The 144,179-nt window shown below is 48.8% G+C and overlaps 2 protein-coding genes across 3 annotated transcripts; one reads left to right on the top strand and one right to left on the bottom strand.

Moving 5' to 3' along the window:
- The first annotated feature begins 17,121 nt into the window (after positions 1-17,121).
- On the top strand, positions 17,122-81,447 carry LOC143961749 (placenta-specific gene 8 protein-like). Of its 2 annotated transcripts, none has more exons than XM_077471091.1 (4): positions 17,122-17,265; positions 57,069-57,189; positions 60,903-61,081; positions 70,630-81,447. In XM_077471091.1, the coding sequence occupies exons 2-4, from the start codon at positions 57,078-57,080 to the stop codon at positions 70,810-70,812; spliced, it is 474 nt and encodes a 157-aa protein (XP_077327217.1). In that variant the 5' UTR covers positions 17,122-17,265; positions 57,069-57,077; the 3' UTR covers positions 70,813-81,447. The 2 variants fall into 2 exon arrangements, with proteins under 2 accessions (XP_077327217.1, XP_077327216.1); XM_077471090.1 differs by lacking the exon at positions 17,122-17,265 and adding an exon at positions 27,610-27,744.
- Positions 81,448-124,409: 42,962 nt separating this feature from the next.
- LOC143964220 (E3 ubiquitin-protein ligase TRIM21-like) lies at positions 124,410-126,124 on the bottom strand. The gene has a single exon (XM_077473925.1). It carries the CDS (start codon positions 126,101-126,103, stop codon positions 124,532-124,534), a length of 1,572 nt encoding a protein of 523 aa, XP_077330051.1. The 5' UTR covers positions 126,104-126,124; the 3' UTR covers positions 124,410-124,531.
- Between the last annotated feature and the right edge of the window lie 18,055 nt (positions 126,125-144,179).

Raw genomic sequence — 144,179 nt, forward strand, 5'->3', positions numbered from 1 at the left:
CATCGGGGGTCTTGTCCCCCTTTCGGGGGTCTTGTCCCCCTCTTCAGTTCTTCTTGCCGGGTCACCGTGCCTTCTTCTAGCTCTTTTACAAGCGGTGGCTCTTCTTCTGGTACGGCTCAGGAGGAGGGGGGGGGGCGCTCGCTCGTCCCCACCCCCTTTCCTGACCAGCCGGGTAGCGTGCTCGGATAAGGGTCTGATATGGACCTGGGGGGGGGACCCCCACGCTGTTTTTTTGGCATAGGGATTCCCCTTTAACTCCATACCAGGTGACTGGCTCAGCGACGCCTCCTTCGCTGGTCCTGGCTACCTGGAGCCACGCTCAAAATGAGCGGCGGACTTTCCTCCATGTGTGTGGGCGAGTCCGTTCATTTGAAAAGTACGGCAGATAGTCCGGCGGTACGGCGGATAGTCCGGCAGTACGGCGGATAGTCCGCTAGACCTAGTCCGCCGCAAAAGTACCATGTGTGGGCAGGTAGCTCATTCGGAAAGTCCGGCGGACAGTCCGGCGGTTTGTCCGCCAGACTAAGTCCGCCTGAAAGCCGGCTACGTGTGTACACGGCATAAGTGTCAAAGTCAATAATAAAGAACTTGCTTACTTCGACTAAATCCAGAGAAGAGCCATTCACAGCTAGATGTTCACTCACGTTGGATAGTCCTTCTCTCACCAGGCCTAGCAACCAACAGGGTGCTTAAATCAGGAACAAAGTCTCTGCCACAGACGTTGTTGTGGAACACGTAGGAAACTGGAACTTGTAGAACACTCGTGTGGTACCAGTATCTTTCAGCCAGTTCGGCGATACCGCACAAGATAGGATTCACTCAGGTCCTTCAGCCTTACCAGGCTCTTCCTAAGATGCCAACCCTTGCGTGGCTTTCTTCTGAAGATTCCTCCCCTGGATAGCTACGAAGTTGTTGGGCCTCTCCACAACCGGAGACGGCACCGGACCACCTCCGAATCCCTTCCTTAGTTTCCTTACCTCGGGCTAGCCAGCCCCAAGACATAAAGTCGGGTGGATCCTCACCCCAGGCCATAGCCTTCCTGGGGGCCGGTCAGGAGGACCAGGACCATGGAGTCAGAACATACTTCTGGACCGGAACCCCAAACCACGTGACACCCGCATCTTAAGTACCCTCTCCCAGAAAGCACAGCAAGAGTGACTCTCCCACTGGGTGGGCTTCGAGAGAACGTAACCTTAAAGCACCCAACCAGACTGTGTTTCCATGCCTGCCAGAAGAGACAGCGCCCCCTATGGCCAGGCTGAACACCCTATAGTCCAGTCAGACTGATGCTGAGGTCATCATTTGGCATAATTGTACCCAAACCAAAGTGCAGTTCAGGTGTAACATTAAATTTCAAAAACAAAGTCCGTGCTCTTCAGGAGCCGTCGCTACATTAAAAATGAATTAGAAAGCGTTTTTGATTTGCGACGCTCAGACGTGCTGCGTACTTCCACTTTAACTGATAGTGTGTGCTGGCTTGTTATTCTATACTGCCACCTGATGGCTCAAGGTGAGAATCATTTCTGACTTTTCTATTACCAGATGTAGATTCCCTCCAACTGGTCCCTCTCTGTTTGTACGGCGATCCTTCGCCAGGAGAGTCATTGAGGAGGACAAGCACTTGTTCCACTTAAACAAGCATTTAGGTGAAGGAGGATGTTTAAGTGGAACAAGTGCTTGTCCTCCTCAATGACTTTTCTGGTGAACGATTGCCGTACAAACATAACTGCATAGTGAGATGAAATACTTTCTCATAGCTCAATGTTGCAATTATTCTCAGTGTAACCATTTGTTACATAGTAGGTGAGGCTGAAAAAAGACACAAGTCCATCAAGTCCAACCTATGTGTGTGATTATATGTCAGTATATCATTGTATATCCCTGTATGTTGCGGTCGTTTGGGTGCTTATCTCAGTGTTTCTTGAAACTATCAATGCCCCCCGCTGAGACCACCGCCTGTGGAAGGGAATTCCACATCCTTGCCGCTCTTACAGTAAAGAACCCTCTACGTAGTTTAAGGTTAAACCGTTTTTCTTATAATTTTAATGAGTGGTCACGAGTCTTGTTAAACTCCCTTCTCCGAAAAAGTTTTCTCCCTATTGTGGGGTCACCAGTACGGAATTTGTGTATTGAAATCATATCCCCCCCCTCAAGCATCTCTTCTCCAGAGAGAATAAGTTTCCTCATAACTAGAGTTGAGCGGACACCTGGATGTTCGGCCGAACTTCGGAAAAAAGTTCGGGTTCGGGACCGAACTTGACCCCGAACCCGAACCCCATTGAAGTCAATGGGGACTCGGACTTTAGAGGACTAAAATGGCTCTAAAAAAGTAATGGAAAAGGCTAGAGGGCTGCAAATGGCAACAAAATGTTAAGAGCATGGCAAGTGCTCTGCAAACAAATGTGGATAGGGAAATAACTTAAAATAACATAAAAAATAAATAAAAAATAAATATATATATATATATATATATATGCTGGAGGCCCCCTTCTCAGAAGAAGAGGTACAGGAAGTGATTAAGAACCTCAGAAACTCAACGGCGCGATGCCACACATATGGTGGGAATGCCCCAGAATACGCACTTTCTGGGAAAAAAATGATTCAATTTAATGGGTAAGCTAGTGGGAAAATAAAATACTTTGAAATAAAAAAAATTATAATCTTGACCTAGGAGGACGAGGTCCATGTGGAGTAGGAGGTTGAGGTGGCGGTGGATGTGGCGTTGTAGGTGGAAGCGGCGGTGGAGGAGGACGAGGTAGCCAACACTGGTTCAAAAATACAACAATGGCTGAGTAAGGCCGGTGAATAAATAATATCCTCCAGACCCTTTATTAGCTTTGTTGCCCTTCTTTGTAGTCGCTCCATTTCCAGTACATCCTTCCTGAGGACTGGTGCCCAGAACTGGACAGTATACTCCAGGTGCGGCCGGACCAGAGTCTTGTAGAGCGGGAGAATTATATTTTTATCTCTGGAGTTGATCCCCTTTTTAATGCCAATATTCTGTTTGCTTTGTTAGCAGCAGCTTGGCATTGCTGAGCCCATCATCTACTAGGACCCCCAGGACCTTTTCCATCCTAGATTCCCCCCCAGAGGTTCTTCCCCCAGTCTATAGATTGCATTCATATTTTTGCCACCCAAATGCATTATTGTACATTTTTCTACATTAAACCTCATTTGCCATGTAGTTGCCCACCCCATTTATTTGTTCAGATGTTTTTGCAAGGTTTCCACATCCTGCGGAGAAGTTATTGCCCTGCTTAGCTTAGTATTGTCTGAAAATACTGAGACCGCCAACAGTACATTTACTGGTGGCATGCAGCTTCGCCAGGCACTGTGACCTCCCTTCCTCTATATAGATCTTTATATCACTGGAGGGATCACCAGCAGGAGGAAGGAGGTCCCAAATCCTCTATATCAGTGGTACTCAACTCCTGTCCTCAGGGCCCACTAACAGGCCAGAATACTCTCCAGGGATTCCTTCTCTCCTCCTGGGACGGGAAAAGAGAATCCCTGGATGTAAGGGTTTCTCTCCCAAGGGAGGTAAGAGACTCCCTAGACTGGTGGCTCAGTCCGAGCAACCTGACGGGGGTCGGTCATGGGCCCAACAGGATCCGTTGAGCATGACAACTGACGTGAGTGCATGGGGGTGGGGAGCTCACTTAGGAGATCTCTGCACCCAGGGTCCTTGGGACCAAAGTCAGAACAGAGCCTCGTCCAATTTCAGGGAACTCCTGGCAGTCAGAAAAGCTTTAGAGGTTTTCAGGGACCAGATCCGGGGGAGAGAAGTACAGGTCTTCTTGGACAATGCGGTAGCAGTATCCTACTTAAACCACCAGGGAGGAACAAGGTCTTGGAGGTTAATGATTTCAACCCAGGAGATCCTGGGGGAGGCAGAGAGGAGAATGTCCTCTATTTCAGTGGTACATATAAGAGGAACCCTCAATATACAGGTAGACTTCCTCAGCAGGCAGCCCATTCATCAGGGAGAGTGGGAGCTGTTAAGCAAACATTTTGGCAGACCAAAGATCAATCTGTTTGCAGAAAGAACGGGAAGGTCTGGAAGTTGTTCTCTCTCGCCAGGGAACAGGGTGCCCAGAGGGTGGATGCCTTAGCCCAGAGCCTTAGCCCAGAGCTGAAGGTTCGACCTGGCATACGCGTTCCCTCCCTTGGTACTCATTCCCTATGTGTTACAGCAGTTGTCTAAGACAGACTGTCATCTCATTCTAATCGCACCTTGGTGGCCAGGGAGGGCATGGTTCCCCACCTTGTGAGGTGGCCGGTCGCTCCTCCACTGCATCTCCTGTTCAGATGTGATCTCCTCTGTCAGGGGCCAGTTCTGCACCCAGGATTTCTTTCCCTGACGGGCTGCTGCTTGAGAGGGAGATCCTCAGGAGTAGGCTTGTGCAATTCGTTTCGTAACAAATCGAAATTTGGCCGAATTTTGCATCTTTCGGACATTCGGATGCATCCGAATGTCCGAATAAAAAAATAACAAATTACAACGAATACGAAAGAAATATAACGAATGAATTTGAATGAATTCGACATGATTCGAAATTATTTCAACCGCATTCGAAATTATTTCAACTTGATTCGACATTATTTCAACCGCATTCGAAAATATTTTGTGACCCAACTTTAGGGCCATGTATCTCGGGGTCACTTGATGCTAGACACTTTAAATTTGGATATGTTGTAGTGCTAGTATTATTGTGTTTGCATACCAAATTTGGGGTTTCTAGCTATAAGTGACCCTGAGATATGTGGCCCCAAAATCGGGTCGCAAAATTTTATTAGTTATTAGAGCAGAGAATGACATTTTGCGACCCGATTTTGGGGCCACATATCTCGGGGTGACTTATAGCTAGAAACCCCAGATTTGGTATGCAAACACAATTGTACTAGCACTACAACATATCCAAATTTGAAGTTTCTAGCACTAAGTGACCCAGAGATACATGGCCCTAAAGTCGGGTCACAAAATATTTTCGAATGTGGTTGAAATAATGTCGAATCATGTTGAAATCATTTCGAATCCGGTAGAAATATTTTCGAATTTGGTTGAAATATTTTCGAATGTGGCCGATTTTTCGAATTCGGTAGAAAACTAAACGAAATCCGAAAACGAATTTAAGGATGTTAACGAATATAACTAAACGAAATTAATGAATTAACGAATTAAAACGAAACGAAACAAAACTAATTTTTTCCTTTTGCACATGTCTACTCAGGAGTAGGGGCTGTTCGGAGAAGGTGATTGATACCCTCCTACAAAGTAGTAAGCCTATCACCAGGCAGATTTATGCTAAAGTTTGGAAGGTCTTCTCTCATTGGACTCCAGCTAGAGAAGACACTTTCCAAACAATACCGGCAGTCCTGGACTTCCTTCAGGAGGGGGTTGACCAGGACTTGGCAGTCAATATGGTCAGGGTTCAGGTCGCGGCCCTATCCATGTTTCTGGATAGTAGACTCGCACTGAACCCTCTTATTAAGAGATTTTTGTTAGCCAGGGAAAGAGTAACCCCCGGTAAGGACAAATAAGTTTCCACCATGGGACTTGTCCCTGGTACTGGATGCCCTAACTAAAGGGCCTTTTGAGCCAGTGGCTCAGATTTCAGTTAAATTCCTTTCCCTTAAAATGGCCTTCCTTCTGGCAATTTACGACAACCAGGAGGGTTGGTGATTTACAGGCTTTGACAATTAAAGAGACATTTTTGTTGCCCCCCAGAGGATAGGGTAATCCTCAGACAGGACCCTCTGTACCTGCCTAAAGTGACCTCGGATTTTCACAGGAGATTGAACTTCGCTCATTTTGCCAGAACCCCAAGAATGAGAGAGAGAAAGAATTTCATTTGCTAGATGCCAGACAATGTCTACTTGCCTATCTGGAGAGAGTTAAAGCCTTCAGAAGATCCAACCATCTATTGGTTAGCTTCTGTGGCCAGAGAAAGGGTTTGAAGGCCTCCAAGCTGACTATAGCAAGGTGGATAAAACAGGCTATCTCGGGTGGCCTACGAGTACTCGGGTAAACCAGTCCCAGCTCACCTTAAAGCTCAATTGACTAAATCACTAGCGACCTCCTGGATAGAGAGGGCAGGCGCATCAATTGACAAGATCTGCAGGCCAGCCACATGGATGAGCCAAAACACCTTTCTGAGGCTTTACAGGGTGGAGCTGTTGTCACCCGAGGACCTGGCATTTGGCAGACAAGTCCTACAGGCAGTGGTTCCACCCTCATGTAGACCTGAGCTTTTTGTTCATAGTCTCAGGTGTGCCGTCCTGGAAGATGACTGGAGAAAATTACCAGTTACATTTACCGGTAACAGTGTTTCTAGGAAATCTTCCAGGACGGCAGGCCTACTTCCCTACCCTTATTTGTTGGTGATGTTTAATTCTCACAGAATGTACCCTCTGGCACTGGTGTGGGCTAATACTTTGTCGTAACCGAGAGACAGAGGTTAGGGCGGGGCCTTTTAAACTCTGTTGTTGTGTTTCCTGTCAGGGGAGACCAGTCATCTCAGGTGTGCCGTCCTGGAAGATTTCCTAGAAACACCATTACTAATAAGTAAGTGTAACTGGTCATTTTTCAGATCCTCAGAGAGTTCTTTGCCGTGAGGTGCCATGTTGAACTTCCAGTGACCAGTATGAGAGAGTGAGAGCGATAACATCAAATTTAACACACCTGCTCCCCATTCACACCTGAGACCTTGTAACACTAACGAGTCACATGACACCGGGGAGGGAAAATGGCTAATTGGTCCCAATTTGGACATTTTCACTTAGGGGTGTACTCACTTTTGTTGCCAGCGGTTTAGACATTAATGGCTGTGTGTTGAGTTATTTTGAGGGGACAGGAAATTTACACTGTTATACAAGCTGTACACTCACTACTTTACATTGTAGACAAGTGCCATTTCTTCAGTGTTGTCACATGAAAAGATAGAAGAAAAGCAGTGGCGGAATTATAGGGGTTGCCAAGATCGCCATGGCGACCCGACCCCTTGCTGCGGGGGGGCCCAAGGGCCCCCTGCACTCTTCGATAGGAGGGAAGGCTGAGAGGAGCTCCCCGATCATCAGCCGAACTGAAATCGGCACTGTGCGGGGAGCTCCTCACATTAGGCTTAGTAGTGAAAGCAGTGTGTGCTCTTTGTCTCCCCCTAGAGTGCAGTACCCGGCAGGAAAAGCCAGGAAGTTAAATGTCTGCCGTTTTTTTTAAATAAGACTATCTACTGTATTTGTGTTTGTATGTGTGTGTGTGAGCATGCTTGTATGAGTGAACATGCTTGTATGTACGTGTGTGTGAACATGCTTGTATGTATGTGTGTGTGAGCATGCTTGTATGTGTGTTTGAGCATGCTTGTATGTGCGTGTGTGTGTGAGCATGCTTGTATGTGTGTGTGTGTGAGAATGCATGTATGTGTGTGTGTGTGAGCATGTATGTGTGTGTGCGTGTGTGTGAGCATGCATGTATGTGTGTGCGTGTGTGAGCATGCTTGTATGTGTGTGTGAGCATGCTTGTATGTATGTGTGTGTGAGCATGCTTGTATGTGCGTGTGAGCATGCTTGTATGTGCGTGTGTGTGTGAGCATGCTTGTATGTGTGTGTGAGCATGCTTGTATGTGCGTGTGTGTGTGAGCATGCTTGTGTGTGCGTGAGCATGCTTGTATGTGCGTGTGTGTGTGAGCATGCTTGTATGTGTGTGTGTGTGTGAGAATGCATGTATGTGTGTGTGTGTGAGCATGTATGTGTGTGTGCGTGTGTGTGAGCATGCATGTATGTGTGTGTGTGTGTGTGTGTGAGCATGCTTGTATGTGTGTGTGAGCATGCTTGTATGTGTGTGTGAGCATGCTTGTATGTGTGTGTGAGCAAGCTTGTATGTATGTGTGTGTGAGCATGCTTGTATGTGCGTGTGAGCATGCTTGTATGTGCGTGTGTGTGTGAGCATGCTTGTATGTGCGTGTGTGTGTGTGAGAATGCATGTATGTGTGTGTGTGTGTGTGTGTGTGTGAGCATGTATGTGTGTGTGCGTGTGTGTGAGCATGCATGTATGTGTGTGTGGGAGCATGCATGTATGTGTGTGTGTGAGAATTAATGTGTGTGTGTGAGCATTAATGTATGTTTGTGTGTGTGAACATGCTTGTATGTGTGCGTGTGAGCATGCTTGTATGTGTGTGAGTGTGTGTGAGCATGCTTGTATGTGTGTGAGTGTGTGTGAGCATGCTTGTATGTGTGTGTGTGTGTGAGAGCATGCATGTATGTATGTGTGTGTGTGTTCATATATGTATGTGTATGTATGCATGTGTGTGTGCATGTGTTTATCAGTGGCGGTGCATCCAAAAGGATGCACAGGTTCCACCCCCTCTATGACCAATGGATAGATTCATGCATAGCATAGCATGAATCTATCCATGGCCACTGCTGTCACCCCCATATTTTTAGTGTCTGGTCCCTTTTGGGGTGCCGGGTGCCTGAATTACAGCGGCGGGGGGGGGGGGGGGGGGGTTTGCAGCACCTGATTAGAGCCATGGGCTATAATAGGCTTCAAAATAGGTGAACTGCGAGCGCCATGCTTGACACTCACAGTCTACCCAGGTGTGTTAGAAAAGTGAATTAATATTCACTTTCCTAATACTGAACCGCCTCTCCACCAATCAGGTGTGCGGGTCTTTTACCCATCACCCGATTGGCTGAAACGATAGACACAGCTATTGGACGTCCATCAGGAGTAGAGGACGGGAGATGAGGATGGCAGTAGCTGCATGGAGGACCCCGCTCATGGCCCTTACCCGCTGCCCCACCAAGACAGGGTAAGTGGCGGGCAGACAGTGAGCGGGTGGTGGGGATTAACAGTGGCAGCATTTGATGGGCACACCAACAGCATTTAATGTGCACAGTAGCAGCATTTGATGGGCACAGTGGCATCATTTGATGGGTACACTGGCAGCATTTGATGGGCACAGCGGTGGCATTTGATGGGCACAGCAGGAGAGTTTGATGGGCATAGTAGTGACATTTGATGGTACAGTGGTGGCATTAGATGGTACAGTGGTGGCCTTTGATGGGCACAGTGGCTGTAATTGATGTTTTTTAAATCGGTTCCTTTATATGCGGCCACTCACTTGGGACTGGGCCCTGGTGTTCCACCATCGGGCTCGGAGAAAAGAGCCCTGTCTGGAGGTCGGGGGGCCCGCCATGGTTTCCTGCATCGGGGCCCTGAAGGTTCTAGTTACGCCACTGAAGAAAAGATTCACAAAAATGTGAGGGGTGTACTTACTTTTGTGAGATACTGTAACGCCCGGACTTTCCAGCAGAATAGGTCAGACGGAATCATTCCGTCGGATATTCCTATCGTATGTGGGATAATCCAAACGTTTTTCTTTAAAAAATTCAGACGGACCTAGAAATAGAACATGTGTCAAATCTGTCCGAAGGACTCAATACCTATCGGGAAAACCGTTCGTCTGTGTGCTGGTCCAACAGACCAAATACGACGCAAGGGCAGCTATTGGCTACTGGCTATTGAACTTCCTTTCCTAGTCCCGTCATACGTCATCACGTTCAAAACAAACAGACTTTCGAACGGACTTTAGTCGATTCATGTGTGGGCAAGTCCATTCGTTCGGAAGTCCATCTTAACTCTGTCAAAAGTCAGCCAGGAAGACCGTCTGATCTTTTTTGCCAGAAAGTGCGGTCGTGTGTACACGGCATAAGTGTTAACCAGGCCTATGGGAATCACCAGCAGGAAGAAGGAGGTCCTGATTCCTCTGTATAGATTTTCATATCACTAGAGGGGTCCCCAGCAGGAGGAAGGAGGTCCTGATTCCTCTATATAGATCTTTATATCACTAGAGGAGGCACCAGCAGGAGGAAGGGGTCCCAATTACTCTGTATAGATCTTTATATTACTGGAGGGGTCACCATCAGGAGGAAGGAGGTCATGATTCCTCTATATAGATCTTTATATCACTAGAGGGATCACCAGCAGGAGGAAGGAGGTCCTGATTCCTCTATATAGATCTTCATATCACTAGAGGGGTCACCAGCAGGAGGAAGGAGGTCCTGATTCCTCTATATAGATTTTTATATCACTAGAGGGATCACCAGCAGGAGGTAGGAGGTCCTGATTCCTCTATAGAGATCTTCATATCACTAGAGGGGTCACCAGCGGGAGGAAGGAGGTCCTGATTCCTCTATATAGATCTTCATATCACTAGAGGGATCACCAGCGGGAGGTAGGAGGTCCTGATTCCTCTATAGAGATCTTCATATCACTAGAGGGATCACCATCAGGAGGAAGGAGGTCCTGATTCCTCTATATAGATCTTCATATCACTAGAGGGGTCACCAGCGGGAGGAAGGAGGTCCTGATTCCTCTATATAGATCTTCATATCACTAGAGGGATCACCAGCGGGAGGTAGGAGGTCCTGATTCCTCTATATAGATCTTCATATCACTAGAGGGATCACCAGCAGGAGGAAAGAGGTCCCAATTCCTCTATATAGATCTTTATATCACTGGAGGGATCACCAGCAGAAGGAAGGGGTCCAGATTCATCTATATAGATCTTTATATCACTAGAGGAGGCACCAGCAGGAGGAAGGGGTCCCAATTACTCTGTATAGATCTTCATATCACTAGAGGGGTCACCAGCAGGAAGAAAGGAGGTCCTGGTTCCTTTGTATAGATCTTTATATCACTGGGGGGGGGGGGTCACAAGCAGGAGGAAGGAGGTCCTGATTCCTCTGTATAGATCTTTATATCACCAGAGGGATCACCAGCAGGAGGAAGGGGTCCCAATTACTCTGTATAGATCTTTATATTACTGGAGGGGTCACCATCAGGAGGAAGGAGGTCCTGATTCCTCTATATAGATCTTTATATCACTAGAGGGATCACCAGCGGGAGATAGGAGGTCCTGATTCCTCTATAGAGATCTTCATATCACTAGAGGGGTCGCCATCAGGAGGAAGGAGGTCCTGATTCCTCTATATAGATCTTTATATCACTAGAGGGGTCACCAGCAGGAGGAAGGAGGTCCTGATTCCTCTATATAGATCTTCATATCACTAGAGGGATCACCAGCAGAAGGAAAGAGGTCCCAATTCCTCTATATAGATCTTTATATCACTGGAGGGATCACCAGCAGGAGGAAGGGGTCCAGATTCATCTATATAGATCTTTATATCACTAGAGGAGGCACCAGCAGGAGGAAGGGGTCCCAATTACTCTGTATAGATCTTCATATCACTAGAGGGGTCACCAGCAGGAAGAAAGGAGGTCCTGATTCCTCTGTATAGATCTTTATATCACTAGAGGGATCACCAGCAGGAGGAAAGAGGTCCTGATTCCTCTATAGAGATCTTTATATCACTAGAGGGGTCACCAGCAGAAAGAAAGGGGGTCCCAATTCCTCTATATAGATATTTATATCACTAGAGGGGTCCCCAGCAGGAGGAAGGGGGTCCTGATTCCTCTGTATAGATCTTTATATCACTAGAGGAGTCGCCAGCAGGAAGAAAGGGGGTCCCAATTCCTCTATATAGATCTTTATATCATTAGAGGGGTCCCCAGCAGGAGGAAGAAGATCCCAATTCCTCTATATAGATCTTTATATGACTAGAGGGGTCACCAGCAGGAGGAAGGAGGTCCCAATTCCTCTGTATAGATCTTTATATCACTAGCGCAGTCACCAGCAGGAATGAAGGAAGTCCTGATTCCTTTGTATAGATCTTTATATCACTGGTGGGGGGGGGGGGGGGGGTCACCAGCAGGAAGAAGGAGGTCCTGATTCCTCTATATACAGTAGATCTTTAGTTAGACTTCATTTAGAATACTGTGTCCAGTTCTGCAGACCTCACTTACAGAAAGATATTGATAAGATAGAACGAGTTCAGAGGGTAACAAACATGGTGAAACGTTTGGGGGATAGAACACATCACGAGTCTGGAGGAAAGAAGGGAAAGGGGGAGACATGATTGAAACCTGTAAATACATCAGGGGGGTGAATAAGGTTCAGGAGGGCAGAATTTTCAATCTGGAACCAGAAAATCAAGAACACTGGGACATGACCTCAAACTGGCAGGAGGAAATTTCAAAGGACAGACTCAATGGACCACTTTCTGCCATCACCAGTACTGGGACAGAGTAGTCCAGTGTCCAGGCTAAGGATTCAGAATTTCACCCCCTTTCCCCACTGTTAATACATGCTATGCTGTAGAATGGTGATGCCATTCTGCATCCACTCTTTGCCCCCTTGCTTCACTGCACCCTGGGCAGTTTCCCCTCCTGCCCACCCCATGCCCTGGCCACCACTTTTCTATGTCTCTATGGGATTGCAGGCTGTGATTACTTTAGTGTCGTTGTGTGCATGCTGTTTTTTGGTTGCTACCTTTGTTTGGAATTGGGAACCTTTGAGCTTTGACATTTTGCAAGAATGCGTGTTGCTTGCCAAGGGCACACAATGGATGTGAGCGGCCTCCCTTGCCTTGGACTCTCAGAGACCTTCTTCCATGGTGGTGTGTCTCTATATATGTGGATCTATGCTATGGGTCTGTGTGAGCGGCCTCCCTTGCCTTGGACTCTCAGAGACCTCCATCCATGGTGGTGTGTCTCTATATATGTGGATCTATGCTACGGGTCTGTGTGAGTGGCCTCCCTTGCCTTGGACTCTCAGAGACCTCCTTCCATGGTAGTGTGTCTCTATATATGTGGATCTATGCTACCGGTCTGTGTGAGTGGCCTCCCTTGCCTTGGACTCTCAGAGACCTCCGTCCATGGTGGTGTGTCTCTATATATGTGGATCTATGCTACGGGTCTGTGTGAGTGGCCTCCCTTGCCTTGGACTCTCAGAGACCTCCGTCCATGGTGGTGTGTCTCTATATATGTGGATCTATGCTACGGGTCTGTGTGAGTGGCCTCCCTTGCCTTGGACTCTCAGAGACCTCCTTCCATGGTGGTGTGTCTCTATATATGTGGATCTATGCTATGGGTCTGTGTGAGCGGCCTCCCTTGCCTTGGACTCTCAGAGACCTTCTTCCATGGTGGTGTGTCTCTATATATGTGGATTTATGCTATGGGTCTGTGTGAGCGGCCTCCCTTGCCTTGAACTCATAGGACCTCCTTCCATGGTGGTGTGTCTCTATATATGTGGATCTATGCTATGGGTCTGTGTGAGCGGCCTCCCTTGCCTTGGACTCTCAGAGACCTCCTTCCATGGTGGTGTGTCTCTATATATGTGGATCTATGCTATGGGTCTGTGTGAGAGGCCTCCCTTGCCTTGGACTCTCAGAGACCTTCTTCCATGGTTGTGTGTCTCTATATATGTGGATCTATGCTATGGGTCTGTGTGAGTGGCCTCCCTTGCCTTGGACTCTCAGAGACCTTCTTCCATGGTGGTGTGTCTCTATATATGTGGATTTATGCTATGGGTCTGTGTGAGCGGCCTCCCTTGCCTTGAACTCATAGGACCTCCTTCCATGGTGGTGTGTCTCTATATATGTGGATCTATGCTATGGGTCTGTGTGAGCGGCCTCCCTTGCCTTGGACTCTCAGAGACCTCCTTCCATGGTGGTGTGTCTCTATATATGTGGATCTATGCTATGGGTCTGTGTGAGCGGCCTTCCTTGCCTTGGACTCTCAGAGACCTCCTTCCATGGTGGTGTGCCTCTATATATGTGGATCTATGCTATGGGTCTGTATCAGCGGCCTCCCTTTCCTTAGACTCTCAGAGACCTTCTTCCATGGTGGTGTGCCTCTATATATGTGGATCTATGCTATGGGTCTGTGTGAGCGGCCTCCCTTGCCTTGGACTCTCAGAGACCTCCTTCCATGGTGGTGTGCCTCTATATATGTGGATCTATGCTATGGGTCTGTATCAGCGGCCTCCCTTTCCTTGGACTCTCAGAGACCTTCTTCCATGGTGGTGTGCCTCTATATATGTGGATCTATGCTATGGGTCTGTGTGAGCGGCCTCCCTTGCCTTGGACTCTCAGAGACCTCCTTCCATGGTGGTGTGCCTCTATATATGTGGATCTATGCTATGGGTCTGTGTGAGCGGCCTCCCTTGCCTTGGACTCTCAGAGACCTCCTTCCATGGTGGTGTGCCTCTAAATATGTGGATCTATGGGTCTGTGTGAGCAGCCTCCCTTGCCTTGGACTCTCAAAGACCTCCTTTCATGGTGGTGTGTAGGGATGAGCCGAACACCGCCCTGTTCGGTTCGCACCAGAACCTGCGAACAGACCTAAACTTCGTGTAAACTTTAGAACCCTATTAAAGTCTATGGGACTCAAATGTTCACAATCTAAAGTGCTCATTTTAAAGGCTAATATGCAAGTTACTGTCCTAAAAAGTGTTTGGGGACCCGGGTCCTGCCCCAGGGGACATGGATCAATGCAAAAAAAAGTTTTAAAAATGGCAGTTTTTTCAGGAGTAGTGATTTTAATAATGATTAAAGTGAAACAATAAAAGTGTAATATTCCTTTAAATGTCGTACCTGGGGGGGGTGTCTATAGTATGCCTGTGAAGGGGCGCATGTTTCCGGTGCTTAGAACTGTCCCTGCACAAAGTGTCATTTCTGCAGGAAAAAAAGTCTTTTAAAATCACTTGCGGCTATATTGTCGGCTCCCGTAATACAGAGAACACTCAATGAGTGTTCTCTGTATTAGCCGACAATTCATTCATTCATTGATTAAAAAAAAAAAAAAGCGTGGAGGTTCCCCTAAATTCAATTACCAGGCCCTTCAGGTCTGGTATTGATATTAAGGGGAACCCTGTGTCAAATTTAAAAAAAAATTGACGTGGGGGTCCCCCTAAAAATCCATACCAGACCCTTTATCCGAGCACGCAACCTGGCAGGCCGCAGGAAAAGAGGGGGGGACGAGAGAGCGCCCCCCTCCCTCCTGAACCGTACCAGGCCACATGCGCTCAACATTGGGAGGATGCTTTGGGGGTTTGTGACCCCTCAAAGCACCATGTCCCCATGTTGATGTGGAGAAGGGCCTCATCCCCACAACCCTGAGCGGTGGTTGTGGGGGTTTGCGGGCGGGGGGCTTATCTGGAAGCCCCCTTTAACAAGCGGACCCCCAGATCCTGCCCCCCACCCCTGTTTGAAATGGTACCCCTACCATTTCACAAAGAAAGTGTCAAAATTGTTAAATAAGACAAACACACTTTTGAAAAATTCCTTTATTAAAAAAAAAAAAAATAAAAAAAAAAGATTCCAGCGGTGGTAATCCACTCTTGCTATCCAGCGACGGATCTCCGGGGTCCAGCGATGGATGATCATATCCAGCGACGGGGGATCTCTCAGTCCAGCGCTGTCCATACATCCGTCTTCTGTCTCCACTGCGGAGACACTGCCGGGATCCCAGCGCTGACGTTTCTTATATTTGGAGGGCGGGGCCACCCTTCACCTGACCCCACCCCCTCTGACGCTGGTGAGGAAAGATATGGGGTTCGCCAGTGACGTATGGGTGACCCCCCCCCTTCTGATGTAACGCAGGTTTCCGTTACATCAGAGGGGCGGGGTCACCCATAAGTCATTAGGGAATCCCTGGCTCCCCTCACCAGCGTCAGAGGGGCGGGGTCAGGTGACGGGTGGCCCCCCCCTAATATAAGAAACGTCAGCGGTGGGATCCCCGCAGTGTCTCCGCAGTGGAGACAGAAGACGGATGTATGGACAGCGCTGGACTGAGAGATCCCCCGTCGCTGGATATGATCAATCATCGCTGGACCCCGGAGAGATGATCGTCCGTCGCTGGATAGCAAGAGTGGATTACCACCGCTGGAATCTTTCTTTTATTTTTTTTTATTTGTAATAAAGGAATTTTTCAAAAGTGTGTTTGTCTTATTTAACCATTTTTTACACTTTCTTTGTGAAATGGTAGTGGTACTTTCGTACACCCTTACCATTTCAAACAGGGGGGAGCGGGATCTGGGGGTCCCCTTGTTAAAGGGGGCTTCCAGATTCTGATAAGCCCCCTGCCCGCAGACTCCCACAACCAACGCTCAGGGTTGTGGGGATGAGGCCCTTCTCCACATCAACATGGGGACAAGGTGCTTTGAGGGGTCACAGACCCCCCAAAGCATCCTCCCAATGTTGAGGACATGTGGCCTGGTACGGTTCAGGAGGGGGGGCGCTCTCTCGTTCCCCCCCCTCTTTTCCTGTGCCCTGCCAGGTTGCATGCTCGGATAAAGGGTCTGGTATTGAATTTTTAGGGGGACCCCCACGTCAATTTTTTTTAAAATTTGACGTGGGGGTCCCCCTAAATATCCATACCAGACCCTTCAGGTCTGGTATGGATATTTAGGGGGACCCCCACATAAAAATTTTTTTGTAAATTTGACACGGGGTTCCCCTTAATATCCATACCAGACCTCAAGGGCCTGGTAATTGAATTTAGGGGAACCCCCATGCTTTTTTTTTTAATTTTTATTTTTTTTATCAATGAATGAATTGTCGGCTAATACAGAGAACACTCATTGAGTGTTTTCTGTATTACGGGGAGCCGACAATGGAAAGTGATTTTAAAAGACTTTTTTTCCTTGCGAAATGACACTTTGTGCAGCGACAGTTCTAAGCACGGGAGACATGCGCCCCTTCACAGGCATACTATAGACACCCCCCAGGTATGACATTTAAAGGAATATTACACTTTTATTGTTTCACTTTAATCATTTATTAAAATCACTGCTCCTGAAAAAAACGTCCGTTTAAAAAAAAAAAAAATTGCATTGATCCATGTCCCCTGGGGCAGGACCCGGGTCCCCAAACACTTTTTAGGACAGTAACTTGCAAATTAGCCTTTCAAATTAGCACCTTAGATTTCTCCCATAGACTTGTATAGGGTGTTCCGGCTTTTCGAATTTGCTGCGAACAGCCCAAATTGTTCACTGTCCGCTGAACAGGCAATGTTCGAGTCGAACTCGAAGCTCATCCCTAGTGGCGTGTCTCTATATATGTGGATTTATGGGTCTGTGTCTATTTGTGTACTAGCATTGTGTCTATTTTTTTTTTTTTTGTGCAGATGAAGCCGATGGTTTCTTTTGTGTCCTGGTTGGCAGGAAGTGCAGGATGAGTCTGGCAAAGGCAGAGATCTGGGTGGAGAGAGGGATGGAGGGGGTGGAGGGGGTCGGAGTGGAGGGGGAATCTGGGAAACAGTCTCAGTTCTCAGTAAATGTGATGTCAAAGTTTGGGAAACGAAACTCAGCGAACTCACAGATCATTTCATGCCCTGCGCCTCCCCCACCAAGGACTCGGCACCAGGTAAGAGGCACGATATTACTTCTAACTCCACTTACAGTACAATTTTTCTATTCCACCAAGACTCCAATGCTCAGATTCTGCACCCCGCAACATCCTTTTGAATAAACGGAGTGTCACTTTTCTTGCTGCATTCCCTATAATGGAAAAACAAATGCAAGGCAGAGGGCCCCTTCTAACTGCTGCAAGAGGCTGCTGGGGATGGAGAACTCAGTTTCAGGAGGAACGATCCTTTGCCAATCTTTAGCTTGTTAACCACTTGCTTACTGGGCACTTAAACCCCCCTCAGTCCCAGACCAATTTTCAGCTTTCAGCGCTGATGCACTTTGAATGACAATTGCGCGGTCATACAACACTGTACCCAAATGACATTTTTATCATTTTTTTCCCACAAATAGAGCTTTCTTTTGGTGGTATTTAGTTACAGCTCGGAGTTTTATTTTTTGCTAAACAAACAAAAAAAGATGCAAAAAAAAATAATGTTTAATAGTTTGTTATAAAATTTTGTAAACAGGTCATTTTTCTCCTTCATTGAAGTGCGCTGATGAGGTGACACTGATAGGCTGCACTGGTGGGCACTGATAGGCTGCATTGGTGGGCACTGATAGGCTGCACTGGTGGGCACTGATAGGCTGCATTGGTGGGCACTGATAGGCTGCACTGGTGGGCACTGATAGGCATAGTTAAGGCGGCACTAATAGGCACAGATAAGGTGGCACCGATAGGCACAGATAAGGCAGTACTGATGGGCACAGATAAGGCGGCACTGATGGGCAAAGATGGGCACAGATAAGGTGGCACGAATGGGTGGCATGGATGGGTGGCACGGATGGGTGGCACTAAGGGGCACTGATAGGTACCACTGATAGATGGAACTGATGGGCACTGATAGGTGGCACTGATAGGTGGGTCTGATAGGTGGCACTGCTGGGCGGCACTGCTGGGCACTGATGGGCACTGGTAGATGACACTGATGGGCACGGATATGTGGCACTGGGGTGCAGCACCATTGTTGAGGCAGATTGTGGGCACTGCTGGGTGGCACTGTGGGCACTGCTGGGTGGCACTGCTGGGTGGCACTGTGGGCACTGCTGGGTGGCACTGATGGGGGGCACTTATTATTTAATGAGCTGGCACTGGCAGGGGGCAGGTGGGTACTAGCAGGGCTGGCCGTGATCGGGACTGATGTCCCGATCATGGCCGCCGGTGATCGGCTCTTTTTTCTCTCCTCGCGCTGTCAGCGAGAGGAGGAATAATAGCCGATTACCGGCTCCGTTGTATCACATGATCAGCTGTCATTGGCTGACAGTTGATCACGTGATAAGGGGTCGGGATCGACCCCTTGCTCGGATCGGTGATCAGGCGAGTCTCATAGACTCGCTGATCACAGAGCGCGCCGCGCGCACCCCTCAGGGGGCGCGCAGGCCGCTTGTGCACGGGACGACGTCAATAGACGTAGTCCCGGCAAAGGAGGTCGGCGCTGTAGCCGTCATTCGGCTATAGCGCGGGTCTCAAGTGGTTAACCCACTTGTGATAATAATAAAGTTACTAAAAATACTATAAATAAAAGTGGTTCTAAAGGCCGAAGTTTTTTTTTTTTTTTTCCTTAAAGTGATTGTAAAGGCATATATACATTATCGCACAAAAGTGAGTACACCCCTCACGTTCTTGTAAATCTTCTCTTCTACCTTTTCATGTGACAACACTGAAGAAATGACACTTGTCTACAAAGTAGTGAGTGTACAGCTTGTATAACAGTGTAAATTTGCCGTCCCCTCAAAATAACTCAACACACAGCCATTAATGTCTAAACCGCTGGCAACAAAAGTGAGTACACCCCTAAGTGAAAATGTCCAAATTGGGCCCAAAGTGTCAATATGTTGTGTGGCCGCCATTATTTTCCAGCCTCTTGGGCATGGAGGTCACCAGAGCTTCACAGGTCACCACTGGAGTCCTCTTCCCCTCCTCCATGATGACATCACGGAGCTGGTGGATGTTGGAGACCTTCCACTCCTCCACCTTCCATTTGCAGATGCCCCACAGATGATCAATAGGGTTTAGGTCTGGAGACATGCTTGGCCAGTCCATCACCTTTACCTTCAGCTTCTTTAGCAAGGCAGTGGTGGTCTTGGAGGTGTGTTTGGGGTCGTTATCATGTTGGAATACTGCCCTGCGGCCCAGTCTCCAATGGGAGAGGATCATGCTCTGCTTCAGTATGTCACAGTACATGTTGGCATTCATGGTTCCCTCAATGAACTGTAGCCCCCCAGTGCCGGCAGCACTCATGCAGCCCCAGACCATGACACTCCCACCACCATGCTTGACTGTAGGGAAGACACACTGGTCTTTGTACTCTTTACCTGGTTGCCGCCACACACGCCTTACACCATCTGAACCAAATAAGTTTGGTTTGATGCAGTGTGCGGCGTATTGTCTGAGCACTGACAGGCTGACCCCTCACCCCTTCAACCTCTGCAGCAATGCTGGCAGCACTCATACGTCTATTTCCCAAAGACAACCTCTGGATATGACGCTGAGCACGTGACCTCAACTTCTTTGGTGGACCATGGCGAGGCCTGTTCTGAGTGGAACCTGTATGGAATGCTGTGCTTCCATCTACACTATATTACCAAAAGTATTGGGACGCTTGCCTTTACACGCACATGAATTTAATGACATCCCAGTCTTAGTCTGTAAGTTCAATATTGAGCTGGCCCCGCCCTTTGCAGCTATAACAGCGTCAACTCTTCTGGGGTGGCTGTCCACAAGGTTTAGGAGTGTGTCTATGGGGATGTTTGACCGTTCTTCCAGAAGCGCATTTATGAGGTCAGGCACTGATGTTGAATGAGAAGGCCTGGATAGCAGTCTCTGCCCTAGATCACCCCAAAAGTGTTCTATTGGAGGTCAGGACACTGTGCAGGCCAGTCAAGTTCCTCCACCCCAAACTTGCTCATCCATGTCTTTATGGACCTTGCTTTGTGCACTGGTCCGCAATCATTTGGTGGAGGGGGGATTATGGTGTGGGGGGTTGTCTTTCAGGGGTTGGGCTTGGCCCCTTAGTTCCAGTGAAGGGAACTCTTAAGACATCAGCATACCAAGAAATTTTGGACAATTTCATGCTCCCAACTTTGTGGGAAGAGTTTGGGGACGGCCCCTTCCTGTTCCAACATGACTGCCCACCAGCGCACAAAGCAAAGTCCATAAAGACATGGATGAGAGAGTTTGAGGTGGAGGAACTTCACTGACCTTCTACCCATCTGTTGTCCCAGCCCTGTCCATCTGGATCCAGTGATCCAGTGATGTGCATGAGAGAAGCCGCTTTCCCAGTTCTCTCTCTCTTCATTGGCTCCCGCTGCTGTCAATCACTGCCAGTGAGCCAATGAGGTAAGAGCGGGGGTTGGGCGGGGGTTCTGCGATGTCCATTCACGGGAGCGTGGCTTGGGAGCGAGCCTGCAAGAGATTTGCTATTCGGGGCAGTCGAGGGGGGAGGAGCCAGGACCCAAAAAGAAGAGGATCGAGGGCTGCTCTGTGCAAAACCATTACACAGAGCACATAAATATAACATGTTTGTTATTTTAATAAGAATAAAAAAAAAAGAACCTTTAGAATAACTTTAAAAAGGAAAAATGAATAATAAAATGTATTAAAACAAAGAAAGCCATTGGCTCCTGCCGCTGTCTAATCACATCCAGTGAGCCAATGAGGTGAGAGTGTGGAGGGGGGGCGGGGCTGAGCTGTGCTCTGTGCACAATGCAGCTCAAGGGGCTTGCTATTGGAGGCAGCTGGAAGGGGGAGGAGCCAGGTCTGCCAGCAGGGGACCCAAAAAGAAGAGGATTGGGGCTGTTCTCTGTGCAAAGCCATTACACAGTGCAGGTATTTGTTATTTAAAAAATAAAAAATTATAAAAAAAAATAATAATTAGAACCTTAAGAATAAATTTAAAAAATAAAAATTCAGAATAAAATGTATTAAAACAAACAAACAAACAAAAACCCCCGTTGCCTTGCACACACACCCACAAATGCACATTTGTAAACATATTATAAAATGTAATATTATATTGTGTGTGTTTTTACTAAAATTATTATTTTTTTCCCTGAAAATATGGGTTTAATAAACAAATAAACTTGTTATCCAAATTATTGTGTAACAAAAAAAAAAAAAAAAAAGTTAAAAGTTTACATGTGTGGATTTTTTATATTGCTGTCGTGGAGAAGTAAAACCAGTTATTTTGTTGCTGCGTTGAAGGAATTTCGGTCTCCGGCGAGTCGTCCCGTCCTTGAGGGTGACCTTGGCTCTGTCACTTGGATCATGCAAAGATTGATTTTTGGCAGCGATAGTGAATTAATGTCCCCGTATTATCTGCAGACGTTCTCCGGGGGTTCGATCTTTAAGCTTTAATACATCCTCCCTGCAGAAAAGGAAGTCGTTGTTACATTGTGTGTGAGCCGACACACAAACAGCCCAACACCATAGATGCCAGTGGTCCCGGATTTGTCAGGACAGTTCCTCATCTTGGCCCTGCTGTGTCCAGGGCCCCCCAAGGCTGTGTCCAGGGTCCCTTCATACTGTACCCAGGGCCCCCCATGCTGTGTCCAGGGCTCCCCATGCTGTGTCCAGAGCTCCCCAATTCTGTGTCCATGGCACTCCCATGCTGTGTCCAAGGCCTTCCCAATGCTGTGTCCAGGCCCCCCCCCCCAATGCTGTGTCCAGGGCCCCCCAATGCTGTGTCCAGGGCCCCCCAATGCTGTGTCCAGGGCCCCTCATGCTGTGCCCAGGGTCCCCCCATGCTGTGTACAGGGCCCCCATGCTGTGTCCAGGGCCTTCCTAATGCTGTATCCATGGCCTCCCAATGCTGTGTCCAGAACCTTCCTAATGCTGTGTCCATGGCCCCCCAATGCTGTGTCCAGAACCTTCCTAATGCTGTGTCCAGGGCCTTCCTAATGCTGTGTCCAGGCACCCACATGCTGTGTCCAGGGCCCCCCAATGCTGTGTCCAGGGCCCCCCAATGCTGTGTCCAGGCCCCCTCATGCTGTGTCCAGGCCCCCTCATGCTGTGTCCAGGGCCCCCCAATGCTGTGTCCACAGCCCCCCAATGCTGTGTCCAGGGCCTTCCCAATGCTGTGTCCAGGGCCTTCCTAATGCTGTGTCCAGGGCCTTCCTAATGTTGTGTCCAGGCACCCTCATGCTGTGTCCAGGCCCCTCATGCTGTGTACAGGGCCCCCATGCTGTGTCCAGGGCCTTCCTAATGTTGTGTCCAGGCACCCTCATGCTGTGTCCAGGCCCCTCATGCTGTGTACAGGGCCCCCATGCTGTGTACAGGGCCCCCATGCTGTGTACAGGGCCTTCCTAATGCTGTATCCAGGGCCTCCCAATGCTGTGTCCAGAACCTTCCTAATGCTGTGTCCATGGCCCCCCAATGCTGTGTCCAGAACCTTCCTAATGCTGTGTCCAGGCACCCTCATGCTGTGTCCAGGCCCCCTCATGCTTTGTCCAGGCCCCCTCATGCTGTGTCCAGGCCCCCTCATGCTGTGTCCAGGGCCCCCCAATGCTGTGTCCAGGGCCTTCCTAATGCTGTGTCCAGGGCCTTCCTAATGCTGTGTCCAGGGCCTTCCTAATGTTGTGTCCAGGCACCCACATGCTGTGTCCAGGGCCTTCCCAATGCTGTGTCCAGGGCCTTCCTAATGCTGTGTCCAGGGCCTTCCTAATGTTGTGTCCAGGCACCCTCATGCTGTGTCCAGGCCCCTCATGCTGTGTACAGGGCCCCCATGCTGTGTCCAGGGCCTTCCTAATGTTGTGTCCAGGCACCCTCATGCTGTGTCCAGGCCCCTCATGCTGTGTACAGGGCCCCCATGCTGTGTACAGGGCCCCCATGCTGTGTACAGGGCCTTCCTAATGCTGTATCCAGGGCCTCCCAATGCTGTGTCCAGAACCTTCCTAATGCTGTGTCCATGGCCCCCCAATGCTGTGTCCAGAACCTTCCTAATGCTGTGTCCAGGCACCCTCATGCTGTGTCCAGGCCCCCTCATGCTTTGTCCAGGCCCCCTCATGCTGTGTCCAGGCCCCCTCATGCTGTGTCCAGGGCCCCCCAATGCTGTGTCCAGGGCCTTCCCAATGCTGTGTCCAGGGCCTTCCCAATGCTGTGTCCAGGGCCTTCCTAATGCTGTGTCCAGGGCCTTCCTAATGCTGTGTCCAGGGCCTTCCTAATGCTGTGTCCAGGCACCCTCATGCTTTGTCCAGGCCCCCTCATGCTGTGTCCAGGCCCCCTCATGCTGTGTCCAGGGCCCCCCAATGCTGTGTCCAGGGCCTTCCCAATGCTGTGTCCAGGGCCTTCCCAATGCTGTGTCCAGGGCCTTCCTAATGCTGTGTCCAGGGCCTTCCTAATGCTGTGTCCAGGGCCTTCCTAATGCTGTGTCCAGGCACCCTCATGCTTTGTCCAGGCCCCCTCATGCTGTGTCCAGGCCCCCTCATGCTGTGTCCAGGGCCCCCCAATGCTGTGTCCAGGGCCTTCCCAATGCTGTATCCAGGGCCTCCCAATGCTGTGTCCAGAACCTTCCTAATGCTATGTCCAGGCCCCCCAATGCTGTGTCCAGGGCTTCCCAATGCTGTGTCCAGAACCTTCCTAATGCTATGTCCAGGCCCCCCAATGCTGTGTCCAGGGCTTCCCAATGCAGTGTCCACAGCCCCCCAATGCTGTGTCCAGGGCCTTCCTAATGCTGTGTCCAGGCCCCCTCATGCTGTGTCCAGGGCCTTCCCAATGCTGTGTCCAGGGCCCCCCAATGCTGTGTCCAGGGCCTTCCCAATGCTGTGTCCAGGGCTCCCCAACGCTGTGTCCACGGCCCCCCAATGCTCTGTCCAGGGCCCCCCAATGCTCTGTCCAGGGCCCCCCAATGCTGTGTCCAGGGCCTTCCCAATGCTGTGTCCAGGGCTCCCCTCATGCTATGTCCAGGCCCCCTCATGCTGTGTCCAGGGCCTTCCCAATGCTGTGTCCAGGGCCCCCCAATGCTGTGTCCATGGCCTTCCCAATGCTGTGTCCAGGCCCCCTCATGCTGTGTCCATGGCACCCCCATGCTGTGTTCAGGGCCTTCCCAATGCTGTGTCTAGGGCTCCCCAATGCTGTGTCCACGGCCCCCCAATGCTCTTTCCAGGGCCTCCCAATGCTCTGTCCAGGGCCCCCCAATGCTGTGTCCAGGGCTGGGGGATCAGAGCCACTGGTGTAACCGTCCCTTCATATTTACAGGCAGGACCAACCTTATAACGTGGCCTGAGGGGCAATCCCAGCCTATTAAGAGGGTGGGACCAACCCACAATGTGGGTGTGGTTTTGGGTGTGCCTAGGACCCAATGTTCTTGTTTAGGATCTAGTGTCCCCAGGAGACACTGCCACAAAAGGTTTTGGTTTGCTAAAGCAATAGAGGTCGTTCACTTGGCCAAGTGAATGTTAATGCCGAGCTCCATGCTTAGTAAATACCATCTAATTCTTTCGGGTCATGTGTCTTCTTCTAGAATCTTGGCGTGCTTTGTGTATTTCTTCCAGATCTCTGCAGACTTCCTGTAGAAAAGACCACTCCCTGCTGATCCCTCCTTGTGCAGGGTGACCGGTCTTGTCTCCGCCCCCTCCTGTCATTTTCAGCAGGCAGCCTGCAATGGGAGGAGCCTGCTGGGCCCTTTCCACAGCTCTGCGCTCTATCCTTGTGTGGGGGGGGGGCTGATCTTGTCTCCGCCCCCTCCTGTAGTTTCCTGTAGTCAGCTTGTAGTGTGTGGAGCTGTTAGGCCACTCCCACAAATCTGCTCTCTCTTCTTGTGCAGAAGGGGCTGATCTTGTTTCCGCCCCTCCTGAAGTTTTCTGTAGTATAGCTTGTAGTGGGTGGAGCTGTTAGGCCACCCCCCAAATCTGCTCTCTCTCCTTGTGCGGGGGGGGGGGGGGCTGATCTTGTCTCCGTACCCTCCGGTAAGCAGACAGCCTGTAGTGGGTGGAGCCTACTGGGCCCCGCCCACATCTCTTCTCTCTGTACAGCACAGGGGTGATGCCACTCCTACTTTTACAAGGTACCATCTGGGTTTGCAAAGACATTTGGTGCAAATAAAGTGGATTTATTTCACTAGTGACTATTGAGGAATAGATTTTTTTATTTGTCTTTATGTCCGGAGTTCAGCTTTAAGAAGTAAAGTGAAGTCACGTTCACTTTTAATACCCAATCATGCAAAAAAAGTCGTGTGGGTGTAATCTCCTGGCACATGATTGGATATCCACGCTGAACACAGCTTCACCTTATTTACTAACATTTCCAAAGTGAACGGTCTCTCCCGCTCTACGCCCCGTTCACACCTGAGCGATGCTTCCGTGACACGCTCTTTGTGCATGTTTTTTTATTTATTTTTTTGTGACGCGCTCTTTGTGCATTTTTAAAAAAATGTTTGCGTGTTTTTGTGATGTGCTCTTTGAGCATTTTTTTTTTTTGCGTGTTTTTGTGACACGTTCTTTGTTCATTTTTTTATTTATTTTTTGCGTGTTTTTGTGACATGCTCTTTGTGCATTTTTTTATTTATTTTTTGTGACATGCTCTTTGTGCATTTTTTTATTTATTTTTTGTGACGTGCTCTTTGTGCATTTTTTTTTCTGCGTGTTGTTGTGACACGCTCTTTGTGCATTTTTTTATTTATTTTTTGTGACACGCTCTTTGTGCATTTTTTTTATTTATTTTTTTGCATGTTTTTTGTGACACGCTCTTTGTGCATTTTTTATTGTGTGTTTTTGTGACGCGCTCTTTGAGCTTTTTTTTTGCGTGTTTTTGTGACATGCTCTTTGTGCATTTTTTATTTATTTTTTGTGTGTTTTTGTGACGCACTCTTTGTGCATTTTTAAAAAATGTTATGCGTGTTTGTGTGACGTGCTCTTTGAGCATTTTTTTTGCGTGTTTTTTGTGACATGCTCCTTGTGCATTTTTTTTATTTATTTTTTGTGACGTGCTCTTTGTGCATTTTTTTTTCTGCGTATTGTTGTGACACGCTCTTTGTGCATTTTTTATTGTGTGTTTTTGTGACTCGCTCTTTGAGCTTTTTTTTTTGCGTGTTTTTGTGACGCACTCTTTGTGCATTTTTAAAAAATTGTATGCGTGTTTGTGTGACGTGCTCTTTGAGCATTTTTTTTGCGTGTTTTTTTGTGACATGCTCCTTGTGCATTTTTTTTATTTATTTTTTGCGTGTTTTTGTGACACGCTCTTTGTGCATTTTTTTATTTATTTTTTGCGTGTTTTTGTGACACGCTCTTTGTGCATTTTTATTATTTATTTTTTGCGTGTTTTTGTGACGCGCTCTTTGTGTATTTTTTTTATATTTTTTTGCGTGGTTTTGTGACGCGCTCTTTGTGCATTTTTTTATTTAATTTTTGCGTGTTTTTGTGACGCGCTCTTTGAGCATTTATTTTTTATTTTTTTAGCGTGTTTTTGTGACGCCCTCTTTGTGCATTTTGAAAACAATTTTAGCGTGTTTTTGTGACGCGCTCTTTGTGACTTTTAAATTTTTTTATTTTTGCGTGTTTTTGTGACGCGCTTTTTTTTTTTTTTGGAGCGACACCCTTCATTCCGAACGGGCCTCCCTCCGCTCCGGAAAATGCGCCAAAAGAAGGTCATGCACAACATCGGAGCTCTGCGTTTGACTGCTATTTTTGCGCGTTTCGTCGTCGAAGAATAAAAAAAAAAAAGAATCACACCGCATTTGGGGGTGTCCCGAAAAAGATGGCGACGCAAGCGCATTTTGCTGCGATTCTGGAATCGCAAGGCAGAATTGCGTGATTCTGCCTGCAAATCCAATAGCAGGGCATTTAGCACACCTGCCAACATTTTGAGATGGGAATGAGGGACACCTACTAACAAATGTATGCTGGCATAGGACACACCCCCTGCCACGCCCCCTTAAAGGAGAATGAACCTAAAAAAAAAAGGTTAATTAAATCCACAAGGACTTTTTTTTTACCACTATTATTCCTTTATATTGGCTTTCGAAATGTACAAATGCAGCAATTTAGAATTAGGATGAAAGGTTTAGCGCTGGGAAACACTTTTTGAAAGATAAAAAGTGCATTTTATATGCTTCTATATGGGTCAGACCAAAAGGAGGGACAATGGAGGAGGAATGGGGTACGGCGGGACTTTGCTCCACATCGGGGACAGTCCCTCGATATCCGGGACAGTTGGGAGCTGTGCATTTCGTGAATGGTGTTTGCAGATGTTGGCGCGTCTGTGTGTTTATTTTGGACACAATATGCCGCCTAACCACCCAGCCTTGCCAGAACACAGAGCAAAGTCTGAACGTGGTTGACGAGGGAGGAAACAGGAGGGGTGGGGGGGGGGGAGGGGAAGGGGGATCTGGGTGAAGAGCCGAGAAACGAAACTAAGCTTTAAGATAATATGTTAGAGCCAACTTCCACATCAAACAGCGAGACATCCTCCAGCAGCAAACAGGCTAGAAGGACGCAGCATCAGGTACGAAGGACGGAACTATAGAGGGGATTTAGCCGGAAATTTGGGTGGGTGAAATGGAAAGAAATCTGACCAGAGCTGCAATCGGGTTGGTTGCTTCAGTTGGACCTCATGGTTGGCCTTAACCATGGGGGGGCCATGGGGGGACCTTTTTTATTTTTTCAAAGATGCTGAAACGTCATTTGCTGGCAATTTGAAACGCGCTTTTTTTTTTTTTTACTTTCTCACTTTTCCTCTATCAGTGCTAGGCAACCTCGGTCCTCCAGCTGTGGTGAAACTACAAATCCCATCACGCCTCTGCCTCTAGGAGCCATCATGACTGTGGTTGTCAGGGTCTTGCAGTGTATCATGGGACTTGTAGTTTCACCACAGCTGGAGGGCCGAGGTTGCTCATCCTGCAACATGTGTAGCACTCCCCCCCCCGTAGGGGGTCGCTGACTATATATTTCCCTGGGCTTCCCTCTCATTATCCTGCAGCCAGATGCTTGGTAGACATGTGCGATTAGTTTTGTACGAATCTCAAATTCATACGAATTTCTCAAAATTCGTTAGTTCGGGAGGATCCGAAATACGAATTGCCATGCGTCCGAATTTTGTACGCAATACGAACTTTTGTTTACGAATATCGGATTTCGGATCAGTTGTCGTCGCGTCGACGACTCAGTCAATATGCTTATGTTGAGGGGCTCCCACCATCCCTGTGCTGTGCTGACTTCCTCCTGGGGCTGTACCTCTGCTGTGCTCATTATGAGGGGCTCCCACCATCCCTGTGCTGTGCTGATTTCCTCCTGGGGCTGTACCTCTGCTGTGCTCATTATGAGGGGCTCCCACCATCCCTGTGCTGTGCTGACTTCCTCCTGGGGCTCTACCCCTGCTGTGCTCAGTATTTCAGCATAGCACAGGGATGGTGGGATCCCCTCATAATGAGCACAGCAGGGGTACAGCCCCAGGAGGAAGTCAGCATAGCACAGGGATGGTGGGAGCCCCTCATAATGAGCACAGCAGGGGTACAGCCCCAGGAGGAAGTCAGCATAGCACAGGGATGGTGGGAGCCCCTCATAATGAGCACAGCAGGGGTACAGCCCCAGGAGGAAGTCAGCATAGCACAGGGATGGTGGGAGCCCCTCATAATGAGCAGAGCAGAGGTTCAGCCCCAGGAGGAAGTCAGCATAGCACAGGGATGGTGGGAGCCCCACATAATGAGCACAGCAGGGGGACAACCCCAGGAGGAAGTCAGCATAGCACAGGGGTGGTGGGAGCCCCTCATAATAAGCAGCCCCAGGAGGAAGTCAGCACAGCACAGAGATGGTGGGAGCCCCTCATAATGAGCACAGCAGAGGTACAGCCCCAGGAGGAAGTCAGCACAGCACAGGGATGATGGGAGCCCCTCCTAATGAGCACATGGCTGCCATGTACAGCTGCTCCAGTTTTGATCCCCCGCACTGTACGGGGTCACCGGGGATGTGTGGGGTCACTGGAAATTGTTTGGTATTACCAAGTATGTGCTCTCCGCACATCCCCGTTGACCCCAAACAGTGTGGGGGGGATCTATCGAAACTGGAGCAGGCGAAAACTGGACCAGCGGTGCATGGCAGACAATCCGCTTCTCTATTTCTCATCTAACGAAAATTCGTATTTCGGATAGGAAATTCTTCAACGGAATTTTGGATAAAAACCAAACTTCCATCAGCATCGACTGTCATATTGAGGTATATATTTTTGCCTTTAAATTCATTGTAACGAACGTTCGTACAAGTTTTCACATGACCAGGTGCACACTCAACCGTTCGGTATCCAATGACCAGTCTGGGGCAATGATGGTCAACCTTGGCATCCCAGATTTTTTGGAACTACATTTCCCATGGTGCTCAACTAGACTGCAGAGTGTGTGAGCATCATGGGAAATGTAGTTTGGGTATTTTCACACGACCAGGTGTGCACACTCAACTGCTCGTTATCCAATGACCAGTCTAGGGCAGTGATGGTCAACCTTGGCACCCCAGATGTTTTGAAACTACATTTCCCATGATGCTCAACTAGACTGCAGAGTGCATGAGCATCATGGGAAATTAAGTTTGGGTATTTTCACACAACCAGGTGTGCACACTCAACTGCTCGTTATCCAATGACCAGTCTGGGGCAGTGATGGCGAACCTTGGCACCATCATGGTCGTGTGAAAATTGAACAGCAGCAAAACTTACATTTAAAATCAAAGTAATCAGCTTCACATAAATCAAGGACTTCCGGTCTCAGGCCGCGACTGATAGTGACGTCACCCGGCTTTCCCCTGATGCGTTGCGTCACAGATCACGTGACTTTATCAAGGGCAAGCCCTTGCACCCCTTGACAAAGTCACGTGAGCCGGGAAACGGGGAACAAGCATGTATTCATCCCTCCTAAATCATACAAGGCCAAATTCCCTTAGCTCTTAGCCCCAAAGCACCTTGACACATAGTTATATAGTAGGTATGTTGATGCAGACAACGGCCTCTTCCCCACAACCCTGGGCGGTGGTTGTGGGAGTCTGCGAGCAGGGAGCTTGTCGGAATCTGGAAGCCTCCAGATCCCCCCTCTCCCTAATGTGACTGAATATGAGGTACATGTGGTAGCTTGCCAAGGGAGGAGACTCCCCTGGTAAATCACATTGTCCACAAGTTGATGAGGACAAGGTTCCTCAACCACCAGACAGGGTTGTGGGTGTCTTCAGGCAGGGGGTGTTGTTTTGAATCTTGAAATCTCCTTTAAAAATAGGGGATAACCAGAGGTCCTTTACTAAAAATAAAACAGCCCAAAATTCCCATGATGTATATCCACATATGTACAATCACATCATCCAGTGATGTAGATGTACGTCAATTCTGACGCCCACTGATGCCACCAGGACCCATCTTGCCCTTTGTTTGCCTCTCGTTGAATGACAGGTCCAGTAAATCCGGCCATATATGGATTGATTTTCTTTCCTGCAACCATGAGTCTGTTTTGATGGTGGGATCTCTCCCGTGGAGCTATTGTGTTCTCTAGGTGGGTGGGGGCACGGGTAGCTATAGCTGCTGGCAAAAATTGCATGAAAAATCTGACATGCTGGTTGTACCCAAGTTGATCATTTTTGAACAACTTGGGTACAATCAGCCTGCCCATAGATGCCATAGATGGTTTAAGTCATGGTTGGTTCAGCAGGGGCATCTATGGTCGGCTTAAATGACAGGTGTTATATACAAGGGGGCGGGGTCTACTGGAAGAAATAACTGATCATATATGTGCACATGACCACATATGATCAATGACATCACTGGGACTCGTGACATCATTAATCATATATGGTCATGTCCATATACTCTTTCCTCTCTCTGATCACAACCTTATCTGTTTCACACACACCTGCTTCACACTCTCCTTGTCTCCTACCACCCATGCTGCCAACCCACAAACCACTACCCACAGAAACCTTCGTAACCTTAACCCTTCCCTTCTTCATTCTGCCACTGATGGCCTTTATGACAAAACCGCACCCCTGTCCTGCCCAGACCTAACCACTTCCATCTACAACAACACGTTGTCATCCTCCCTAGACGTACTCGCTCCTCTTCCTACATGCAGAACCAGGCCCCATCTGCCACAACCCTGGCAAACAGACGACACCAGAAGTCTCAAGAGACGCAGCCGTGCTCTTGAGCGAGCGTGGCGTAAATCTAAGTCCCTGCAAGACTTTACCATCTACAAATCTGCCCTTCTCAAATACAACTCCTGCCTCCACACTGCTATACAAACCGACTACAACACTCTCATCAAAACCCTCTCATCCAAGTTGTCAACTCTTTTCTACCCTTTAATTCCTTACTTCACCCCCCCCCCCCCCACTACCCCCACCCACTAACTTGCTTACCGCTCAACAGATTGCCAACCATTTCAAAAGCAAAATCTACACAATTCGCAAGGAGATATACAGCATTCAACTTCCTCCCCTACCCAACACATCAGGTCCAACACCACACTCAATGCTCTGCTCCTTCTGCCTAGTTACCACCGATGAAGTTGATAAACTCCTCTCCATGGCCCACCTCTCCATGGCCCACCTCACCACCTGTCCCCTCACAATTACTGCGACCACCTTCCCACTCAATCCTAAACTCCCTAACCCACATCTTCAACCTCTCCCTCTCCTCCGGCACCTTTCCTTCCCCCCTCTGACATGCACTGGTTACCCTTATACTCAAAAACCCTCACTAGACCCCACCTGTTTGAATAACTGAAGCCCCATCTCCCTGGTCCCATTTGCCTCCAAGCTCATCGAACGCCTTGTCCATGATCAAATGAGTTGCTACCTCACAGACAACAACCTTCTCGACCCCCTACAGTCCGGCTTCCGTCCACAACATTCTACTGGAACTGCCCTACTAAAACTCACCAATGACCTACTAATTGCTAAAACCAACGGCCATTACTCCATACTCATACTCTTAGACCTCTCTGCTGCCTTCGACACAGTTGACCACCTGCTCCTCCTCAGTAAACTCCACTCCCTTGCCCTTCCGTGATTCTGCTTTATCCTGGTTCTCCTCCTACCTATCTCAGCACGCTTCCAGTGTCACTTACAACTCCATCTCCTCTGCTCCCCTTCCTCTTTCTGTTGGGGTACCCCAAGGCTCTATACCTCTTCCCTGGGCAAGTTGATAACCTCTCATGGCTTCCAATACCAGTTCTACGCTGATGACACCCAGATCTATCTCTCCACTCCTCAACTCACCCCTTCGATCTCCTCACGGATCTCAAACTTACTGAATAACATCTCAGTATGGATGTCACACCACTTCCTCAAACTCAATATTTCTAAAACTAAGCTTGTAATATTTCCTTCTTCCCCTCCCCCCCCCCCCCGTGACTTCACCATTAAGATCAACAGTACAACCATTGGTCCCTCCACACATGCCAGGGGGTGCTGGGTGTAATCCTTGTCTCTGATCTCTCCTTCAGCCCCCACATCCAATCACTGGCTAAATCCTGTCACCTTCACCTCCGCAATATCTCCAGAATTCCACCCTTCCTGACTAAGGACACCACAAAGCAACGTATTCACTTCTTGATTATTTCCCGCCTTGACAACTGCAACTCTCTCCTTAATGGCCGACCCTTACACAGGTTATCCCCCCTTCAGTCTATTATGAATGCTGCTGCTAGACTAATACACCTCACTAACCGATCCGTGACTGCTGCCCCTCTCTGCCAATCCCTTCACTGGCTTCCTCTACCCCACCATATAAATTCAAAATGCTAACCACAACATACAAGGCCATCCACAACATCGCCCCCATCTACATCACCAACCTCATCTGCAGATATCGCCCAAATCGTCCTCTCCGCTCCTCTCAGGACCTCCTGCTCTCTAGCTCCCTTGTTACCTCCTCTCATGCTCACCTTTAGGACTTCTTCAGAGCTTTTCCCATCCTCTAGAACTCCCTTCCTTCGTATATCCGATCAGCCCCTAACCTGCCCACCTTTAGGAGATCCCTGAAAACTCACTTATTCAGAGAAGCCTTTCCCACACCCACCTAACAACTGTCCCCGAGCCACCCCCCATCAAATCATTCTCCGCATCTATTACCTTTTGTATCACCACCCCCTCCCTTTAGAATGTAAGCTCTACGAGCCGGGCCCTCCTGTCCCATCTGTATTGAGCTGTACTGTAATTGTGCTGTCCCCCCGCTACATTGTAAAATGCTGCGTAAACTGTTGGCGCTCTATAAATCGTGTATAATGATAATAAATAATAATAATATACACAGTCAGTGATTTCCCCTAGTAGACCCCATCCCCTGTTATATAACATCTGTCATTCACTGGACCTGTCATTTGACGGGAGACAAGAGAAGAGACCAGACATGAATTGGTGGAATTTTCTTTCTTTTGGAGGGTTGGTGGGCATTATGATTGACAGATATCAACATGGCTGGATGATGTGCCTGAAGGTGGATGTACATCATGGAACATTAGTAGGGGTGTTTTACTGAAGGACTTGTCAAAACTGTGTTTGTGTTCACTTTTTTTGTGAATTAAGAGGAGTAATATGACCCACATACTCATTCACATGGGGGGGGGGGGGGGGGGCACTGTGATGGAGACATCGGATGTATGGGGACACTGTAACTGGGACATCGGATGTATGGGGACACTGTGATGGGGGACACCTGATGTATGGGGACACTGTGATAGGGGACACCTGATGTACATTATGGGTACACTGTGTTGAGGGACATCTGATGTAAGGGGACACCTTATGTACAGTATATAAGCACTGTGAGGGGGGAACCCGATGTATATGGGCACTGTGATTTGGGAATCTGATGTAAGGGGACACTGCAATTGGGGACACCTGATGTATAGGGACACTGTGATTGGGGACACCTGATGTATAGGGACACTGTGATTGGGGACACCTTATGTACAGTATATGGACACTATGATGAGTGACACCTGATATATGGCGACACTGTGATGGGGGACACCTGATATATGGGGACACTGTGATGGGAGACACATGATGTATGGGGACACTGTGATGGGGAACACATGATGTATGGGGACACTGTGATGGGGAACACATGATGTATGGGGACACTGTGATGGGGAACACATGATGTATGGGGACACTGTGATGGGGGACACATGATGTATGGGGACACTGTGATGGAGGACACTGTGATGGAGGACACATGATGTATGGGGACACTGTGATGGGGGGACACTGTGATGGAGGACACATGATGTATGGGGACACTGTGATGGGGGACACATGATGTATGGGGACACTGTGATGGGGGACACTATGATGGGGGACACATGATGTATGGGGACTCTGTGATGGGGGACATATGATGTATGGAGACACTGTGATGTGGAACCTGATATATGGGGACACTGTGAAGGGGAACCTGATATATGGGGACACTGTGAAGGGGAACCTGATATATGGGGACACTGTGATTGGGAACCTGATATATGGGGACACTGTGATGGGGGACACCTGATATATGGAGACACTGTGATGGAGGACACCTGATATATGGGGACACTGTGATGGAGGACACCTGATATATGGGGACACTGTGATGGAGGACACCTGATATATGGGGACACTGTGATGGGGGGCACCTGATGTACATTATGGGTACACTGTGTTGAGGGACATCTGATGTAAGGGGACACCTTATGTACAGTATATGAGCACTGTGATGGGGGAATCTGATGTATGGGGACACTGTGATTGGGGACACCTTATGTACAGTATATGGACACTATGATGAGTGACACCTGATATATGGCGACACTGTGATGGGGGACACCTGATATATGGGGACACTGTGATGGGGGACACCTGATATATGGGGACACTGTGATGGGGGACACCTGATATATGGGGACACTGTGATGGGGAACACATGATGTATGGGGACACTGTGATGGGGGACACATGATGTATGGGGACACTGTGATGGGAACACCTGATGTATGGGGACACTGTGATGGGGAACACATGATGTATGGGGACACTGTGATGGGGACACTGTGATGGGGGACACATGATGTATGGGGACACTGTGATGGGGGGACACTGTGATGGAGGACACATGATGTATGGGGACACTGTGATGGGGGACACATGATGTATGGGGACACTGTGATGGGGGGACACTGTGATGGAGGACACATTGAAGGCTGGCCACAGGCCAGCCTGTATTTGTAGGAGGAGCCTGAGAGGGCTATTTAAACCTCCTCCTCTGTCAGGGCCAGTGTCGGTAGGTTTTCTGGGTTCCCACCCACCCGTTCCCCATTTTTATACATTCTCATAGTATTTTGTTCTTATTCTTACATTCAGGGTATGCCCTCTTCTCAGGCATACTGACCAGCTAGGCCAAGGCACACCTCAGGCCTTGGTTCTTAGGAGCATCGCGTTTCCCGCTTGAAGACTCTGACTACAAATGATGTATGGGGACACTGTGATGGGGGACACATGATGTATGGGGACACTGTTATGGGGGACACTATGATGGGGGACACATGATGTATGGGGACTCTGTGATGGGGGACACATGATGTATGGAGACACTGTGATGTGGAACCTGATATATGGGGACACTGTGAAGGGGAACCTGATATATGGGGACACTGTGATTGGGAACCTGATATATGGGGACACTGTGAAGAGTAACCTGATATATGGGGACACTGTGATGGGGGACACCTGATATATGGAGACACTGTGATGGAGGACACCTGATATATGGGGACACTGTGATGGAGGACACCTGATATATGGGGACACTGTGATGGAGGACACCTGATATATGGGGACACTGTGATGGAGGACACCTGATATATGGGGACACTGTGATGGGGGACACCTGATATATGGGGACACTGTGATGGGGAACCTGATATATGGGGACACTGTGATGGGGAACCTGATATATGGGGACACTGTGATGGAGGACACCTGATATATGGAGACACTGTGATGGGGAACCTGATATATGGGGACATTGCGATGGGGAACCTAATATATGGTGGAACCTGATATATGAGGACACTGTGATGGGGAACCTGATATATGGAGACACTGTGATGGGGAGCCTGATATATGGGGACATTGCGATGGGGAACCTAATATATGGGGGTACTGTGATGGGGGAACCTGATATATGGGGACACTGTGATGGGGAACCTGATATATGGGGACACTGTGATGGAGGAAACCTGATATATGGGTACAATGTGATTGGGAACACCTTATGTACAGTATATGAGCACTGTGATGCAGGAATCTGATGTATATGGGCACTGTGATGGGGAACACCTGATGTATATGGGCACTGTGATGGATAACACCTGATGTAAGGGGACAGTGATGAATGACACCTGATGTAAGGGGACAGTGATGGATGACACCTGATGTAAGGGGACAGTGATGAATGACACCTGATGTAAGGGGACAGTGATGAATGACACCTGATGTAAGGGGACAGTGATGGATGACACCTGATATAAGGGGACAGTGATGGATGACACCTGATGTAAGGGGACAGTGATGAATGACACCTGATGTAAGGGGACAGTGATGGATGACACCTGATATAAGGGGACAGTGATGAATGACACCTGATGTAAGGGGACAGTGATGAATGACACCTGATGTAAGGGGACAGTGATGAATGACACCTGATGTAAGGGGACAGTGATGGATGACACCTGATATAAGGGGACAGTGATGGATGACACCTGATGTAAGGGGACAGTGATGGATGACACCTGATATAAGGGGACAGTGATGGATGACACCTGATGTAAGGGGACAGTGATGGATGACACCTGATGTAAGGGGACAGTGATGGATGACACCTGATATAAGGGGACAGTGATGGATGACACCTGATGTAAGGGGACAGTAATGGATGACACCTGATGTAAGGGGACAGTGATGGATGACACCTGATGTAAGGGGACAGTGATAGATGACACCTGATATAAGGGGACAGTAATGGATGACACCTGATATAAGGGGACAGTAATGGATGACACCTGATATAAGGGGAGTCTGTGATGGGGACACTTGATGCAGGCTGGTGCATTACTTTGCCCAGGGGCCCGTGATGCTATTGGGATAGCAATGGTCCTGGCAGGCAGGGTGTGAGACACAGGCTTCTGCAAGAGTGTGTGTGAAGAAACGGGGGAACACCGGAGACACGTGCTGGCTGCTGAACTCAGAGATTTCTAGAGTGTTAAAAGCAGAAACTTCATCCAAAAAAGGAAGTTCCACCCTTCTCCCCCTCCCCCCTCCTCTGCCACATTTCTGCTCGGAACACCACCATGGATCCACCAGAAATGTCTCCCCTGAAGAACCGATTTAAACCACTGTGCTGCTATGGGACTACAGAGCCCAGTGTACTGTGGTGTCCGAGTCTGCTGTGCTGCTATGGGACTACAGAGTCCAGTGTACTGTGGTGTCCGAGTCTGCTGTGCTGCTATGGGACTACAGAGCCCAGTGTACCTGCAATTATTTGCAGTCCCATTTGAGCCCATTCATTTTGTATGGGCTCATATCGCACCGCAAATTATTGGTTAAAGCTGATAAAAAAAATAAACAAAGCAGCGGTGCCTGTGATAAAAAAAAAAAAAGAAATCTGTGCAGCAAATTAATAATAATATATAATAATAATAATAAAACTTTTTAATATTATTATTATTATTATTATTAATAATAATAATAATAATAATAATAATAATAATAATAATAATATTAATGCATTATGTTCCATTCATTTAGATGTGGCATTCATTATTTTGGATAATTCGCAACTTTGGATGAATTCGCATTCCTTACATTCACTAACAACCACATTTTAAAGGAAATTACAATACCTATAATTTAATAGTTATTAGTTAGTTATTATTCCGGATTTTCGCATTTTCGAACTTCCCGATTTCCGAATTTACAAATTTTCTAATTTACGAATACCGCATTGAAACAAATGGAACATAACAAATTACAATTTTTCTGAAGTTACACATTTATTGGAAATTTTTTTTTCGATCATAACGAATGAAAGGAATTGAACACCCTTGACGACCATCCTGGTTTATGCAGGCAGACCTCTGGGACCCTCGGATCCGTGAGAGACCAAATGAAACACGGGAAACAGGCTTGAGTTTGTGTTCATAAGATCTCTGTGTTTATTGAATACAACAGTAATATATACTGTATTATACCAGTAAAAATGCATGTCTAAGGGTTATTCAAACTTTACACTCAGTACTTTCTTATCAAGAGTCAGGCTGCTTGACTAGATAACAAGAAATAGCTGATGACTCGCTGACTCAGATTCAGCTTAACCACAATATCTCATAGGGTTTGGTCTATGCAAACTGCTAGTCAAACTGACCACGGCAAAACTTACACACACAAAAAGTAAATTTATACTTTATGTAAAATGGAGAGGAATCTAAGATGGAGTCAGTTGTTTATACATTCTATTATAACAAATGACCCAAAAAACACAAACAAATGAAACTAAAACGAACAAATTTTTCGGCAGTGCATGTTGTCTACCAGGCACAGCCAACCCACCTGGCTGCAGCCGCCCTTTTCAATAGCCCTCCAGGCTAACTACTCCCCACAGTCCACCAGACTAACACTCACAAGCCCACGCGGCTGACTCTCAGGAGATCTCCCATGGAAGAACGGGCTACATGTGGCAGTCCCCCCCCCTTGTAAGTCCCTAGTAGTGCTGACCTGCTCCCGTTGTCATCTCTCCTTGGTCATGTGCCTCTAGGAAGGGCTTCCTCCAAGTGTTGTGACAGGATCCATCCAGCACCCGATCCCCAGCCCAAGGTCACCCACCTGGACTAAAGGGCACTCCTCAGGGCCACCAACAACCTCCTCAGCACTCCATCTCCATCTTCCACCCCACTGCCCCTGCTGGCCTTGCCCATGTCTATTTATGAGGTGCACCCCCCCCCGCAAGCCCTTTACTGGGGATTGGAAAAGGTCCTCATAAATATTCCAAAATGCCCCTCCCTAGCCTCCGCCCTCCAACTCTAGAAGTTTTCTACAACCTTCTAGACCCCAGATGGGCTGTCAGGATGAGTCACCTATCCTGACTCAATGAACCCTGACCCAGATTCTCAGCTCAGGGTTAGTCCTGCGCTAACTCAATTTTCCTACACTACCAAACCTACACTACCAACTAGCACAGATTAGGAGGTGCTACACATGCTTTGTCATTGTTTTTTTTTTCCTTTGTTGTCTGAATATAAATCTATGTTTGTCCCAAGCATAGCAAATACTTTTCTATATAAGATACTCCGCTCCCACCCAACAGAAGGCCAAACCGGTTGGTTGCAACCAAGCTTCATACCAAACTGTCAGCTCATTTCTACTTCTCACCTGCCCAGGGCTGTCCTTGTGTATGTGGGGGAGACCATGGCTGTGCATTGAACTGGTGAGGGATCATCCCCAGGTCTGGGATAACGGGGGGGGGGTGGAGGGCAGAAGGGGAAGCTGCCCTGGGCACAGCGGAGCAAAGGGGGGAAGAGATTGCACACAGGCCAGTAAACCTATTCTACGGCACGCAGTGGGGGAGTAGGTGCAGTTCCACATCCTTGCTCCTGGCACTAGATGATGTTGTCCTGGTACTGATCACCCCTATTATTATTTTTTAGACGCTCAATCACATGAAGGGAAGATTTACATCTATGAGCTGCGCTGACCTGCGGTAAAACGCACATTTATGGGATAGTTGTACCTTACCAGAATGTCGCACATCAGTAGGGTGAACGGACCCTCAAAGCAGGGATCGATCCCTACACAGATGGAACCCATGGCTCTCTGTGGCGTAGGCTACACTAGACACGTGCCCTGCCGAAAAATGTGTTAATTTTCATTTCATTCTTTTTATGTTTTTTTTTTTTCGTAAATTTGAAAATGAGAAAATTCGGATCGAGAAAATCCTGAAACTCGAAAATCCATAAATGAGAAAGTTAGAAAATCCATAAATGAGAAAGTTAGAAAATCCATAAATGAGAAAGTTAGAAAATCCATAAATTCAGAAATTCAAACATTTGAAAATTTGAATATTCGAAAATTTGAAAGTAAGAAAATATGAAAATTTGAAATTATAAATTAAATATTAATAATAATAATAATAATAATAATAAAAATAATAATTAACTAATAATGAGAAAATTTGGATCGAGAAAATCCTGAAACTTGAAAATCCAGAAAACGGAAAGTTAGAAAATCCAGAAATGAGAAAGTTAGAAAATTCAGAAATTTAAACATTTGAAAATTTGAATATTCGAAAATTTGAAAGTAAGGAAATCTGAAAATTTGAAATAATAAATTAAATATTAATAATAATAATAATAATAATAATAAAAATAATAATTAACTAATAATGAGAACATTTGGATCGAGAAAATCCTGAAACTCGAAAATCCAGAAATGAGAAAGTTAGAAAATCCAGAAATGAGAAAGTTAGAAAATCCAGAAATTCAGAAATTCAAACATTTGAAAATTTTAATATTCGAAAATTTGAAAGTAAGAAAATATGAAAATTTGAAATGATAAATTAAATATTAATAATAATAATAAAAATAATAATTAACTAATAATAACTAACTATTAAATTATAGGTATTGGAATTTCCTTTCAAATTTGGCTGTTAGTGAACGTAATGAATACGAATTTATCTGAAGTTATGAATTTTCAGAAATAACGAATGCCGCATCTAAACAAATGAAACAGAACAAATTAACAATAAATAATAGTAATAAAAAGTAATTTTCTACGTTCCATTTGTTTAGATGCAGCATTCGTTATTTCGGATAATTCATAACTTGGGAGAAATTCGTATTTGTTACCTTTACTAAGCCAAATTCGAAAGGAAATTCCAATACCTATAATTTAATAGTTTAGTATTAGATAAGTTATTATTAGTTATTATTTCAGATTTTCCAATTTTTGGATTCTCGTTCTTATTTTCAGATTTTCGTTCTCTCAGAATTTTCAGATTTTCATTCTTATTTTTGGATTTTCGAATGTACGAATCTCCGTTTTTTTTTTTTAGGATTTTCACATTTTTGGGATTTTTGAAATTTTGGAATTTCCAAATTATCGACTTCCGAATTTTTGAATTCTTTGGAATTTTCGAATTTCCAAAATTTAGAATGTCCGAATATTCTTATTTCCAAAAAACATTGTTAAACGGGTTTTTCGTTAATTTAGATATTTCTGAATTTAACGAATTTGTCGAAATTCGGTCAAAAACGGATTTGGAACGAAACCAATTGCACATGTCTAGGCTACACAGGCTGTGTAGCTAGGCTTGCCACCTGTCCGGGACTCACGCGGACAGTCCGGGTTTGGAATCATGTGTCCTGGTTTGAGGCGGACTGAAACCCGGACACATTATTCAGACTGGGCTGTGGCACCCCAAGTAACTGAGAACATATGTTGCTGTCTGGGAACTGCTGGCGGCTGTCTGGGGGCAGCATCACTCGGGGGGCAGGGCCATGATGTCACCAGGAGCAATTTGGCCACACCCACTCTTCGCTGCGGCACGCTATGCGCACCGCATTACTACTCTCCTCGGGGTACCCAAAGGTTTCCAGGGCCACTAAAGTGTTCGTGTTAGCCGTTGGACGCAAGTGGGTATGACTGAGCTACAAAAAAATCTCATGTGTGCCCGGCATTCACCGCAAGCATGCATGGCGATGACCGCAATGCTGGACAGGTAAAGGGGAATGTGGATGAGCCATAATAATAATAATAATAATAAGCACAGTGCCGCAAGTTTAATTAAAATCTGAGTCATCGGATCCATCTGTACATAAATGTTTATCCTGTACAGGATCCAGAGAGCCCTGCCAGCTCATAGACACACACAGCACTGCACGGCATGCTGAGCGCAGAGAGCAGGGGAGGTGTGCCTAGAGTGCGGGGGATCGGTTACACCTGCAGGAAATGATACCGAGAAATGCAAAATCCAATTTATAGAAACACATTGCTGGCTGATTTCCATATCACACAGCGAGAGGAACAATATATACCTCTGACATATACTGCAGCGCTGTACAGAGAACACTGAGACAGTCACATCAGTCTCTGTACAGAGGAGCTTACACTCTAATGTCCCCTCCCCCCACAGTCACATCAGTCTCTGTACAGAGAAGATTACACTCTAATGTCCCCTCCCCCACAGTCACATCAGTCTCTGTACAGAGGAGTTTACACTTTAATGTCCCCTCCCCCACAGTCACATCAGTCTCTGTACAGAGGAGCTTACACTCTAATGTCCCCCCCCCCCCCCCCCCCACAGTCACATCAGTCTCTGTACAGAAGAGCTTACACTCTAATGTCCCCTCCCCCCACAGTCACATCGGTCTCTGTACAGAGGAGCTTACACTCTAATGTCCCCTCCCCCACAGTCACATCAGTCTCTGTACAGAGGAGCTTACACTCTAATGTCCCCCCCCCCCCCACAGTCACATCAGTCTCTGTACAGAGGAGCTTACACTCTAATGTCCCCTCCCCCCACAGTCACATCAGTCTCTGTACAGAAGAGCTTACACTCTAATGCCCCCCCCCCCCACAGTCACATCAGTCACTGTACCAGAGGAGCTTACACTCTAATGTCCCCTCCCCCCCACAGTCACATCAGTCTCTGTACAGAGGAGCTTACACTCTAATGTCCCCTCCCCCCACAGTCACATCAGTCTCTGTACCAGAGGAGCTTACACTCTAATGTCCCCTCCCCCACAGTCACATCAGTCTCTGTACAGAGGAGCTTACACTCTAATGTCCCCTCTCCCCCCCCCCACAGTCACATCAGTCTCTGTACAGAGGAGCTTACACTCTAATGTCCCCCCCCCACAGTCACTTCAGTCTCTGTACCAGAGGAGCTTACACTCTAATGTCCCCTCCTCCCACAGTCACACACAGGGTCGGACTGACAACTCATGAGGCCCCTGGGCAATAGGAGAATATGGGGCCCACTGGGCGATAGGAGAAGATTATGGGGCCCCTGGGCAATAGGAGATTATGGGGCCCCAAGGCAATAGATTATGGGGCCACACAGTATACACACAGTATACACACAGAATACACACACTGAAAATGTAGTGGAGAGGCGGGGCAGCTATAATCTTGGGATTTTTAAAAAAGCACAGATTTTTACATACTGTCCCTGGTTTTATTGAGGCTGGCAACCCTGATGGGGCCCCTCAGTGGCATGGGGCCCTTGGGCAGCGCCCGAGTGCCCCGAATGGTCAGTCCGCCCCTGGTCACACACTATTATTATTAAACATTTATATAGCGCTGACATATACCGTAGCACTGTACGGAGAACACTGATCCAGCCCCATCGGTCTCTGCACCAGAAGGAGCTTCTCCACTAGGTGGTGCTGTTCTGCAAGGTGCTGTTGGCTGTGATCTCAGCTGGAGGAAACATCAAGCCCGGGGCCTGTCCTGCAGGCTTCTCCCCCAACCCAGGGGTGGATCCAGAGTCTAATCTCGGGGAGGGGCACTGCCAAAAAATTTTACGGTCAATTTGTAGGGAAATGGCTGGTGTTGGCCAGTTCAATCACCACAGCACCGTGGTTAATATGGCGTCAGGATGATTGAAGCATTATTTTTCTTAATGATGAAATAGTTCAACTCACCATAATGCAGAATCAGTGGGAGCCCCAAGCGTGCCACCTGCCACCAGATGGGGCTTGTCACTTGCCACGTCCACCTGTGATCAGATGCAGATTGTCACTACCAGAGGCCAGTGACAGTGCTCCTGTTGTCCCAGAGTGAGGCCTTCACAGTTAAGGCAGTCTTCTTTTACATGCAGAAATGTGGTGATGCAGGGGGGCGGTGAGACAGTGGGGTCTCCAGCTTTCAAATTTAGGGGCACATGGGGGGACAGGGACAAAAGTAGGGGCCAAATATACAATGCAATTATATATACACACACACACACACACACACACACACACACACATATAAATACACAGTGTCTTGAAAAAGTATTGGTGGTTGAAGCCAGGCGGAGGAGATGACAGGGTCGGAACAGCCAGGTGGAGGGGAGGACAGGGTGGATGTAGCCAGGTGGAGGGAGGACAGTGTGGGAGCAGCCAGGTTGGAGAGGAGGACAGGGTGGATGTAGCCAGGTGGAGGGGAGGACAGGGTGGGAGCAGCCAGGTGGAGGGAGGGACAGGGTGGATGTAGCCAGGTGGAGGGGAGGACAGGGTGGATGTAGCCAGGTGGAGGGAGGACAGGGTGGGAGCAGCCAGGTGGAGGGGAGGACAGGGTGGATGTAGCCAGGTGGGAGGGGAGGAAAGGGTGGATGTAGCCAGGTGGAGGGGAGGACAGGGTGGATGTAGCCAGGTGGAGGGGAGGACAGGGTAGGAGCAGCCAGGTGGAGGGGACAGGGTGGGAGCAGCCAGGTGGAGTGGTATGACAGGGTGGATGTAGCCAGGTGGAGGGGAGGACAGGGTGGATGTAGCCAGGTGGAGGGGAGGACAGGGTGGGAGCAGCCAGGTGGAGTGGATGACAGGGTGGATGTAGCCAGGGGAGGGGAGGAAAGGATGGGAGCAGCCAGGTGGAGGGGAGGACAGGGTGGATGTAGCCAGGTGGAGGGGAGGACAGGATGGGAGCAGCCAGGTGGAGGGGGAGGACAGGGTGGAAGAGCCAGTGGAGGTGGGAGGACAGGGTGGGAGCAGCCAGGTGGAGGGAGGACAGGGTGGTGTAGCCAGGTGGAGGGGAGGACAGGGTGGGAGCAGCCCCAGGTGGAGGGGAGGACAGGGTGGGAGCAGCCAGGGGAGTGGATGACAGGGTGGATGTAGCCAGGTGGAGGGGAGACAGGGTGGATGTAGCCAGGTGGAGGGGAGGACAGGGTGGATGTAGCCAGGTGGAGGGGAGGACAGGGTGGGGCAGCCAGGTGGAGGGGAGGACAGGGTGGATGGTAGCCAGGTGGAGGTGAGGAAAGGGTGGATGTAGCCAGGTGGAGGGGAGGACAGGGTGGATGTAGCCAGGTGGAGGGGAGGAAAGGATGGGAGCAGCCAGGTGGAGGGGAGAACAGGGTGGATGTAGCCAGGTGGAGGGGAGGACAGGATGGGAGCAGCCAGGTGGAGGGGAGGACAGGGTGGAAGTAGCCTGGTGGAGGGGAGGACAGGGTGGGAGCAGCCAGGTGGAGGGGAGGACAGGGTGGATGTAGCCAGGTGGAGGGGAGGACAGGGTGGGAGCAGCCAGGTGGAGGGGAGGACAGGGTGGGAGCAGCCAGGTGGAGTGGATGACAGGGTGGATGTAGCCAGGTGGAGGGGAGGACAGGGTGGATGTAGCCAGGTGGAGGGGAGGACAGGGTGGATGTAGCCAGGTGGAGGGGAGGACAGGGTGGGAGCAGCCAGGTGGAGGGGAGGACAGGGTGGATGTAGCCAGGTGGAGGGGAGGAAAGGGTGGATGTAGCCAGGTGGAGGGGAGGACAGGGTGGATGTAGCCAGGTGGAGGGGAGGACAGGGTAGGAGCAGCCAGGTGGAGGGGAGGACAGGGTGGGAGCAGCCAGGTGGAGTGTATGACAGGGTGGATGTAGCCAGGTGGAGGGGAGGACAGGGTGGGAGCAGCCAGGTGGAGTGGATGACAGGGTGGATGTAGCCAGGTGGAGGGGAGGAAAGGATGGGAGCAGCCAGGTGGAGGGGAGGACAGGGTGGATGTAGCCAGGTGGAGGGGAGGACAGGATGGGAGCAGCCAGGTGGAGGGGAGGACAGGGTGGATGTAGCCAGGTGGAGGGGAGGACAGGGTGGGAGCAGCCAGGTGGAGGGGAGGACAGGGTGGGAGCAGCCAGGTGGAGGGGAGGACAGGGTGGATGTAGCCAGGTGGAGGGGAGGACAGGGTGGAGCAGCCAGGTGGAGGGGAGGACAGGGTGGGAGCAGCCAGGTGGAGTGGATGACAGGGTGGATGTAGCCAGGTGGAGGGGAGGACAGGGTGGGAGGCAGCCAGGTGGAGGGGAGGACAGGGTGGATGTAGCCAGGTGGAGGGGAGGACAGGGTGGATGTAGCCAGGTGGAGGGGAGGACAGGGTGGATGTAGCCAGGTGGAGGGGAGGACAGGGTGGGAGCAGCCAGGTGGAGTGGATGACAGGGTGGATGTAGCCAGGTGGAGGGGAGGACAGGGTGGGAGCAGCCAGGTGGAGGGGGAGGACAGGGTGGATGTAGCCAGGTGGAGGGGAGGACAGGGTGGGAGCAGCCAGGTGGAGTGGATGACAGGGTGGTTGTAGCCAGGTGGAGGGGAGGAAAGGGTGGATGCAGCCAAGATGAGGGAAGGACAGGATTCAGAGGTTCCTATGCAGCCAGTTAATATTTCATCTGTCCCAATTAGGAATTATGCTAAGACTGTGTCGGGACAAAGTCATGCTGCTGGTGGTGGAATGGAGCCAGTTGGGCCACTTTCACCTTACGCACCTTCCATTAAACACAGGGATGTGGTACAGCTCAGGTGGGAAGGAGGAGGTATTCCACCTATCAGGAGGGTGGTTGTGGATAAGATCCTAGCCATGGGATTTAAGGCGCAGGATATTTATGCTCTTATCAGTTCCGGCTGGTTCCTTTGAATATTATTTGCCATTTGTGCATCCAGAATCACTGGATCTGTTTTGGGAGTGGTTTGAGCCTGTATATGGGGGCCAGACAGACTGGAAGGGGCTTGTCTCCAAAGTTGTCTCACGTCAGCCCTTGATTAAGAATGTGACTATCCTGGCTAGGAATGAGTCTATACCCCTCGAGGATGATGGGTTGGTTGAGTAGGTTTGGTAAAATGTTGTGTTCCCTAAAAAAGAATGTGGATGATAGAGGAATCTGGACGGGTGGGTGGTCGGTATCAATGAGGTTGAGTGTGTGTGGGAATGTGGTCCAGCATTTGCCCTCCTCTGCCTTTATTGGTAGAGATAGGATTACCGTCTTCTACCCTGGTCAACCTAAGCTGTGCCATAAATGTGGAGTCAGGGGACATTTCTCTCTAACTGTCCAGAACACGAGTGCTCTTTGTGCCAGGAACTGGGGCATCTGGCGAGGATTGTAAACATCATTAAATGTAACCTATCTGATAAGGTTGGTCACCCTTATAGCCGGTGCCCTGAGGCTTTGCACAATAAGCCAGAGCTAGTGGAGGAATTCTTCCGTCTGGATAGAGAAGAGTCTGGGTTGGCGGAGGTTGTACCAGAGGATTTTAGTGCCGTCTGTGGTGTCAGTGTCCTCCCAGTCTGTGGTCTCCCAGTCAGTGTCAGAAAGTGTGGTTGCCAAGTCTGTGTCCACATCTATTGTTTCTGCTAGTGTAGTGAAGGCAGTGGAGGGTGCTGGACCAGAATGTATGGTGTGCCAACCCCTCCTCCTCGGCATGGCAGGAAGTGAGGCTGGAGGTCAGCGGACACCGAGGGGTGGAGTCAGGGTTGTCTTTAATGCCTGATTGGACCCTCGGCAAAACTTTTCCTTGGCCCCCCCCCCATACAGTTTTGCTCTCCACCTGCTCTGAGACATACAATAAATAGCAGCTAGACTCAAAATCAGTTTACTGAATCAGATTAGGCAGCTATTGCGATTGGTTGCCAGGGGTTACAGTGTATCAATACCGCTCACTGACTGGTTGCCAGAGGTTACAGTGTATCATTACCGCTCACTGACTGGTTGCCAGAGGTTACAATGTATCATTACCTCTCACTGACTGGTTGCCAGAGGTTACAGTGTATCGATAATGCTCACTGACTGTTTGCCAGAGGTTACAGTGTATCATTACCGCTCACTGACTGGTTGCCAGAGGTTACAGTGTATCATTATAGCTCACTGACTGGTTGCCAGAGGTTACAGTGTATCATTGCCGCTCACTGACTGGTGCTAGAGATCACAGCACACATTGCGGCTGGAGGTCAGCGGACACCGAGGGGTGGAGTCAGGGTTGTCTTTAATGCTGATTGGACCCTCTGCAAAACTTTTCTTGGCCCCCCCCCCCATACAGTTTTGCTCTCCACCTGCTCTGAGACATACAATAAATAGCAGCTAGACTCAAAATCAGTTTACTGAATCAGATTAGGCAGCTATTGCGATTGGTTGCCAGGGGTTACAGTGTATCAATACCGCTCACTGACTGGTTGCAGAGGTTACAGTGTATCAATACCGCTCACTGACTGGTTGCCAGAGGTTACAGTGTATCATTACCGCTCACTGACTGGTTGCCAGAGGTTACAGTGTATCATTACCGCTCACTGACTGGTTGCCAGAGGTTACAGTGTATCATTGCCGCTCAGTGACTGGTTGCTAGAGGTCACAGCACACATTACAGCTCACTGATTAGTAGCTAGTGGTTACAGCACATGATTTCTGCTTGTTGATTGGTTGCTAGAGATTACTGTGGATATGACCTCAGGGGGGCATGATATACATATCAATGCCACTATTTACATATGAATGCTGTCACTATTTACATATGAATGCGGGTAATTAACATGTAAACACAGGGTCTGCAGGTGAGTCGTCTGTACACAACAATAGGGCAGATCTGTGCAGCATTAGTAGCAGCACTTCACACTGAGATATCGGGACACAGCACGGGACTAAAACCTCAAGGGATAAGGGAATTTAAACTGGGATAGTTGGCAAGTATGAGGCAGCTGCTTTGGCCCCCACAACAATGACAGGGCCCAGGGCAGCTGCCCCTTTTGCCATGCCTTAAAAACTGCCCTGGGTGGAGTGGATGGTGGTGGAGGAGGAGGTGGGAAGGGAATGAGGGTGGCTGGTGCAGAATGCAAGCTGAATGATGTGGAAGTTGGGGTGAATGATAATGGTGGGTGGGGGGGGGGGGGGGGTTTAGAATCGCATCCTGATGGTGATTAAATCTCAAAAGGTTTCTTAGCCCGGATTGTGTTTATGTTGAGGTTCGGGGTTTGTAGTCTCTTTTTTGTTGTTTCTTTCTATGTTATCGTCTCAGGAAACAGTTTTCTTTACTTGCTGATGTAAACACGCTTGTTTTTTGTTTAGTTGTTGTTTATTTTTGTTTAAATGTTTTTATTAACAAGCTGTATGTTTTGTATGTTTTTTAATTTAAAAAATGTACACTCGGATGTCCCCCCACAGTCACAAATTATTATTCTTGTAGATTATATATATAAATGCTGCAAATTGTTTATTATATATATAAATGCTGCAAATTGTTTAAGTGAGAGGCGGCTGGGCCCCGGAGGTTGCAGGCAGATGGGTGTTGTAATGATCTGTTTGCACCAGCATTGAACTTGCGGAGCTTGCAGAGTTCATTTTTCTTCCTCTTGCACTACAGGAAGAGGACCGTGCTGCAAGTTCTCATATCTGACCTCATTAGTGCCCCCCCCCCCCCTCCCCCGCTTGTTCTGTCACCTGCCTGGCTGCTCTGTTTTCACAGGTGGGGCGGCGGTGGTGCTTCTGAAAATTGACCTCTGGATATTTATTGAACATTATATTCCATCTGCTGTCCTCCACCTTCAGCCAGTACAGGGTCCATCTATCACCAATGTATAAATATTTGTAAGGTCATTGAACGCCATTTAGAGAAGTGCTACTGTGTGTAGGGGGAGGGGGGTCATTTATTAAAGGGGTACCCTACATTCGTCTTCCTCTAAGGCACATATGTAATTCCACTTCATGTGTCCCTTGCACCTCTTCTGCAGCTGCGACACACCCTTGCCTCTGCCCAAATCTTGTCTCAGCAGTTGACAGCAAAGAGGAGGACAGAACTCCTCCACCAGATCCTGCACTTCTCCATGCAGCTGTGAAGAGGCTCATCTCTTTCTTCCTCTCCCCCCCCATCTCAGCAGTTGGCAGCAAAGATGAAGACAGAACTACTCCATCAGATCCTCTGCCTCAGGGAAAACTGTCTCTAAACCCCCCCCCCCCCCCACCTCAACAGATGGCAGCAGAGAAGAGGACAGAACTCACCTGCCAGATCCTGCACTTCTCCATGCCACTGCAGAGAGGCTCACCCCCCCCCCCCCCATGTCAGTAATTGGCAGCAGAGAGGAGGATAGAACTCCTCCACCAGATCCTGCACTTCTCCATGCAGCTGTGAAGAGGCTCATCTCTTCCTCTCCTCCCCCATCTCAGCAAATGGCAGCAGAGAAGAGGAAAGAACTCCTCTTCTAGATCCTGTGCTTCTCCATGCAGCTGCAGAGAGGCTCATCTCCCCCACTCCCTATCTCAGCAGTTGGCAGCAGAGAGGAGGACAGAACTCCTCCACCAGATCCTGCATTTCTATGTGTAGCCTCAGGGAAAACCGTCTCTGCCTCCCATCTCAGCAGATGGCAGCAGAGAAGAGGACAGAACTCCTCTGCCAGATCCTGCACTTCTCCATGCAGCTGTGAAGAGGCTCATCTCTTTCTCTCCTCCCCCATCTCAGCAGGTGGCAGCAGAGAAGGGGATAGAACTCCTCTGCCAGATCCTGCACTTCTCCATGCAGCTGCAGAGAGGCTCACCCCCCCCTCCCACTATCACAGAAGAGAGGAGGACAGAACTTCTCCACAAGATCCCGCATTTCTCTGTGCAGCCTCAGGGAAAACCATCTCTGCCCACCATCTGAGCAGTTAGCAGCAGAGAGGAGGACAGAACTCCTACACCAGATCCTGCACTTCTCCATGCAGCTGTGAAGAGGCTCATCTCTTCCTCCCCACATCTCAGCAGTTGGCAACATAGAGGAGGACATAACTCCTCCACCAGATCCTGCACTTCTCTGTGCAACCTCAGGGAAAACCATCTCTGCCCCCACCCCCATCTCAGCAGATGGCAGCATAGAAGGGCACAGAACTCCTCTGCCAGATCCTGTGCTTCTCCATGCAGCTGCAGAGAGGCTCGCTCCCCCATCTCAGTAGTTGGCAGCAGAGAGGAGGACATAAATCCTCCACCAGATCCTGCACTTCTCTGTGCAACCTCAGGTAAAACCCCCTCTGCCCCAACCCCCATCTCAGCAGATGGCAGCATAGAAGAGGACAGAACTCCTCTGCTAGATCCTGCGCTTCTCCATGCAGCTGCAGAGAGGCTCATCTCCCCCCTCCCCCTATCTCAGCAGTTGGCAGCAGAGAGGAGGACAGAACTCCTCCACCGGATCCTGAATTTCTCTGTGTAGCCTCAGGGAAAACCGTCTCTGCCTCCCATCTCAGCAAATGGCAGCAGAAAAGAGGACAGAACTCCTCTGCCAGATCCTGCACTTCTCCATGCAGCTGTGAAGAGGCTCAACTCTTTCTCTCCTCCCCATCTCAGCAGATGGCAGCAGAGAAGGGGACAGAACTCCTCTGCCAGATCCTGCACTTCTCCATGCAGCTGCAGAGAGGCTCACCCCCCCCCCCCCCCCTCCCACTATCACAGCAGTTGGCAGCAGAGAGGAGGACAGAACTTCTCCACAAGATCCTGCATTTCTCTGTGCAGCCTCAGGGAAAACCATCTCTGCCCCCCAACTGAGCAGTTAGCAGCAGAGAGGAGGACAGAACTCCTACACCAGATCCTGCACTTCTCCATGCAGCTGTGAAGAGGCTCATCTCTTCCTCCCCACATCTCAGCAGTTGGCAACAGAGAGGAGGACATAATTCCTCTACCAGATCCTGCACTTCTCTGTGCAACCTCAGGGAAAACCATCTCTGCCCCCACCCCCCACCCCCATCTCAGCAGATGGCAGCATAGAAGGGCAGATCCTGTGCTTCTCCATGCAGCTGCATAGAGGCTCGTCTTCCCCCTCCCCCTATCTCAGCAGGTGGCAGGAGAGAGGAGGACAGAACTCCTCCACCAGATCCTGCATTTCTCTGTGCAGCCTCAGGGAAAACCATCTCTGCCCCCCCCATCTCAGCAGATGGCAGCAGAGGACAGAACTGCTCTGCCAGATCCTGTGCTTCTCCGTGCAGCTGCAGAGAGGCTCGCCCACCCCATCTCAGCAGTTGGCACAGAGAGGAGGACATAACTCCTCCACCAGATCCTGCATTTCTCTGTGCAGCCTCAGGGAAAACCGTCTCCGCCCCTCCCCCCCCCCCCATCTCAGCAATTTGCAGCAGAGAAGAGGACAGAACTCCTCTGCCAGATCCTATGCTTCTCCATGCAGCTGCAAAGAGGCTCGCCCAACCATCTCAGTAGTTGGCATCAGAGAGGAGGACATGACTCCTCCACCAGATCCTGCACTTCTCTATGCAACCTCAGGGAAAACCGTCTCTGCCCCAACCCCCATCTCAGCAGATGGCAGCATAGAAGAGGACAGAACTCCTCTGCCAGATCCTGTGCTTCTCCATGCAGCTGTGAAGAGGCTCATCTCTTCCTCCCCACATTTCAATTTTTAAACGTCGCCTACGGAGATTATGAAGCACCAAACTTTGTCGCCGTTCCACGAGAGGGCGCCATTTTAAAGCGTGACATGTTGGGTATCTATTTACTCGGCGTAACATCATCTTTCACATCATAGAAAAAGATTGGGCTGACTTTACTCTTTTATTATTTTTTAATTCAAAAAACTATTATTTTTTTATCTACAAAAAAATTGAGTTTGAAAGAAAGAAAGCTGCGCAAATACCGTGTGGCATAAAATATTGCAACTACCGCCGTTTTATTCTGCAGAGTCTGCTAAAATTATATATATATATATGTAACATTGTTTATAAACATTGATCAGACGGACGGGATATTGAGAGATACAAAGTAACATTATTTATAAAAATGTATCCAATGGGTGAGAGAGATACAGTGTAATTATTATTATAAACATTGATCAGACAGGCGATAAAAAGATACAAGGTAACATTGTTTAGACAGGAGATAGAGAGATAAAAAGTAACATCGTTTATAAACATTGATCAGACTGGAGATACAAAGTAACATTGTTTATAAACATTGATCAGACAAGAGATAGAGAGATACAAAGTAACATTGTTTATAAACATTGATCAGACGGGAGATAGAGAGATACAAAGTAACATTGTTTATAAACATTGATCAGACGGGAGATAGAGAGATACAAAGTAACATTGTTTATAAACATTGATCAGAGAGGCTATAAAGAGATACAAAGCAACATTGCTTATAAACATCGATCAGACAGGAGATAGAGAGATACAAAGTAACATTGTTTATAAACATTGATCAGAGAGGCTATAAAGAGATACAAAGTAACATTGTTTATAAACATTGATCAAACGGGAGATAGAGAGATACAAAGTAACATTGTGAGAGATACAAAGTAACGTTGTTTAGACCCCCGGATTCCATCGTCACTTTTGCATCTACTCCACTTCATTCATCTGCAAATGTAAAGGGTTAAGCTTCCATCTGTGTGTGATTTCAACCTGAAACGTAAAAAAAAAAAAAAAAAAAAGGTTTTATTTTTAGTTTCAACGGCTTTTATTGTTATGAAAAAGCACCAAAAGGTACAAACATACAAAGAGAAGACAGCTGTGAATGTAGAGCACGAGGCCGATCGATGGGAGTGCCACGGGGGGCACAATGCAGCATCCTGGGGGCTCCCCGGGGACATAGTCCGTCTGTTTATCCGAATGCGGTTAAAAATATGATTTTTTTTGGCAACAACACAACAAAGTAATGCACATTTTTTTTTAATTTTTTGTACATTCTGTATATATAGTGCCGACAATTCACATGTATAACACGCATTCACATCAGTCCCTGCTCACGAGGAGCTTACAATCTACGGTCCCTCACTGACACATACTGGGGATAAATGACCTCCCAGCACGTGTGTGGAGGGAGACCAGATCACCGGGAGGAAGCCCACACCGGCAGAATGTGCTTTGGTTGAGATTTGGACCGACGAGCTTAGTGCTGTGGTTGAGATCTGGACCGACGAGCTTAGTGCTGTGGTTGAGATTTGGACCGACGAGCTTAGTGCTGCGGTTGAGATTTGAACCGACGAGCTTAGTGCTGTGGTTGGGATTTGAACCGACGAGCTTAGTGATGTGGTTGGGATTTGAACCGACAAGCTTAGTGCTGTGGTTGGGATTTGAACCAACGAGCTTAGTGCTGCGGTTGAGATTTGAACCGACGAGCTTAGTGCTGTGGTTGGGATTTGAACCGACGAGCTTAGTGATGTGGTTGGGATTTGAACCGACAAGCTTAGTGCTGTGGTTGGGATTTGAACCGACGAGCTTAGTGCTGCGGTTGAGATTTGAACCGACGAGCTTATTGCTGCGGTTGAGATTTGAACCGACGAGCTTAGTGCTGCGGTTGAGATTTGAACCGACGAGCTTAGTGCTGTGGTTGGGATTTGAACCGACGAGCTTAGTGATGTGGTTGGGATTTGAACCGACGAGCTTAGTGCTGTGGTTGGGATTTGAACCGACGAGCTTAGTGATGTGGTTGGGATTTGAACCGACAAGCTTAGTGCTGTGGTTGGGATTTGAACCAACGAGCTTAGTGCTGCGGTTGAGATTTGAACCGACGAGCTTAGTGCTGTGGTTGGGATTTGAACCGACGAGCTTAGTGATGTGGTTGGGATTTGAACCGACAAGCTTAGTGCTGTGGTTGGGATTTGAACCGACGAGCTTAGTGCTGCGGTTGAGATTTGAACCGACGAGCTTATTGCTGCGGTTGAGATTTGAACCGACGAGCTTAGTGCTGCGGTTGAGATTTGAACCGACGAGCTTAGTGCTGTGGTTGGGATTTGAACCGACGAGCTTAGTGATGTGGTTGGGATTTGAACCGACGAGCTTAGTGCTGTGGTTGGGATTTGAACCGACGAGCTTAGTGCTGTGGTTGGGATTTGAACCGACGAGCTTAGTGCTGTGGTTGGGATTTGAACCGACGAGCTTAGTGCTGCAGTTGGGATTTGAACCGACAAGCTAAAAATAAAAAAACAAAATAAAAACCGCAGAGGTGATCAAATACCTCCAAAATAAATCTTCCAGTATGTAAGTGGTTAATACTGCTGTTATGGCTAGTAAAAAAAATAAAAAAAAAATAAAAATGCCATAAATCTATCCCCGTATTTTGTAGACGCTATTACTTTTGCGCAAGCCAATCAATATACTCTTATTGCAATTTTCTTTTACCAAAAAATATGTAGAATAATATATATCAGCCAAAACTGATGAAGAATTTTTTTAATTTTTTTTTGGGATATTTATTATAACAAAAAGTAAAAAATATTGTTTTTTCTTTTTTGTTTTGTTTTTTTAAATAGACACTCTTTTTTTTGTTTATAGCGCAAAAAATAAAAAATGCAGAGGTGATCAAATACCACCAAAATAAATCTTGTCTATGTAAGTGGTTAATACTGCTGTTATGGCTAGTAAAAAAAAATAAAAAAAAATAAAAATTCCATAAATCTATCCCCGTATTTTGTAAACGCTATAACTTTTGCGCAAACCAATCAATATACGCTTATTGCAATTTTTTTTTTACCAAAAATATGTAGAATAATATATATCAGCCTAAACTGATGAAGAATTTTTTTACTTTTTTTGGGGTATAGTTATTATAACAAAAAGTAAAAAATATTGTTTTTTTTTTTTTTTTCAAAATTGACCCTTTTTTTGTTTATAGCGCAAAAAAATAAAAACAAATACCTCCAAAAGAAATCTTCCAGTATGTAAGTGGTTAATACTGATGTTATGGCTAGTAAAAAATAAATAAAAATGCCATAAATCCAGCATCGTATTAATACTGATGTTATGGCTAGTAAAAAAATAAATAAAAATGCCATAAATCCAGCCCCGTATTTTGTAGGCGCTATAGCTTTTGCGCAAACCAATCAATATATGCTTATTGCAATCTTTTTAATTTTTTTCTCCAAAAATATGAAGAAGAATATATATCGGACTAAACTGATGAAGAAATTAGCTTTTTTTTTTTTTTTTTTTTTGTGGAGATATTTATTATAGCAAAAAGTAAAAAACGTTTTTTTTTTGTTTTTTTTTTCAAAATTGTCACTCTTTTTTTCTCTATAGCACAAAAAATAAAAAATGCAGGGGTGATCAAATACCACCAAAGGAAAGCTCTATTTGTGGGGGGAAAAAAAAAGGTCTTTTATTTTGTTTGGGTACAACGTCGCACAATCGTGCAATTGTCAGTTAAAGCGACGCAGTGCCGCATCACAAACATTTTTTTAAATTTTTTTTTTTACTTTCAAACTATGGATGATTCTGCATCGGATAAACGTGGTCCTGTTGGCACATTCACCGTTGGATCACTTTTAGATGCGGCGGGAGAAGTGCCCCCACCCCCACCCCACGGCTTCCCAGAGCTGTCGGTAAAGCCCGGAAGTGGTCCGATGCGGCCGTTTGCTGGGCAGGAAGTCCAATGCCCCCCCACTCATCTTTATGCCCTTGGAGGACCAGAGCGACCTCTGAAGTCACTTCCAGGTCTCAGGCCAAAACTATTTTTTTTTTTTAAGTCAAAATGCAAAATTATTTATTTTCTTTTGCTTTTAAGGGTAAAGGAGAGATTTGAGGTTTTTTTGATCCCCCCGATCTCTCAATAAACCTTTCATCCTTATTTCTATTGCAGGGGATGTTTGCAATCCTTGTAATAGGACTAAAAGTGATAAAAAAAATAAAAGTAAAGTGTAAAAAAAAAAAAAGAAGAAAAAAAATATGTAAAGCATCCCATCCCCGCATAGGTAAACAGTTTTTAAACCACATGTATATGGATTGCATCAATTCTGCTAAATGTGATGAAAATTGGTATCCACATGGGCATTCTAATTTTCTGGCCTTAAAACCGTCACTAGAATTGAAGCAATCAAATCATTGTGTGTCTTTATATAGTTGTTGAAAATCTTTCTTTCGTTCTCTGTACAGGATTAGGAGATGCAGACGGTTGTCACTCAGCCCGGGGTGGTCACCACACAGACGGTGACCGTCAGCCAGGGGCCGCGATGGAGCAGCGATATGTGTGACTGCTGCGAGGACTGCGGCATCTGTACGTAGCTTCTCACCCAAAACCCTTCAGCAGGATTATTGTCACCATGTAATCTCTCTCTCTTCTCTCCCCTAACTTTCTCTCTCTCTCTCTCTCTCTCTCTCTCTCTCTCTTCTCTACAATCTCTCTCACTCTCCAGGATCTTTATACCTCCCAGGTCTCTCTCTTTCTGTCCGATCTTCCTTTCTACCTCCCCATCCCCCATCTCTCCTTTACCCCTCCAATCTCTCTGTTCCTGACCTCTTTCTCTACCTCTAATCTCCCTCCCCCTGTACCTCTGATCTCTCTCTCTCCCCCATACCTCTGATCTCTCTCTCTCCCCCTCCATACCTCTAAACACTCTCTCTCTCCCTCTTCAAACCCCTGATCTCTCTCTCTCCCCTCCATACCTCTGATTTCTCTCTCTCCCCCTCCATACCTCTGATTTCTCTCACCCCCTCCATACCTCTGATCTCTCTCTCCCCCTCAGTACCTCTGATCTCTCTCCCCCATACCTCTGATCTCTCTCCCCCATACCTCTGATCTCTCTCTCCCCCGTATCTCTGATCTCTCTCCCCTCCATACCTCTGATCTCTCTCTCTCCCTCCATACCTCTGATCTCTCTCCCCTCCATACCTCTGATCTCTCTCCCCTCCATACCTCTGATCTCTCTCCCCCATACCTCTGATCTCTCTCTCCCCCGTATCTCTGATCTCTCTCCCCTCCATACCTCTGATCTCTCTCTCTCCCCCGTATCTCTGATCTCTCTCCCCTCTATACCTCTGATCTCTCTCTCTCCCCCGTATCTCTGATCTCTCTCTCTCCCCCCATACCTCTGATCTCTCTCTCCCCGTCCATACCTCTGATCTCTCTCCCCCCATACCTCTGATCTCCCTCTCTCCCCCTCCATACCTCTGATCTCTCTCTCTCCCCCTCCATAACTTGGATCTCTCTCCCTCCATTCCTCTGATCTCTCTCTCTCTCTCCCTCCGTACCTCTGATCTCTCTCTCTCTCCCTCCATACCTCTGATCTCTATCTCTCCCCTTCCATACCTCTGATCTCTCTCTCTCCCTCCATACCTCTGATCTCTCTCTCTCTCTCTCCCTCCATACCTCTGATCTCTCTCTCTCCCCCATACCTTTGATCTCTCTCTCTCCCTCCATACCTCTGATCTCTCTCTCTCTCTCTCCCTCCATACCTCTGATCTCTCTCTCTCTCCCATACCTTTGATCTCTCTCTCTCCCCCTATACCTCTGATTTCTCTCTCCCTCCATACCTCTGATCTCTCTCTCTCTCTCCCTCCATACCTCTGATCTCTCACTCTCCCTCCGTACCTTCTGATCTCTCTCTGATCTCTCTCTTTCTCCCCCTCCATACCTCTGATCTCTCTCTCTCTCTCTCCCTCCATACTTCTGATCTCTCTCTCTCTCCCATCCATACCTCTGATCTCTCTCTCTCCCCCCTCCATACATCTCATCTCTCTCTCTCCCTTCCATACCTCTGATCTCTCTCTCTCTCTCCCCTCTATACCTCTGATCTCTCTCCCATACCTCTGATCTCTCTCCCCCATACCTCTGATCTCTCTCTCCCCTTCCGTACCTCTGATCTCTCTCTCTCTCTCCCCTCCATACCTCTGATCTCTCTCTCCCTCCCTCCATACCTCTGATCTCTCTCTCTCCCTCCATACCTCCGATCTCTCTCTCCCTCCATACCTCTGATCTCTCTCTCTCCCTCCATACCTCTGATCTCTCTCTCTCTCTCTCCCTCCATACCACTGATCTCTCTCCCCCTCTGTACCTCTGATCTCTCTCTCTCCCCCCGTACCTCTGCTCTCTCTCTCTCCCTCCATACCTCTGTTCTCGCTCTCTATCACCCCCCATACCACTGATCTCTCTCCCCCCGTACCTCTGCTCTCTCTCTCTCCCTCCATACCTCTGTTCTCGCTCTCTCCCCCTCCATACCTCTCATCTCTCACCCCCCCTGTACCACTGATTTCTCTCTCCCCTTCATATCTCTGGTCTCTCTCTTCCCCTCCATGCCTCTGATCTCTCTCCCTCTCCATACCTCTTATCTGTCTCTCTCTCTCCCCGTACTGCTGATCTCTCTCTCCCCTTCCATACCTCTGATCTCTCTCTCTCTCCCATACCTTTGATCTCTCTCTCTCCCCCTATACCTCTGATTTCTCTCTCCCTCCATACCTCTGATCTCTCTCTCTCTCTCCCTCCATACCTCTGATCTCTCTCTCTCTCCCATACCTTTGATCTCTCTCTCTCCCCCTATACCTCTGATTTCTCTCTCCCTCCATACCTCTGATCTCTCTCTCTCTCTCCCTCCATACCTCTGATCTCTCACTCTCCCTCCGTACCTTCTGATCTCTCTCTGATCTCTCTCTTTCTCCCCCTCCATACCTCTGATCTCTCTCTCTCTCTCTCTCTCCCTCCATACTTCTGATCTCTCTCTCTCTCCCTCCATACTTCTGATCTCTCTCTCTCTCCCATCCATACCTCTGATCTCTCTCTCTCCCCCCTCCATACATCTCATCTCTCTCTCTCCCTTCCATACCTCTGATCTCTCTCTCTCTCTCTCTCCCCTCCATACCTCCGATCTCTCTCTCTCTCCCCTCTATACCTCTGATCTCTCTCTCTCTCCCATACCTCTGATCTCTCTCCCCCATACCTCTGATCTCTCTCTCCCCTTCCGTACCTCTGATCTCTCTCTCTCTCTCCCCTCCATACCTCTGATCTCTCTCTCCCTCCCTCCATACCTCTGATCTCTCTCTCTCCCTCCATACCTCCGATCTCTCTCTCCCTCCATACCTCTGATCTCTCTCTCTCCCTCCATACCTCTGATCTCTCTCTCTCCCTCCATACCACTGATCTCTCTCCCCCTCTGTACCTCTGATCTCTCTCTCTCCCCCCGTACCTCTGCTCTCTCTCTCTCCCTCCATACCTCTGTTCTCGCTCTCTATCACCCCCCATACCACTGATCTCTCTCCCCCCGTACCTCTGCTCTCTCTCTCTCCCTCCATACCTCTGTTCTCGCTCTCTCCCCCTCCATACCTCTCATCTCTCACCCCCCCTGTACCACTGATTTCTCTCTCCCCTTCATATCTCTGGTCTCTCTCTTCCCCTCCATGCCTCTGATCTCTCTCCCTCTCCATACCTCTTATCTGTCTCTCTCTCTCCCCGTACTGCTGATCTCTCTCTCCCCTTCCATACCTCTGATCTCTCTCTCTCTCCCCCCTGCACCTCTGATCTCTCTCTCCCCCATGTACCTCTGATCCCTCCCCCCCTCCATACCTCTGATCTCTCTCTCCCCCTCCATACCTCTGATCTCTCTCTCTCCCCTCTGTACATCTGATCTCTCCCTCCCCCTCCATATTTCTGATCTCTCTTTCTCCCCCTCAATACCTCTCATCTCTCTCTATCCCCCCTCCGTACCTCTGATATCTCTCTCTCTCTCCCTCTCTCCCCTCTGTACCTCTGATCTCCCCCCCCCCCCCCCCCCCGTACCTCTGATCTCTCTCTCTCTCCCCTCTGTACCTCTGATCTCCCATCCCCGTATATCTGATCTCTCCCCCTTTCCTCCGTACCTCTGTATTGGATTACCTTGTAACTCTACCATCTCCCATTATTTTAAAGTGTTTTTCCAACTGTCGTCGCTATATAAACCGTGTATAATGATAATAATCACTCTCTCCTCTCTCTCACCCATCCCCGGTCTCTCTTGGCAGGTTGCTGTGCTCTCTGGTGCTTCCCCTGCATGCAATGTAGCACAGTCAGTGAATTTGGAGAGTGTTACTGTCTGCCGTTGATGGATCCGATGTGCATGGGATACGTTGGCTGTAGCGGGATCTGCCCTCCTATGACTATTGCCATGAGAGCCGCTGTCCGCGAGAGACACAAGATTCATGTAAGTCTAATGCAGGCTGAGGAAGTATCTCTGTGTCTAGACCTTACACTAGTTTTATTTCTGATACAAGTTTAGTGGCCCACCCCATGATCTGGGTCATTGCCGCCATATTGGCGGGTGGTCACCAGGTTTCTGTAGCCAACAAATATGGTGCCATAGTTGCTCAGGGATGTGTGTTTTAGGAGTCATGTTGGTGTCATCAAGGTATAGGGAGTCACTATTAGTGATGAGCTGAACGTACCTGGGTTCCGTTCTAGCAAAGTTTAGCAAACTTTATAGAGGTTCGGATGCTGAATCTGAACACTATTGAAGTCAATAAGTGTGGAATCTTACAAATGAATAATGGAAATTAAAACATAGGCAAGGGATTGTCAAACAAAGTGCAATGGGGGGCTGCTTAACCACTTGCCTATTGGATATTTTCACCCCCACCCTGCCCAGGCCAATTTTCAGCTGTCAGTGCTGTCACACTTTGAATGACAATTGTGCGGTCATGCAACACTCTAGCCAGATGAAATTTTTATCATTTTTTTTCACACAAATAGAGCTTTCTTTTGGTGGTATTTGATCACCACTGGGGGTTTTATGTTTTGGTAAATAAACAAAAAAGACTGAAAATTTTGAAGAAGTTATTTTTCTCCTTTACTGAGGTGCGCTGATGAGGCTGTAATGATGGGCATGATAGACTTCACTGATGGGCACTGATGAGTACTGATAGGCGGCACTGATGGGCACTGATAGGATAGGTGGCACGGATGGATGCTGATGAGGTGACACTGATAGGTGGCACTGAAGGGCACTGATAGGTAGCATTGATGGGCACTGATAGGTGGCACTGAAGGGCACTGATAGGTGTCACGAATGGGCACTAATAAGTGGCACTGATGGCCACTGAGAGGCACTGATAGGCAGCACTAATCATTGATACTGATAGGTGGCACTGAAAGTTAGCACTGATGGGCACTGATGAGGCTGTAATGATGGGTGCTGATGGACACTGATGAGGCTGTACTGATGGGCACCGATAGGCTTCATTGATGGGCACTGAGGAGTACTGATAGGTGGCACTGATGGGCACTGACAGGCAACACTTATGGGCACTGATAGGTAGCACTGATGGGAACTGATAGGTGGCCTGGATGGGTGCTGAGGAGGTGGCACTGAAAGGTGGCACTGATGGGCACTGATGAGGCTGTACTGATGGACGGTGATACACACTGATGAGGCTATACTGATGAGCACCAATAGGCTTCACTGATGAGTACTGATAGGCGACACTGATGGGCACTGACAGGCGACATTGATGGGCACTGATAGGTAGCACTGATAGATGGCACGGATGGGTGCTGATGAGGTGGTACTGATAGACAGCACTGATAGGTAGCACTGATGAGCACTGATAGGTGTCACAAATAGGCACTGATAAGTGGTACTGATGGGCACTGATAGGCAGCACTAATCATTGGCACTGATGGGTAGCACTAATTGGCACTGCTAGGTTTTACGGATGGGTGCTGATGAAGTGACACTGATAGGCGGCACTGAGTATAGGCGGCACTGAAGGGCACTGAAAGGCAGCACTGATGGGAACTCATAGGCAGCACTGAAGGGCACTAATAGGTGTCACAGATGGGAACTGAGAGGCACTGATAGGCAGCACTAATCATTGATACTGATAGATGGCACTGAAAGGTAGCACTGATGGGCACTAATGAGGCTGTAATGATGGGTGCTGATGGACACTGATGAGGCTGTACTGATGGGCACCGATAGGCTTCATTGATGGGCACTGAGGAGTACTGATAGGCGCCACTGATGGGCACTGACAGGCAACACTGATGGGCACTGACAGGCAACACTGATGGGCACTGATAGGTAGCACTGATGGGAACTGATAGGCGGCCCAGATGGGTGCTGAGGAGGTGGCACTGAAAGGTGGCACTGATGAGCACTGATGAGGCTGTACTGATGGACGGTGATACACACTGATGAGGCTATACTGATGAGCACCAATAGGCTTCACTGATGAGTACTGATAGGCGACACTGATGGGCACTGACAGGCGACATTGATGGGCACTGATAGGTAGTGCTGATGAGGTGGTACTGATAGACGGCACTGATAGGTAGCACTGATGAGCACTGATAGGCGGCACTGAAGGGCACTGATAGGTGTCACAAATAGGCACTGATAAGTGGTACTGATGGGCACTGATAGGCAGCACTAATCATTGGCACTGATGGGTAGCACTAATTGGCACTGCTAGGTTTTACGGATGGGTGCTGATAAAGTGACACTGATAGGCGGCACTGAGTATAGGCGGCACTGAAAGGCAGCACTGATGGGAACTCATAGGCAGCACTGAAGGGCACTAATAGGTGTCACAGATGGGAACTGAGAGGCACTGATAGGCAGCACTAATCATTGATACTGATAGATGGCACTGAAAGGTAGCACTGATGGGCACTAATGAGGCTGTAATGATGGGTGCTGATGGACACTGATGAGGCTGTACTGATGGGCACCAATAGGCTTCACTGATGAGTACTGATAGGCGACACTGATGGGCACTGACAGGCGACATTGATGGGCACTGATAGGTAGCACTGATAGATGGCACGGATGGGTGCTGATGAGGTGGTACTGATAGACAGCACTGATAGGTAGCACTGATGAGCACTGATAGGTGTCACAAATAGGCACTGATAAGTGGTACTGATGGGCACTGATAGGCAGCACTAATCATTGGCACTGATGGGTAGCACTAATTGGCACTGCTAGGTTTTACGGATGGGTGCTGATGAAGTGACACTGATAGGCGGCACTGAGTATAGGCGGCACTGAAGGGCACTGAAAGGCAGCACTGATGGGAACTCATAGGCAGCACTGAAGGGCACTAATAGGTGTCACAGATGGGAACTGAGAGGCACTGATAGGCAGCACTAATCATTGATACTGATAGATGGCACTGAAAGGTAGCACTGATGGGCACTAATGAGGCTGTAATGATGGGTGCTGATGGACACTGATGAGGCTGTACTGATGGGCACCGATAGGCTTCATTGATGGGCACTGAGGAGTACTGATAGGCGCCACTGATGGGCACTGACAGGCAACACTGATGGGCACTGACAGGCAACACTGATGGGCACTGATAGGTAGCACTGATGGGAACTGATAGGCGGCCCAGATGGGTGCTGAGGAGGTGGCACTGAAAGGTGGCACTGATGAGCACTGATGAGGCTGTACTGATGGACGGTGATACACACTGATGAGGCTATACTGATGAGCACCAATAGGCTTCACTGATGAGTACTGATAGGCGACACTGATGGGCACTGACAGGCGACATTGATGGGCACTGATAGATAGTGCTGATGAGGTGGTACTGATAGACGGCACTGATAGGTAGCACTGATGAGCACTGATAGGCGGCACTGAAGGGCACTGATAGGTGTCACAAATAGGCACTGATAAGTGGTACTGATGGGCACTGATAGGCAGCACTAATCATTGGCACTGATGGGTAGCACTAATTGGCACTGCTAGGTTTTACGGATGGGTGCTGATAAAGTGACACTGATAGGCGGCACTGAGTATAGGCGGCACTGAAAGGCAGCACTGATGGGAACTCATAGGCAGCACTGAAGGGCACTAATAGGTGTCACAGATGGGAACTGAGAGGCACTGATAGGCAGCACTAATCATTGATACTGATAGATGGCACTGAAAGGTAGCACTGATGGGCACTAATGAGGCTGTAATGATGGGTGCTGATGGACACTGATGAGGCTGTACTGATGGGCACCGATAGGCTTCATTGATGGGCACTGAGGAGTACTGATAGGCGCCACTGATGGGCACTGACAGGCAACACTGATGGGCACTGACAGGCAACACTGATGGGCACTGATAGGCGGCCCAGATGGGTGCTGAGGAGGTGGCACTGAAAGGTGGCACTGATGGGCACTGATGAGGCTGTACTGATGGACGGTGATACACACTGATGACTCACTGATTTACTTATGGGCACCGATAGGCTTCACTGATGAGTACTGATAGGCGACACTGATGGGCACTGACAGGGGACATTGATGGGCACTGATAGGTAGCACTGATAGATGGCACGGATGGGTGCTGATGAGGTGGTACTGATAGGCGGCACTGATAGGTAGCACTGATGAGCACTGATAGGCGGCACTGAAGGGCACTGATAGGTGTCACGAATAGGCACTGATAAGTGGTACTGATGGGCACTGATAGGCAGCACTAATCATTGGCACTGATGGGTAGCACTAATGGGCACTGCTAGTTGGTACGGATGGGTGCTGATGAAGTGGCACTGATAGGCCGCACTGAGTATAGGCGGCACTGAAGGGCACTGATAGGCAGCACTGATGGGAACTCATAGGCAGCACTGAAGGGCACTGATAGGTGTCACAGATGGGAACTGATAGGCAGTATTGATAGGTGTCATGAATGGGCATTGATAAGGGGCACTGATGGGCACTGATAGGTGGCACTGGTGGCACTGATTTACAGAACTGGTGAGCACTGATTGGCAGCACTGGTGGCCACTGTTGGGAATGCACTGATAATCAGTGCCCTGACTATTAGTGTACATGTCCCTTTAACACAAAATCGGCTTTCCTCACACTGTGTGAGGAAAGAAAAGCTGATATCCGGCTTGTATTTGCTATGTGATCAGTTGTGATTGGACACCGATGATCATGTGGTAAAGAGTTGCTGTGATTGGCTCCTAACCCCGCTCTGTGATCAGTGGTGTCGTAAGGACGGGTCAGTCACAGAGGGCGTGTGGAAAGCACGATTATGGGAGGGCATCATATGACGCCTTCCCGGCAATGTGCTACTGCGCTGTAGTCGTCACTCACCTATAGCGTGGTCAGGAACTGGTTAGAAATGTTAATCTCTTTTAAATCATATGTCTGGGGGACTCCCTAAACCTGCCTGTGACATCTGTATGATGTATACCAACCTGACATTTCAATTGCTGATAACTAACAACTCCCAGCCCCAATTGTTCTTTTTGTAAATGAAGTGGCCAGGGATTCCCTTCATCCTTACCAGACCCTTATCTTCAGCAGGAACCGGCTAAATTTTAATCCGTCTATGGGCAGGCTGGTTATACTGAAGTCAATCCAGGTTAGGTTTTCTTTGCCTGATCACTGCCCCCCTGTGAACCCCCCCCTCCCCTTTCACCTATTGTCTGGGGCCCCCCCGTGTACCCTTTCCCTCTTGCTGCCGGCTGCCCTCTCCCTCCTGTTGGCAGCTGCTAAGGGGCACACAGGGGGAATCATTTCATATCAGCCCTTTCCTTTCCTGAAAACACAGTGAGTGATTGGTGCTGATCACTCCTGTGTTCATTCACCGTGGAAGCATAGCAAACCGTGTTTACTATGCTTCAGTTTGTGAATGAACAGGATGCCCCTAAACGCTTTGCATTCATTCATCTGTGCATCTGAGGCTGTAGAGAAGGGGGGTGGAGGAATATATGTCTTCATTCCCTTTCTCTGTTCCAAAAGTGAAACATCACCAAAGCTCCCCTTCCAACAAAGCAGTTAAAAAAAAAAAATTGAATGAATAAAGTAAAAAAAAAAAAAGTAGGGATCCATTCACATGTGCATTACTCTCTGATAGAGCTGTTAGAGCTGTCAGCATTTAGATTGATTGACAGGGGGTAAGAGGAGGTCCTTTTAGGTAGGTTGGACCCCATGCAGCCCTGGATGGAGGGAGTGATGTATTGGTGGTAAATAATGAAAAGTATGTAGAAAGAAAAGGGGTATAGATGCTGTACCAGCATTTCAATATTTCATCACACAAAACCCGAATACAAAAAAGTTGTTTGAACCCCATCACCTCTTCCCTGTACAGCCCCGCGGGGCAATTTCTACATTTCTGCTATCTGCTTTTTTTTATTCAGCAATACATTTGTCATTGCTTAAGAGAAGAAAGCAATACATTTGATTTTTTTTAGGAAAAACAAGCCTAACTTTTGGCTTGTGAAGCGGTACCCCTGAACAGGACCTGTCAATAGATGATGATGATTTGGGTTCTGGACCTGTCAATAGAGGATGATGATGATCTGGGTTCTGGACCTGTCAATAGATGATGATGATTTGGGTTCTGGACCTGTCAATAGAGGATGATGATGATCTGGGTTCTGGACCTGTCAATAGATGATGACGATCTGAATTCTGGACCTGTCAATAGAGGATGATGTTGATCTGGGTTCTTGACCTTTCAATAAATAATGATGATGATTATCTGGGTTCTGGATCTGTCAATAGATGATGATGATGATCTGGGTTCTGGACCTGTCAATAGATGATGATGATCTGGGTTCTGGACCTGTCCATAGATGATGATGATCTGGGTTCTAGACCTGTCCATAGATGACGATGATCTGAGTTCTGGATCTGTCAATAGATGATGATGATGATCTGGGTTCTGGACCTGTCAATAGATGATGATCTGGGTTCTGGACCCATTAATCGATGATGATGATGATGATGATGATCTGGGTTCTGGATCTGTCAATAGATGATCATGATGATCTGGGTTCTAGACCTGTCAACAGATGATGATGATGATGATGATGATCTGGGTTCTGGACCTGTCAATAGATGATGATAATGACCTGGGTTCTGGACCTGTCAATAGATGATGATGGTGATCTGGGTTCTGGACCTGTCAACAGATGATGATGATGATAATCTGGGTTCTGGACCTGTCAATAGATGATGATAATGATCTGGGTTCCGGACCTGTCAATAGATGATGATGATGATCTGGGTTCTGGACCTGTCCATAGACGATGATGATCTGAGTTCTGGACCTGTCAATAGATGATGATGATCATCTGGGTTTTGGACCTGTCAATAGATAATGATGTTGATGATGATCTGGGTTCTGGACCTGTCAACAGATGATGATGATGATCTGGGTTCTGGACCTGTCAATAGATGATGATGATGATGATCTGGGTTCTCCCCTACTTGTATAGAGGCTGCCAGCCAGCACACCATTGCACAGTCCAAAAGCAGACTGACACAAGAAGCAGTCTAGGGGAATGTCCTTTTATAAATGATTGCAGGAAATTAAACCAAAGGGGGAGAGGGTGTGGGGTATGGGATACTCCAGGTTCCTCAGAGATGGTTCTTCTGCTAAGTATCAGGATACAGTTCCCTTGAAGAGACCAAGGGAAGGCCAGAGGTTAGGACCCCATAGAAGAAGAACTATATGGCTCAGATGTCCCAATAGTACACGGTCACCAGGATCTTGCAGAACAGTCGATACTCACGAGGCCAGGGAGCAGCGATGACCATTCTCCAGATGCCTTCTAGTGAGGTTTTAGTGCTATCTCATCAGTGCCGCCTCATCAGTGCAGGCTAATCAGTGCACAGAATTGCTGTCTCATCAGTGCCCATCAGTGCTGCCTATCAGTGGGCATCAGTGCTGCCTCATCAGTGCACAGCAGTGCTGCCCAGTGCAGGCTCATCAGTGCCCATGAGTGCTGCCTATCAGTGCCCATCAGTGCTGCCTCATCAGTGCACATCAATGCAACCTCATAGTAGATAAGGTTGAATAAAGACAATAGTCCATTCAGTTCAAGCTATGTAGATACATGTGTCAGTGTCTATAATTATTTCCCATATCCCTTTATGTTGTGTTCTTTAAGATGCACATTCAAGAGTCTCTTAAAAATATCAATACTCCCTGCAGCCACCACCAATTGTGGAAGAGAGTTCCACATCCTTATTGCCCTGACAGTGAAAAACCTCCTGTGCAGGTTAAGGTTAAACCGCTTCTCCTCCAAACATGTAGCAGAATACATATTGCCCTAAATTGATGAAGAAATTCGATTTTTTAAATTTTTTTGGGATATGGATTTAGAGCAGAAAGCAAAAATATTGTTGTTGTTTTTTTTTTCAAAATTGTTAGCCTTTTTTTGTTTATGGTGCAAAAAAAAAAAAAAAAAAAAAAAAAAGGAGATAATCAAATACCACCAAAAGAAAGCTCTGTTTGTGGGGGAAAAAAGGACAAACTTTTTTATTTGGGTACAGCGTTGCACGATAGCGTAATTGCCAGTTAAAGTAATGCGGTGCCGTTTTGTAAAAAATGAGCTAGTCAGTCCTGGAGCTCAAGTGGTTAATAAGCTAGGATATGGTAAGAAAAACACTTTTATTTCTACAGCTACCTCTAGGATTTACTCCACGGATTCATTTATTACTTGTATATCCACCAATGTTGTGTATTTGCTGCAATGCCCTTGTGGCCTACAGTATGTTGGTAGAACAACAAGGAGTATGAGCATCCAGCTCAGTGAACATATTGGTAATGTCAAAGCAGGTTATAAGGCACATTTTATATTCTGCTAATAGTTTTTTGTTTCTATTAATATTTCTATTTGTGCACTGGTGCGCAGTCATGTTGGAACAGGAAGGGGCCATCCCCAAACTGTTCCCACAAAGTTGGGAGCAGGAAATTGTCTAAAATGTCTTGGTATGCTGATTCCTTAAGCCCTTGTACACACGGTCGGACATTCCGACAACCAAATCCATCTGATTTTTTCCGACGGATTTTGTCCGAAACTGTTCCATACACACGGTCGGACAAAGTTGTCGGAAAATCCGATCGTTCAGAACGTGATGATGTTATTTCGTTACGACGGGACTACGTTCAGGCTAGTAGCCAATAGCTTTGGTGTAGGAATTTGATCTGAGCATGCATGGCACTTGGTCCGATCGGAATTCTCTACACATGATCAAAATTTTACCGACAAGTTGGAAAACTTGGTCCATCGGATACTCAGATGGAAACAGTCCGATGGATTATCCGACAAAACGGTCCGATCGGACACATTCCATCGGAATCTCCGGCCGTGTGTACAAGGGCTAAGAGTTTCCTTCACTGGAACTAAGGGGCCAAGTCCAAACACCGAAAGACAACCCCCCGCACCATAATCCCCCCTCCACCAAATGATTTGGACCAGTGCACAAAGCAAGGTCCATAAAGACATGGATGAGGAAGTTTGGGATGGAGGAACTTGATTGGCCTGCACAGAGTCCTGACCTCAACCCGATAGAACACCTTTTGGATAAATTAGAGAGACTGTGAGCCAGACCTTCTCATCCAACTTCAGTGCCTGACCTCACAAATGCACTTCTGGAAGAATGGTCAAACATTCCCATAGACACCCTCCTAAACCTTGTGGACGGCCTTCTCAGAAGAGTTGAAGCTGTTATAGCTGCAAAGGGTGGGCCAACTCAATATTGAACCCTACGGGCTAAGACTGGGATGCCATTAAAGTTCATGTGCGTGTAAAGGCAGGTGTCCCAATACCTTTGGTAATATAGTGTAGATGGAAGCACAGCATATAGCGATCACCCTAGGACAGTAGTGGTCAACTTCCATGATGTAGGCAGCCTCGAGTGCGGCCCCAAGATCGCACAATGACCACATAGAATGTTCACACCCTCCTTTCCCATATCTGAATTGACGCCTCTTTTTCACCGGTCTCATTTCAGGGTTCGATCTGCGATGACTGCGTTCGCTCCTGCTGCTGCTACTCCTGTACTTGGTGTCAGATGGCCCGGGAGATCCGGCGGAGGGGGAATTGGTCCACGGTCACCACCGCACAGACCACCATCCTGAGCAACGCACCCATGATGCCCCAGTCTCAAGGCTATACTCCTCTCACTGAATACTAAGCAACATTCTGAGTTGTAGTAACCTAAGTCAACCAATCAGCGCTCATCTTCATTCGTCTGAAAACTGATTGGTTTGTTGGGCTGTTGCGCTTTCATATTGGATTTTACACTGCCTTATAGAATAGTGTCCACGTGCCACCAATCTGAATTCATTTATTGATGTGACCAACTGATTTCTAAAGTAGCCTCACCTTCCCACAGCTACCTTTCTGCCGTTCTGACACTGCCATGGTTGAAGCCATGTTGAGAGACTCTTTAAAGCCGAACCCCGTGAGAATTTATAAAAATAGCTACCCCTGCTATGGGGCTCCCCCATAACTATCAGAGTTAAATGCTCATTTTTGTCTAAGGTTCCCATAGAAAGCACTTTTACTTACCTTATCCCTCACTCCCCTGGCAGCCGACTCCTCCCTCTTCTCTCCAATTCTCTGGCTTGTGGATGGACCCTTGGTGTCCTCACATACAATGGAGGACTTAGATCTGCATAGTAATGTGATGATGTCACAGCCGCCGAAAGGGAAAAGGCTGTGAGGGATTGGTCGCATTGGAAGGAGGAGCCTGCAGGAGCAAGGCATAAGTCAAATAATAAGTCCTTTTTTCTCGGTACCCTAGTCAAGATTGAGCATTGCCTGGAAGAACTGGAAGAACCTCCACCGCAAGGGGTCGTTTTCTCAGTTCTCTGGAGTTCAACTTCAAAGAGTTTGTCAAGTTTAATGATTTTTTTTTTTTCTTTAGTTTTTAGATGAAGTGGGGGAAATTAAGATGCCTGTCAAGTTTGTATTGTTATCAGGGTCTCTGCTTGAGAGAGACCCTCCCCTTCAATTCCTGTCCTGCTGACAACAGTAGGGGAAATCTTCAACAGCAATGCAAATAATAAAAAAGGAAAAAAAACGAATTGACAAGGGTCCTGACCTTCCCCTACTTTCCCCAAGTAGATTTTGTTTGAGAAATCTCCTCACTTCCTATCTGGTAAAATGTGGTCATCAAGACGGGAAGTGAGGGGGAAATCTCTCTAACAGAGGCCCAGGTAAGGGTGAAACCCAACAGACCAACAGAAAATCGAATCGTTAAATGCGGACAATGCCACCAAGTTTGCACTAAAGTTCCATAGTGCTTACTTGACAGCATTGTCCACATTTAACCTGTTTTTTGGATTGAGGTATTTTTCACCTTATATATTCTGTTACCCATGTTTCCTGTACCCCCCCCCCCCCCAAACCTAAACTGGCTCTTTGAGGAGTCGTTATTGAACAGTGGCAAATCACCCATACCCAGGAGCGGACTGACCATTGAGCCACTCGGCACTGCCCGAGGGCCCCATGCCACTAGGGGGCCCCATCAGGGTTGCCAGCCATAGTAAAATCAGGGACAGTATGTAAAAATTTGTGTTTTTTTTTTTTTACATCTGTCTCTGAAATGTCCCTTACTGACATCCTTTCGGTCTAAAAAATCCCGAGATTATAGCTGCCCCACCTCTCCAGTACCTTCTCAGCCAATAGAAACATGTCTGCGTATACTGTGTGATTGTATACTGTGTACGTGTGTTTGTGTATACTGTGTGGCCCCATCATTTTTGATTGCCTGGGGGCCCCATAATCTAATATTGCCCGGGGGCCCCATGAGTTGTCAGTCCGCCCCTGCCCATACCTTTTTTGCAGCCAGGGTGACCACAGCAAATTCGCGGAAAGATGCGAAATCTCCTACCTTACAGTAATTACTGCTGAATAATAATACTATGAAGGAAGTCATCAAGTCTTTGCCAAGGCCCAATGCAAAGAAATCAACTTTTGGGGGGCAGTGGGCCCCCTGGCTGCACGATCGTAGGTACAGTTCCCTCACGTGAAATTATTTTAGGACCTCCCACGAGGTATTAATACTTATTGTGCCTATAACCTCATCTTTATACTTAGGATATATTCTTAGTTGACTCTAGGCACTACCCAACATATCAGGCACTACCCAACATATCAGGAACTACCCAACATATCATCGTTAATATACCAAAGGGACCCTCAGGATTTATGGTATGCTGTTACTCATTGCTCTCTTGTCTATTGCTGCCATTATGGTTACTATCTTATTTGCCCATGTTTCTCAACCTTATTTTGCCCACTCTGTATATGTTTGCATGAAATACTGATACTACTTACATTTTGAGGGTCATACATAGATCATTTTAAGCAATACCTTAAATGTAACATAGCAATAGCTTCTTTAAGCATTGTGCCTATGTATGAACCTGAACTACATTATCCGTTATGCTCACTAAACATTATTGCTCTACATATTGTTGCAATTACATGCTTTTTTACTTTGTTATATCACCTGTAAATCCTTAATAAAAAAATTTAATATAAAAAAAAAGAAAATTTCACTCTCCACTCCATCCGAAACGAAGAAAGGGTTTTCTCTCAACGTACACTTCAAGCCTAGTCCCCTATTGTCCCTCTTATGGAACTGAGTCTCTCTGTCCCTGTCTCCTCCTCAGTTTTCCATCCAATGGAACCAAGTCCCTCTGTTCCTGTCTCCTCCTCAGTTTTCCCTGATATGGAACTAAGTCCCTCTGTCCCTGTCTCCTCCTCTGTTGTCCCTCCTATGGAACCAAGTCCATCTGTTCATGTCTCCTCTTGAGTTGTCCCTCTTATGCAACCAAGCCCCTCTGTCCCCATCTCCTCTTCAGTTGTCCTTCCTATGTTACCAAGTCCTTCTGCCCTCTCTCCTGCTCAGTTTTCCCTGATATGGAACTAAGTCTCCCTGTCCCCGTCTCCTCTTCAATTAACCCTCCTATGGAACCAAATCCATCTCTCCTCGTCTCCTCTTCAGTTGTCTCTCCTATGGAACCAAGTCTCTCTGGCCCATCTCCTGCTCAGTTTTCCCTGATATGGAACTAAGTCTCTCTGTCCCTGTCTCCTCTTCAGTTGTCCCTCCTATGGAACCAAGTCTCTCTGTCCCTGTCTCCTCTTCAGTTGTCCCTCCTATGGAACCAAGTCTCTCTGTCCCTGTCTCCTCTTCAGTTGTCCCTCCTATGAAACCAAGTCTCTATGGCCCCATCTACTCCTCAGTTGTCCCTCCTATGGAACCAATTCCCTCTGCTCTTTCTCCTCCTCAGCTTTCCATGATATGGAACCAAGTGTCTCTGTTCCTGTCTCCTCTTCAGTTTTCCCTCTTATGCAACCAAGTCCCTCTGCCCTGTCTTCTCAGTGTTCCCTAATATGGAACCAAGTCCTTCTGCCTCATCTCCTCCTCAGTTTTCCCTGATATGGAACCAAGTCATTCTGCCCTGTCTCCTCCTCAGTTGTCCCTCCTCAAAGTTCCTCTGTCCCCATCTCCTTCTTTGTTTTTTCTCTTATGGAACCAAGTCCCTCTTTTCCTGTCTCCTTCTCAGTTTTCCCTCTTATGCAGCCATGTCCCTCTGTCCCTGTCTCCTCCTCCTTTTCCCTCAAATGGAAACAAGTCCCTCTGTCACTGTGTCCTCTTCAGTTGTCCCTCCTATGGAATCAAGTCCCTCTGTTCATGTCTCCCCTTGAGTTGTCCCTCCTATGGAACCAAGTTCCTCTGTTCATGTCTCCTCTTCAGTTGTTCCTCTTATGGAACCAAGTCCCTCTGTCCCCATCTTCTCTTCAGTTGTCCTTCCTATGTTACCAAGTCCTTCTGCCCTCTCTCCTCCTCAGTTTTCCCTGATATGGAACTAAGTCTCCCTGTCCCCGTCTCCTCTTCAATTAACCCTCCTATGGAACCAAATCCATCTCTCCTCGTCTCCTCTTCAGTTGTCTCTCCTATGGAACCAAGTCTCTCTGGCCCATCTCCTGCTCAGTTTTCCCTGATATGGAACTAAGTCTCTCTGTCCCTGTCTCCTCTTCAGTTGTCCCTCCTATGGAACCAAGTCTCTCTGTCCCTGTCTCCTCTTCAGTTGTCCCTCCTATGGAACCAAGTCTCTCTGTCCCTGTCTCCTCTTCAGTTGTCCCTCCTATGAAACCAAGTCTCTATGGCCCCATCTACTCCTCAGTTGTCCCTCCTATGGAACCAAGTCCCTCTGCTCTTTCTCCTCCTCAGCTTTCCATGATATGGAACCAAGTGTCTCTGTTCCTGTCTCCTCTTCAGTTTTCCCTCTTATGCAACCAAGTCCCTCTGCCCTGTCTTCTACTCAGTTTTCCCTAATATAGAACAAAGTCCTTCTGCCCCATCTCCTCCTCAGTTTTCCCTGATATGGAACCAAGTCATTCTGCCCCGTCTCCTCCTCAGTTGTCCCGCCTCAAAGTTCCTCTGTCCCCATCTCCTCCTTAGTTTTTTCTCTTATGGAGCCAAGTAGTCTCTCTTTTCCTGTCTCCTTCTCAGTTTTCCCTCTTATGCAGCCAAGTCCCTCTGTCCCTGTCTCCTCCTCCGTTTTCCCTCAAATGGAAACAAGTCCCTCTGTCACTGTGTCCTCTTCAGTTGTCCCTCCTATGGAACCAAGTCCCTCTGTTCATGTTTCCCCTTGAGTTGTCCCTCCTATGGAACCAAGTACCTCTGTTCATGTCTCCTCTTGAGTTGTCCCTCTTATGGAACCAAGCCCCTCTGTCCCCATCACCTCTTCAGTTGTCCTTCCTATGTTACCAAGTCCTTCTGCCCTCTCTCCTCCTCAGTTTTCCCTGATATGGTATTAAGTCTCCCTGTCCCCGTCACCTCTTCAGTTAACCCTTCTATGGAACCAAATCCATCTCTCCTCGTCTCCTCTTCAGTTGTCCATCCTATGGAACCAAGTCTCTCGAGCCCATCTCCTGCTCAGTTTTCCCTAATATGGAACCAAGTCTCTCTGTCCCTGTCTTTTCCTTAGTTTTCCCTCTTATGGAACCAAGTCTCTTTGTCCATGTCTCCTCCTCAGTTGTCCCTTTTATGGAACCAAGTCTCTTTGTCCATGTCTCCTCCTCAGTTGTCCCTCTTATGGAACCAAGTCTCTTTGTCCCTGTCTCCTCCTCAGTTGTCCCTCTTATGGAACCAAGTCTCTCTGTCCCTGTCTTTTCCTTAGTTTTCCCTCTTATGGAACCAAGTCTCTCTGTCCATGTCTCCTCCTCAGTTGTCCCTCTTATGAAACCAAGCCTCTCTGTCCCTGTCTTTTCCTTAGTTTTCCCTCTTATGGAACCAAGTCTCGTTGTCCCTGTCTCCTCCTCAGTTGTCCCTCTTATGGAACCAAGACTCTCTGTCCCTGTCTCCTCCTCAGTTGTCCCTCTTATGGAACCAAGTCTCTTTGTCCCTGTCTCCTCCTCAGTTGTCCCTCTTATGGAACCAAGTCTCTCTGTCCCTGTCTCCTCCTCAGTTGTGCCTCTTATGAAACCAAGTCCCTTTGTTCCCGTCTCCTCCTCAATTGTCCCTCTTTTTGGTCTGATGTATAGCTCTTGCAAAAAAAACCTTTCGTATAAAATATATATTATTGTTGTTTTGTGTTCTGAAAACCCGTTATAAAAAAAAGAACTTGTGGGTGTAACCAATCTTTTTTTTGTATTAATTCTTTGTAGTCCATGTAACTGGGGGGGGTGTCTTTTGCCTACCCTACATACTGTGTACATAAATATGTCCCTTTTCCTCATCTTTGAACAATGGAGGTATGACTTTAAAGTTCTTTGTCAATGAAGTGTCTTAAAAGGGGTCTTTGTTAAATGTGTTGAGCTGACGCATTGTGGTTTTGCATCCCAGAATTCCAGTACAAAAAAGCCAAGAAACTTGGGTCACGTGGCTCTTAAAGTAGAAGTTTAGGCAACATATAATTTCTGCCTCAAATAGTCTTTTTATTGTTTGTTCACTCTCTACAAATCCTTAAATTGAAAGCATACAGGTACTAGTATTATAACGCAACAACCTCTCTGGGTGTATGAATTCATAGCTTAGTACACAGAAGGCCACCGATTCATTTTATATATTTAATATCTCTAGAAATATCTCTATAGAAATATGTACAGGGGTAAAAAATACGAAAGACAAGAAAGGAAAAAAAACATTGATTAGTTGCTAGAAGATAAAAATGGAGAAAACCAGAAATAACCTTTACTATCGGGGCACTATGGTTGTATCCTGTTATTGGCAGTGCCCTTTGGCCAATCACCTTTGGAGTTGGTACCCCTGAAGTGCTCTTAGGATGCAAGCTGGTTCTGAGGGCTGGGTTGGGGTTAGGATTTTGGGCACCAACATATCATCCCGGTCGCAGTCCAAGTTCCACATGGAAGCCAAAAACAGTCATCATGTAACCATGGTCCATGGTTGATGGTCCCTAGATGGTTCTATATGACCAGGGCATAGCAATTTGCATTCGCATGGAGCTCATAGTTTGTACTATAAGAAGGGATAATTCACAGCTCTCCACAACTAATATTTTGGATCTTCAGATGAAACATATTCCCTCTGATCTAAGAAAATGATTTATGGTTCTCAGACAGTGTGGGGACTCGGTCTGTAAAAATTGTTCCTTCCCTGATGAGTTTTCATTCTGAGGGGTTCTTTTGATGGCTTGTGGGGTGACAGTTGCCCACCATTATCTGCACACAATACTACAGAGTCCTGCCAGAGATTGGTTATCGGTGAGGTGTAAACTCAGGAAGAAGTTCTAAACTATGAGTATTTGTCCACCTGAATACGTTAGGAACCTATCCTATAATATTAGCTTAGTGAAGTGCCCTTTACCCGAAGCTAGGCCCTTTACATTATCCACAATCCTCAGGGCTCCATCATACCCTGGACTCCTGGACCTGCCCAACGGGATATAAATTGCAGCTCCTCATGCCTACCAGTGCTCAGTGAATCCATGCCTGATCTAGGCTAGCTAGCTGTGACCAGGTTTAGTGCCTACCCAAACCCATGGCTCAGCTTCAGACTTGCTCTTTTCAATCCACACAGACAACCCAGGTACTGACCTCCAAAGCCCGTCTCCCCTCTCAGTCAACAGACAATAAAAGCTGCACTACAAAACTTTGCTTTTTTTTTCTATTTAACTTAAAATTTAAAACTGTACACATTAATGGCTCCATCCAAAACCACCTCCCTTGATGTGTTTCACCACTGCTGGCTTGCTCACATGGATAGGGGAAGGTTCAGTGCCTCTTATGCCAGAATGGGTTTGTGGGCCAACAAAGGGCTTAAGAGCACCCAACACTAACCCATGGATGGATATTGTCCAGATAGATTTCCCAATACAGCCATTCAAGTGGGTTGGTGCCTAGACTGCTCTACCAGAGATTTCTGCAGCTGTACCTGTCCGGAGCCTTCTGTGGGGTTCTGGGCATCAACCACTTGGTCTATACACTGCAGATGCTCCCCCCCTCAGTAGTGACAGACTCTATTCCTTCTGCAGCTGTACCTGTGTGGAGCCTGCTGCGGGGTTCCAGGCCTCAACCATTGGGTCTATCCTCTGCAGACTGTCCCCCAAGAAGTGAGAGACTGTGTTCCTTCTGCAGCTTAACCTGTATGGAGCCTGCTGTGCGGCTTTTTGGCCTCAACCACCTGGTCTATCCTCTGATGGTCCTACAAGAAGTAAGAGACTGTATTCTTTCTGCTGCTTACCTATGTGTATCCTGCTGTGGGGTTCTGGGCCTTGACCACCTGGTATATCCTCTGCCGATGCCCCCCCCCCCCCTCAGTAGTTACAGACTGTATTCCTTCTGCAGCTGTACCTTTGTGGAGCCTGCTGTGGGGTTCTGGGCCTCAACCACTTGGTCTATCCTCTGCAGACTGTCCCCCAAGAAGTGAGAGACTGTGTTCCTTCTGCAACTGTACCTGTGTGGAACCTTCTGTGGGGTTTTGGGCCTCAGCCACCTGGTCTCCCAAGAAGTAAGAGACTGTATTCTTTCTGCTGCTTACCTATGTGTATCCTGCTGTGGGGTTCTGGGCCTCGACCACCTGGTATATGCTCTGCCGATGGTCCCCCGCCCTCCAGTAGTAACAGACTGTATTCCTTCTGCAGCTGTACCTTTGTGGAGCCTGCTGTGAGGTTCCGGGCCTCAACCACTGGGTCTATCCTCTGCAGACTGTCCCCCAAGAAGTGAGAGACTGTGTTCCTTCTGCAACTGTACCTGTGTGGAACCTTCTGTGGGGTTTTGGGCCTCAGCCACCTGGTCTCCCAAGAAGTAAGAGACTGTATTCTTTTTACTGCTTACCTATGTGTATCCTGCTGTGGGGTTCTGGGCCTCAATCACCTGGTATATCCTCTGCAGATGGTCCCCCCCCCCCAGTAGTTACAGACTGTATTCCTTCTGCAGCTGTACCTGTGTGGAGCCTGCTGTGGGGTTCCGGGCCTCAACCACTGGGTCTGTCCTCTGCAGACTGTCCCCCAAGAAGTGAGAGACTGTGTTCCTTCTGCAGCTTAACCTGTATGGAGCCTGCTGTGCAGCTTTTTGGCCTCAACCACCTGGTCTATCCTCTGATGGTCCTACAAGAAGTAAGAGACTGTATTCTTTCTGCTGCTTACCTATGTGTATCCTGCTGTGGGGTTCTGGGCCTTGACAACCTGGTATATCCTCTGCAGATGGTCCCCCCCCCTCAGTAGTTACAGACTGTATTCCTTCTGCAGCTGTACCTTTGTGGAGCCTGCTGTGGGGTTCTGGGCCTCAACCACTTGGTCTATCCTCTGCAGACTGTCCCCCAAGAAGTGAGAGACTGTGTTCCTTCTGCAACTGTACCTGTGTGGAACCTTCTGTGGGGTTTTGGGCCTCAGCCACCTGGTCTCCCAAGAAGTAAGAGACTGTATTCTTTCTGCTGCTTACCTATGTGTATCCTGCTGTGGGGTTCTGGGCCTCGACCACCTGGTATATGCTCTGCCGATGGTCCCCCGCCCTCCAGTAGTAACAGACTGTATTCCTTCTGCAGCTGTACCTTTGTGGAGCCTGCTGTGGGGTTCTGGGCCTCAACCACTTGGTCTATCCTCTGCAGACTGTCCCCCAAGAAGTGAGAGACTGTGTTCCTTCTGCAACTGTACCTGTGTGGAACCTTCTGTGGGGTTTTGGGCCTCAGCCACCTGGTCTCCCAAGAAGTAAGAGACTGTATTCTTTTTACTGCTTACCTATGTGTATCCTGCTGTGGGGTTCTGGGCCTCAATCACCTGGTATATCCTCTGCAGATGGTCCCCCCCCCCCCCAGTAGTTACAGACTGTATTCCTTCTGCAGCTGTACCTGTGTGGAGCCTGCTGTGGGGTTCCGGGCCTCAACCACTGGGTCTATCCTCTGCAGACTGTCCCCCAAGAAGTGAGAGACTGTGTTCCTTCTGCAGCTTAACCTGTATGGAGCCTGCTGTGCAGCTTTTTGGCCTCAACCACCTGGTCTATCCTCTGATGGTCCTACAAGAAGTAAGAGACTGTATTCTTTCTGCTGCTTACCTATGTGTATCCTGCTGTGGGGTTCTGGGCCTTGACCACCTGGTATATGCTCTGCCGATGGTCCCCCGCCCTCCAGTAGTAACAGACTGTATTCCTTCTGCAGCTGTACCTTTGTGGAGCCTGCTGTGGGGTTCCGGGCCTCAACCACTGGGTCTATCCTCTGCAGACTGTCCCCCAAGAAGTGAGAGACTGTGTTCCTTCTGCAACCGTACCTGTTTGGAACCTTCTGTGGGGTTTTGGGCCTCAGCCACCTGGTCTCCCAAGAAGTAAGAGACTGTATTCTTTCTGCTGCTTACCTATGTGTATCCTGCTGTGGGGTTCTGGGCCTCGACCACCTGGTATATGCTCTGCCGATGGTCCCCCGCCCTCCAGTAGTAACAGACTGTATTCCTTCTGCAGCTGTACCTTTGTGGAGCCTGCTGTGAGGTTCCGGGCCTCAACCACTGGGTCTATCCTCTGCAGACGGTCCCCCAAGAAGTGAGAGACTGTGTTCCTTCTGCAACCGTACCTGTGTGGAACCTTCTGTGGGGTTTTGGGCCTCAGCCACCTGGTCCCCCAAGAAGTAAGAGACTGTATTCTTTCTGCTGCTTACCTGTGTGTATCCTGCTGTGGGGTTCTGGGCCTCAACCACCTGGTATATCCTCTGCCGATGGTCCCCCGCCCTCCAGTAGTAACAGACTGTATTCCTTCTGCAGCTGTACCTGTGTGGAGTCTGCTGTGAGGTCCCGGGCCCCAACCACTTGGTCTATCCTCTGCAGACGGTCCCCCAAGAAGTGAGAGACTGTGTTCCTTCTGTAGCTGTACTTGTGTGGAACCTTCTGTGGGGTTTTGGGCCTCAGCCACCTGGTCTATCCTCTGATGGTCCTATAAGAAGTAAGAGACTGTATTCTTTCTGCTGCTTACCCATGTGTATCCTGCTGTGGGGTTCTGGGCCTCAACCACCTGGTATGTCCATTGCAGATGGTCCCCGAAGAAGTGAGAGACTGTATTCCTTCTGCAGCTGTACCTGGGTGGAGCCTGCTGTGAGGTTCTGGGCCCCAACCACTTGGTTTATCCTCTCCAGGGCAAGTATTTGTCCTTGCCACCAGTATGTGTTCCACAAAGTTCTGTTTGGCAGCGGCTCTTTCACCTGTGCCGTATCGGTAGTTACACTGCATCGCCACCTAATGGTCAAATGTAAGAACTGTTGCAGGTATTCCTATTTGGATACCTTCTTTATAAACCCTTAGTTTAATACTGGTTATATCTATTTGTTTCTTTCTGTACTGCATATGGTCATTAAAGCTTCAATGAATATCAATGTGTGTCAAGTCCTTGGCTGTTACTGCTGCACAACACTATTATCTCACTTCTACATTTAATGTCATAGTGCCTTATATTTGTGTTAGAGATTTCCTCCTGATATTAATTCCCCCATCTGTTATTATAAACAGCACCGACACAGGAGAAAACTCATATTCCCGTATAGAGCTCATAAAGCTCCCAGGTGCCTCAGCTTGTCAGGAGCCTCGTATTCCCGCATGGAGCTCATAAAGCTCCCAGGTGCCTCAGCTTGCCAGGAGCCTCATATTCCGCATAGAGCTCATAAAGCTCCCAGGTGCCTCAGCTTGCCAGGAGCCTCATATTCCGCATAGAGCTCATAAAGCTCCCAGGTCCCTCAGCTTGCCAGGAGCCTCATATTCCGCATAGAGCTCATAAAGCTCCCAGGTGCCTCAGCTTGCCAGGAGCCTCATATTCCGCATAGAGCTCATAAAGCTCCCAGGTGCCTCAGCTTGTCAGGAGCCTCGTATTCCGCATAGAGCTCATAAAGCTCCCAGGTGCCTCAGCTTGTCAGGAGCCTCGTATTCCGCATAGAGCTCATAAAGCTCCCAGGTGCCTCAGCTTGTCAGGAGCCTCGTATTCCGCATAGAGCTCATAAAGCTCCCAGGCGCCTCAGCTTGCCAGGAGCCTCGTATTCCGCATAGAGCTCATAAAGCTCCCAGGCGCCTCAGCTTGCCAGGAGCCTCATATTCCCGCATAGAGCTCATAAAGCTCCCAGGTGCCTCAGCTTGCCAGGAGCCTCGTATTCCCGCATAGAGCTCATAAAGCTCCCAGGTCCCTCAGCTTGCCAGGAGCCTCATATTCCGCATAGAGCTCATAAAGCTCCCAGGTGCCTCAGCTTGTCAGGAGCCTCGTATTCCGCATAGAGCTCATAAAGCTCCCAGGCGCCTCAGCTTGCCAGGAGCCTCGTATTCCGCATAGAGCTCATAAAGCTCCCAGGCGCCTCAGCTTGCCAGGAGCCTCGTATTCCCGCATAGAGCTCATAAAGCTCCCAGGTCCCTCAGCTTGCCAGGAGCCTTGTATTCCGCATAGAGCTCATAAAGCTCCCAGGTGCCTCAGCTTGCCAGGAGCCTCGTATTCCGCATAGAGCTCATAAAGCTCCCAGGTGCCTCAGCTTGCCAGGAGCCTCGTATTCCGCATAGAGCTCATAAAGCTCCCAGGTGCCTCAGCTTGTCAGGAGCCTCATATTCCGCATAGAGCTCATAAAGCTCCCAGGTGCCTCAGCTTGTCAGGAGCCTCGTATTCCGCATAGAGCTCATAAAGCTCCCAGGCGCCTCAGCTTGCCAGGAGCCTCGTATTCCCGCATAGAGCTCATAAAGCTCCCAGGCGCCTCAGCTTGCCAGGAGCCTCGTATTCCCACATAGAGCTCATAAAGCTCCCAGGTCCCTCAGCTTGCCAGGAGCCTCATATTCCGCATAGAGCTCATAAAGCTCCCAGGTGCCTCAGCTTGCCAGGAGCCTCGTATTCCGCATAGAGCTCATAAAGCTCCCAGGTGCCTCAGCTTGCCAGGAGCCTCGTATTCCGCATAGAGCTCATAAAGCTCCCAGGTGCCTCAGCTTGTCAGGAGCCTCATATTCCGCATAGAGCTCATAAAGCTCCCAGGCGCCTCAGCTTGCCAGGAGCCTCGTATTCCGCATAGAGCTCATAAAGCTCCCAGGCGCCTCAGCTTGCCAGGAGCCTCATATTCCGCATAGAGCTCATAAAGCTCCCAGGTGCCTCAGCTTGTCAGGAGCCTCGTATTCCGCATAGAGCTCATAAAGCTCCCAGGCGCCTCAGCTTGCCAGGAGCCTCGTATTCCGCATAGAGCTCATAAAGCTCCCAGGTGCCTCAGCTTGCCAGGAGCCTCATATTCCGCATAGAGCTCATAAAGCTCCCAGGTGCCTCAGCTTGTCAGGAGCCTCATATTCCGCATAGAGCTCATAAAGCTCCCAGGTGCCTCAGCTTGTCAGGAGCCTCGTATTCCGCATAGAGCTCATAAAGCTCCCAGGTCCCTCAGCTTGCCAGGAGCCTCGTATTCCGCATAGAGCTCATAAAGCTCCCAGGTCCCTCAGCTTGCCAGGAGCCTCATATTCCACATAGAGCTCATAAAGCTCCCAGGTGCCTCAGCTTGCCAGGAGCCTCATATTCCGCATAGAGCTCATAAAGCTCCCAGGTGCCTCAGCTTGCCAGGAGCCTCATATTCCGCATAGAGCTCATAAAGCTCCCAGGTCCCTCAGCTTGCCAGGAGCCTCATATTCCGCATAGAGCTCATAAAGCTCCCAGGTGCCTCAGCTTGCCAGGAGCCTCATATTCCGCATAGAGCTCATAAAGCTCCCAGGTGCCTCAGCTTGTCAGGAGCCTCATATTCCGCATAGAGCTCATAAAGCTCCCAGGCGCCTCAGCTTGCCAGGAGCCTCGTATTCCGCATAGAGCTCATAAAGCTCCCAGGCGCCCCAGCTTGCCAGGAGCCTCGTATTCCCGCATAGAGCTCATAAAGCTCCCAGGCGCCTCAGCTTGCCAGGAGCCTCGTATTCCGCATAGAGCTCATAAAGCTCCCAGGCGCCTCAGCTTGCCAGGAGCCTCATATTCCGCATAGAGCTCATAAAGCTCCCAGGTGCCGCAGCTTGCCAGGAGCCTCATATTCCGCATAGAGCTCATAAAGCTCCCAGGTGCCTCAGCTTGCCAGGAGCCTCGTATTCCCGCATAGAGCTCATAAAGCTCCCAGGCGCCTCAGCTTGTCAGGAGCCTCATATTCCGCATAGAGCTCATAAAGCTCCCAGGCGCCTCAGCTTGCCAGGAGCCTCATATTCCGCATAGAGCTCATAAAGCTCCCAGGTGCCTCAGCTTGCCAGGAGCCTCATATTCCGCATAGAGCTCATAAAGCTCCCAGGTGCCTCAGCTTGTCAGGAGCCTCGTATTCCGCATAGAGCTCATAAAGCTCCCAGGTGCCTCAGCTTGTCAGGAGCCTCGTATTCCGCATAGAGCTCATAAAGCTCCCAGGCGCCCCAGCTTGCCAGGAGCCTCGTATTCCCGCATAGAGCTCATAAAGCTCCCAGGCGCCTCAGCTTGCCAGGAGCCTCGTATTCCCGCATAGAGCTCATAAAGCTCCCAGGCGCCTCAGCTTGCCAGGAGCCTCGTATTCCCGCATAGAGCTCATAAAGCTCCCAGGTGCCTCAGCTTGTCAGGAGCCTCGTATTCCGCATAGAGCTCATAAAGCACCCAGGCGCCTCAGCTTGCCAGGAGCCTCATATTCCGCATAGAGCTCATAAAGCTCCCAGGTGCCTCAGCTTGTCAGGAGCCTCGTATTCCGCATAGAGCTCATAAAGCTCCCAGGTGCCTCAGCTTGTCAGGAGCCTCGTATTCCGCATAGAGCTCATAAAGCTCCCAGGCGCCTCAGCTTGCCAGGAGCCTCGTATTCCGCATAGAGCTCATAAAGCTCCCAGGCGCCTCAGCTTGCCAGGAGCCTCGTATTCCGCATAGAGCTCATAAAGCTCCCAGGCGCCTCAGCTTGCCAGGAGCCTCGTATTCCCGCATAGAGCTCATAAAGCTCCCAGGCGCCTCAGCTTGCCAGGAGCCTCATATTCCGCATAGAGCTCATAAAGCTCCCAGGCGCCTCAGCTTGCCAGGAGCCTCATATTCCGCATAGAGCTCATAAAGCTCCCAGGTGCCGCAGCTTGCCAGGAGCCTCATATTCCGCATAGAGCTCATAAAGCTCCCAGGTGCCTCAGCTTGCCAGGAGCCTCGTATTCCCGCATAGAGCTCATAAAGCTCCCAGGCGCCTCAGCTTGTCAGGAGCCTCATATTCCGCATAGAGCTCATAAAGCTCCCAGGCGCCTCAGCTTGCCAGGAGCCTCATATTCCGCATAGAGCTCATAAAGCTCCCAGGTGCCGCAGCTTGCCAGGAGCCTCATATTCCGCATAGAGCTCATAAAGCTCCCAGGTGCCTCAGCTTGCCAGGAGCCTCGTATTCCCGCATAGAGCTCATAAAGCTCCCAGGCGCCTCAGCTTGTCAGGAGCCTCATATTCCGCATAGAGCTCATAAAGCTCCCAGGCGCCTCAGCTTGCCAGGAGCCTCATATTCCGCATAGAGCTCATAAAGCTCCCAGGTGCCTCAGCTTGCCAGGAGCCTCATATTCCGCATAGAGCTCATAAAGCTCCCAGGTGCCTCAGCTTGTCAGGAGCCTCGTATTCCGCATAGAGCTCATAAAGCTCCCAGGTGCCTCAGCTTGTCAGGAGCCTCGTATTCCGCATAGAGCTCATAAAGCTCCCAGGCGCCCCAGCTTGCCAGGAGCCTCGTATTCCCGCATAGAGCTCATAAAGCTCCCAGGCGCCTCAGCTTGCCAGGAGCCTCGTATTCCCGCATAGAGCTCATAAAGCTCCCAGGCGCCTCAGCTTGCCAGGAGCCTCGTATTCCCGCATAGAGCTCATAAAGCTCCCAGGTGCCTCAGCTTGTCAGGAGCCTCGTATTCCGCATAGAGCTCATAAAGCACCCAGGCGCCTCAGCGTGCCATGAGCCTCATATTCCGCATAGAGCTCATAAAGCTCCCAGGTGCCTCAGCTTGTCAGGAGCCTCGTATTCCGCATAGAGCTCATAAAGCTCCCAGGTGCCTCAGCTTGTCAGGAGCCTCGTATTCCGCATAGAGCTCATAAAGCTCCCAGGCGCCTCAGCTTGCCAGGAGCCTCGTATTCCGCATAGAGCTCATAAAGCTCCCAGGCGCCTCAGCTTGCCAGGAGCCTCGTATTCCGCATAGAGCTCATAAAGCTCCCAGGCGCCTCAGCTTGCCAGGAGCCTCGTATTCCCGCATAGAGCTCATAAAGCTCCCAGGCGCCTCAGCTTGCCAGGAGCCTCATATTCCGCATAGAGCTCATAAAGCTCCCAGGCGCCTCAGCTTGCCAGGAGCCTCATATTCCGCATAGAGCTCATAAAGCTCCCAGGTGCCTCAGCTTGCCAGGAGCCTCGTATTCCGCATAGAGCTCATAAAGCTCCCAGGTGCCTCAGCTTGTCAGGAGCCTCGTATTCCGCATAGAGCTCATAAAGCTCCCAGGTGCCTCAGCTTGTCAGGAGCCTCGTATTCCGCATAGAGCTCATAAAGCTCCCAGGCGCCCCAGCTTGCCAGGAGCCTCGTATTCCCGCATAGAGCTCATAAAGCTCCCAGGCGCCTCAGCTTGCCAGGAGCCTCGTATTCCCGCATAGAGCTCATAAAGCTCCCAGGCGCCTCAGCTTGCCAGGAGCCTCGTATTCCCGCATAGAGCTCATAAAGCTCCCAGGCGCCTCAGCTTGCCAGGAGCCTCGTATTCCCGCATAGAGCTCATAAAGCTCCCAGGCGCCTCAGCTTGCCAGGAGCCTCATATTCCGCATAGAGCTCATAAAGCTCCCAGGAGCCTCAGCTTGCCAGGAGCCTCATATTCCGCATAGAGCTCATAAAGCTCCCAGGTGCCTCAGCTTGCCAGGAGCCTCATATTCCGCATAGAGCTCATAAAGCTCCCAGGTGCCTCAGCTTGCCAGGAGCCTCATATTCCGCATAGAGCTCATAAAGCTCCCAGGTGCCTCAGCTTGCCAGGAGCCTCGTATTCCCGCATAGAGCTCATAAAGCTCCCAGGCGCCTCAGCTTGTCAGGAGCCTCATATTCTGCATAGAGCTCATAAAGCTCCCAGGCGCCTCAGCTTGCCAGGAGCCTCATATTCCGCATAGAGCTCATAAAGCTCCCAGGTGCCTCAGCTTGCCAGGAGCCTCGTATTCCGCATAGAGCTCATAAAGCTCCCAGGTGCCTCAGCTTGTCAGGAGCCTCGTATTCCGCATAGAGCTCATAAAGCTCCCAGGTGCCTCAGCTTGTCAGGAGCCTCGTATTCCGCATAGAGCTCATAAAGCTCCCAGGCGCCCCAGCTTGCCAGGAGCCTCGTATTCCCGCATAGAGCTCATAAAGCTCCCAGGCGCCTCAGCTTGCCAGGAGCCTCGTATTCCCGCATAGAGCTCATAAAGCTCCCAGGCGCCTCAGCTTGTCAGGAGCCTCGTATTCCGCATAGAGCTCATAAAGCTCCCAGGCGCCTCAGCTTGCCAGGAGCCTCGTATTCCGCATAGAGCTCATAAAGCTCCCAGGCGCCTCAGCTTGCCAGGAGCCTCGTATTCCGCATAGAGCTCATAAAGCTCCCAGGCGCCTCAGCTTGCCAGGAGCCTCGTATTCCGCATAGAGCTCATAAAGCTCCCAGGTGCCTCAGCTTGTCAGGAGCCTCGTATTCCGCATAGAGCTCATAAAGCTCCCAGGCGCCTCAGCTTGCCAGGAGCCTCGTATTCCGCATAGAGCTCATAAAGCTCCCAGGCGCCTCAGCTTGCCAGGAGCCTCGTATTCCGCATAGAGCTCATAAAGCTCCCAGGTGCCTCAGCTTGTCAGGAGCCTCGTATTCCGCATAGAGCTCATAAAGCTCCCAGGTGCCTCAGCTTGTCAGGAGCCTCGTATTCCGCATAGAGCTCATAAAGCTCCCAGGCGCCTCAGCTTGCCAGGAGCCTCGTATTCCGCATAGAGCTCATAAAGCTCCCAGGTGCCTCAGCTTGTCAGGAGCCTCATATTCCGCATAGAGCTCATAAAGCTCCCAGGTGCCTCAGCTTGTCAGGAGCCTCATATTCCGCATAGAGCTCATAAAGCTCCCAGGTGCCTCAGCTTGTCAGGAGCCTCGTATTCCGCATAGAGCTCATAAAGCTCCCAGGCGCCCCAGCTTGCCAGGAGCCTCGTATTCCCGCATAGAGCTCATAAAGCTCCCAGGCGCCTCAGCTTGCCAGGAGCCTCGTATTCCCGCATAGAGCTCATAAAGCTCCCAGGCGCCTCAGCTTGCCAGGAGCCTCGTATTCCCGCATAGAGCTCATAAAGCTCCGAGGTCCCTCAGCTTGCCAGGAGCCTCATATTCCGCATAGAGCTCATAAAGCTCCCAGGTGCCTCAGCTTGCCAGGAGCCTCATATTCCGCATAGAGCTCATAAAGCTCCCAGGCGCCTCAGCTTGTCAGGAGCCTCGTATTCCGCATAGAGCTCATAAAGCTCCCAGGCGCCTCAGCTTGCCAGGAGCCTCGAATTCACGCATAGAGCTCATAAAGCTCCCAGGTGCCTCAGCTTGTCAGGAGCCTCGTATTCCGCATAGAGCTCATAAAGCTCCCAGGCGCCTCAGCTTGTCAGGAGCCTCGTATTCCGCATAGAGCTCATAAAGCTCCCAGGCGCCTCAGCTTGCCAGGAGCCTCGAATTCACGCATAGAGCTCATAAAGCTCCCAGGTGCCTCAGCTTGCCAGGAGCCTCGTATTCCGCATAGAGCTCATAAAGCTCCCAGGCGCCTCAGCTTGCCAGGAGCCTCATATTCCGCATAGAGCTCATAAAGCTCCCAGGTGCCTCAGCTTGTCAGGAGCCTCGTATTCCGCATAGAGCTCATAAAGCTCCCAGGTGCCTCAGCTTGTCAGGAGCCTCGTATTCCGCATAGAGCTCATAAAGCTCCCAGGCGCCTCAGCTTGCCAGGAGCCTCGTATTCCGCATAGAGCTCATAAAGCTCCCAGGCGCCTCAGCTTGCCAGGAGCCTCGTATTCCGCATAGAGCTCATAAAGCTCCCAGGTGCCTCAGCTTGTCAGGAGCCTCGTATTCCGCATAGAGCTCATAAAGCTCCCAGGTGCCTCAGCTTGTCAGGAGCCTCGTATTCCGCATAGAGCTCATAAAGCTCCCAGGCGCCTCAGCTTGCCAGGAGCCTCGTATTCCGCATAGAGCTCATAAAGCTCCCAGGTGCCTCAGCTTGTCAGGAGCCTCATATTCCGCATAGAGCTCATAAAGCTCCCAGGTGCCTCAGCTTGTCAGGAGCCTCATATTCCGCATAGAGCTCATAAAGCTCCCAGGTGCCTCAGCTTGTCAGGAGCCTCGTATTCCGCATAGAGCTCATAAAGCTCCCAGGCGCCCCAGCTTGCCAGGAGCCTCGTATTCCCGCATAGAGCTCATAAAGCTCCCAGGCGCCTCAGCTTGCCAGGAGCCTCGTATTCCCGCATAGAGCTCATAAAGCTCCCAGGCGCCTCAGCTTGCCAGGAGCCTCGTATTCCCGCATAGAGCTCATAAAGCTCCGAGGTCCCTCAGCTTGCCAGGAGCCTCATATTCCGCATAGAGCTCATAAAGCTCCCAGGTGCCTCAGCTTGCCAGGAGCCTCATATTCCGCATAGAGCTCATAAAGCTCCCAGGCGCCTCAGCTTGCCAGGAGCCTCGTATTCCGCATAGAGCTCATAAAGCTCCCAGGCGCCCCAGCTTGCCAGGAGCCTCGTATTCCAGCATAGAGCTCATAAAGCTCCCAGGCGCCTCAGCTTGCCAGGAGCCTCGTATTCCCGCATAGAGCTCATAAAGCTCCCAGGCGCCTCAGCTTGCCAGGAGCCTCATATTCCCGCATAGAGCTCATAAAGCTCCCAGGTGCCTCAGCTTGCCAGGAGCCTCGTATTCCTGCATAGAGCTCATAAAGCTCCCAGGTCCCTCAGCTTGCCAGGAGCCTCATATTCCGCATAGAGCTCATAAAGCTCCCAGGTGCCTCAGCTTGCCAGGAGCCTCGTATTCCGCATAGGGCTCATAAAGCTCCCAGGTGCCTCAGCTTGTCAGGAGCCTCATATTCCGCATAGAGCTCATAAAGCTCCCAGGTGCCTCAGCTTGTCAAGAGCCTCGTATTCCGCATAGAGCTCATAAAGCTCCCAGGCGCCTCAGCTTGCCAGGAGCCTCGTATTCCGCATAGAGCTCATAAAGCTCCCTGGCGCCTCAGCTTGCCAGGAGCCTCGTATTCCGCATAGAGCTCATAAAGCTCCCAGGCGCCTCAGCTTGCCAGGAGCCTCGTATTCCCGCATAGAGCTCATAAAGCTCCCAGGTGCCTCAGCTTGCCAGGAGCCTCGTCTTCCCGCATAGAGCTCATAAAGTTCCCAGGTGCCTCAGCTTGCCAGGAGCCTCATATTCCGCATAGAGCTCATAAAGCTCCCAGGTGCCTCAGCTTGCCAGGAGCCTCATATTCCGCATAGAGCTCATAAAGCTCCCAGGCGCCTCAGCTTGCCAGGAGCCTCGTATTCCGCATAGAGCTCATAAAGCTCCCAGGCGCCTCAGCTTGCCAGGAGCCTCGTATTCCGCATAGAGCTCATAAAGCTCCCAGGCGCCTCAGCTTGCCAGGAGCCTCGTATTCCCGCATAGAGCTCATAAAGCTCCCAGGCGCCTCAGCTTGCCAGGAGCCTCATATTCCGCATAGAGCTCATAAAGCTCCCAGGTGCCTCAGCTTGCCAGGAGCCTCATATTCCGCATAGAGCTCATAAAGCTCCCAGGTGCCTCAGCTTGCCAGGAGCCTCATATTCCGCATAGAGCTCATAAAGCTCCCAGGTGCCTCAGCTTGTCAGGAGCCTCGTATTCCGCATAGAGCTCATAAAGCTCCCAGGTGCCTCAGCTTGTCAGGAGCCTCGTATTCCGCATAGAGCTCATAAAGCTCCCAGGCGCCCCAGCTTGCCAGGAGCCTCGTATTCCCGCATAGAGCTCATAAAGCTCCCAGGCGCCTCAGCTTGCCAGGAGCCTCGTATTCCCGCATAGAGCTCGTAAAGCTCCCAGGCGCCTCAGCTTGCCAGGAGCCTCATATTCCCGCATAGAGCTCATAAAGCTCCCAGGCGCCTCAGCTTGCCAGGAGCCTCGTATTCCCGCATAGAGCTCATAAAGCTCCCAGGCGCCTCAGCTTGCCAGGAGCCTCGTATTCCCGCATAGAGCTCATAAAGCTCCCAGGTCCCTCAGCTTGTCAGGAGCCTCGTATTCCCGCATAGAGCTCATAAAGCTCCCAGGTGCCTCAGCTTGCCAGGAGCCTCATATTCCGCATAGAGCTCATAAAGCTCCCAGGTGCCTCAGCTTGCCAGGAGCCTCATATTCCGCATAGAGCTCATAAAGCTCCCAGGCGCCTCAGCTTGCCAGGAGCCTCATATTCCGCATAGAGCTCATAAAGCTCCCAGGTGCCTCAGCTTGCCAGGAGCCTCGTATTCCCGCATAGAGCTCATAAAGCTCCCAGGTGCCTCAGCTTGCCAGGAGCTTCGAATTCACGCATAGAGCTCATAAAGCTCCCAGGTGCCTCAGCTTGCCAGGAGCCTCATATTCCCGCATAGAGCTCATAAAGCTCCCAGGCGCCTCAGCTTGCCAGGAGCCTCATATTCCGCATAGAGCTCATAAAGCTTCCAGGTGCCTCAGCTTGCCAGGAGCCTCATATTCCGCATAGAGCTCATAAAGCTCCCAGGTGCCTCAGCTTGTCAGGAGCCTCGTATTCCGCATAGAGCTCATAAAGCTCCCAGGTGCCTCAGCTTGTCAGGAGCCTCGTATTCCGCATAGAGCTCATAAAGCTCCCAGGCGCCCCAGCTTGCCAGGAGCCTCGTATTCCCGCATAGAGCTCATAAAGCTCCCAGGCGCCTCAGCTTGCCAGGAGCCTCGTATTCCCGCATAGAGCTCATAAAGCTCCCAGGCGCCTCAGCTTGCCAGGAGCCTTGTATTCCCGCATAGAGCTCATAAAGCTCCCAGGTGCCTCAGCTTGTCAGGAGCCTCGTATTCCGCATAGAGCTCATAAAGCTCCCAGGCGCCTCAGCTTGCCAGGAGCCTCGTATTCCGCATAGAGCTCATAAAGCTCCCAGGCGCCTCAGCTTGCCAGGAGCCTCGTATTCCGCATAGAGCTCATAAAGCTCCCAGGCGCCTCAGCTTGCCAGGAGCCTCGTATTCCCGCATAGAGCTCATAAAGCTCCCAGGCGCCTCAGCTTGCCAGGAGCCTCATATTCCGCATAGAGCTCATAAAGCTCCCAGGCGCCTCAGCTTGCCAGGAGCCTCATATTCCGCATAGAGCTCATAAAGCTCCCAGGTGCCTCAGCTTGCCAGGAGCCTCGTATTCCGCATAGAGCTCATAAAGCTCCCAGGTGCCTCAGCTTGTCAGGAGCCTCGTATTCCGCATAGAGCTCATAAAGCTCCCAGGTGCCTCAGCTTGTCAGGAGCCTCGTATTCCGCATAGAGCTCATAAAGCTCCCAGGCGCCCCAGCTTGCCAGGAGCCTCGTATTCCCGCATAGAGCTCATAAAGCTCCCAGGCGCCTCAGCTTGCCAGGAGCCTCGTATTCCCGCATAGAGCTCATAAAGCTCCCAGGCGCCTCAGCTTGCCAGGAGCCTCGTATTCCCGCATAGAGCTCATAAAGCTCCCAGGCGCCTCAGCTTGCCAGGAGCCTCGTATTCCCGCATAGAGCTCATAAAGCTCCCAGGCGCCTCAGCTTGCCAGGAGCCTCATATTCCGCATAGAGCTCATAAAGCTCCCAGGCGCCTCAGCTTGCCAGGAGCCTCATATTCCGCATAGAGCTCATAAAGCTCCCAGGTGCCTCAGCTTGCCAGGAGCCTCATATTCCGCATAGAGCTCATAAAGCTCCCAGGTGCCTCAGCTTGCCAGGAGCCTCATATTCCGCATAGAGCTCATAAAGCTCCCAGGTGCCTCAGCTTGCCAGGAGCCTCGTATTCCCGCATAGAGCTCATAAAGCTCCCAGGCGCCTCAGCTTGTCAGGAGCCTCATATTCCGCATAGAGCTCATAAAGCTCCCAGGCGCCTCAGCTTGCCAGGAGCCTCATATTCCGCATAGAGCTCATAAAGCTCCCAGGTGTCTCAGCTTGCCAGGAGCCTCGTATTCCGCATAGAGCTCATAAAGCTCCCAGGTGCCTCAGCTTGTCAGGAGCCTCGTATTCCGCATAGAGCTCATAAAGCTCCCAGGTGCCTCAGCTTGTCAGGAGCCTCGTATTCCGCATAGAGCTCATAAAGCTCCCAGGCGCCCCAGCTTGCCAGGAGCCTCGTATTCCCGCATAGAGCTCATAAAGCTCCCAGGCGCCTCAGCTTGCCAGGAGCCTCGTATTCCCGCATAGAGCTCATAAAGCTCCCAGGCGCCTCAGCTTGCCAGGAGCCTCGTATTCCCGCATAGAGCTCATAAAGCTCCCAGGTGCCTCAGCTTGTCAGGAGCCTCGTATTCCGCATAGAGCTCATAAAGCTCCCAGGCGCCTCAGCTTGCCAGGAGCCTCGTATTCCGCATAGAGCTCATAAAGCTCCCAGGCGCCTCAGCTTGCCAGGAGCCTCGTATTCCCGCATAGAGCTCATAAAGCTCCCAGGCGCCTCAGCTTGCCAGGAGCCTCATATTCCGCATAGAGCTCATAAAGCTCCCAGGCGCCTCAGCTTGCCAGGAGCCTCATATTCCGCATAGAGCTCATAAAGCTCCCAGGTGCCTCAGCTTGCCAGGAGCCTCGTATTCCGCATAGAGCTCATAAAGCTCCCAGGTGCCTCAGCTTGCCAGGAGCCTCGTATTCCGCATAGAGCTCATAAAGCTCCCAGGCGCCTCAGCTTGCCAGGAGCCTCGTATTCCCGCATAGAGCTCATAAAGCTCCCAGGCGCCTCAGCTTGCCAGGAGCCTCATATTCCGCATAGAGCTCATAAAGCTCCCAGGCGCCTCAGCTTGCCAGGAGCCTCATATTCCGCATAGAGCTCATAAAGCTCCCAGGTGCCTCAGCTTGCCAGGAGCCTCGTATTCCGCATAGAGCTCATAAAGCTCCCAGGTGCCTCAGCTTGTCAGGAGCCTCGTATTCCGCATAGAGCTCATAAAGCTCCCAGGTGCCTCAGCTTGTCAGGAGCCTCGTATTCCGCATAGAGCTCATAAAGCTCCCAGGCGCCCCAGCTTGCCAGGAGCCTCGTATTCCCGCATAGAGCTCATAAAGCTCCCAGGCGCCTCAGCTTGCCAGGAGCCTCGTATTCCCGCATAGAGCTCATAAAGCTCCCAGGCGCCTCAGCTTGCCAGGAGCCTCGTATTCCGCATAGAGCTCATAAAGCTCCCAGGTGCCTCAGCTTGCCAGGAGCCTCGTATTCCCGCATAGAGCTCATAAAGCTCCCAGGCGCCTCAGCTTGCCAGGAGCCTCGTATTCCCGCATAGAGCTCATAAAGCTCCCAGGCGCCTCAGCTTGCCAGGAGCCTCATATTCCGCATAGAGCTCATAAAGCTCCCAGGCGCCTCAGCTTGCCAGGAGCCTCATATTCCGCATAGAGCTCATAAAGCTCCCAGGCGCCTCAGCTTGCCAGGAGCCTCATATTCCGCATAGAGCTCATAAAGCTCCCAGGCGCCTCAGCTTGCCAGGAGCCTCATATTCCGCATAGAGCTCATAAAGCTCCCAGGTGCCGCAGCTTGCCAGGAGCCTCATATTCCGCATAGAGCTCATAAAGCTCCCAGGTGCCTCAGCTTGCCAGGAGCCTCGTATTCCCGCATAGAGCTCATAAAGCTCCCAGGCGCCTCAGCTTGTCAGGAGCCTCATATTCCGCATAGAGCTCATAAAGCTCCCAGGCGCCTCAGCTTGCCAGGAGCCTCATATTCCGCATAGAGCTCATAAAGCTCCCAGGTGCCGCAGCTTGCCAGGAGCCTCATATTCCGCATAGAGCTCATAAAGCTCCCAGGTGCCTCAGCTTGCCAGGAGCCTCGTATTCCCGCATAGAGCTCATAAAGCTCCCAGGCGCCTCAGCTTGTCAGGAGCCTCATATTCCGCATAGAGCTCATAAAGCTCCCAGGCGCCTCAGCTTGCCAGGAGCCTCATATTCCGCATAGAGCTCATAAAGCTCCCAGGTGCCTCAGCTTGCCAGGAGCCTCATATTCCGCATAGAGCTCATAAAGCTCCCAGGTGCCTCAGCTTGTCAGGAGCCTCGTATTCCGCATAGAGCTCATAAAGCTCCCAGGTGCCTCAGCTTGTCAGGAGCCTCGTATTCCGCATAGAGCTCATAAAGCTCCCAGGCGCCCCAGCTTGCCAGGAGCCTCGTATTCCCGCATAGAGCTCATAAAGCTCCCAGGCGCCTCAGCTTGCCAGGAGCCTCGTATTCCCGCATAGAGCTCATAAAGCTCCCAGGCGCCTCAGCTTGCCAGGAGCCTCGTATTCCCGCATAGAGCTCATAAAGCTCCCAGGTGCCTCAGCTTGTCAGGAGCCTCGTATTCCGCATAGAGCTCATAAAGCACCCAGGCGCCTCAGCGTGCCATGAGCCTCATATTCCGCATAGAGCTCATAAAGCTCCCAGGTGCCTCAGCTTGTCAGGAGCCTCGTATTCCGCATAGAGCTCATAAAGCTCCCAGGTGCCTCAGCTTGTCAGGAGCCTCGTATTCCGCATAGAGCTCATAAAGCTCCCAGGCGCCTCAGCTTGCCAGGAGCCTCGTATTCCGCATAGAGCTCATAAAGCTCCCAGGCGCCTCAGCTTGTCAGGAGCCTCGTATTCCGCATAGAGCTCATAAAGCTCCCAGGCGCCTCAGCTTGCCAGGAGCCTCGTATTCCCGCATAGAGCTCATAAAGCTCCCAGGCGCCTCAGCTTGCCAGGAGCCTCATATTCCGCATAGAGCTCATAAAGCTCCCAGGCGCCTCAGCTTGCCAGGAGCCTCATATTCCGCATAGAGCTCATAAAGCTCCCAGGTGCCTCAGCTTGCCAGGAGCCTCGTATTCCGCATAGAGCTCATAAAGCTCCCAGGTGCCTCAGCTTGTCAGGAGCCTCGTATTCCGCATAGAGCTCATAAAGCTCCCAGGTGCCTCAGCTTGTCAGGAGCCTCGTATTCCGCATAGAGCTCATAAAGCTCCCAGGCGCCCCAGCTTGCCAGGAGCCTCGTATTCCCGCATAGAGCTCATAAAGCTCCCAGGCGCCTCAGCTTGCCAGGAGCCTCGTATTCCCGCATAGAGCTCATAAAGCTCCCAGGCGCCTCAGCTTGCCAGGAGCCTCGTATTCCCGCATAGAGCTCATAAAGCTCCCAGGCGCCTCAGCTTGCCAGGAGCCTCGTATTCCCGCATAGAGCTCATAAAGCTCCCAGGCGCCTCAGCTTGCCAGGAGCCTCATATTCCGCATAGAGCTCATAAAGCTCCCAGGAGCCTCAGCTTGCCAGGAGCCTCATATTCCGCATAGAGCTCATAAAGCTCCCAGGTGCCTCAGCTTGCCAGGAGCCTCATATTCCGCATAGAGCTCATAAAGCTCCCAGGTGCCTCAGCTTGCCAGGAGCCTCATATTCCGCATAGAGCTCATAAAGCTCCCAGGTGCCTCAGCTTGCCAGGAGCCTCGTATTCCCGCATAGAGCTCATAAAGCTCCCAGGCGCCTCAGCTTGTCAGGAGCCTCATATTCTGCATAGAGCTCATAAAGCTCCCAGGCGCCTCAGCTTGCCAGGAGCCTCATATTCCGCATAGAGCTCATAAAGCTCCCAGGTGCCTCAGCTTGCCAGGAGCCTCGTATTCCGCATAGAGCTCATAAAGCTCCCAGGTGCCTCAGCTTGTCAGGAGCCTCGTATTCCGCATAGAGCTCATAAAGCTCCCAGGTGCCTCAGCTTGTCAGGAGCCTCGTATTCCGCATAGAGCTCATAAAGCTCCCAGGCGCCCCAGCTTGCCAGGAGCCTCGTATTCCCGCATAGAGCTCATAAAGCTCCCAGGCGCCTCAGCTTGCCAGGAGCCTCGTATTCCCGCATAGAGCTCATAAAGCTCCCAGGCGCCTCAGCTTGCCAGGAGCCTCGTATTCCCGCATAGAGCTCATAAAGCTCCCAGGCGCCTCAGCTTGTCAGGAGCCTCGTATTCCGCATAGAGCTCATAAAGCTCCCAGGCGCCTCAGCTTGCCAGGAGCCTCGTATTCCGCATAGAGCTCATAAAGCTCCCAGGCGCCTCAGCTTGCCAGGAGCCTCGTATTCCGCATAGAGCTCATAAAGCTCCCAGGCGCCTCAGCTTGCCAGGAGCCTCGTATTCCGCATAGAGCTCATAAAGCTCCCAGGTGCCTCAGCTTGTCAGGAGCCTCGTATTCCGCATAGAGCTCATAAAGCTCCCAGGCGCCTCAGCTTGCCAGGAGCCTCGTATTCCGCATAGAGCTCATAAAGCTCCCAGGCGCCTCAGCTTGCCAGGAGCCTCGTATTCCGCATAGAGCTCATAAAGCTCCCAGGTGCCTCAGCTTGTCAGGAGCCTCGTATTCCGCATAGAGCTCATAAAGCTCCCAGGTGCCTCAGCTTGTCAGGAGCCTCGTATTCCGCATAGAGCTCATAAAGCTCCCAGGCGCCTCAGCTTGCCAGGAGCCTCGTATTCCGCATAGAGCTCATAAAGCTCCCAGGTGCCTCAGCTTGTCAGGAGCCTCATATTCCGCATAGAGCTCATAAAGCTCCCAGGTGCCTCAGCTTGTCAGGAGCCTCATATTCCGCATAGAGCTCATAAAGCTCCCAGGTGCCTCAGCTTGTCAGGAGCCTCGTATTCCGCATAGAGCTCATAAAGCTCCCAGGCGCCCCAGCTTGCCAGGAGCCTCGTATTCCCGCATAGAGCTCATAAAGCTCCCAGGCGCCTCAGCTTGCCAGGAGCCTCGTATTCCCGCATAGAGCTCATAAAGCTCCCAGGCGCCTCAGCTTGCCAGGAGCCTCGTATTCCCGCATAGAGCTCATAAAGCTCCGAGGTCCCTCAGCTTGCCAGGAGCCTCATATTCCGCATAGAGCTCATAAAGCTCCCAGGTGCCTCAGCTTGCCAGGAGCCTCATATTCCGCATAGAGCTCATAAAGCTCCCAGGCGCCTCAGCTTGTCAGGAGCCTCGTATTCCGCATAGAGCTCATAAAGCTCCCAGGCGCCTCAGCTTGCCAGGAGCCTCGAATTCACGCATAGAGCTCATAAAGCTCCCAGGTGCCTCAGCTTGTCAGGAGCCTCGTATTCCGCATAGAGCTCATAAAGCTCCCAGGCGCCTCAGCTTGTCAGGAGCCTCGTATTCCGCATAGAGCTCATAAAGCTCCCAGGCGCCTCAGCTTGCCAGGAGCCTCGAATTCACGCATAGAGCTCATAAAGCTCCCAGGTGCCTCAGCTTGCCAGGAGCCTCGTATTCCGCATAGAGCTCATAAAGCTCCCAGGCGCCTCAGCTTGCCAGGAGCCTCATATTCCGCATAGAGCTCATAAAGCTCCCAGGTGCCTCAGCTTGTCAGGAGCCTCGTATTCCGCATAGAGCTCATAAAGCTCCCAGGTGCCTCAGCTTGTCAGGAGCCTCGTATTCCCGCATAGAGCTCATAAAGCTCCCAGGCGCCTCAGCTTGTCAGGAGCCTCGTATTCCGCATAGAGCTCATAAAGCTCCCAGGCGCCTCAGCTTGCCAGGAGCCTCGTATTCCGCATAGAGCTCATAAAGCTCCCAGGCGCCTCAGCTTGCCAGGAGCCTCGTATTCCGCATAGAGCTCATAAAGCTCCCAGGCGCCTCAGCTTGCCAGGAGCCTCGTATTCCGCATAGAGCTCATAAAGCTCCCAGGTGCCTCAGCTTGTCAGGAGCCTCGTATTCCGCATAGAGCTCATAAAGCTCCCAGGCGCCTCAGCTTGCCAGGAGCCTCGTATTCCGCATAGAGCTCATAAAGCTCCCAGGCGCCTCAGCTTGCCAGGAGCCTCGTATTCCGCATAGAGCTCATAAAGCTCCCAGGTGCCTCAGCTTGTCAGGAGCCTCGTATTCCGCATAGAGCTCATAAAGCTCCCAGGTGCCTCAGCTTGTCAGGAGCCTCGTATTCCGCATAGAGCTCATAAAGCTCCCAGGCGCCTCAGCTTGCCAGGAGCCTCGTATTCCGCATAGAGCTCATAAAGCTCCCAGGTGCCTCAGCTTGTCAGGAGCCTCATATTCCGCATAGAGCTCATAAAGCTCCCAGGTGCCTCAGCTTGTCAGGAGCCTCATATTCCGCATAGAGCTCATAAAGCTCCCAGGTGCCTCAGCTTGTCAGGAGCCTCGTATTCCGCATAGAGCTCATAAAGCTCCCAGGCGCCCCAGCTTGCCAGGAGCCTCGTATTCCCGCATAGAGCTCATAAAGCTCCCAGGCGCCTCAGCTTGCCAGGAGCCTCGTATTCCCGCATAGAGCTCATAAAGCTCCCAGGCGCCTCAGCTTGCCAGGAGCCTCGTATTCCCGCATAGAGCTCATAAAGCTCCGAGGTCCCTCAGCTTGCCAGGAGCCTCATATTCCGCATAGAGCTCATAAAGCTCCCAGGTGCCTCAGCTTGCCAGGAGCCTCATATTCCGCATAGAGCTCATAAAGCTCCCAGGCGCCTCAGCTTGTCAGGAGCCTCGTATTCCGCATAGAGCTCATAAAGCTCCCAGGCGCCTCAGCTTGCCAGGAGCCTCGAATTCACGCATAGAGCTCATAAAGCTCCCAGGTGCCTCAGCTTGTCAGGAGCCTCGTATTCCGCATAGAGCTCATAAAGCTCCCAGGCGCCTCAGCTTGTCAGGAGCCTCGTATTCCGCATAGAGCTCATAAAGCTCCCAGGCGCCTCAGCTTGCCAGGAGCCTCGAATTCACGCATAGAGCTCATAAAGCTCCCAGGTGCCTCAGCTTGCCAGGAGCCTCGTATTCCGCATAGAGCTCATAAAGCTCCCAGGCGCCTCAGCTTGCCAGGAGCCTCATATTCCGCATAGAGCTCATAAAGCTCCCAGGTGCCTCAGCTTGTCAGGAGCCTCGTATTCCGCATAGAGCTCATAAAGCTCCCAGGTGCCTCAGCTTGTCAGGAGCCTCGTATTCCGCATAGAGCTCATAAAGCTCCCAGGCGCCTCAGCTTGCCAGGAGCCTCGTATTCCGCATAGAGCTCATAAAGCTCCCAGGCGCCTCAGCTTGCCAGGAGCCTCGTATTCCGCATAGAGCTCATAAAGCTCCCAGGTGCCTCAGCTTGTCAGGAGCCTCGTATTCCGCATAGAGCTCATAAAGCTCCCAGGTGCCTCAGCTTGTCAGGAGCCTCGTATTCCGCATAGAGCTCATAAAGCTCCCAGGCGCCTCAGCTTGCCAGGAGCCTCGTATTCCGCATAGAGCTCATAAAGCTCCCAGGTGCCTCAGCTTGTCAGGAGCCTCATATTCCGCATAGAGCTCATAAAGCTCCCAGGTGCCTCAGCTTGTCAGGAGCCTCATATTCCGCATAGAGCTCATAAAGCTCCCAGGTGCCTCAGCTTGTCAGGAGCCTCGTATTCCGCATAGAGCTCATAAAGCTCCCAGGCGCCCCAGCTTGCCAGGAGCCTCGTATTCCCGCATAGAGCTCATAAAGCTCCCAGGCGCCTCAGCTTGCCAGGAGCCTCGTATTCCCGCATAGAGCTCATAAAGCTCCCAGGCGCCTCAGCTTGCCAGGAGCCTCGTATTCCCGCATAGAGCTCATAAAGCTCCGAGGTCCCTCAGCTTGCCAGGAGCCTCATATTCCGCATAGAGCTCATAAAGCTCCCAGGTGCCTCAGCTTGCCAGGAGCCTCATATTCCGCATAGAGCTCATAAAGCTCCCAGGCGCCTCAGCTTGCCAGGAGCCTCGTATTCCGCATAGAGCTCATAAAGCTCCCAGGCGCCCCAGCTTGCCAGGAGCCTCGTATTCCAGCATAGAGCTCATAAAGCTCCCAGGCGCCTCAGCTTGCCAGGAGCCTCGTATTCCCGCATAGAGCTCATAAAGCTCCCAGGCGCCTCAGCTTGCCAGGAGCCTCATATTCCCGCATAGAGCTCATAAAGCTCCCAGGTGCCTCAGCTTGCCAGGAGCCTCGTATTCCTGCATAGAGCTCATAAAGCTCCCAGGTCCCTCAGCTTGCCAGGAGCCTCATATTCCGCATAGAGCTCATAAAGCTCCCAGGTGCCTCAGCTTGCCAGGAGCCTCGTATTCCGCATAGGGCTCATAAAGCTCCCAGGTGCCTCAGCTTGTCAGGAGCCTCATATTCCGCATAGAGCTCATAAAGCTCCCAGGTGCCTCAGCTTGTCAAGAGCCTCGTATTCCGCATAGAGCTCATAAAGCTCCCAGGCGCCTCAGCTTGCCAGGAGCCTCGTATTCTGCATAGAGCTCATAAAGCTCCCAGGCGCCTCAGCTTGCCAGGAGCCTCGTATTCCGCATAGAGCTCATAAAGCTCCCAGGCGCCTCAGCTTGCCAGGAGCCTCGTATTCCCGCATAGAGCTCATAAAGCTCCCAGGTGCCTCAGCTTGCCAGGAGCCTCGTCTTCCCGCATAGAGCTCATAAAGTTCCCAGGTGCCTCAGCTTGCCAGGAGCCTCATATTCCGCATAGAGCTCATAAAGCTCCCAGGTGCCTCAGCTTGCCAGGAGCCTCATATTCCGCATAGAGCTCATAAAGCTCCCAGGCGCCTCAGCTTGCCAGGAGCCTCGTATTCCGCATAGAGCTCATAAAGCTCCCAGGCGCCTCAGCTTGCCAGGAGCCTCGTATTCCGCATAGAGCTCATAAAGCTCCCAGGCGCCTCAGCTTGCCAGGAGCCTCGTATTCCCGCATAGAGCTCATAAAGCTCCCAGGCGCCTCAGCTTGCCAGGAGCCTCATATTCCGCATAGAGCTCATAAAGCTCCCAGGTGCCTCAGCTTGCCAGGAGCCTCATATTCCGCATAGAGCTCATAAAGCTCCCAGGTGCCTCAGCTTGCCAGGAGCCTCATATTCCGCATAGAGCTCATAAAGCTCCCAGGTGCCTCAGCTTGTCAGGAGCCTCGTATTCCGCATAGAGCTCATAAAGCTCCCAGGTGCCTCAGCTTGTCAGGAGCCTCGTATTCCGCATAGAGCTCATAAAGCTCCCAGGCGCCCCAGCTTGCCAGGAGCCTCGTATTCCCGCATAGAGCTCATAAAGCTCCCAGGCGCCTCAGCTTGCCAGGAGCCTCGTATTCCCGCATAGAGCTCGTAAAGCTCCCAGGCGCCTCAGCTTGCCAGGAGCCTCATATTCCCGCATAGAGCTCATAAAGCTCCCAGGCGCCTCAGCTTGCCAGGAGCCTCGTATTCCCGCATAGAGCTCATAAAGCTCCCAGGCGCCTCAGCTTGCCAGGAGCCTCGTATTCCCGCATAGAGCTCATAAAGCTCCCAGGTCCCTCAGCTTGTCAGGAGCCTCGTATTCCCGCATAGAGCTCATAAAGCTCCCAGGTGCCTCAGCTTGTCAGGAGCCTCATATTCCGCATAGAGCTCATAAAGCTCCCAGGTGCCTCAGCTTGCCAGGAGCCTCATATTCCGCATAGAGCTCATAAAGCTCCCAGGCGCCTCAGCTTGCCAGGAGCCTCATATTCCGCATAGAGCTCATAAAGCTCCCAGGTGCCTCAGCTTGCCAGGAGCCTCGTATTCCCGCATAGAGCTCATAAAGCTCCCAGGTGCCTCAGCTTGCCAGGAGCTTCGAATTCACGCATAGAGCTCATAAAGCTCCCAGGTGCCTCAGCTTGCCAGGAGCCTCATATTCCCGCATAGAGCTCATAAAGCTCCCAGGCGCCTCAGCTTGCCAGGAGCCTCATATTCCGCATAGAGCTCATAAAGCTTCCAGGTGCCTCAGCTTGCCAGGAGCCTCATATTCCGCATAGAGCTCATAAAGCTCCCAGGTGCCTCAGCTTGTCAGGAGCCTCGTATTCCGCATAGAGCTCATAAAGCTCCCAGGTGCCTCAGCTTGTCAGGAGCCTCGTATTCCGCATAGAGCTCATAAAGCTCCCAGGCGCCCCAGCTTGCCAGGAGCCTCGTATTCCCGCATAGAGCTCATAAAGCTCCCAGGCGCCTCAGCTTGCCAGGAGCCTCGTATTCCCGCATAGAGCTCATAAAGCTCCCAGGCGCCTCAGCTTGCCAGGAGCCTCGTATTCCCGCATAGAGCTCATAAAGCTCCCAGGTGCCTCAGCTTGTCAGGAGCCTCGTATTCCGCATAGAGCTCATAAAGCTCCCAGGCGCCTCAGCTTGCCAGGAGCCTCGTATTCCGCATAGAGCTCATAAAGCTCCCAGGCGCCTCAGCTTGCCAGGAGCCTCGTATTCCGCATAGAGCTCATAAAGCTCCCAGGCGCCTCAGCTTGCCAGGAGCCTCGTATTCCCGCATAGAGCTCATAAAGCTCCCAGGCGCCTCAGCTTGCCAGGAGCCTCATATTCCGCATAGAGCTCATAAAGCTCCCAGGCGCCTCAGCTTGCCAGGAGCCTCATATTCCGCATAGAGCTCATAAAGCTCCCAGGTGCCTCAGCTTGCCAGGAGCCTCGTATTCCGCATAGAGCTCATAAAGCTCCCAGGTGCCTCAGCTTGTCAGGAGCCTCGTATTCCGCATAGAGCTCATAAAGCTCCCAGGTGCCTCAGCTTGTCAGGAGCCTCGTATTCCGCATAGAGCTCATAAAGCTCCCAGGCGCCCCAGCTTGCCAGGAGCCTCGTATTCCCGCATAGAGCTCATAAAGCTCCCAGGCGCCTCAGCTTGCCAGGAGCCTCGTATTCCCGCATAGAGCTCATAAAGCTCCCAGGCGCCTCAGCTTGCCAGGAGCCTCGTATTCCCGCATAGAGCTCATAAAGCTCCCAGGCGCCTCAGCTTGCCAGGAGCCTCGTATTCCCGCATAGAGCTCATAAAGCTCCCAGGCGCCTCAGCTTGCCAGGAGCCTCATATTCCGCATAGAGCTCATAAAGCTCCCAGGCGCCTCAGCTTGCCAGGAGCCTCATATTCCGCATAGAGCTCATAAAGCTCCCAGGTGCCTCAGCTTGCCAGGAGCCTCATATTCCGCATAGAGCTCATAAAGCTCCCAGGTGCCTCAGCTTGCCAGGAGCCTCATATTCCGCATAGAGCTCATAAAGCTCCCAGGTGCCTCAGCTTGCCAGGAGCCTCGTATTCCCGCATAGAGCTCATAAAGCTCCCAGGCGCCTCAGCTTGTCAGGAGCCTCATATTCCGCATAGAGCTCATAAAGCTCCCAGGCGCCTCAGCTTGCCAGGAGCCTCATATTCCGCATAGAGCTCATAAAGCTCCCAGGTGCCTCAGCTTGCCAGGAGCCTCGTATTCCGCATAGAGCTCATAAAGCTCCCAGGTGCCTCAGCTTGTCAGGAGCCTCGTATTCCGCATAGAGCTCATAAAGCTCCCAGGTGCCTCAGCTTGTCAGGAGCCTCGTATTCCGCATAGAGCTCATAAAGCTCCCAGGCGCCCCAGCTTGCCAGGAGCCTCGTATTCCCGCATAGAGCTCATAAAGCTCCCAGGCGCCTCAGCTTGCCAGGAGCCTCGTATTCCCGCATAGAGCTCATAAAGCTCCCAGGCGCCTCAGCTTGCCAGGAGCCTCGTATTCCCGCATAGAGCTCATAAAGCTCCCAGGTGCCTCAGCTTGTCAGGAGCCTCGTATTCCGCATAGAGCTCATAAAGCTCCCAGGCGCCTCAGCTTGCCAGGAGCCTCGTATTCCGCATAGAGCTCATAAAGCTCCCAGGCGCCTCAGCTTGCCAGGAGCCTCGTATTCCCGCATAGAGCTCATAAAGCTCCCAGGCGCCTCAGCTTGCCAGGAGCCTCATATTCCGCATAGAGCTCATAAAGCTCCCAGGCGCCTCAGCTTGCCAGGAGCCTCATATTCCGCATAGAGCTCATAAAGCTCCCAGGTGCCTCAGCTTGCCAGGAGCCTCGTATTCCGCATAGAGCTCATAAAGCTCCCAGGTGCCTCAGCTTGCCAGGAGCCTCGTATTCCGCATAGAGCTCATAAAGCTCCCAGGCGCCTCAGCTTGCCAGGAGCCTCGTATTCCCGCATAGAGCTCATAAAGCTCCCAGGCGCCTCAGCTTGCCAGGAGCCTCATATTCCGCATAGAGCTCATAAAGCTCCCAGGCGCCTCAGCTTGCCAGGAGCCTCATATTCCGCATAGAGCTCATAAAGCTCCCAGGTGCCTCAGCTTGCCAGGAGCCTCGTATTCCGCATAGAGCTCATAAAGCTCCCAGGTGCCTCAGCTTGTCAGGAGCCTCGTATTCCGCATAGAGCTCATAAAGCTCCCAGGTGCCTCAGCTTGTCAGGAGCCTCGTATTCCGCATAGAGCTCATAAAGCTCCCAGGCGCCCCAGCTTGCCAGGAGCCTCGTATTCCCGCATAGAGCTCATAAAGCTCCCAGGCGCCTCAGCTTGCCAGGAGCCTCGTATTCCCGCATAGAGCTCATAAAGCTCCCAGGCGCCTCAGCTTGCCAGGAGCCTCGTATTCCGCATAGAGCTCATAAAGCTCCCAGGTGCCTCAGCTTGCCAGGAGCCTCGTATTCCCGCATAGAGCTCATAAAGCTCCCAGGCGCCTCAGCTTGCCAGGAGCCTCGTATTCCCGCATAGAGCTCATAAAGCTCCCAGGCGCCTCAGCTTGCCAGGAGCCTCATATTCCGCATAGAGCTCATAAAGCTCCCAGGCGCCTCAGCTTGCCAGGAGCCTCATATTCCGCATAGAGCTCATAAAGCTCCCAGGCGCCTCAGCTTGCCAGGAGCCTCATATTCCGCATAGAGCTCATAAAGCTCCCAGGTGCCTCAGCTTGCCAGGAGCCTCATATTCCGCATAGAGCTCATAAAGCTCCCAGGTGCCTCAGCTTGCCACGATCTTTTAGGGCTTCATCTTTGGAAATGTCCCAGATTTCAGCCTCTGATTTGCTTCCACAATAAAGTTTTTTTTTTTATTTTTGGCAATGCGGCGTCCTGGTATTACAGTGTATGATATTGGCTTTTAAATGTGCATTTCACTTAAGGTGTCAAAATAAAAAGTATTTTTATTGATCAACTAAAAGAATATTCACATGAGGGTGTTTTTTTTATATAGAGGAAGGACCTGAGTATCTGTAAACTTCCAACTTCTAGGAAACATTCAATCCCAATTATGCCCCCCCCCCCAAATCCTTTTTTTGATATATATCTGCTTCATATGTCTTCAGACCAGTCACATGATATGCTACCTACCCTTCAGTACTTCGACAGCACTTGGATGCCCCCCCAGTGATGACATCAGAGGCTCCTTCTGCATCATAAAACTGTTCATGCCGGACATGGTGGTGATGCCTCCTTGAAACGCCAAGGTTGAAGGATGTTATGGGGGGAGATTTACTAAAACTGGATCACTCAGAATCTGGTGCAGCCGTGCATGGTAGCCAATCAGATTCAAACTTCAGCTTGTTTAATAAACTTCTTTCCACCTGCCATATAGCCGGAAGATGGCTACAGCGCGAGCCTTAGTTGCCGGGAGGATGTCTATGGACGTCAGCGTGCCCCCGCGGGCCGCGTGTGGCGCGCTCTGTGATCGCCAAGTCTATGAGACTCGGCTGATCACAGATCGGACTAAGGGACCGATCCTGGCCCCTTACCATGTGATCAGCTGTCAGCCAATGACAGCTGATCCCGTGATGTAAACAGAAAATCGATAATCTGTATTTTTTTCCCTCAAGCTGTCAGTGTGAGGGGAAAAAAAAAGCCAATCACGACTTCTGTCAGAGGGACATCAGTCCCTCACACGGAGAGCCCCCACTGCCTCATCTTTACCCATACCCACCAGTGCCACCTGCCAATGCCCACCAATGCCACCTATCAGTACCCACCAGTGCCACCTACCAGTGCCCACAGTGCCAACTACCTTTGCCCACCAGTGCCTATTATCAATGCTCACCAGTGCTGCCAATTAAAGCCCATAGGTGCCTCATAATCAGTACCACCGATCAGTGCTGTCTATCAGTGTCACCAGTGCCAACCATCAGTGCCACCCATCAGTGTCAACCATCAGTGCCACCCATCAGTGCCGACTCATCGATGCTTATCATTGCCACCTATCAGTGACCATCAGTGCCTACATTATCAGTGCCCATCAGTGCCTACCTTATCAGTGCAGCCTATCAGTGCCCATCAATTCTGCCTCATCAGTACCTATCATTGCCACCTATCAGTGCCCATCAGTGCCTACCTTATCAGTGCCCATCAGTGCCTACCTTATCAGTGCAGCCTATCAGTGCCCATCAATTCCGCCTCATCAGTACCTATCATTGCCACCTATCAGTGCCCATCAGTGCCTACCTTATCAGTGCCCATCAGTGCCTACCTTATCAGTGCAACCTATCAGTGCCCAATCAGTGCTACCTCATCAGTGCCTATCATTGCCACCTATCAGTGCCAATCAGTGCCTACCTTATCAGTGCCAATCAGTGCCTACCTTATCAGTGCAGCCTATCAGTGCTGCCTCATCAGTGCCTATCATTGCCACCTATCAGTGCCTACCTTATCAGTGCCCATCAGTGCCTACCTTATCAGTGCAGCCTATCAGTGCCCATCAGTGCTGCCTCATCAGCGCACATCAATGAAGGAGAAAAATTACCTGTTTTCAAAATTTTATAACAAACTATGAAGCTGTTTTTTTCTTTTCAAAATTTTCAGTATTTTTTTTTTTTTTTTTAGCAAAATAAAAAATAAAAAACCCAGCAGTGATTAACCACTTGGGATCCGCGCTATTGCCAAATGACGGCATTAGCGCGGACCTACTTTTCCGGGACTACGTCTATTGACGTCGTCCCGTGCACGAGCGGCCTGCGCACCCCCTGAGGGGTGCGCGCGGCGCGCTCTGTGATCGGCGGGTCCATGAGACTCGCCTGATCACCGATCCGTGCAAGGGGTCGATCCCGACCCCTTATCACGTGATCAGCTGTCAGCCAATGACAGCTGATCATGTGATAGAACGGAGCCGGTAATCGGCTATTATTCCTCCTCGCGCAGACAGCGCGAGGACAAAAAAAAAGCCGATCACCGGCGGCCGTGATCGGGACATCAGTCCCGATCACGGCCAGCAATACAAGCGACCACCTGCCCCCTGCCAGTGCCCATCTGCCCCCTGCAGTGCCATCCTGAATAAAAGTAAGTGCCCCCCGTCAGTGCCACCCAGCAGTGCCCATAGTGCCCACAGTGCCACCCACAGTGCCACCCAGCAGTGCCACCCACAGTGCCCACAATCTGCCTCAAAGGTGCTGCACCCCAGTGCCGCCCATCAGTGCCCAGCAGTGCCACCCATCAGTGCCCAGCAGTGCCGCCCATCAGTGCCCAGCAGTGCCACCTATCAGAGCCACCTATCAGTGCCACCTATCAGTGCCCATCAGTCCCATCTATCAGTGGTACCTATCAGTGCCCATCCGTGCCACCCATCCGTGCCACTTATCCGTGCCACCCATCCGTGCCATCTTATCTGTGCCCATCTTTGCCCATCAGTGCCGCCTTATCTGTGCCCATCGGTGCCGCCTTATCTGTGCCTATTAGTGCCGCCTTAACTATGCCTATCAGTGCCCACCAGTGCAGCCTATCAGTGCCCACCAATGCAGCCCATCAGTGCCCACCAATGCAGCCTATCAGTGCCGCCTAATCAGCGCACTTCAATGAAGGAGAAAAATGACCCGTTTGCAAAATTGTATAACAAACTATTAAAACATGATTTTTTTTTGTTTGTTTAGCAGCTGTAACTAAATACCACCAAAAGAAAGCTCTATTTGTGGGAAAAAAATGATAAAAATTTCATTTGGGTACAGTGTTGTGTGACCGCGCAATTGTCATTCAAAATGCATCAGCGCTGAAAGCTGAAAATTGGTCTGGGCAGGAGGGGGGTTTAAGTGCCCAGTAAGCAAGTGGTTAAATAACACCAAAAGAAAGCTCTACTTACTGTTACTGTACATGACCGTGCAATTGTAATTTAAAGTTTGACAGCACTGAAAGCTGAAAATTGGCCTGGGCAGGAAGGGGGTGAAAGTTCCCGGTAAGCAAGTGGTTAAGCTTTGACAATAACACCTGGAATAACACCTGGAAGCTGGCTGGGCTCTATGCAGAGCTGCACCAGTTTTAGTAACTCTCCCCCTATGTGTCAGTTACCTGGAAGTCTGAGGACATCTAATGGTGAAAAGGGATTACTGCGAGGTACAGTGTTGGAAAAAGGGGTGAGTATTGCCTTTATTTACTTGCTGTCTAAGCTTTGTCTGGTTCATCAAGCTTTGTTCGGTGTAGGATTGAAGTCACTAGTCACATGACTCTGTAATATGCAGCTTCCCTCTGCAGAGTTTGGCTGTGAAGATGCCCATGTCCTGCCACTGAATAGTTTTTTTTCACATCTATATCTCAGTTGTTAAGCTTTAAAACTCCTTGAAGAAAAAAAAATGGATTATGTACAGCCCTACCACTGGATTATTGTTTTGGCAATTGTGTCTCAAATGCTACACTTTATTTTTCTTACAGGAACAATCCCGCTTTGCATCTCTGAATATGTAATCTATCTAACCACTTGCTTACCGGGCACATATACCCTCTTCCTGCCCAGGCCAATTTTAAGCTTTCATCGCTGTCGCATTTTAAATGACAATTGCGCGGTCATGCAACACTGTACACATATGACATTTTTATCATTTTTTTCACACTAACAGGGCTTTCTTTTGGTGGTAAATAATCACCCCTGGGGTTTTTTTTATTTTTTTGCTAAAGAAACAAAAAAAGACAGAAAATTATGAACAAAAATAAATACATTTCATAGTTTGTTATAAAACTTTGCAAACAAGTATTTTTTTCTCCTTTTCTGATGTGCACTAATAAGGCTGCACTGATGGGCACTGATAGGCACTGATATGGCGGCACTGATGGGCACTGATAGGTGGCACTGATGAAGCTGCACCGATTAGCACTGATGAGGTGGCACTGGTGGGCTTTGATGAGGTGGCACTGATGGGCACTGTTAGGTGGCACTGATGGTCTCAGATAGGGGGCACTGAAGGGCACTGTGGTGGCACCGATAAGCACTGATAGGTGGCACTGATGGTCTCAGATAGGCGGCACTGAAGGACACTGAGGTGGCACCGATAAGCACTGATAAGTGGCACTGATGGTCTCAGATAGGCGGCACTGAAGGGCACTGAGAGGTGGCACTGCTGGGCACTGATTGGCAGCACTGATGGGCACTGGTAGGTGGCACTAATTGGCAGCACTGATAGCTGAACCTGATAATGAGGCACTGATGAGCAGCACTGGTGGGCACTGATAGGTGGCACTGGTGAGCACTTATTGGCAGCACTGGTGGGCACTGATAGGCACTGATATGGCGGCACTGATGGGCACTGATAGGTGACACTGATGAAGCTGCACCGATTAGCACTGATGAGGTGGCACTGGTGGGCTTTGATGAGGTGGCACTGATGGGCACTGATAGGTGGCGCTGCTGGGCACTGATAGGTGACACTGATGGTCTCAGATAGGCGGCACTGAAGGACACTGAGGTGGCACCGATAAGCACTGATAGGTGGCACTGATGGTCTCAGATAGGCGGCACTGAAGGACACTGAGGTGGCACCAATAAGCACTGATAAGTGGCACTGATGGTCTCAGATAGGCGGCACTGAAGGGCACTGAGGTGGCACCGATAAGAACTGGTAGGTGGCACTGATGGTCTCAGATAGGTGGCACTGAAGGGCACTGAGAGGTGGCACTGCTGGGCACTGATTGGCAGCACTGATGGGCACTGGTAGATGGCACTGATTGGCAGCACTGATAGCTGAACCTGATAATGAGGCAGTGATGAGCAGCACTGCTGGGCACTGATAGGTGGCACTGGTGAGCACTTATTGGCAGCACTGGTGGGCACTGATAGGCACTGATATGGCGGCACTGATGGGCACTGATAGGTGACACTGATGAAGCTGCACCGATTAGCACTGATGAGGTGGCACTGGTGGGCTTTGATGAGGTGGCACTGATGGGCACTGATAGGTGGCCCTGCTGGGCACTGATAGGTGGCACTGATGGTCTCAGATAGGCGGCACTGAAGGGCACTGAGGTGGCACTGATAAGCACTGATAGGTGGCACTGATGGTCTCAGATAGGCGGCACTGAAGGACACTGAGGTGGCACCGATAAGCACTGATAAGTGGCACTAATCGTCTCAGATAGACGGCACTGAAGGGCACTGAGGTGGCACCGATAAGAACTGGTAGGTGGCACTGATGGTCTCAGATAGGTGGCACTGAAGGGCACTGAGAGGTGGCACTGCTGGGCACTGATTGGCAGCACTGATGGGCACTGGTAGGTGGCACTGATTGGCAGCACTGATAGCTGAAACCGATAATGAGGCACTGATGAGCAGCACTGGTGGGCACTGATAGGTGGCACTGGTGAGCACTTATTGGCAGCGCCGGTGGGCACTGATAGGTGGCACTGGTGGGAAATAATAGATGGCACTGGTGGGCACTAATAGGTGGCACTGGTGGGCACTAATAGATCACACTCATCAGCAGCACTGGTAAGCACAAATTGGGACTGATGTCCCGGTACTTCTTTTTCTCCTCATGCTGATCGTGACGAGAGAAAAAAAAGCAAATAACCAGCTTCTGTTTACTTCCGTGACCAGCTGTCATTGGCTGACAGCTAATCACATGGTAAATGGCTGCTGTGATTGGCCCTTTACCCTGCTCTGTGATCAGACGAGTCCAGAGGACTCAACAATCACAAAGCGCCCCGTCTATTGACGCCCTCCTGGTGCTGGAAGCCCGCGCTGTAGCCTTCTTTTGGGCTATCGGGTCTCGGGAGCTGCTTCCTGATTGGCCAGGAGGAGAATCAGGAAGACAATAGCGAATATTAATTTGCTATTGTCACACAACTGGGTGGGATTGGGGCGGAGTGCTCTGCACCCCGAGTCCACCACTTTTGCAAGCCAATTAGAGCCTCAGGCTCTAATCACGTGCTTAAAAAAAAAACTCATTGGAATCGATGCATCTGGCTCCCTGCATGTAGATTAGGGGCATGGATTATGGGGGCGGCATTCCTGTGCCCCCTAAAGACGGGCCTCCGCTGGCTAATGTCCTGTACACACAGTCGGACATTCCGACCACAAAATCCTTTGGATTTTTTCAGACGGATTTTGGCCGAAATCTGTGTTGCATACACACAGTTGGACAAAGTTGTCGGAAAACCCGGTCATTGGGAATGAGGTGACGTTGGTTGCGTGCGACAGGACTACGGTAGAAGCTAGTAGTCAATAGCTTTGGTCTCCTAATTTGATGTGAGCATGCGTGGCACTTTGCCCGTCGGGAATTCTCTACAAACGATTCTTTGGCTTCAATACTGTCTCAATCTTCAACCCAAAACAGGTATAGAAATAATAAATTCCGGGAACAAATCAGATTCTTATTTACAGCATGTTTTTTGTGGGTTGGAGACTTGAGGGTTCTTTACCATCTTGCCGACCATCCACCTCAGTTGCACTGCATAGGTGTACATTGGTTTGTGCAAGAGGTTCTGTGGGCACGCCCATGCAACGGCAGACGCACGGGCGTGCCCATGCGCGCCACAAAAGGTGTGGGCGTGCCCGTGCATGCTACCAGAGGCGTGGGAGTGCCCATTGGCCAGCCCCAATCAGCGGGTCCGACAGACTCAATTTCTACCGGCTGCCCGCGATCATTCCCCGCAGTTACAGAACGGGGATCTGCCTGTGTAAACAAGGCAGATCTCCGTGCTGACAGGGGATGACACCGAATCTTGTCTTCCTGCCACGTAGGAAGACAGATCTGTGCATTGTCCCAGGCAGCCCATCCTCCACACAGTTAGAACACACACACTGAGGGAACACATTTAACCCCTTGATCGCCCCCTGATGTTAACCCCTTCCCTGCCAGTGCCATTAGTACAATGCCAGTGCATATTTTCCGCTGTAATAATGTCACTGGTTCCCAAAAAAGTGTCAAACATGTCAGCTAGGTGTCCGATCCAATGTCGCAGTCCCGCTAAAAATCGTTGATCGCCGCCATTACTAGTAAAAAAATATTAATAAAAATTCCATTAATCTATCCCCTAGTTTGTAGATGCGATAACTGACCAATCAATATACGTTTTTTTTTTTTTTTACCAAAAATATGTAGAAGAATACATATCGGCCTAAATTTATGAAGCAATTGGATTTTTTGCATTTTTTTTATTGGGTATGTTTTATAGCAGAAAGTAAAAATATTGTTGTTTTTTTTTTCAAAATTGTCAGTCTTTTTTTTTGTTTATAGCGAAAAAAAAAAACAAAAAACGCAGAGGTGATCAAATACCACCAAAAGAAAACTCTATTTGTGGGGAAAAAAAACACATCAATTTTATTTGGGTACAACGTCGCACGACCGGGGCGCGCAATTGTCAGTTAAAATATGTGCATCTGCCCCCCCCAATACTTACCTGAGCCCATCGCTATCCATCAATGTGCCGCTGCCCCCTCTCTCTCCTGACTGACAGCAGCAGGAGCCAATCAGGAGGGAGAGTCCCTGTATGCTCGGAACAGAGCGGCTGTAGTGAGAGCCAGTGATCGGAGTGGGAGCGTCAGTGGAGCTCTCGGCCCCGCCCCCGGACCTCTGTATTCCCCAGCCAGTCTGGAGGGGGGCGGGGCCGGGAGCTCCACTGACGCTCCCACTCCGATCACTGGCTCTCACTACAGCCGCTCTGTTCCGAGCATACAGGCTGCAGGGGGGTGGGGTCAGAGCATCACTGGAGCTCCCGGCCCTGTCCCCTCCCAGCTGGCTAGCACGGGAATACAGCCTCCGGTGTCCTCTGTGCACTCTGCAAAACCTTCAAGGATAACGGGGCCCCCTTACAAAGCATCAGTGGAGCTCCCGGCTGTTGTAGTGAGATCAGAGAATGGAAGCCCCGCCCACATACCTCTAAATGTATGTAGTATGTAGTGAGTTTGGCTGCCCAGGTATGTCCTTGCACCCATAAAATGCCTGACTGCTTAAACCTTGCCGTATGTCCGTAGTCTGATTGTCTCCTGCCGTATGTACGCAGTCTCTGATTATCTCCTGCAGTATGTCCGCAGTCTTTGATTGTCTCCTGTAGTATGTCCACAGTCTCTGCAGTCTCTGACTGTCTCCTGTAGCATGTCCGCAGTCTCTGATTGTCTCCGGCAGTATGTCCGCAGTCTCTGATTGTCTCCTGCAGTATGTCCGCAGTCTCTGATTGTCTCCTGCAGTATGTCCGCAGTCTCTGATTGTCTCCTGCAGTATGTCTGCAGTTTCTGATTGTCTCCTGCAGTATGTCTGCAGTCTCTTATTGTCTCCTGCAGTATGTCTTCAGTCTCTTATTGTCTCCTGCAGTATGTCCGCAGTCTCTGATTGTCTCCTGCAGTATGTGCGCAGTCTCTGATCGTCTCCTGCAGTATGTCCGCAGTCTCTTATTGTCTCCTGCAGTATGTCCGCAGTCTCTGATTGTCTCCTGCAGTATGTCCGCAGTTTCTGATTGTCTCCTGCAGTATGTCCGCAGTCTCTGATTGTCTCCTGCAGTATGTCTGCAGTTTCTGATTGTCTCCTGCAGTATGTCTGCAGTCTCTTATTGTCTCCTGCAGTATGTCTGCAGTCTCTTATTGTCTCCTGCAGTATGTCCGCAGTCTCTGATTGTCTCCTGCAGTATGTGCGCAGTCTCTGATCGTCTCCTGCAGTATGTCCGCAGTCTCTTATTGTCTCCTGCAGTATGTCCGCAGTCTCTGATTGTCTCCTGCAGTATGTCCGCAGTCTCTGATTATCTCCTGCAGTATGTCCGCAGTCTCTGATTGTCTCCTGCAGTATGTCCGCAGTCTCTGATTGTCTCCTGCAGTATATCCGCAGTCTCTGATTGTCTCCTGCAGTATATCCGCAGTCTCTGATTGTCCCCTGCAGTATGTCCGCAGTCCCTTATTGTCTCCTGCAGTATGTCCGCAGTCTCTGATTGTCTCCTGCAGTATGTCCTCAGTCTCTGATTGTCTCCTGCAGTATGTCTGCAGTCTTTGATTGTCTCCTGTAGTATGTTCGCAGTATGTCCACAGTTTCTGATTGTCTCCTGCAGTATGTCCGCAGTCTCTTATTGTCTCCTGCAGTATGTCCGCAGTCTCTGATTGTCTCCTGCAGTATGTCCGCAGTCTTTGATTGTCTCCTGTAGTATGTCTGCAGTCTTTGATTGTCTCCTGTAGTATGTTCGCAGTATGTCCACAGTTTCTGATTGTCTCCTGCAGTATGTCTGCAGTCTCTGATTGTCTCCTGCAGTATGTCCGCAGTCTCTGATTGTCTCCTGCAGTATGTCCGCAGTCTCTGATTGTCTCCTGCAGTATGTCCTCAGTCTCTGATTGTCTCCTGCAGTATGTCTGCAGTCTTTGATTGTCTCCTGTAGTATGTCCGCAGTCTCTGATTGTCTCCTGCAGTATGTCCGCAGTCTCTGATTGTCTCCTGCAGTATGTCCTCAGTCTCTGATTGTCTTCTGCAGTATGTCTGCAGTCTCTGATTGTCTCCTGCAGTATGTCCGCAGTCTCTGATTGTCTCCTGCAGTATATCCGCAGTCTCTGATTGTCTCCTGCAGTATATCCGCAGTCTCTGATTGTCCCCTGCAGTATGTCCGCAGTCCCTTATTGTCTCCTGCAGTATGTCCGCAGTCTCTGATTGTCTCCTGCAGTATGTCCTCAGTCTCTGATTGTCTCCTGCAGTATGTCTGCAGTCTTTGATTGTCTCCTGTAGTATGTTCGCAGTATGTCCACAGTTTCTGATTGTCTCCTGCAGTATGTCCGCAGTCTCTTATTGTCTCCTGCAGTATGTCCGCAGTCTCTGATTGTCTCCTGCAGTATGTCCGCAGTCTTTGATTGTCTCCTGTAGTATGTCTGCAGTCTTTGATTGTCTCCTGTAGTATGTTCGCAGTATGTCCACAGTTTCTGATTGTCTCCTGCAGTATGTCTGCAGTCTCTGATTGTCTCCTGCAGTATGTCCGCAGTCTCTGATTGTCTCCTGCAGTATGTCCGCAGTCTCTGATTGTCTCCTGCAGTATGTCCTCAGTCTCTGATTGTCTCCTGCAGTATGTCTGCAGTCTTTGATTGTCTCCTGTAGTATGTTCGCAGTATGTCCACAGTTTCTGATTGTCTCACACATATGTACGTGATCACCTGCACACATATGTACATGATCATTTGCGTACATATGTCAGGAGACAATCAGTGATGCTACACTGTACCCAAATGAATTTTTTATCATTTTTTCCCCACAAATAGAGCTTTATTTTGGTGGTATTTGATCACCTCTGGGGTTCTTATTTTTTGCTAAACAAATAAAAAAAGACCGAAAATTTTGAAAAAACATATGTTTTTTTTTTGTTTTAGTTTCAAAACTTTGTAAATAAGTAAGTTTTCTCCTTCACTGATGGGCACTGATGGGGCTGCACTGACGGGCACTCATAAGGTGGCACTGATGGGCAACGATGAGGTGGCACCAATGAAGTGGCACTGATGAGGTAGCATTGATGGGCACTGATATGTGGCACTGATAGGCGGCACTGATGGGCACTGATAGGTGGCACAAATTGGCACTGATATCTGGCACGGATTGGCATGGATAGGCGGCATGGATGGGCATGGATAGGCGGCACAGATAGGCATGGATAGGCGGCACGGATGAGCATGGATGGGCACTGATAGGCCGCATGAATGGGCACTGATAGGTGGCACGGATGGGCACTGATAGGTGGCACAGATGGGCACTGATAGGCGGCATTGTATTGTATTATATTGTACTGATGGATGCCAATCAGTGCCAAACAAACAATAATGCATGCCAATCAGTATTGCCCATTGTGGGCACTGATTGGCATCCATTGTGGGCACTGACTGGCATCCGTGGTGGTCTAGGATGGCATACCTGGTGCTGGGCATCCCTGGTGGTCTGGTGGCGTCCCTGGTGGTCCAGTGTGGGCATCCTAGGAGGGGCTGCGCTGATAATCGATCAGCACAGACCCCCCCCCTGTCAGAGGAGCAGCCGATCGGCTCTTCCTATTTACACTGTGATCAGCCGTGATTGGACACGGATGATCACGTGGTAAAGAGTCTCCGTCGGAGACTCTTTACCGAGATCGTAGTTGCCGGGTGTTTTAGTCATATGATGCCCAGTCAGGATTTTGAAACCACGTTGCGGCCGTCATTCTGCTATAGGGCGGGCGGCAAGTGGTTAAGCAATAAATAACAAAAAGAAATTCCAAAGACTGAGTTATTGGAAGCAATGTGTATGGACCGGTGCTTGTGGTGGTGAGCAGCCTTTGTACTTTTAGAGAAGAACCAGTTATTACTACGGGGGGTAGCGCTACACGTGTGTCTGAACTGACTCTAATATTTGGAAGAAGATGAGTCTGCCAGCCCGTGCCCATGCTTGTATCTTTGCATTCTGATCTGTTCTTGTTGGCACAAACCTGTCTTGCTGCTGAACATCTATTGTCAAATCAGACCTGAGGGCTAGAGTTGGAATATTGTGCAGTAATCGGGGGGAGGATGGGCAGGGTGGCACAACGTGATAATACAAACAAAGGAGCTTACAAACTCTACCATTAAACTGCTGCGCTATTGTTCAAATTTTACCAAATTTTACCGGGGGCTTTATTTATACATTTTTAAGAAGGCACCTATCTATGGCTTTTGCAGTTGCTACGTCCATTGGTCAAGGCGGGCATAGAGCCACTTAATGAAAAAGGTGCGGGTCCCTGCAAAGATGACTTAAATAATTCAAGAAAATAAGCTTTTTATAACCAAGTTATAGCTGGCAGATGACTACAGCGCGCTCATCCAGTTCTGGGAGGGCATCCAAGGATATTTTCCCAGAACCACGCTGCCCCCCCCCCCGCGTTCCCTTCGGACACAGCTGATCACAGATTATGTTAAAGGGCCAATCACAGTGACTTCATTAATTCATTAATGAAAATAAGGCCTTTTTTTAACCACTTCTAGACCATGCTATAGCCGGCAGAGGGCCACAGTGTCGTCCAGTTCTGGGAGGGCGTCCATGGATGTCCAACTAGAACCACGCTCTCCGCATGCACCCTTCAGACACAGCTGATCACAGATTTGGGGTATATGGCCCTGTACCATGTGATCAGCCGTGTCCAATCACAGCTGTTCGCATGTAAACAAACTTGCCGGTTATCAGCATTCCTTTCCTTACGCGTTGTCACAGCGCGAGGAGAGGAGAGCTGGTAACCGGCAAGTGTGTCAGGGGACATTTACACTGATAATCAGGACACTGATTAGTGATCAGTGCAGCCCTAGCAGTGCTGTCTATCACTGCCCATCAGTGCCTTCTCATCAGTGATTATCAGCATTGCCTATCAGGGCCACCTATCAGTGCCCATCAGTACCGCCTATCAGTGCTCATCACTACAGCCTATCAGTGCCCATCAGTACCGCCTATCAGTGCCCATCAGTACCGCCTATCAGTGCCCATCACTACAGCCTATCAGTGCCCATCAGTGCTAGCTATCAGTGCCTATCACTGATGTCTATCAGTGCTGGCTATCATTTCCCATCAGTACCGCCTATCAGTGCCCATCAATACAGCCTATCAGTGCCCATCAGTGCCAGCTATCAGTGCCTATCACTGATGTCTATCAGTGCTGGCTATCATTTCCCATCAGTACCGCCTATCAGTGCCCATCACTACAGCCTATCAGTGCCCATCAGTGCTAGCTATCAGTGCCTATCAGTGATGTCTATCAGTGCTGGCTATCATTTCCCATCAGTGCCACCTATCAGTGCCCATCAGTCCCGCCTCATTAGTGCCCATCAGTGCAGCCTATCAGTACCCATCAGTTCTGCCTTATCAGTGCTCATCAGTGTCATCTCATCAGTACCCATCAGTGCCATCTTATCAGTGCTAATCAGTGCCGCCTCATCAGTGCCCATCAGTGTCACCTCATCAGTGCCCATCAGTGCAGCCCCATCAGTGCAGCCTCATCGGTGCCCATCAGTGCCATCTCTTTTTTTTTAATTATTCTTTATTTTTTCACAAGAATACAGTAAAAAGTAGGCATGTGAAACACATAAAACAACTCAAATTACAATGAAAATTCATGCCTCAACACCATTTCTAAATCAAAGCTGCATTCCTTTTTCTCATTGTTTTCTCTTTTTTATACATACAAGACAAAGACAGTTCCCCTTTCCCTCCTAGTATTCTATGGACCCTAAACCTTAAAGCGGGAGTCCGCCGGGAGTCCGCGTTTTTTTTTTTTTTTTAAAAGCCAGCAGCTCCAATACTGCAGCTGCTGACTTTTAAAATAGTGACACTTACCTGTCCAGCGTGCCGCGATGTCGGCACCCGAAGCCGATCTCTCGATTGTCTCTCGGATACTGCCGCCGCCATCTTGGGTATGGGAATCAGGAAGTGGAGCCTTTCGGCTTCATTTCCCGGTTCCCTACTGCGCATGCGCGAGTCGCGCTGCGCAATAAGGATGGACCCGCTGCCTCTGGGATCTGTGTGTTTCCCAGCAGGCAGCGGGGGGACTTTCGGAAAGGGGCGTAATCTACGCCCCTTTCCGCAGAGAGATATCCCGGAATCGGGTGCAGATACCTGTACTGTACAGGTACCTGCACCCCCCTCCCCCCTGAAAGGTGCCAATTGTGGCGCCGGAGGGGGGGAGGAATCCAATGAGCGGAAGGTCCACTTTAGGGTGGACCTCCGCTTTAAGGGTCCAGGAGGGCCCCATCAAAAACACAAACAGAAAAAAAAATCAGTGCCATCTCATCAGTGCCCATCAGTGCCATCTTATCAGTGCTCACCAGTGCAGCCTCATCAGTGCCTAACAGTGCCATCTCATCAGTGCCCATCAGTGCAGCCTTTCAGTGCCACCTATCAGTGCCCATCAGTACCGCCTATCAATGCCAATCAGTGCAGCCTCATCAGTGCCTCCTCATCAGTTCCCATCAGTGCCGCATCCCAAGCGCACATCAGTGAAGGAGAAAAATGAAAAACACAGTGGTGATTAAATACCACCAAAACTAAAGCTCTATCTGTCTAAAAAAATTAAAAATGTTGTTTGGGTACAGTTTTGCGTGGCTGCACAATTGTCATTCAAAGTAAACTCCAATGTACCCAGAACCCTCTTAAAAGGATGCCGATGGCAAGGTGTTAAAAATGTGTGTTTTTATCTAAGCCCTTGTACACATGGTTGGACATTCCAACGGAAAATGTCCGATGGGACCGTGTTGTCGGTTTAATCCGACCGTGTGTGGGCTTCATCTGACTTTTTCCGTCGGAATGTCCAACCAACAAAATTTGAGAGCTGGATATAAAAAATTTCCGACAACATGATCCGATCGGACTTTGTCCGATCATTTGTAGAGAATTCCGATTGGGCAAAGTGCCACGCATGCTCAGATCAAATTCCTAGACCAAAGCTATTGGCTACTAGCCTGAACGTAGTCCCGTCGTAACTAAATAACGTCATCACGTTACGAACGATCAGATTTTCCGACAACTTTGTCCGACCGTGTGTATGCAACACAAGTTTCGGACAAAATCCGTCAGACAAAATCCGATGGATTTTGTTGTCGGAATGTCCGACCGTATGTACAAGGGCTTAGTGTCCAGGCCACTTAGAAACAGACCTTCTCTCCCCTGTACGTTTTATTTTTTTTTATTTTTTTGCATTGGTACATTGGCATAGGTCTACCATGTCATTGGCTTAGGCATACCATGCCATTCTGGGAAAAGAGCTTGTTTATTAGCCCCAAAAACAGCCCAAATTGGATTGCCTGGTTCACACCCCTCCCCCACCGTAGACTTGGAAGGGATATGCAACACATTTCTAATGAAAACTCCTTTCAACTTGAAATTGGTCAGCTTCACTACTCACTAATAATTAGTCGGTATCACTAAATGCTAAAATATATATATTTTTTAATTTAAACATTTGCTTCTGAAAATAATACTAAATTCCAGCATTGATAGAAACAGGAAATTGAGAAATAAGTTACATTACCACCACCGTTTATTGTTACTATTACTAGAACTAATAAAAATTCTGTACATATTAGCAGTACAATCAGCAGACAGCAGACATTTCCAAAACTTCTAAATCCCTGTCCCTGGAATCCAGACACAACTGTCAGTTACGATAGCGTCAGTTAATAAATAACATGTACTATATTTAAATGGCTTCTTTGTGAGAGAATAATGGGGGCCACCATTGCTAAACTCTCCTTTTGAGAGTGCTAGTTCCCCGGCTGTCAAGGCAATGCTTTGACTTCAATGCTGTCTAATGCCGCGTACACGCGATCGGAAATTCTCGTCGGAAAAAGCTCTGATGGTTTTCCCATCGGAATTCCAACGGAATTTCGCTCAAACTGTCTTGCCTACACACCAAATTCCGACGGTCAATAACACCGCGACATACAACACGTTAGACGGCACTATAAAAGGGAAGTTTAATGCTTCCGAGCATGCGTCGGAATTTTGCATGTCGCAATTGCATGCGCACGATTGAAAAATCCGATAGAAAGGTTTTCCGTCTGAACAAATTAAGAACAGGCTCTCAATCTAAAGACCGTCGGAAATGCCGACAGAAAAAGACCGATGGGTGTACACACGGTCGGAAAATCCGATGAAAAGCTCCCATTGGACTGTTTCCATTGGAAATTCCAGCCATGTGTACGCGGCATTAGTCTTTAGCCTGATTCTGATTTTTAATAAGGGGATGCTTGTTTTAGGTTGGTGACACAGCCAGGTACCAACTATTTTCAGAAGGAGGTCTGCAGTGGCAGCCTTCATACTTCACCCATGACACGGTCACAACTTCCTCAAAGCATTGACTGGACAATAAACCAAACTCATTGCCTGTCCTTGTGGTGTCACCAAACTCAAAACTCGAGTTCTCACATCACCGGATAACAACAATTTCCCTTTGGGATTAATAAAGTAAAAAATAAAAAATAAAAAATTAGGGATGAGCTCAGTGTTTGGGCCAAACATAGCTTCAGTCCAAACCTAAGTTCTGTCCACATGTTTAGAGTGTCCGAATAAAACAGCTTCCAGTTGTCAATGGTTTCTAATGCCGCGTACACACGAGCGAATTGTCCGGCGTACTTAGTCCGGCAAACAATCCGGCTGATAGTCCGGCGGACTTTCTACCGGACGGACTTGGCCACACACGGACACACAGAAAGTCCGGCGTTTGCTAGCGTGATGACGTACAGCACGTACGACGGGACTAGAAAAAGGAAGTTCAATAGCCAGTAGCCAATGGCTTCCTTTTTCGTACTTGCTTCTGAGCATGCGCCATTCTTAGTCCACCGGACTAGCATACTGACGAAACGTATTGTCCGCTGAAACCCAAGTCCGACGGAAAGATTGGACTGCAAAAATACTTTCTAAGTCCACCGGACTTTATGCTGGAAAAGTCCGCTGAAGCCCACACACGATCGAATTGTCCGGTGAAATGCGTTTCGGCGGACTAAGTACGCCGGACAATTTGATCGTGTGTGTACGCGGCATAAGGAAGCAGAGGGTGCCGCCTCCCTACCAACCACTAACATCATCTGACCCATTCACTTATATAGACAGGGATCAGAGGAGTTACATAATTGTCTAAATATGACCACATGGCCATATCTGAGCAGCAGTGGCGTAACTAGAACCTTCAGGGCCCGATGCAAGAAAACATGAAGGGCCCCCCTGAACCCCAGCCGGGGCCCTTCACTCCGAGTCCGGCGGTGGAACTCCAGGGCGTGGTCACAGGTATGACCTTTGTGAGCCCTGTAGTTCCACCACTGGTATCAGTAGTTTTTATTTATTTATTTTTTTACATTTTTAGGTGCCCCATTGGGGGACTGTCCCTAGGCAGGATTGGGTCCCCGTCCCCAGAAGAGATGAGGTCCTTTTCTCCAGGGCAGATGAAGTTACTGCCCCTAGGTGAGAAGGGGTCCCAGTCCCCAGGGGAGGTGGGGTCCCTGTCCCCAGGGGGATATGGAGGGGGTATGTAATAGTGTGTGCTAGCTGCCTATGCTGCTGCCGACCATATGTAGAGGGGGTTGCATGGGCCCCCTGCATCACAGGGCCCAGTTGCAGTCGCAACTGCTGCACCCCCTATAGTTACGCCCCTGCTGAGCAGTAACATTGCCCAAATATGGCCATGGCATATTTGGGCAATGCAGGGGTGGACTGACAACTCATGGGGGCCCCCGGGCAATAGGAGATTATGGGGCCCCCAGGCAATCCGATATTATGGGGCCACACAGTATACACACACACACAGTACACACAGTATACATAGACATGTTTCTATTGGCTGAGAAGGTACTGGAGAGGTGGGGCAGCTGTAATCTCAGGATTTTTAGACCAAAAGGATGTGGGTAAGGGACATTTCAGAGACAGATGTAAAAAAAAAAACACATATTTTTACATACTGTCCCTGGTTTTACTGAGGCTGGCAACCCTGATGGGGCCCCCTAGTGGCTCGGGCCCTCAAGCAGTGCCCGAGTGGCCCAATGGTCAGTCCGCCCCTGGGGCAATGATGGTACCATTACCCCTGCCCCTTCCCTTATTATAGCTGATGAAAGCTTCGGGAGATGTCATTCTGCTAGTGGTACCACCGAGATAAATAGTGTGTGTCAGATCGTCAAGTATTTTTAAGTGAGTCAGCAGGCAAAAGGCATTATGATCGAAGGTGGATTTACAACGAGGGGCTTTTCGGGGATTTTTCTTTTAAAAAAAAGGACTTGTTAAATGGTTGGGTGTCTTTATTTTTGGGTTACATTTTTTTATTCGTGAATGAATAGGGGTAGTCCTTACTCATTCACGAATTGAATGGGCGAGTGGTATCTGGGGTCTGGGGGCTTCTAAATGCCTATAAGCCACCCAAAAGCAGACCACCACAAACACTGGCCAGGGTTGTGGGGAAAAGGCCCTTATCCTCATTAATATGGGGACAAGGTGTTTGCCGGGGAAGTACTTTGCCAAGCAATAGACTCCCCCTCCCCCAATGTTGAGGGCATGAAGACTAGCATGAAGGAAGAGGGTACATTATGCCTCCCCTTTCTTTTAAGCATTTAAAAAAAATCACTGTTCCTAACGGAAACAATTGAGTACTGTCCGTGATACTTTTGTTTGCACTAACATACCATTTTTTAAGGACCAGCTTTTGGGATATGTCCTCTTCTTCGAGGTCCAAGCAGCACGAATTCACAAAGTTCTAGCAGGAGGTTAGAAAAAGACAATCTCTGAGGGAGATAAAAAAGCAAAAAAACAAAAACAAAAAACAAATGTACACAGCAATGGTAATCAAACTAGAATAAATAGTGAGATGCGTATCATAGGACAGTACTCAATTGTTTCTGTTGCAAGTGCACTAATAGGGCTACAATCATCTCAAGCAAAATGGAAGATACTGCTCCTGACCAAATGGATTTTTTTTTTGCATTGATACTTGTTACCCAGGGCAGTGCCCACCCCGTGTTATTTTTATTTTTTTTTACCTCCCCTTGCCTATTTGATGAGAAAATAGGATGTTTTTACATTTTACAGATTGGGTTCTTTTTTATACCAGTGGGGTTCATGTTTGGCATCCAAACTCCTTTGAAGTTTGCTGAACCCTACTGGAACCGAACACCCAGGACATTTCAGAACATCTCTACTATTAACACCCGAATATCTTTAAATAACCTTCCCATAAACATATCCCAGCATGGAGGGGCTCAGTGAAGGTGGTGGTGAAGGTGTGGAGGTGTCGGATCGGGTCACACAGATCATAAAAGGAGATCCGCCCGGCCTCATAATCCAGATATATCCTGACTCTCTTACTGGAGAGATTGGGGGGTAAGAGGATCCTTTTTCTTTCATGTATCACCAAATACTGATCACCAGTCCTGTACAAGGCCCAGGACTTGTTATTATATCCAAACAATGACTGTAATCCTCTCCTCTCTATACTGGGGTAACACACCCCGACTTTCCATTTATCTGACCCCCCGACATCCACTTCCCAGTAATGTCTCCCTGAGGAGAAACTCTGACCGCTTATCACCTGAGGATAATCCTGGAATTTCTCTGGAGTTTTTGGGCGATTTTGGTCTACATCTGACATGGATACAGTTTTCCTGTCATCTGATATCTGTAGAATATTATGAGCTGTGTTTCCATCCAGTAATATGTCTGCAGCTCCCTGTATATAGAAGTATACATTTACCTCTGTTATTATATCAGATAAACCTGTGTGTAAGACCCCCGCCACATCCAGACCCCCTCCATCATGAAGGAGCTCCTCATGTCTCTCTCTGTCCTCATTATCTCCATCCTCAGTATCACACAAGTCACCTGTGTCTGATTCCTGTAAGACAGTCAGTGGATCCGTCACGTTACACAGCTCCTCAATGTGACGCAACTTCCTGGACAGCTCCTCCTTCTTTATTTCCAGATCCCGAATCATATCCACCATTTTGAGGGAAACTTGCTGTGCCTGCCCATGGATCTCCCCCAGGACTCTCTTCTCCAGGTCTTCCAGACGTCTCCTGAGATCTTTAAACAGGGCAGTGACTCTCTTGGTGTCACCAGTGGCTTCTTCTTCTACTTTCCTCCTGTGTTCCTGCAGACTCTGGACTCTTTCCTCCGTTTCCTCTCTCTTTGTCAGAAGATTCTGCAGAACATTCCTCAGTGTCTCCTTCTTCTTCTCAGAAGCCTCATCCAGTGACTTTATTTCATGTCCTTTATGTTCTCCAATCATAGAACAAGACACACAGACACAGGTGTCATCCTCAGCGCAGTAATACTCCAGGATCCTCTTATGGATGGAGCATTTCCTGCTCTCCATTGACAAGGTGGGGTCACATAAGACGTGTTCTGGGGACTTTTTATGGGCATTCAGATGTTTATCACACAGAGAAACCTCACAGTGCAGACAGGATCTAACAGCAGGTACAGGAGAGTCCAGACAGTGAGTACAGAATATCTCAGACTCTTTCTGATCTGGCTGAGCAGACAAGAGATTCTCCACCATGTTACGTAGTTTCACATTCCTCTGCAGTGTAGGCCGATCCGGAAACTTCTCTCTGCATTCAGGACAGGAATATCCTCCAGACCCCTCCTGTGTATCCAGCACACCATCAATACAGACCCGGCAGAAGTTGTGTCCACATTTCAAGGTTACAGGATCTGTATAAATGTTCAGACAGATGGAACATTGCAGTTCGGCTCTTGGATCAGCAGACGCCATCGCTGACAGACCGGAGAGAAATGAAAGTGAAAGTCTCTGAAATTCACTTTACCAGTTATAGCTTGCTATAAGCTCATCCTTCAGTTTACATATTTAAAATCATTTTGATGCCAGATTATTACAAGCCCTTCAAAGGTTTACAGTTAAAGTGTTTGTAAAGGCTCATTTTTTTAAATAAAAAACATGTATTAGTGTACCACCGCCTGGTTAGCTGCTGTAGTCAGAGGAGTGGGATTGTGTCTGTGGATAGTGACTGTTCCGGGTTAGACCTGAACTTGATCACGATTGTTTGTGGTTCTCAGCTGCAAGGGTTTTAGACTGCTCTGTTATTTTTTAAACTGTGCTAAAACCCCTTTGTTGATGGTCTTCAACTGTGAACGTAGTGACTGTGCTACTGCTATAAAAAGAAGTGTCCTCGTCCTCAAGCGTTTTAGAGTATCCCCTTCCTCATTGTTTTCATTCTTTTTCAAGTGTACAGCAATAAACCTCGAAAAAGAAAAGACATCCCTTAGCCCTTGTACACACAGTCGGACATTCTGACAACCAAATCCGTCGGATTTTGTCCGAAACTGTTGCATACACACAAAGTTGTCAGAAAATCCGATCGTACTTAACGTGATGATGTTATTTCGTTAGGACGGGACTACGTTCAGGCTAGTAGCCAATAGCTTTGGTCTTGGAATTTGATCTGAGCATGCGTGGCATCGGAATTCTCTACACATGATCGGACAAAGTCCAATCGGATCATGTTGTGGGAAAATTTTATAGCCCAGCTGGAAAACTTGGTCCGTCCGATACTCAGACGGAAACAGTCCGATGGAGCCCACACACTGTCGGATTATCCGACAACACGGTCCTATCGGACATTGTCCATCGGAATGTCCGACCGTGTGTACAAGGGCTTAGACTAATTATTGAGCCTGACTGAGTGAACTGCACTGTACTGGAAAGAACTTGGGCAATTTCAACAGCCTTTTCAGGGGTTAGCGCTTTATGTGGGGGCTCGTCCGGGATTTCTTACAGTGCAGGTGGTCGTTGTCATTAGCAACCATCAGTGGACCTGAAAAATAGGAAACCACTGCTCCAGGTCGGTCCACCAAGATATTGCTCATTCTCCTGGCAGGTAGAGGTCCCAGGTGCAGGCTGATTGCACAAACCAAGTAGATAAAGGATGAACAAACTCTGGACAGCCGCACTCCGGATCAGATGAAAAGTAAAAGGTGCCTTTATTTCTTCAAACTAAAAAAAACCTCACATCAAGCAAATAACAGCAACAAAGGGAAAAATTAAAAAAAACTAAACTGTTGACGCGTTTCACGCTAAAACTAGCGCTTACTCATAGCTAATTTTTGTTCTAAATGGAAGACAAATATATATCATGCAAAGGTCAACGTGTGATCATAAAATTAAGAGTGAAAACTAGTGACAGCTGGTGATCCATCATCGCGAAATCTCCACACGTGTGACTCTTGCATCATTCAATCAGAGTGATTGAGAGTAGATAAAAGTGAAAAGAAAGAAGAAAAGGAAGAAAAAGGAATGAGGAGGGGGTGCCCCCTAGATTTGAATGAAATATGTCAAATATATAAAAAAAAAAAATTGTATATACATGGTAAGACATGTGTATGAAATGAAATAGAATTAATCTTAAATGTGAAGATGATAATAAATGGGGAACATCACAAATATATGTGAACAATGTAAGTTGTTCATTATAGAAAATTCGTGCTTAAAAGAATATATGTATCTAAAGCCAAAAATAAAAAATGAAAAAGGTATAAACATATAAAGAATTCATCATAATATAATTGCAAATACATCCAAACGTAACAAATGAATTAATAATGAACAACTCCCTATACGTAAAATAAGAAGAGCCGTTATAGACTTCCAAGTTAAAGCGGGAGTCCGCCGGGACTCCGCGTTTTTTTTTTTTTTTTTTAAAAGCCAGCAGCTACAAATATTGCAGCTGCTGACTTTTAAAATAGTGACACTTACCTGTCCAGCGCGCCCGCGATGTCGGCACCCGAAGCTGATCTCTAGATCGACACTCGAGTGCTGCCGCCGCCATCTTGGGTATGGGAATCAGGAAATGGGGCCTTTCGGCTTCATTTCCCGGTTCCCTACTGCGCATGCGCGAGCCGCGCTGCGCAATGAGGACGGTCCCCGCTGCCTCTGGGATCTGTGTGTTTCCCAGCAGGCAGCGGGGCACTTGCGGGAAGGGGCGGGCACTTGCGGAAAGGGGCGTAAGTTACGCCCCTTTCCGCAGAGAGCTATCCTGGAAGTGGGTGCAGTTACCTGGATTATACAGGTAACTGCACCCCCCTCCCCCCTGAAAGGTGCCAATTGTGGCACCGGAGGGGGGGGAGGGTTCCGATGAGCGGAAGGGCCACTTTAGGGTGGACCTCCGCTTTAAGAAAATCACACGTTGAATATAAAATCATAAATGGTTCAAATGTGGCCAAGTCTATATATGTAGACAATGTAAATAAATAAAAGTAGAGAACAGCCGGACATAAAAAGGGAAAGAAAAAAAAAAGAAAAGAAAAAAGACCCAGAACCCTAAGGCCCCTTTCACACTAACGTCCCGTTCAGGCCCGCCTGTCAGTTTTTCAGGCGGACCTGAACGGGTGCTCCATAGAGCTCTATGGAGCGTCGGATGTCAGCGGTGACATGTCCGCTGACATCCGACCCGCTCCGATCCGAAAAAGTGTGACGGAGGAAAAAGCTATTTTTCCATCCGTCTGCGGATCGGATCGGATGACGACGGGCACTGCGGTCCGTCGTCATCCGATCTCCCATAGGGGAGAGCGGCGCTGTGACAGGTCCGTCCCTGCGCAGTGTGCAGAGACGGAGCTGTCATTTCCCTGCTCAGCGGGGATCGGCGGAGTGATCCCCGCTGAGCAAACGGACATCCACGGGGCGGATCAGAACTGATCCGCCCCGTGTGAAAGGACCCTTACAAGCGATAAAATGAGCACTGTTGCAAAAATTGGAGGGTAGAAAGCCCATGCGATAAAGTTGAGAACGAAAACAGTTGACTGGACAAATCCTATTATATCACTGACAGACACTGGCATACGAGACCCCTCAAAGTAAATATTATAAATGAATAATATAATATTTACTTTGAGGGGTCTCGTATGGGACTACATCACCCCCTATAGACCAGAGCCATTCTTACATCTCTGCTATAGGACTACATCGCCCCCTATAGACCAGAGCCATTCTTACATCTCTGCTATGGAACTACACCCCCCCCCCCCCCCATAGACCAGAGCCATACTTACATCTCTGCTATAGGACTACATCACCCCCTATAGACCATAGCCATACTTACATCTCTGCTATAGGACTACATCGCCCCCTATAGACCAGAGCCATTCTTACATCTCTGCTATGGAACTACACCACCCCCTATAGACGTGAGCCATTCATATATGTCTGCTATGGGACCACAACGCCCCCTATAGACCAGAGCCATACTTACATCTCTGCTATGGGACTACATCACCCCTATAGACCAGAGCCATACTTACATCATTGCTATAGGACTACATCACCCCTATGTACCAGAGCCATTCTTACATCTCTGCTATGGAACTACACCACCCCCCTATAGACCAGAGCCATTCATATATGTCTGCTATGGGACCACACCACCCCCTATAGACCAGAGCCATTCATATATGTCTGCTATGGGACCACACCACCCCCTATAGACCAGAGCCATTCATATATGTCTGCTATGGGACCACAACGCCCCCCACAGACCAGAGCCATTCCTAAATCTTTGCTATGGGACTACATCACACCCTATAGACCAGAGCCATTCTTACATCTCTGCTTTGGAACTACACCACCCCCTATAGACCAGAGCCATTCATATTTGTCTGCTATGGGACCACAACGCCCCCTATAGCCCAGAGCCATACTTACATCTCTGCCAGGGACCTGTTTATTTACTAAGAACTTCCTCACAAAGCCATTCAGGGAGATTTATAGGAGAAACAAGGCTTTCTTCGGTGAGATTGTATCACAAAAATGATTTTATCCATATGTAAACCATGGACGAAAAAAAACCTCAAATAAGACAGATGTTTTGATATATTGATCCTTGTTAGTTTGAAACAAGTACTTTTACTGTGGTTAAAAGTATACAATTTATTATATTGTTTGTTATATTTAAAATTTCCCTTAAATTCTGATACAAAACATTGAAAAGTTATTTACAAATGAAAAGAAGTCTTTTTTTTTTAATGCTTTTTAAACCCCTTCCTGCTGCCGCCACTCGGCCCTTTAACAGGTTCTAAATGCTGGCAGGCTGAGGTGGACATTGCGATCATGAGATCACTGTAATTGTCAGGTATTCCTGGGGTCTCCCTTAAAATTCATACCAGCTCCCAGCAGGTGCCTGTTACTAGGGATGAACCAAACCAACCCCCCCCCCCCCCCCCCCGGGTCGGTTCACAGCAGAACATGCGAACAGGCAAAAAATTTGTTTGAATACGCGAACACCGATAAAGTCTATGGGACATGCACATGCATAATCAAAAGTACTAATTTTAAAGGCTAATATGCAAGTTACTGTCCTAAAAAGTGTTTGGGGACCTGGGTCCTGCCCCAGGGGACATGGATCAATGCAAAAAAAAGTTTTAAAATCGGACGTTTTTTCGGGAGCAGTGATTTTAATAATGCTTAAAGGGAAACAATAAAAGTGAAATATTCCTTTAAATTTAGTACCTGGGGGGTGTCTATAGTATGCCTGTAAAGTAGCGCATGCCTCCCGTATTTACAACAGTCCGAGAGTAGAGATGGACAAACTTCCGAGGTGACATTTCGCGAGCGCGAACCGCGAACGCGGCCAAAAGTTTGCAAACCACAAAGTTTGCGGCGGGGCTCCATTGACTTCAATGGCAGGCGAACCTTAAAAACCTACAGGTCATATTTTCAGCCACAAAATACTTACTAGCTGTGCACACATAGTCCCACCACACGGACACTGACATAACACATGTATGAAGTGAATCTGGGATCGACAACTACAAGCATTCTTTTTTTATATTTGACATTTTGACAATCCAGGACTCAGGAGTGCATGAAGGCAATGAAGGAGAGGAAAGGTCAGGGTAGGCTATGAAGTTCAGGAGATGATCACCAACACCGAGATAGCGAGCACTGACACCAGCACCGAGATAGAGAGCACTGACACCAGCACTGTGATAGAGAGCACTGACACCAGCACCGAGATAGAGAGCACTGACACCAGCATTGTGATAGAGAGCACTGTCACCAGCACCAGCACCGAGATAGAGAGAAAGCACTGACACCAGCACCGTGATAGAGAGCACTGACACCAGCACCGTGATAGAGAGCACTGACACCTGCAACGAGATAGAGAGCACTGACACCACACCAGCACCGAGATAGAGAGCACTGACACCAACACCGAGATAGACAGCACTGACACCACACCAGCACTGAGATAGAGAGCACTGACACCAGCATTGTGATAGAGAGCACTGTCACCAGCACCAGCACCAAGATAGAGAGAAAGCACTGACACCAGCACCGTGATAGAGAGCACTGACACCAGCACCGTGATAGAGAGCACTGACACCTGCAACGAGATAGAGAGCACTGACACCACACCAGCACCGAGATAGAGAGCACTGACACCAACACCGAGATAGACAGCACTGACACCACACCAGCACTGAGATAGAGAGCACTGACACCAGCACCGAGATAGAGAGCACTGACACCAGCATTGTGATAGAGAGCACTGACACCAACACCAGCACCGAGATAGAGAGAAAGCACTGACACCACACCAGCACTGAGATAGAGAGCACTGACACCAGCACCGTGATAGAGAGCACTGACACCAGCACCGTGATAGAGAGCACTGACACCTGCAACGAGATAGAGAGCACTACTCTTCATCAATTAGGTCTTGCAAGAAACCATATGGATGGAAAATTGACCGGGAGATCAAGCTTTCAGTGCTCTTTTGCCTTCCACCATATTCCACCCAGCTGAAATCTTTAGCTCTGCATCTAACAGACCTTGCAAGATACAATGTCTACTCATCCTGGAACAACAGAGGCATTTTCCATCTATGTGACATGCTTCTCTTAGTTTCATCACACAGAAAGAAAAAAGCAACGAGGAATTCAAAAGGGCTTTTTCAAAGGTGTGGAAAAAAAAGATGATGTCTCTGTCAGAGAATGGTTTGCAGAAGATTGGCACATAGAAATTTGCCAATGCAAATGCGCAGAAGAGCAAGAACGGCCGAGAAACTTCATGTGCTAGTACACATGTGCGTACGCCAAAGCGCACACAATACGTGACAAATTCTGGTGCCCAGTGGCCTATTAAAAGTTAGCAACATGATCCATTAGTTGCTGGATGATCTTCAGCTTCCCCTGTGAGTTCCTGTGATCCTGATATTATTCATGTGTGAAAATTCATGTGCCAGTGCGCATATACGTACGCCAAAGCGTGTGCATGAGCCATTAGTTGCTAGATGAACTTCAGCTTGCCCTGTGAGTTCCTGTGTTCCTGATATTATTACTTTTTATAATTGTAATTTTTATTAATTTTTTCAAAATAAAAACAATACACTTGCGCATTGGAAAATTCAGTAAGCAGAGATGAATATAGATCATAGCGAAAACATTAGTTACAGAAGACAGAGAAAAATGTCCACATATGCAAACACAAGGGTGAACTGCATAACCATGTCTTGTACAGTGAATAACAAAAAGTTTATGTAAATCAAAACAAACAATTATGTTCAACAAGAGGCCGGCGATCAGAAAAAGGCAAAACAACCAAACATTCACATGGTCATCATAGTGAGTCCCCGGGGGGGATAAGTTACCCGGAGGATTAGGTAGGGAAAGGTGGGGGTGGTAGCCAGCAATAAAGTGCCACGATCTGCAACTGCAGTCAGATGGATATACAGGTGGGGGGGGCCCCGTATTCCGTCCGATCCCAGGGTTCCCACACTTTATCAAACTGGGGAACCAAATCATGCACCGAGGCCGTCAGATACTCCATTCTCTGAATTTCGGACACCAATTGGAGAAATCTAGGCCAGGGGGGAGTTGCTCCGGACAGCCAACACAGTGGGATAAGCCTCTTAGCAGCTAGTAAAATATAAGAGACCAGCCGATTGGTATTTTTAGGTATGCCTGGAATAGGGATACCCAGCAAACAATATAAGGGATCGATCGGGAGGGACAACCCCGTCACCTCCACCACCAACGACCCCATCGATATCCAGAAAGGCCGTATCAAGGGGTATTTCCAGAAAATATGAAACAGCGACCCAACGTCAAGTCCACATCGCCAACAGCATGACGAGATTGAGAAATCGTATTTGTGGATGACATCGGGGGTCTTATACCAAAACATAAAGATTTTTATTGCCGTTTCCCTTTGTGTGACACACTTAGAGGATTTAAAGGTAGAGGACCAAATCCTATCCCATGTCTGCAGGGAGATGTTGTGGTTTGTCCAACAACTGAGACCATCTACTCATATACAGATGTGTAAATTAATTTAGAGGAGTCGACTCATGTAGGATTCAGTGAATAGAGGAAATTGAATTTAGTTGATGGGGACCCTGAGCGCAGAGGTGCTCAAAGGCTGTGGGTTTATCAAGGATTAAAGTCGGAGATTTGGAGCTAAAGAAGTGTCTGACCTGTAGGTAGAAGTAAAACGAGTGTTTGGGGATGTCATATTTTTCCCGCAGGGTCTCAAAAGGATGAAGTCTACGTGAAACAGGCTGTACCAGATTTCTGAGTTGGAAAAGAGGGGGATCTAGCCACGCGAAAATCCTACCCATAGACAATCCATCAGGGATAGTAAGGTTAAATAGGACATTCGTGAGGGGGGGCAGGCCGAGGAGAGGGAGTACTTTTTGTTGCAGTTTTGCCACAAGTCTAAAGTGAAGGACATTGGGGCCGTACATTGACGTCTAAGGTTAGGGTGTAGTGGGGATGGGGCTCCCCAGATCAGGGAGCATGGGTGAACCGGATACAGGACCCCCTTCTCAATAGCAGCCCACCGACTCGTGGTATTAAGAGAGGACCAGGTAGCAATAATTCGTAAATGGGTAGCATGGAAATATTTCACAATATCCGGAGCTCCCTATCCCCCCCGACCTCTAGGCGCACGGGATGAGCTGGCAAAGCGATGAGACCTGTCAGCCCATATAAATTTTAGAAAACGTCTTCGGAGAAGTTTAAGCTGTGGGGTTGGGATGGCAACTGGCAGTGTCTCAAAGTGGTAGAGCAGTCTGGGCAAGACTGACATTTTAAGGACGTTGATCCTGCCCAGCAGGGATAAAGGGCATTTAGACCAGGTCAATAGTGAATTATTTATATCCTGAAACAGGGCAGGAAAATTTGCACAGAACAGGTGGGAATAAGAAGGAGTCAGAAAAAACCCCCAAGTATTTGAGTGAGTCACTGCACCATCTATAGGGATAAGATTCTTTCAGTCTAGAGAGTTGTGTGGCGGGGATGTGTATGGGAAGGTCCTCAGTCTTGGAGGTGTTAACCTTGTACCCAGAAATACCCCCAAAGGATGTTAGTAACTTGTGCAATGAGGGGAGGGAGATCTGTGGATTGGTAATAGTTAGCAAGATGTCGTCTGCAAAAAGTGATAATTTATACTCTCCCTGTCGCAGCAGCACCCCACGGATATCTGGATGAGAACGTACGGCCTCAGCTAGGTGTTCTAGACATAAGATGAATAACAACGAAGATAGAGGACACCCCTGCCGAGTACCGTTTATCAGGGGGAAGCGAGGCGACAAAAAGGACGATATCTGTACCTGGGCAGTAACCGTTGAGTACAAAGCTTCAAGTGCCTTTAAAAAGGGGCCCTTGAACCCATAGACTTTAAGCGTGGCGAACATATAAGGCCAGCTAAGCCTACCAAAGGCCTTTTAGCTGTCTAAACTAAGTAAAAGTGCTGATTTGTTGATCCTATCCAGAAGGTCGACCAGGTTGATCATACGGCGGGTGTTGTCTCCGGCGTGTCTGCCAGGGACAAACCCCACCTGATCTCTGTGAATAAGTTTGGGGGCAAGAACTGATAGCCTAGAGGCAAGGATTTTCGTAAATATCTTATAGTCAGAATTCAGAAGGGCTATAGGCCTATAATTGTCCGGGATGGAGGGGTTCCTGATATTATTTGATTTCCTGTTCCTGACCCGGATTGACCTGTCTTGTCTGCATCCCTGGCTTTGACCCTTGGTACTTTGACAACAAGGGAATGTTTGGAGGTTACAATGGAAAAACAGCTTTGGAGGTTTCAGCACTAGGAGTGTGCGGGTCATTAAAAGGTCTTGCATTTCCCATACCGGGAGTCGAACCCAGGCCACCTGGGTGAAAACCCGGAAACCTAACCGCTAGACCATATGGGAAATCTGGCTTAATTATTTTGAAAAAAATAGAGAAAACCAAAGTGAAAAAAAGATCTGCCACCGCCATCAGTTTCCAAGTATGGTGGCCAGCTGTGACACACATATAACTTTCACCAATTGGCCTCGTTAGCGCAGCAGGTAGCGTGTCAGTCTCATAATCTGAAGGTCGTGAGTTCAATCCTTACACGGGGCACTACTCTCTAACCATTTTGTGAGCCTTGGGGTCCTTAATCCCTGAAAAACACTACTCTTCATCCCTTAGGTCTTGCAAGAAACCATATGGATGGAAAATTGACCAGCAGATCAAGCTTTCAGTGTTCTTTTGCCTTCCACCATATTCCACCCAGCTAAAATCTTTAGCTCTGCATCTAACAGACCTTGCAAGATACAATGTCTACTCATCCTGGAACAACAGAGGCACTTTCCATCTATGTGACATGCTTCTCTTAGTTTCATCACACAGAAAGAAAAAAGCAACGAGGAATTCAAAAGGGCTTTTTCAAAGGTGTGGAAAAAAAAGATGATTTCTCTGTCAGAGAATGGTTTGCAGAAGATTGGCACATAGAAATTTGCCAATGCAAATGCGCAGAAGAGCAAGAACGGCCGAGAAACTTCATGTGCTAGTACGCATGTGCGTACGCCAAAGCGCACACAATGCGTGACAAATTCTGTTGCCCAGTGGCCTATTTAAAGCTATCAGCATGAGCCATTAGTTGCTGGATGATCTTCAGCTTCCCCTGTGAGTTCCTGTGATCCTGATATTATTCATGTGCCAGTGCGCATATACGTACGCCAAAGCGCGTGCATGAGCCATTAGTTGCTGGATGAACTTCAACTTGCCCTGTGAGTTCCTGTGTTCCTGATATTATTTGATTTCCTGTTCCCTGGCTTTGACAACAAGTTCCTGATCCGCCTTGACCTGTCTTGTCTGCATCCCTGGCTTTGACCCTTGGTACTTTGACAACAAGGGAATTATTGGAGGTTACAATGGAAAAACAGCTTTGAAGGTTTCAGCACTAGGAGTGTGCGGGTCATTAAAAGGTCTTGCCTTTCCCATACCGGGAGTCGAACCCGGGCCGCCTGGGTGAAAACCAGGAATGCTAACCTGGTGTAAGAGAAAAGCTTTCGGTGATGAAGAGGCAGTCTACATTGTTCTCGATGATGAAGTCGTGTACTTCCAGTCTATGTTTGACTGCAGACCCGGCGTTAATCAAGGCACAATCTAATTGTAATGGTCGAGTAGATGTCTTCCTGTGGTTGGGAGCTGCTTTTCGTCCGGTTTTTAATAGTTGTTCTCTTTGAAGTATTTTTTGTATGGAAGATTGCAATGTGGTGTTGATGTTCCTTAGTCTGTGCAGAACTTCAGCTGAGTATTTCAAGTAGCACATGGTTTGTGGATGCTGTTGATGGTACTATGGGCCTAAGATGATGATCCTAATCAGGGTATTGATCCTGAGGAGGGGCTAGGTATCAGACTTGCTGCCGTGCTTGAGGCTATTAGAGCGCAAGTTGATCAGGGGATGCCTATATGGATGCGGAAGGAGTTGTTGTTTTCGGTTGCTGGCTGTTCCGGCTACCTTTTCTTGAGGTGAAGGTCTCTGCTCAGAAAAGAAGTCTGGCTGTGATCTGGAGTAGTCATCCTAGGATAGCGTGAAAAATGGAATGGAGGCCGGAGGTAGGGGTATGCTAACCTACGGTTGTTCCTGATTGTTCCAGAGGAAGGCGAAAAAAAACCCTGGCAGTAGCAGCCAAACGCACCAGTGGGGCAAAAATTCCTTCCTGACCCCCTGTAGGCGGTCGGACGGAGTCCCTGGAGCAATCACTAGGGGGGGGAGTGGAGGTGTGAGCTTACCTGGCTGCGGTGCTCCCCGTTAAACACTCTGGTTCCAGTGAATCTGGCTTGCTGTCAGCCTGACGTTTCTGGAGAGCTGTTTGGTTGCCCCTTGCAGTGGGATCTTTAAAATGGAGGGGAGGATGGAGGTAGAATTGAGGTTAGAGACTCCTGTCTTAACACCTATTTTCAACTCCTGGTTATTAACTCTCAACTTTAGTTCAAAAAATCCACTTGTGTTCACAAAATCCACATGCAAGCCACCATCATGGATGATCCCTGGATGGTAGGGATGTGTTACCCCAGTATAGACAGGGGAGGATTGCAGTCAATGATTGGAAAAAATAGCAAGTCCTTGAGGGTGCCAAGGAAGAAACAAGAATTGTCACAACCAGTCAATTAATGATCTTTCAATTAATCCCCTCAGGAAGCCCCTATGGGTGAAACTGGTTGGGATAAAAGCATCATATTATCACCTATCTTAAAAATGTCATCCATGACAAGATAAAAATTGTACAGAGTTGCATGCCACTTTTAAGACTTCATTCAATTTATGAGGGAGAGAGCAAGCAGATTGCATTTTGCAATAAAAAATGGGTTCCTAACTAACTATCTTTTTAGCTTTCTCCCCACGTTCCATGCAAGAAAGTTGTTATACATCAGTGTTGATGTGGTCAATAAACTCTCCATATTGTTACAGGTATTATTGAACAAAAAACAACTGGATATTTTATCTACAACTTTGCTTTGATTGTCTTGTGTTCATTTATCTACTTTATTTACTGTTACTTTACCCTTACTTTTTGCATTAAACTTAAAAAAAAAAAAAAAAAAAAAAAAAATATATATATATATATATATATATATATATATATATATATATATATATATAAAAATGGCTGACTGAAGAAGGACACATTTTGCAGATTTGCTGTGCAGCTTTTAATCTTTTTTGGATAGGCCACCATTTCTGAAGCAAGCAAGAAGACTTTGTTAAAAATTAAAACAATGTTGCTTTTTTTGTGCCAGAGAGCAAATCGGTTGCATTTTTCAATACAGAATTGGGTTATTTCTTTCCATACAGAAGAGGGAAACACTATAAAGATTTTTAAAACAGCTTGTATGCCCTTTTTAACATGCCAATAGTTTTGTGGTAGAGAGCGTGCAGCTTGCATTGAAAATTAAAAATGTATTTGATTTTAACTTTAATACAAAATAGTTAGACATTTCAAACACAGTTTTTATTCTTAAACTGGCCATAACAATCTTTTTCTTGCTTTTTTTTAAATGTTTGGATAACTAATGTTATAGAATTGCGTTCCTTGCTGTTAATCTATTTGGATAGGCTGATATTTATGAGAGAGAGAGCATGCTGATTTCATCAATAAATATGAAAATAGGCCTCTTATTGCAGAGACAGATTATACAGTATATATCAAATAAACAAATTTGCTGCAGAGAATCTTCTACCTGTAAAAAAAAATAATTTTATTGCTATAAAATTACTCAGAACCCCCAAACATTATAAATGTTTTTTTTAGCAGAGACTCCGGGGAATAAAATGGAGGTGGTTGTAACTTTTTATGTCACATGATATTTGCGCAGCAATTTTTCAACCTTTTTTTTTTAAAAAAAAAGTGTAATTAAAAAAACCCAAAACATTAAAGTTAGCCCAATTTTTTTGTAAATGTGAAAGATGATGTTACATTGAGTAAATAGATACCTAGCATGTCACGCTTTAAAATTGCACACGGTCGTGGAATGGCGCCAAATTTTGGTACTTAAAAATCTCCATAGGAAATGCATACATTTTTTTTTACAGGTTACCAGTTTAGAGTTACAGGGGAGATCTTGGACTATAATTGTTGCTCTTACTCTAACGTTCACTGTAATATCTCACATGTGTGGTTTGAACACCGTTTACATATGTGGGTGCAACATAAGTATGTGTTCGCTTTTGCGTGCGAGTACGCAAGGACAGGGACACCTCAATTTTATTTTATTTTTTTATTGTTTATTTTTCTATGTTTTTTATTTTTACACTTCGCCTTGATTTTTTTTTATCACTTATTAAACATTTACACAAAATTGAAACATCCCTTGTAATAGGAATAGGGCTTGACAGATCCTCCTTATACAGAGATGTGGGGTCAATAAGACCCCACTTCTCTCTTCTAGGCAGGAAAGACTGAGATAACCAAAAAAGAAACGATCTCGGCCACAACATGGTAGTGTAGTGTTTATACGTGACCTGAGGTCATAACGTCGCGCCCGGGCCTCCGAAGGTCATAGAGACTGCCGGGGACCACCTGGTCCTCTGTATTCTTTATCGTAAACTTCTGCCACCAGTGGATTCCTTCTCTGGCTTGCCAATCACACGGGCTAGATGTTAGAAGCAACGGAGGACCCCTCCCGCCGACTGTAAAAACAACCAAACAGAATCTCATCTTTTTTAAAGAGGTAATAGAGAGATGCCAGTTTTTCAGTTATTTTTTCGGACATGAAATCTAAACTTTATGCAGATTTGCTGAAAAGAGTCGATTTTGTTTTTAATAGGAGGCAATTCAAGAGAGAGTGAGCAGGCAGACACTTTATCTGTTTTTAAATCGGATAACTTTTATTGAGCAAAGACTTTACTTTATTCAATATAACAGGAGTGCATCGAAAGGGCACAAATCAGTCGCAAAAGCATACACTGTTAGCACAACTCATTTACAGCAATAAAATATTTATCTTATACACTATATAATCAATATGTAACACTTAAGTGCCCCATTTCCAGAATATATAACTATACAACATACATTTTATACATCATCAAGAATGAGGAAACCAGCAACATCACATTGAAAAGAGACTCCATCTTTAGATTTAAAAAAAAAAAGATTGTGTTCTCCTTGTAGCAAAGTGGAAAATTTACAAATGATCTGCACAGACTTTCATAATGTTTTATAAACCGCAAATTTCAGAGGTAGAGAGCGAGACAGAGTCGTTTTTACTTAGGGAATCCATAAGATCAATGGACCTGCATCAAGGTGAAAAGACATTGAGGAGCAGAATGTGGAAACAATGCGTGCTGTTTAATGACAATGCACTATAAAGCAATGCAAACAATAATGGCCAATGTTTCTGGTTTTATTAGTGCCAAAACACTGTAACAAAATATTCATAAAAAAAAAAAAAACATAGAATGGACAGTGACAAGAAATGTTAATTTTTTTGCAACTTAGAAACATCTGCCGAAAAATGAAGTGTGAAGGTCAGCTGGTCAATTGTAACAATACAGAAAGGAGCTCCAGACCAAAACCGGTTTAACCCTTTCATGACTAAGCCTATTTTTGGAATTTGGTGTTTACAAGTTAAAATCCATATTTTCTACTAGAAAATTACTTGGAACCCCCAAACATTATATATATTTTTTTAACAGAGACTCTAGAGAATAAAACGGCGATTGTTGCAATATTTTATGTCACACGGTATTTGCGCAGCGGTGTTTTAAATGCAACTTTTTGGGAAAAGGGACACTTTCATGAATAAAAAAAAAACAAAACAGTAAAATTATCCCATTTTTTTTGCATAATGTGAAAGATAATGTTACGCCGAGTAAATAGATACCAAACATGTCACACTTTATAATTGCGCGCACTTGTGGATCGACGACAAAGTACGGTACCTAAAAATCTCAATAGGCGACGCTTTAAACATTTTTTACGGTTACCAGGTTAGCGTTACAGAGGAGGTCTAGTGCTAGAATTATTGCTCTCGCTCTGACGATCGCGGCGATACCTCACATGTGTGATTTGAACACCGTTTACATACGCGGGCGCGACTTCCGTATGCGTTTTCTTTGCTTTGCGAGCTCGCGGGGACGGCGGGCGCTTTAAAAAATTTTTTTTAATTTTTTTATTTATTTTATTTATTTTAAAATGACTAAATTAAAAAAAAAAAAAAAAAAATTTTGATCACTTTTATTGCTGTCACAAGGAATGTAAACATCCCTTGTGACAGTAATAGGCGGTGACAGGTACTCTTTATGGAGGGATCGGGGGTCTAAAAGACCCCCCACCCCTCCTTTACACTTCAGTGTATTCAGATCGCCGAAAACGGCGATTCTGAATACCGGATATTTTTTTAAAACCGGCGCCATTGGCAGCCGAGTAAACGGGAAGTGACGTCATGACGTCGCTTCCGTGTTTACTATGAGGAGACTGGAACGAAGCCGATTACGGCTTCGTTCCAGTTCCTCCCCAGCGGCCGGAGGCAGTGCAAGTTGAATCGGTGCTCCCGATCGAACGGGAGCACCGGTAACAGCGGCGGGAGGCGGCGGGAGGGGGGGACGTCCCCTCCCGCTCCTCCGGCATAACAGCCGAGCGGCTTTTAGCCGCATCGGTTGTTATGGCTGGAAAGCCAATCGCCTGCTGAAGAAAACGGTACCGGGATGATGCCTGCAGGTGCGGGCATCATCCCGGTATACCCCCCGGAAGCCGAGTACGCAGATCTGCGTACGCTCGGCGGGAAGGGGTTAATAATTGTAAAACGCAATTGTTGGTAAAAAAAATAAGGTCATAGAAAATAGCCAATGCATTTTGAGTACAACACCACTGTCCTTTCATCAGGGCTCAACACCACATTATAAAACTTGAATGGACTTAAAGCGGTGTTTCAGCCCTAAAAAAATTTTTTTTTAAAGTCAGCAGCTGAAACAAAAGTAGCTGCTGACTTTTAATATGGAGACTTACCTTTCCAGGGCGCCTGCGATGTCGGCCGCCGAGGCTGACATGTCCCTCGGCTCTCGGGTCCCAGCGCTGCCATTCAAACTAAGGGAAACAGGCAGTGGAGCCTTGCGGCTTCACTGCCCATTTCCTACTGCGAATGCACGAGTCGCGCGGCGCTTTGTGAATGGGACGCGCTGCGTTAGGGAACACACAGTTCCCAGAAGACAGCGCGCCCCATTACCCAGAAGACAGCGCGGAGGAAGAGAAGACCGAAGATCACAGAGGAGCAGGAAGAAGGCAGATTAGGAAGACTGCCTAGCAACAGGGATTTCTGGACAGGTAAATTTTTTATTTTTTTCAAATGTTTTTTTTTAATATTTTTTGAAGAATATTAATGCTTTTTTTATTTTTATTTTTTTTTATTTTTTTTTAGGGTGGCTCTCCACTTTAATGAAAACAGTAGCTTCACGGAAAAGCAAATGGTGATGCTCAGCAACTGCTACTCCATGTGGAGAGTTCAACACTGGTTCTAATATAGATCTATGAAGTCACTGCTTTCTGAGTCCATTCACGTTTTATCTTGTGTTGTACCCTGATGAAGGGTATGTGGTGTTCCCCCTGAAACGTGTTTGATGCTTTTTATGACTTTTTTTTCACCAGCAATTATATTATCTTGGACTCTTTCATCCGTTTTTGGTCTGGGGTTCCTTTCCATGTTGCTGTGGTTTGAGCTACCATTGGGAGCCCATCAAGGCATGCTGTGAAGGACCTGGTATGGATTATGTGGGATCCTCCACGCCCATTTTGAAGGAGGGCCCCTCATTAACATCAACTCAGACCCTCATCTAGGAAAAGGGTCCGAGTCAGATGAAAAGAATCCTTGGCCATGTAAGCATAGGAGCTTGAGATAGTTTAATAGGTATTCCCTCATAATTCAGGATTCATAATGAGATATTATTTGCCCCTTGGCGCCAGGGCCTCCCGGCCATTTAAGGGGTTTTAGATGCCGTGAGGCGGGCTTTATAAATAACGTGACCGTCGTGATCGGCTGTCATGGTGATTACATGATCAAAAAGTAGCGATCGCAAATTTTCCGTTAGCCACTGGTAACTGTGCTGGGAACACGCAGGACATGTTCCCTGCACAGCTGTACTTGCAAAGTGATACACAAATATGTGGCCACTCAGTGCCAAGGCCACATATCGATAGGCGTGCTGTCGGTGCCAAGAGGGTAAACTGTATGGTTTTCCCTATGTAAATTTTTACTTTTTACATTCTACAAGAAGAATGAAAAAAAAAAATGCACAGAGACCCCAGCAAAATGCATAATAGACCCTTTGGGGGGTGACTTACTAAAACTGGATAGTGTAAAATCTGGTGCAGCTGAGCATGGTACCCAATCAGCTTCCAGTTTGTTTTATCAAAGCTTAATTGAACAAGCTGAATTTAGAAGCTGATTGGCTACCATGCACAGCTACATATTATATATATATATATATATATATATATATATATATATATATATATATATATATATATATATATATATACATATATAGCGCTGACATCCTTGCTCAGGGCCGCTGATAGGGCAGTACAACCAGCCCTGTTGTACCGGGCCCGGCCAGCAGGGGGGGCCCGAGCAGCTTTTAACTTCTAGCTAAGAAAAAAAAAAAAAAAAAAAATAACTATATTAACCTGCACCCACTTGTTTACTAACATATATAAGGAATATATATTCATTTCCTGGGCCCCATCAGGTTACCAGAGGGGCCCAGGAGGTGAAAGCAGAAGAGGGACTTTTTTTCTATTTTCGGGTGCAGGGATACAATGCTGTGCCGCATGCTGTTCTCAGTATACCTGCACAAACTAAAGTTCTTCCTGCTCACTGTATGCCTCTCCGGCGGATGGATATTACTGTTATACGGCTCCCTTCATCCAGTAAGTGCTGCAGCTTGAGGGACTTATCACTGGGACGGCTGAGACAGACAGAGCAGCAGGAGTAATCTGGACAATGGCAGTGGTGCACAGGCAAGCAGTCCCCTGCACACACACACACACACTGACAGGTCACACTATTGTAGCATG

This window comes from Lithobates pipiens, unplaced genomic scaffold, assembly GCF_037356315.1.
Source record: "Lithobates pipiens isolate NorthernLeopardFrog02 unplaced genomic scaffold, aLitPip1_a1.2 Scaffold_8, whole genome shotgun sequence".
NCBI lineage: Eukaryota > Metazoa > Chordata > Amphibia > Anura > Ranidae > Lithobates > Lithobates pipiens.

What these genes read in the sequence shown, in the direction of transcription:
- LOC143961749 (XM_077471091.1), top strand. Translation starts at nt 57,078, where the DNA reads ATGCAGACGGTTGTCACTCAGCCCGGGGTGGTCACCACACAGACGGTG. An exon ending in CTGCGAGGACTGCGGCATCT is followed by an intron (nt 57,190 to 60,902) that starts GTACGTAGCTTC and finishes CTCTCTTGGCAG; the next exon opens with GTTGCTGTGCTCTCTGGTGC. An exon ending in GCGAGAGACACAAGATTCAT is followed by an intron (nt 61,082 to 70,629) that starts GTAAGTCTAATG and finishes GTCTCATTTCAG; the next exon opens with GGTTCGATCTGCGATGACTG.
- LOC143964220 (XM_077473925.1), bottom strand. Translation starts at nt 126,103, where the DNA reads ATGGCGTCTGCTGATCCAAGAGCCGAACTGCAATGTTCCATCTGTCTG.